This window comes from Nyctereutes procyonoides, unplaced genomic scaffold (assembly GCF_905146905.1).
Source record: "Nyctereutes procyonoides isolate TBG_1078 unplaced genomic scaffold, NYPRO_anot_genome, whole genome shotgun sequence".
Classification (NCBI taxonomy): Eukaryota; Metazoa; Chordata; class Mammalia; order Carnivora; family Canidae; genus Nyctereutes; species Nyctereutes procyonoides.
This window is the reverse complement of record NW_026575125.1, coordinates 25,883,683-26,027,861: the sequence shown is the minus strand read 5'-3', so window position 1 is coordinate 26,027,861 and position 144,179 is coordinate 25,883,683. Positions and strand designations below refer to the sequence as shown.

Genomic DNA, 144,179 nt, shown 5'->3' with positions numbered 1-144,179 from the left:
AAATTATAGCAATGACTTCTTGGCATACTGAAATTTAAATCGTTTAAAGAAAAAAACACCTTTAGGGGGCACCCAGCTAGCTCATTCAATACAGCAGGTAACTCTTGATCTCAGGGTTATGAGTTCAAGCCCCACACTGGGCATGGAGCCTAGTTAGAAAAAATAAAAGTATATCTTTGGAAAGGCTTTTTTTTTTTTTGCATTGTATTCTGTTCTGTGTGGTTAGCTTTCTTGGCTCACAACTAGACCACAGATAAATAAATGCTCTCCAGATCAAATCTATATTGTTAGAACAAAGATCCTTTTCAGGAGCTACTCCTCCCTCAGTAAATCCAAGAGTTTCTAAATCAGCCAACTATAGTCTCTCTTCCTTCCCTTTGTCTACACTGAGGAGTCTGAGGGATATGCAAATGGCCCCAGCTGGGGTAAAGTTCCTCCTCATACTTTTCTGGACGTCCACTGAAGAGGAAGTTTCCTTCTCTGCTGTACAGATGGGTGGCCAGGGCTTCTACATCAGGTAGTTCCTTCTGTGGAGAATTCATTCTTGTGGCAGAGAAGGAGACAAGCAGGCAAAAAGCAGCATGATAATGGTGTGCATGTGTCCATGGGTGAGTGGGGGTGGGAAGGCCAATCTCATTCAAGTCTACATACTGGTGAATCTAGTTCCACTGTTGGTTACAGGAGATAAATTTCTGCCCCACCTCTCACCCCACCCCACCCACACAGTAAGGTAGTTTGATCTGTCAGCTGTTTTTTTTTTTTACCCCCCCACATTGATTGATTCATTCATTCATGAGGAAGAGAGCCCTTGCCCATGAATTGGGAGAGGGAGAGCAGAGGTCTCTGTGCTGAGCATGGAAGCCCAATGCAGGGCTAGGCCTCGCAGGCCTGAGATCATGACCTGAGCCAAAACCAAGAGTCAAATGCTTAACCGACTGAGTCAACCAGGTGCCCATCTGTCTGCTGAAATTGAGAATATTGGGATCCCTGGGTGGCGCAGCGGTTTAGCGCCTGCCTTTGGCCCAGGGCGCGATCCTGGAGACCCGGGATCGAGTCCCACGTCGGGCTCCCGGTGCATGGAGCCTGCTTCTCCCTCTGCCTGTGTCTGCTTCTCCCTCTGCCTGTGTCTCTGCCTCTCTCTCTCTCTCTCTCTCTCTGTGACTATCATAAGTTAAAATAAAAAAAAAAATGAAATTGAGAATATTCATTGCATTCATGAAATACTCTAAATGGTACTCAGAATTCTTGCCCACAAGCAGGTAATACATGAACCAGTAACTGTCCTCATGATATTCATTTTTCTAGAATGTTATTTGGCAAGAATGGAGTGCTTTTCTGTTTAACAACAAAAAGTATTCATGCTTCTAAGGATGTAGTGTTAAAAAAAATCTTTAAAATATTCAATATACCTGAATGTGAATCCAGATAATTTGTACTTTTGTTTTTTGTTTTTTTTAATTCGTACTTTTGAAATAGACTGGGCAAGGACTTGAAAAAATAGACCTATCCAAAAAGACCATTATAAGCTAATTTAAAAAACACACATTTATTTTACTTTATAAATGACATTACTGCTTTATCACCCACATAAAAGCCACGCCAAAAAAACCCACACTCTGGAAACAAAACTACTTAGATGATGTGACACAAGTTTCTTTCTTTTTTTTTTTTTTTGTGACACAAGTTTCTAAGTAAAGTCTTATCAACATATCCAATAGGCCAAAGTTTAAATTACTAGTGCCATAACACAGGTCAACAATCATGAAATGTCCTATGAAGCCAGACTGCCTATTTCAAAAAGGACACATCTATTGAGTGAATTCACAGTCAATAAATTCAAATTCTACTCCTTAGAGGATACAGAGAAATATTTTCCACATAAATATTAAAAGTCATCAAATACTTTATGTAAAACACCTATTCAGTGCATTAATTCCTAGTATGTTATACTTTTTAAGAGATTTCTCTTTGGGGAACTGGCTGGCTCAGTGGGTGAACATGCAACTCTTGATTTCAGGGTTGTATGTTCAAGCTCCATGTAAAGTGCAGACACGTTTTAGAAAAAAGATTTCTCTTGGAGCACCTGAGTGGGTGGCTCAGTCGGTTAAGCACCCAACTTGTGATTTCAGCTCAGGTCATGATCTCGGGGTCCTGTGATTGAGCCCCATGTCAGGTTCCACACTCAGTACAGTCTGCTTGGGATTCTCACTCTCCCTCTAGCCCTCCCCTCCACTCAAACACACTCTGTATCAATAAATAAAACCTTTAGGAATGCCTGGGTGGCTCAGGGGTTGAACATCTGCCTTTGGCTCAGGGCGTGATCCCGGGATCCAGGATCGAGTCCCACATCAGGCTCCTTACACGGAGCCTGCTTCTCCCTCTGCCTGGGTCTTTGCCCACCCCACCCCCACCTCTCTCTCTCTCTCTCTCTCTCATTCTGTGTCTCATGAATAAATAAAATCTTTAAAATATAAATAAAATATTTTAAAAAGACTTCTCTTTTTAATACAAGCAAAATCAAGAATAATTTTCTAAAAGGAAGTAAAGAAGAATCCTTGGTAAATGTGTAGTAAAAAGACCTTTTCTTGTTCTTATCTATGGTCACGGTACATGACCACAGACTTAGGAGGCTGGTTTTAATATTCTAATGATTCTTGCTTATAATCACATTCTCCCGACCCTTTTCTGGGGAGGCTTATTTTATCTCAATATAAGAGAAAGGGGATGAAAAGAAGCAAGTTGCCAGACTAGAGCTATAGCAGCGTATTGCTTTCAACTTAGTCAAATACATGACCTGGAAAGGCTTATAAATTTGGTCATTTTCATCCATTTAGTTTAGGCTATAGAGTCTTTTTAAGTAAACTAAAACCCCTGAAATACATGGAATTTGTTCTTTATAGTCCATTTAAAACAATACCTGCATTAAGTTATTTAAATCTTGAACATAGGGCAGCCCGGATGGCCCAGCGGTTTAGCGCCACCTTCAGCCCAGGGTGTGATCCTGGAGACCCGGGATCAAGTCCCACATCGGGCTTCCTGCATGGAGCCTGCTTCTCCCTCTGCCTGTGTCTCTGCCTGTGTCTCTGCCTGTGTCTCTGCCTGTGTCTCTGCCTGTCTCTCTGCCTGTCTCTCTGCCTGTCTCTCTCTCTCTCTCTCTCTCTCTCTCTCTGTCTCTCAGGAATAAATAAATAAAATCTTTAAGAAAAAAAAATCTTGAACATATGAAATCAAACCTCATTTTTTTCTTTTTGCATGAGCTTTCAAATACAGGCACACTTTTTTTTTTTTAAAGCAAGCTCTGTGCTCAGCATGGGGCTCGAACTCACAAACTCACAACCCTTAAAGAATCACATGCTCTACCAACTCAGTGAGTCAAGCACCTCAGTCACACCCTGTCTTATTGTGCTTTACTGGATTTCGTTTTGCAGAAGTTGTTTTTTTTTTATACGAACTCCAATTTCATGGCAACCCTACATCACTCAAGATTATCAGTGCAATTTTTCCAACAGCATTTTTCTCTTTGTGTCAGTTACATTTTGGTAATTGTACCAGTATTTTTAACGTCCATTATTACTTTTTTTTTGTTATGGTAGTCTATGTTGAGTGATTACAAAGCTCAGGTTATGTTCGGCATATTTTTTTTTTAGCAATAAACGTAGGTTTTTTTTTTTTTAATCTAATGCTCTTACACACTTAACAGATAACCATATAGTATAAATGTAACTTTCATATGCCCTGGGAAACCGAAATAAATTAAACTAGCTTTATTCGGGGATCCCTGGGTGGCGCAGCGGTTTAGCGCCTGCCTTTGGCCCAGGGTGCGATCCTGGAGACCCGGGATCGAGTCCCACATCGGGCTCCCGGTGCATGGAGCCTGCTTCTCCCTCTGCCTATGTCTCTGCCTCTCTCTCTCCATCATAAATAAATAAAAAAATTAAAAAAAAAATAAACTAGCTTTATTCTAATAGTTGCTTTATTGCAGAGGTCTGGAAACAAATCCACAGTATCTGAAATGTGCCTATACTGTGTTTTTGGTTTTTTTTTTAAGATTTATATATTTATTCATGAGAGAGAGAGACAGAGCGGCAGAGACACAGACAGAGGGAGAAGCAGCCTGACGCGGGACTCGATCCTGGGACTCCAGGATCATGCCCTGGGCGGAGGGCAAGCGCTCAACTGCTGAGGCACCCAGGTGTCCCTGTACTGTGTTTTTTAATAGGCAAGCATATGCTCTAGAAATAATATACAAAGTGATTTTCTTGTCGGGTGTAGAATAAGACATCATTTTTCTTTTTAGCAGTTTTTAGCTAATTCTTCTTGTGGGTTTGCTACTCACAGCATTCACAGCATCGAGATCAGTAAGAAAGCAAGCTTTGATATAAAGGACATTAATTATTTTTTGGCATAAGTTCTCCTTTCCAAACTTGCTCATGTACTTCTATCATCAAAAGATAAGGAAAGTATCTACAAAGGCTGTGAGTCTCAAAGGTATTATTAGCTAGGATGACTTAGGTTATGATGTGGTGACAACCTCTAAATCATAGTGGCAAAACACAACCCAGGTTTATTTCTGGCCTCTCTTCCCAGCGGCCACCTCGGGCCTGAGGCTGAGGAATGCTCCATCAAGACAGCTGGTTCTACAATCACTACAGCTGGGGCACGAGAGTGATGTGTTCTGTGGCTGGTGGTAGCCACCGTAACATAAAACCTGGGGAGTTAATTTATACCCCATGAATTAGAAGCAGTGATACAAAATGTTCTTCGATTACAAAAATATAGAAAGTGACCAACAGCTGATGGTGATCCAGTCTGGGCTAGGAGATAACCCTAAAACTGAAATACCTTCCTGTCCTTGGGATCCAAGATAGAACTTAAGGCTCCCTCAATAAATACATTCCCCCCCCCCCTTTGGCTACAGCCTGTTTCTGTTGCTTACAACCAAAAGCTTTCGTACCAGATCCGAGTGTTTCCTTACCAAATATAGTGGGCTGCTACCACAGGTTCAGGCACGTCTGTTACTGAGGTATATGTGGTCATTTCACTACACAGGAAATAAAACAGAAATGCAGCTACCTTTTTCTCTGAAATACTTTAATATATATACTTATCGACTATGAGGTTTTTTGTCACCTTATTTCAAAGACCAAACTTCCTTTATAATGCCCTAATTAGAACAGTAGCTCAATGTACTGAGTATATACTGTTTCAGGCCTTCTGCTAAGTACCTTACAGTAGACTATAGCTACTTAAATACAAGGCCCAGTGTCACAGAATCTGATAGTGGGATAGGTCATCTAAAGTCTTACCAGGGATGCCTGAGTGGCTCAGCAGTTAAGCATCTGCCTTCAGCCCAGGACATGATCCTGGAGTCCCGGGATGGAGTCCCATGTCAGGCTCCCTGCATGGAGCCTGCTTCTCCCTCTGCCTGTGTCTCTGCCTCTCTCTGTGTTTCTTATGAATAAACAAAACCTTTAAAAAAATTTAAAAAATAAAAAAAAAAAATTTTAAAAATAAAGCCTTATCAGACTTTAGAGCCTATACTTGAATTATGGTCTTCTAAAGCTCAACCTAACCTAGACATGTCTATCTCAAAACTAGAGACAAATGTATCTTTTTTTTTTTAAGACTATTTTTAAGTAATCTCTATACCCAATGTGGAGCTTGAACTCACAACCCCCAGATCAAGAGTCGCATGTTCTACTTACTGAGCCAGTCAGGTGTCTGACAAATGCGATTCTATTTTCTCCCCAGACTAATTTTTATTAAGAGATTTCCAAGCATTACGACTACCCAAGATATTCCTCCTTACCGTTCCCCTTTTCAAAGAAGTAGATGTGTATCCACGCACGCAAGTGCCATTGTGCGAGTTATGTGATCCAACACCACACCAGGGGGCTTAGGAAAAGTCTCCCCCACCTGAACATACAGTGATAGGAAGACACACCTCAGTACTGGCTGTACAACAAGGGGAGCAGCCAAGTTGCCACAACTCCTCTCATTGCAGTTCAGGAAAAAAAACGCAGAGAATGCTGACCTAGGCAAATTCCTACAGACAAGAGAGAACTTGTCTTCCCAAAGGGAGATTCCAGCATGCCGATGGTGGTAGTGGGGGGGGGGGGGACACACGACCCAAACAAACAATACCATTTTGGACGCAGGGGAAACAGTAAGAGCTCTAGCAGAGCTAGCCCTCCCCCCAGCCCACCCACCACTCCAGGGCAACATGCCAGAGGCCTGAGCTATCAGGCAAAGCCTTCCTCTCCCAACCTCTCTCTTGGTGGAGGGAGTGACCAAGTGGCCGCCTATTCCAGTGCTGTGGGATGCAGGTGGAGAAATCCGTTGCTCTCCAGCAGTACTGAAGGTACACAAGTGGAATCTCTGTGATGGAGAGGAAGGTAAGGTATGGCAAAGAAGCAGGTAAGAATATCCAAAAGCATGAAAGAGACACTGTTTCAGCAGACTGCATTCACCAGAAGTCCAGCTGAGCCTCTGGGATTATCACATTTGGGGGTCTCCCTACCAGGTCAGGATATCCCCAATGTCCTGAGAGCCAAACACACACCTTCCCCCCACTCTAGAGTCCTGAGGGCGGTAGTGCAAGTGACCTGTGGTAGATAGGGAGTGTGCTCAAAAACAGGTCCAAGTCAATGTGTAAGGCAGAAACCACAAACTTGAACTATAGTGCCACCTTCTGGTAAACAAAATTACCAAGAGCCAGCCTAATGGCGTTCTAAGAACCAAAGACTGAAAAACAAAATTCTGCTGGAGGAAGGAACAAGAATAGATCAGGTATATTCACACAAAAGCAGAGAAAATGCCAAGTAACAGTATCAGCTAAAAGAATAACCTATTCAAAGGCAACTGGCAAGGATTTAAGGTATCTGCTACTTCAAAATGTGAAAGCAGTGATACAAAACTACAAGGGGGAAAAAAATACAAGGAGCATGAAGAAACTAAGGGAATAGGTCATCACCGCAAGGTAATTCTTCAGCAGCCAAACTTTAAGGCAAGGGATTTTGTGATCTGGATCAAGAACAGACAATAGCCGTTTTTGAAGAAACTCCTGCTGTAAGAAAAAACTCAGACAATGAAATCACAAAAACAAACATGTCCAAAATGAAGAATTTACCAGACAGAAATCATAAGGAAAAGCCAATCAAAAATTTTGGAGCTGAAAAACTCAATGAATTAAGTGAAAGATACAACATAAAGCATCTGCAGTAGAGTAGAGCAAATGCAAGACACAATAATTGAGAAAATAGTAATTTTAAAGTACCACAGAGAAGAAAACAATTTTTAAGATTTTATTTATTTATTCATGAGACACAGAGAGAGAGAGAGAGAGAGAGAGAGAGAGAGAGACACAGGTAGAGGGAGAAGCAGGCTCCGTGCAGGGAACCCGATGTGAGATTCAATCCCGGGACTCCAGGATCACACCCTGGGCTGAAGCGGGTGCTAAACCACTGAGCCACCCAGGGATCCCCAAGAAAACAATCTTAAAAAGAAAAAAAGCCTATGTAATCTGTGGGATTCCATCAAAAGAACATGTGACACATATCAGAGTTCTAGGAGTAGAAGGAGGAATGGGGGCAGAAAGCTTAAAGAAATAATAACAGGGATCCCTGGGTGGCGCATCGGTTTGGGCCTGCCTTTGGCCCAGGGCGCGATCCTGGAGACCCGGGATCGAATTCCACATCGGGCTCCCGGTGCATGGAGCCTGCTTCTCCCTCTGCCTGTGTCTCTGCCTCTATCATAAATAAAAATAAAAAAAAAAAAAAGAAAGAAAATAACTGAGAACTTTCCAAACCTAGGGTGAGAACTGGACATCCAGGTTTATGAGGCTAATCCATTACCCTATTATCTCAATGCAAAAGACCTCTCTCAGTATATTGTAATGCAACTGTTAAAAATAAAAAATAGGGAATCCTAAAAGCAGCCAGGGAAAAGCAGATTGTCATCTCCAGAGGAACTCCCATTAGGCTATCAGTGGATTACTCTGCAGAAACCCTCCAGACCAGAAGATAGAGGAATGGGGACACCTGGATGGCTCAATTGGTTGGGCATCTGCATCCTGGTGTCCTAGGATCAAATCCATGTTGGGCTCTCAATCAGCAGAGAGTCTGCTTCTCCTTCTGCCCCTCCCCTGCTCCTTTTCTCTCTCACTCACTCTCAAATAAAGTCTTTAAAAAAAAAAAAAAAATTAGATAGTGGGGGATCCCTGGGTGGCTCGGTGGTTTGGTGCCTGCCTTTGGCCCAGGGTGTGATCCTGGAGTCCCGGGATCGAGTCCCACGTCAGGCTCCCTGTGTGGAGCCTGCTTCTCCCTCTCCCTCTGTCTCTCTCTCTCTCTGTCATGAATAAATAAACAAAATCTTAATAAATATAAATAAATAAATAAATAAATAAATAAGATAGTGGGATGATATATTAAAATGTTGAAAGATGGGCACCTGGGTGGCTCAGTGGTTGAGCATCTGCTTTCAGCTCAGGTCGTGATCCTGGGGTCCTGGGATTGAGTCATGCATTGGGCTCCCCACAGGGAGGCTGCTCCCCCCCCCCAGCCTGTGTCTCTACCTCTCTGTGTCTCTCATGAATAAATACAATCTTTAAAAAAAATCAAAACAAAATGTTGAAAGAAAAAAATAGCCAAGAATACTCAACCCTGCAAAATTATTCTTTAGGTATGAAAGAGAAATAAGTAGTTTCTTAGACAAACAAAAGCTGAGGGAGTTCATTACAACTCACCATGCCTCGCAAGAAATACTAAAAGGAGTTCTTCAAGCTGAAGCAAAGATACTCCTCAGTGACATTAGAACATATGAAAGTAAAAAAAAAAAAAAAGAACATATGAAAGTAACACACTGGTAAAGATAAATGTACCATGAGACTCAAAACTATGTAAGAAAGGTGGTGAACTTAACCACTTAACGGTACTAAAAAGGTCAAAGTATTAAAATTTATAGGTATTGAAATTTGTTAATGAATAAAGAAGAGGTAAATAAGGACATCAAGAATAGAAAGAGAGGGAGTGCAAGAGTGAAGCTTTTGTAGATTAAGTTGCTGTCAGCTTAAGATGAACTGTTTTATTTACGCGTTCTGTAAGCCTCAGGTAACCACAAAGCAAGACTTAGAGTAGATGCATACAAAGATAAAGGGCAAACAGACCTTACCACCAAGGGGGGGGGAATATCACTCCCCCCCCCCCCAGAAACGAACAGAAAAAAACAAAACAAATGGAAATACAAAACCATCAGAAAACATTGAGAGCATTATTAAAGTTTTACAGATCACTAATGATGGAATTTACCAATCAAAAGGCAGAGTGGGGGGTGGCCCAGGTGGCTCAGGGGTTTAGCGCCACCTTCAGCCCAGGGTGTGATCCTGGAGCCCCGGGATCGAGCTCCGTGTGTGGAGCCTGCTTCTCCCTGTGCCTGTGTCTGTCTCTGTCTCTCTCTCCTCTCTCTCTCTAAAAAAAAAAAAAAAAAAAAAAAAAAAAAAAAAAAAGGCAGAGTGGGGGTGCCTGGGTGGCTCAGTTGGTTGGGTGTCTGTCTTCAGCTCAGATCATGGTCCTGGAGTACCAGTATAGAGTTCTGTATGGGGCTCCCTGGTCAGCAGGGAGCCTGCTTCTCCCTGTGTCTCTGTGTTTCTCATGAATAAATTTAAAAAATTTTAAATAAGGGATCTCTGGGTGGCGCAGCGGTTTGGCGCCTGCCTTTGGCCCAGGGCGTGATCCTGGAGACCCGGGATCGAATCCCACGTCGGGCTCCCGGTGCATGGAGCCTGCTTCTCCCTCTGCCTGCGTCTCTGCCTCTCTCTCTCTCTCTCTCTCTGTATGACTATCATAAATAAATTAAAAAAAATTTTTTTAAATAAAAACAAAAATGAGAGCATAAATGACTATACTTTTATCAGCCAAAAATGCTAATGAGACAAAGGGTCAATCATTAAAAAAAAATAGATCATAAATAGACATCCAACATCATACCACACAAATTATACAAATACTACCAGATCTGAAGGGAGAAATAAATGCACAGTAATATCAGGAGACTTCAATAGCCTATTTTCAGCAATGGACAGAACATCTAGACAGAAAACAAAGTAAATATTGGACCTGAATGATTCCTGAAACCAAGGTGGTGTGACATTTATTGAACATTACACCCAACAGCAGAATACATTCTTCTCAAGTATATACTAAACTTTCTCCATGATAAACCATAGGATGACAAAAACAAGTGTATTAAATTTTAGTAGAGTGAAGTCATGCAGACTATCTTTTCCAACCACAATGATATGAAACTAGAAATCACGAAAGGAAAGCTAGAAAAAAAAAAAAAAATCTACCAGTATGTGCAAGTTAACCACACTCCACAAGCTGTAGGTCAAAAAAAAAATGCTTTTATAAACATTTTATACATTTAAACCAAACAAATCTGAACAGAAACAAAACATACCAAAACTTATGGGATACTGCAAAAACAGTTTTCAGAGAAGTTTATAGTGCTAAATGCCTATCTTAAGAAAATAGGAAGATCTTGAACAACCTAACTTTATACTTCAAAGAACTAGATAAAGAACAAAGGCCAAAGTTAGCAAAAGGAAGGAAATAACAAAGATCTGAGTGGAAATGGAAGAGATTAAAAGAAGAGAGAGATCAGAAAAATAGAAAAAAATGAAACCAGTTTTTCAAAAAGCCAACTGACAAACCTTTAGACTAAAAAAAAAAATTTTTTTTCAAATAAAATTACAAGTAAAAGAAGAGACATTACAACTGATACCACAGAAGTATAAAGGATCATAATATTAGGAACAATTATCTGCCTACAAATAGGACAAACTAAAAGAAATGGGTAAATTCATAGTTTATATACTATCTACAAAGACTATATCAGCAAGAAACAAAGTCTGACCAGACTAATTACTAGTAAGGAGGTTGAATCAATAGTCCGAGATCTCCTAGCACAGAAAACTCAGGACCAGATGGCTTCACTGGCAAATACTACCCAACATTTAAAGAAGTCCTACTAGGGACGCCTGGGTGGTTCAGCGGTTGAACCTTTGGCCTAGGGCATAATCCTGGAGTCCAGGAATCGAGTCCCACATCGGGCTCCCTGCATTAAGCCTGCTTCATTCTCTGCCTGTGTCTCTGCTTCTCTTTTGGTGTCTCTCATGAATAAATAAAAATCTTTAAAAAAATAAAAATAAAGAATTCATACTAAACCTCAAACTCTACCAAAAAACTCAAGAGGGAAAACTTCCTCATTTTGCCAGGCCAGCATTACTCTGCAATCAAAGCCAGGTAAGGATGCTACAAATATAGACCAACGTCCCAGACCAACACAGATGCAAAAATTCTCAACCAGTTATCAACATGCACACAAAAAGGACCTCATGGGATGCCTGGGTGGCTCAGCGGTTGAACACCTGCCTTCGGCTCAGGTTGTGACCCCGGGATCTGGGATGGAGTCTCACATCAGGCTCCCTGCGAGGAGGCTGCTTCTCCCTCTGCCTGTGTCTCTGCCTCTCTCTCAGTCTGTGTCTCCCATGAATAAATAAATCTTTTTTTTTTTTTTAAAAAAAAGGACTTCATGCTGTGACCAAGTGGGGTTTATCGCTGGGATGCAAGGCTAGTTCAACATACACAAATCAACAAATGTGATAGAGCATGATAGAATGAAAGGTACAAACTCCATTTTAATAGAAACATAAAAGCCATTTCACAAAATAAACTGTCCTTTCAGGATAAAACCCCTCAGCAGCTTGATTATAGAAGGAACATCAAGAACATTGAAGACAAAACTCACAGTTCCTATTATACCGCAAGGGTAAGGAGCTAAAACCCTTTCTTCAAAAATCAGCAACACGACAGGGATGCCCCCTCTCACCAGTCTTAAGCACACAATACTGCAAGTTTTAGCTTGAGTTAACTAGTCAAGACAGTGAAGCAAAGGCAGGGGAGCAGCCTGCAGAGAGGATCCTGAGCTCACCTCCTCCTGCAGAGGCAACCCCTCCCTGAAATTCCACTCACTCTGCAAATGACCCAAAGACTGCCAGAACAGCTCTCGATACAAAGAGAAGGCCACAATGGTAAGGGCAGAAGGGGCAGAGATGCAGTGGGGAAATAAAACCCTTGGCACAGCAGAGGGGAGGCGGGGGACATCCCGAATGCAGAGGAGCACGGGCATCAGGCCTGCACACCAGGCACCCTTGGCCCTGGGGATCTTATACCAAGAAGATGTGCCCCTGCAATGTGTGGCTTTGACCATCAGTAGGGCTTGCCTCTGGGAGAGCTGCAGAGCCGCAGAAATCACACGTGCACACTTAAGAACCAGTACCCTCACTGTAGGACTTGGTCCAAGACCCAGCACAGAAGGAGCAATCTGAGAACACCTAGGTTATATGTGAAGGAGGCTTAGGGACTAGTTTGGGGATGTTTGCTGGACAAACAGGGGGCGTGCAGGAGCTTGATCTAGGAATGGAAGCGCTCACGGATGGCATTTTCTTGCCCTACTTCAGCCTAGCTGGGCAGACCCAAGAACAAGCTGACACCTATCCATCTTGCTAAGTCTGCTTGCCACACCCCAGCACTCTCCGGGCCCCACTCCATCCACCCACTCTCTAAAGTAGCTTCTGCACCACCACACCCAGCCTGTCGTGACCCAGGTCTCCTCCTAGTCCCCCCCAGTGACTACTGCCCCACCACGCCCAGCAGGGGTTGCCTTATTAGGTTGCACCCAATATTAATGGAACACTATATGTTAAATTTTTTTTTTAAGATTTTATTTATTTATTCATGAGAGACAGAGAGAGAGAGGCAGAGACACAGGCAGAGGGAGAAGCAGGCTCCGTGCAGGGAGCCTGACGCGGGACTCGATCCCGTGTCCCCAGGATCACGCCCTGGACTGAAGGCAGCTCTAAATCGCTGAGCCACCCGGGCTGCCCTGTTAATTATATTTCACTAAGGAAAAAATATATTAATGGGCCAAGGAACTGAATAGTCTCCACCCCCCCCGCCCCAAAGAACACATACCTTTGGCCAGAATAGGCACATGAAAAAAACACTCAATACTACTTATCAAAAAAAATGTAAACCAAAAATTACCACGGGGCACCTGGGTGGCTTAGTCGGTTGAGTGGCTCTCAATTTCAGCCCAGGTCATGATCTCACGGTTATGAGCTCAAGCTCCACACTGGGCTCCACGCTCAGTAACAGGGGCTCTGCTTGGGATTCTCCCTCTCCCTCTACCCCTGACCCACTCACACGTGTTCACACATGCTCTCTCTCAAATAAATCTTTAAAAAAAATCATGATGAGCTATCACCATACACCCAGAAATAGCAACAGCTAGTGAGGATGGGGAGAAAAGAGCGCTCATGAACTGTTGGTGGGAATGTAGACTGGTACAGCCACTATGAAAGACAGTATGGAGGTTCCCAAAGTTAAAAATAGAACTGCCATAGGACCCAGTAATTTCACTTCTGGGTATTTACCTAAAATGAACTGAACAATTTGAAAGATTTAGGTACCCCTATGTGAACTGCAACATTATTTACAATAGCCAAAATATGAAGTCAACCCAAGTGTTTATCAATAGATGAATACATAAGATGTAGTATATATACAGAATACAGGATCACTCATCCATAAAAAAGAACGAATTCTTGTCATTTGCAACAACATACGTGGACCTACAGAGTATAATGCTAAATGAATTAAGTCAGATAAAGACAAATACTATATATATGGGGGCACCTGGGTGGCTCAGTAGTTGAGCATCTGCCTTTGGCCCAGGTTGTGATCCCAGGGTCCCGGGATGGAGTCCTGCATCACACTCCTTGCAGGGAGCCTGCTTCTCCCTCTGCCTGTGTCCCTGCCTCTCTGTCTCTCATGAATAAACAAATAAAATCTTTAAAAAAAGAAAAAAAAGTAACACAAGATTCAGCAATGCCACTCATGGGTAAAAATCCAAGGAAAATGAAAACATCTTACTAAGAGACTAGAGCTTAACTGTTCTCACACTAAAATGAGTAAGTATGTAATGTGACAGAGGTGTTAATTAGTGCTACAATTAGAGTCCTATTACAATATATAAATGTATCAAATTAACATGTTATACACCTTAAGTTTACACATTGTTGTAGGTCAAATATATTCAGTAGGAATGAAGAGCATTGGAGGGATGCCCAGCTGGCTTGGTCAGTCAGCATAGAACTCTTGATCTCAGGGTCAAGAATTGAAGCCCCATGTTGGGCATAGAGCTTACAAAATAGAAAGAAAGGGAGAAAGGGAGAAAGAGAAGAAAAGGGAGGAGAAAAGGGAGGAGAGAAGGGAGGAGAAAAGGGAGGAGAAAAGGGAGGAGAGAAGGGAGGAGAAAAGGGAGGAGAAAAGGGAGGAGAAAAGGGAGGAGAGAAGGGAGGAGAGAAGGGAGGAGAGAAGGGAGGAGAAAAGGGAGGAGAAAAGGGAGAAGAAAAGGGAGGAGAGAAGGGAGAAGAAAAGGGAGAAGAAAAGGGAGAAGAAAGGAGAAGAAAGGGAGAAAGGAAGAAAGGGAGAAGAAAAGGGAGAAGAAAAGGGAGAAGAAAAGGGAGAAGAAAAGGGAGAAGAAAAGGGAGAAGAAAAGGGAGAAGAAAAGGGAGAAAGAAAAAAAGAAAACATTCGAAATGAAAGCAACTTTTTTTTTTTTTTAAATTTTATTTATTTATGATAGTCACACACACACAGAGAGAGAGAGGCAGAGACACAGGGAGAGGGAGAAGCAGGCTCCATGCACCGGGAGCCCGACGTGGGACTCGATCCCGGGTTTCCAGGATCGCACCCTGGGCCAAAGGCAGGCGCCAAACCGCTGCGCCACCCAGGGATCCCCGAAAGCAACTTTTTTTTTTAAAGAATTTTATTTATTCATGAGAGTCAGAGACAGAGACACAGGCAGAGGGAGAAGCAGGTTCCTCACAGGGATCCCAATGTGGGACTCCATCCCAAACTCAGGATAAGGCCCTGGGTGGAAGGCGGCACTAAACCGCTGAACCATCCGGGCTGCCCATACACTTTTTCCTAAAACCATCATGAAAACAATATCTGAAAGTTATCTGCAGGGCCATGTTCATTGCAGCACTATTCAAGATAACCAAAATTTGACAACCTCTTACCCTTCTAGAATGAGATAAGTGCATAAAGATGATGTGATGTGTATATATATACACACACAGATTATTCAGCCGTGGCAAATAAATCCTAGCACTCAGCACGGACAGACTGTGAGGACATTATATGGAGGTAAGTCAGATAAAGACAAAGATGTATGGGATCACTTGTAAAGAAATCTAAAAAAGCCTACCTTGTAAAATCAGCGTAGAATGGTGTTTACCAGGGATGGGGGTGTATGAGGGGAATTGGGGGGGCGGGGCGGGGAGATTGTGTTTAAAGGTACAAATGCGACTGGTAGAGATCTCTATCACCCACATCATGTTATAGACCTCTAAATTGCTAGACTAGCTCTTCACTCTTCCCACCACCAAAGAGAGTTATGTGACATGATCAAGATGTTAGCTGATACTATGGTGTTATTCATATTGCAATATATAAATGTATGAAATCAGTAGGTGTATTTTTTTTTTTTTTAAGATTTTATCCATTCATTCATGAGAGACACAGAGAGAGGGAGGGAGGAAGGCAGAGACACAGGCAGAGGGAGAAGCAGGCTCCCGGGTCTCCAGGATCAGGCCCTGGGCTGAAGGCGGCGCTAAACCGCTGAGGCACCGGGACTGCCCTCATTATGTGTACCTTAAAAACATGCAGTTATGTCAATTACATCTCCGTAAAAATACATTTAAAAAATACAGAAGCCCACACCCTTCAAAACCTTCATATTTATTCATTATTAACCTGTTTTATTTTTCCATTCTGAGGCAGTGCCTGAAAGCATATTGTTTGAAGCCTACGTGGCACACGTAGTGACTGATATTGGCCAATGAAGATCGGGAGGAAACCCGATGGGCCCACACTTCTCCAACTACTATGTATTTGCCTTTGATGAAAACCAAGACCATCATCAGGACCCTAGAATGGTAAAAGCTGCAAATGTTTGCTTGGTATTCTCAGGCAGTTGCTGTTTATTTTGCTGTGGTCAGGCAGGGAATTTTTTTTTTTTAAGGTTTTATTTATTTATTCATGAGAGACACAGAAAGAGAGGCAGAGATCTAGACAGAGGGAGAAGGAGGCTCCCTGCAGGGAGCCCCATGGGGCACTGGATCCCAGGACCCCAGGATCAGGCCCTGAGCCGAAGGCAGATAGATGCTCAATCACTGAGCCACCAGGCGACCTGGAAATTTTTTTTAAAAACAATTTTATGGGATCCCTGGGTGGCGCAGCGGTTTGGCGCCTGCCTTTGGCCCAGGGCGCGATCCTGGAGACCCGGGATTGAGTCCCACATCGGGCTCCCAGTGCATGGAGCCTGCTTCTCCCTCTGCCTGTGTCTCTACCTCTCTCTCTCTCTCCCTGTGTGTGACTATCATAAATAAATAAAAATTTAAAAAAATAAAATAAAATAAATAAATAAATAAAAAATAAAAACAATTTTATTTGAAAGAAAGTAGGAGTAAGGAGGGGAAGGGCTGAAGGAGAAGTAGACTCCTGACGACATGGGGCTGGATCCGGCGACCCTGAGGTCTTGACCTCAGTCAAAGGCAGATGCTTGGGGATCCCTGGGTGGCTCAATGGTTTAGCGCCTGCCTTTGGCCCAGGGCATGATCCTGGAGTCCAGGGATCGAGTCCCACATCGGGCTCCCTGCATGGAGCCTGCTTCTCTCTCTGCCTGTGTCTCTGCCTCTCTCTCTCTCGCTCTCTCTCGCTCTCTCTCGCTCTCTCTCGCTCTCTCTCGCTCTCTCTCGCTCTCTCTCGCTCTCTCTCGCTCTCTCGCTCTCTCTCACACACACACACACACACACACGAATAAATAAATAAAATCTTTAAAAAAAAAAAAGAAAAAAGGCAGACGCTTAACCAACTGAGCCACTGGGCATCCAGCTTTTTTTAATTAATATTTCTTACCAGCTATATGTACCTTTAAAAGTTATTTTCAGGGACACCACGGTGGCTCAGCGGTTGAGCGTCTGCCTTTGGCTCAGGGTGTGATCCTGGGGTCCTGGGATGGAGTCCCGCTTCGGGCTCCCTGCATGGAGCCTGCTTCTCCCTCTGTCTCTCTCTCTCTCTCTCTCTCTCTCTCATGAATAAATAAATAAAATCTTTAAAAAAAGTTATCTTTATCCCAGATGGCAGTCGGTTTGATTTTGTGCTGGTATAAAAGTCCTTAAAAAAAAAAAAAAAAGGGATCCCTGGGTGGTGCAGCGGTTTGGCGCCTGCCTTTGGCCCGGGGCGTGATCCTGGAGACCTGGGATCGAATCCCACGTCGGGCTCCCTGCATGGAGCCTGCTTCTCCCTCTGCCTGTGTCTCTGCCTCTCTGCCTCTCTCTGTGTGACTATCATGAATAAATAAATAAAATCTTTAAAAAAAAAAAAAAAAGTCCTTGGTATGGTTGTTCCTGAGGCCCAAGTTTATCTTGTCCTTTCCTCCTCTTTCTTCAGCCTCAAAACACACAAGGGTCTTCCAATGGATCTTCTTTTTTGGCTGAAGCTATGTAGCAGTTAACTTTTACTGCTTAACCGCTGCAAAAGTGAGTGGCTCAAAGCCAGCATTGATTTAGCTCATGGGGCTGTGGGTCAGCTGGAAGATTCTGGGTGAGGCTACTTGTGCTGATCTCTCTTGCTTTCATTCATGGACCACTCAAGCGGTCAGCTGGATGATGCAGAAGAGGAACCCCCTTGGGAGGCCTGGGTGGCTCAGCGGTTGAGCGTCTGCCTTCAGCTCAGGGCGTGATCCCGGGGTCCCTAGATGAGTCCCCACATTGGGCTCCCCACATGGAGCTTGCTTCTCCCTCTGCCTGTGCCTCTCATGAATAAAATCTTAAAAAAAAAAAAGAAAAAAAAAAGAAATAGCCCTTTTAAAAAAAAAAAAAAGAGGAGGAGGACCCCTCACATCTGGCAGTTTTGTGGCTGTTGGCTGGGGTGCTGTGTTAGTGACCAGGCCACGTGGTTCCTTGTCCCCAGCAGGACAGCCCGTGCTTCTTTGTGTGGCATTCACTGATGAGGTGCAACAGAAGGCAAACCCTAACTGTACAAACACCTCTCAAACCTGTGGGTGCCTCACATTTTTAATGTCCCACACATTCAAGGGGCAGATAAATAAACTACATGCTGGGAAGGAAGGAAATGATTTTGGGCACATTTGCCATCTCCCACAGCTCCTTCAGGTTGTTTTTCCAGCATCCACATTGGGTTCCTACCCATCACTTGTGATCAAGTGCTGTTAGAAGCTAAATTTTACTAAGTGTTAATGTGGACTAATGCTTACAATCTTAGCTCACGGACACAACCATCACATAACTAATCTGACAAACTTTGCAAGAGGCATTATTTCAAATTGAAAAACCAACAGTGACTTCCAAGCAATTCCCTCCTGGCATTTTGTCAGGGTAATTCCGCTTTCAAGATCTTTAGTTAAGATATTTAATCATCCTGGAGACCTAGAGATACGAGTCCTAAAACTCTTTCTTTTGTAAATTTAGTCAATAATACTCCCAAGTGCTTTTCAGCTAGGAGGCCAGGAGGGACAGTTCTATAAATCGTTGTTTGTGGAACAGACACTCACAGCTCACTCATCCCGTTGTAAAAGAGCAGTTTTGATTACTTGGTTACACTTGGTGTGCATTTCACCAGAAATGCCTGCGGCTTCCATTTAAAACCCTTCCCAAAGTGATAGAAGTGGCTCAGGCCCATATTATTTAATCTTCCAGCTCAATAAAACATTCCTATTTCCTCAAGCACTGCTGAGGCCATCTGGAGTCCAGAATGACCAGACAAATGGCAACACTGGTTACTATTGCTTCTCCTCAAGGAACATTAGCTAAAATGCCCTTTCAAAGTAAAGCATCTGGACCGATTTATCAGTGTTTAACAATGTGAAGAGGGCTGCATCCTAGCCATAGTGCATTAAGACGCCGAGTATGCATTAGAAAGACACTCAGCAAGAAATGACTGCTGTCATCTCTCCTTCCCTAAGATTTAAAGCTCTCGGACCCCAATCCAGGACCCCCTAGAGTTTTTGAGATTTCCGAAGTGCTCCCAGATTAGACTCTACAGAAGCATATGTAGTTTCATGGACAATGGGCCTTTTTCTGACCCACTCAAAGACAAGGACAGTCAGACACATACACTCTTGAATCTTTAAGATTTTATCTATTTGAGAGAAATAGAGGGAGAACATGAGGGTCAGGGCAGGGAGGAAGCTGACTGGGGGGGGGGGGGGGGGGGACGTGTGAGAGGCTCCATCATCCCAGGACCTTGAGATCACAACCTGAGCCAAAAATCAGAGTCAGAAGCTTAACCACCTGAGCCACCCAGGTGCCCCTCCTCAATGAACCTTGACTTTTCTACTGTGAAGCCTCCTATCATCCAGCACCTGACTTTTCAGACTGGAGGGTTTGTTCCGCAAGGCCACTGCTGAATTTTTTTTTTTTAAATTAAGTAATCCCTTCACCCAACATGGGGCTCAAACTCATGACCCTGAGATCAAGAGCTGTGTGCTCTTCCAACAGAGCCAGCCTGGCACCAATGCTGAATCTTGAAGCCCTATAAATAGCGGACAGGTCAGGTTCCTGTTTAGGAAACTGTTAAGAGTACCAAGATTGAGCCCACTAGCTTTTTGCTGTGTAAAAATATAACCCCCTAACACAGGCTTCAGTAAGTAATCAGTTTATGCTCATGCATCCCTCTATCTTGTGTTTTGATTCCTACTTATGTTTAAGAAAAGTTGGCTTGGCATGCCCGGGTGGCTCAGTGGTTAAGCGTCTGCCTTTGACTCAGGGCCTGATCCTGGGGTCCTGCATCGGGCTTCCTGCAAGGAGCCTGCTTCTCCCTCTGCCTGGGTCTCTGCCTGTCTCTCATGAATGAATAAATAAAATCTTAAAAAAAAAAAAAAAAAAAAGAAAGAAAAAAAATGGACTTGAATTTATTCTCAGTTTTCTGCTGGCAAGAGATTACTGTAATACAAACCCAAAGCAATCTTTTTGCAGACTGTAGAGATGCTCAGTAATGATGATCACAAGGTATCATCTCACAGAAGTTCACTACTGTTTATAGATCTACATCCACACAAGTGCTCATTTACATTTTTCTGTTTACAAATTCGTTCCATGGCTACACAAAGGAAACCACATAATTGATTATGACAAGTATAACGGAAACGTTCTTGGGTTTTTTTCTTCTTGTCCATATTCTTATTTATCCTTTCAAAATTTTCTAATTAGATGACTCATTCATTCCAAAAATACTTAGCCTATGACGTGCAAAAAAAAACGCAATGCAGGTCACATAGGACTTTCCCACTTGCTATGCCCTTGGGGGCCCAGGCTTACTCGGTCAGCAGTTCCTCACTCAGGAGGGGGGTGTTGAATAGATTTCACACGCCAAATGCAATCATAATTCTGCCTATCAATCCCACCTGATCAACAAATAGATTCTGGGGGTCAGTTGTGTCCGGCACTATGCTTGCTAAGACGTGAGGGTGACAAGGGTGAGCAAAGCTCAGCATTCCTTACTTTCTGGAGTTTACCATGTAGCGGGGAAGATACAGACAGTAAAGACAGCTCGCGAACCTGAGCACCCTCAGAAGCCAGGAGAGGGGAGGTCAGTACAATCGAGGAGGAGGGTAGAACCTGCCCCGGGACACCTGGGCAGGCTTCCCTAAGCGAGGCCGGGGGGAGGGAAGGTGAAGAAAAGCCAGGGAAGGCAAAAAAAGCAAAATGTGTGGGGCAAAAGCCACAGCGTACTACGGAAGGCTTTGAGCACTGCCCCCGAGCCAGACGGAAGGAAGAGCTAGGGCAGGGGCGGCTGGGGGGGGGGGGGGGGGAGGGCGGGGGGCAGAAGAGGGGGATGCGGCGGCTCAGGCAGGAACCCAAGATCCAGGGGCGCCTGCGGGGCTCAGCGGATTAGCGCCGCCTTCGGCCCAGGGCATGATCCTGGGGTTCCAGGGTGGAGTCCCGCGTCGGGCTCCCTGCGTGGAGCCTGCTTCTCCCTCTGCCTGTGTCTCTGCCTCTCTCTCTCTCTCTTTCATAAATAAAATCTTAAAAAAAAAAAAAAAAAAAAAAAGGAAAGGAAAATCCATGGGCTTTTCCATTAAGGTAAATGAGAGCGACGGAAGGAGTTGAAGTAGAAGGGGTGGGGCATGCATTGTCCCAGTTACTTGAAAATGACCGTTCCGTGACACTGGACAGCAGATCTGACGAGGCCGGGGTGGTGCAGGAGAGGAGGGGGAGGGATCCCCGCCTACTCTCAGGGTGGGCCTGGACTAGGGTGCTGCCTCTGTAAATACAGAACAGGGGATGGATAACAAGAGGCTCTGGTGATGGATAGAAGCAGGCTGGCGGAGAGGAAGGCATCAAAGCTGACGCATAGCTCCCCATATGATTAAATGATACCTTTAATAAAGATCTTTTTAAAGATTTTATTTATTTATTCATGAGAGACCCAGAGAGAGAGGCAGAGACACAGGCAGAGGGAGAAGCAGGACCCATGCAGCGAGCCCGACGTGGGACTCAATCTCTGGACCCTGGGATCACGCCCTGAGCCGAAGGCAGGCGCTCAACTGCTGAGCCACCCAGGCGTCCCACCTGTAATAAAGATTCTACCTATGATACTGCACCCAATTCCCATGTGTGGGTCCCCCACCACCACCAACACATCACCAAACAGTTCTTCGACAGCAGCTGGGCATCCTACAATTCAACTCAATTCCAACACCATCTACCTGCAGATAGCATGACATCCCCCAGGTTAAGGGTCCAATCCCACAAGACTGCCACCACCCCCTTACCGCCCCCCCCCACTTTCAGATGCCAATCACAAATCCAAGTTGTCACCAAACTTCTCCCTGACCAGCTATAGGTCAGAAGTTTCTAAGAATCCCCTCCTCAGGGTCAGTTTGCTAGAGCGGCTCACAAAACACCCAGAAATAATTTACTTACCAGGTCACTGGTGAATTAGAAGGGGATGTAACTCAGGAACAGCCACGTGGAAGACATACGCAGGACAAGCTATGTGGGAAGGGGCACTAGGCCACCAGGCTCTCGGAGAGCACCTCCCTTCCCGCACCCCCAGGAGTTCCCTTCCTCAGAAGGCTCTCCAACGGCCTCATGCTGGGCTTTTCAGGAGGCTTAAGGAACCCAGGTGTGATTGATTAAATCATTGGCCATTGGTGATTGAGCTCTGGGGGTGGGGCTGGAAAGTCCAACCCTCGAAGCACAGGATTGGTTCCATTGGCAACCCCATCTTCAAGTGTTTTCCACAAAATTACCTCGTTAACATAACAAAAGACACCTTCCCGCCACTCTCCACACAGGAAATTCCAAGGGTTTTAGGAGCTCTGTGCCGGGAACCAAATATATTTGTCTTAATATAAATCACAATACCACACCACTGGCTCGTTTGAGGTGGAAACGAGACACACTTTCTTTTGGATAAGACTTGCAGAGGCAATCCGGGAGGCTGTGGACTTGGCGGGTCAGTTAGCTTTTACTGTGTCATAAACCATCCTCCTCCAAACATAATGGCTTAAAACAACACGCATTTATGGACTCACGATCCTGAAGTTTGGCAGTCTGGGCTACGCTCAAGCGAGCGACTCCTCCACTGCTGGCCTCTGGGCCATCACTCGCTGGTCGGCTAAGAGCCCTCAGCTGAGGTGAGTTACCATCGGTTCCACGTGATCTCTTCTGTGGGCGAGCCTGGCTTGTGGACATGGTAGTCTCAGGGATCCAAGCAAAAACAAGAGAAGGTACCCCCTTCAAAAGTGAAGCTTTGGCTTGCACCCCATTTTTACTGCTGCCTCACGGGTAAAAGAAGTCACAGAAACGGAGACGCCTGGGTGGCTCAGCGGTTGAGCATCTGCCTTTGGCCCAGGGCATGATCCTGGAGTCCCAGGGTCGAGTCCCACGTCGGGCTCCCTGCATGGAGCCTGCTTCTCCCTCTGCCTGCCTCTCTATCTCTCATGAATAAGTAAATAAAATCTTTAAAAAAAAAAAAAAAAAAAAAAGAAGTCACAGAATCAAGCCCAGAGTCATTGTCCAAAAGGATCACTCAGGGGCATGGGTATAGGGAGCTGGAACCAAGCTGGCAACAATTACTGAAACAGCCAGCCGCGAATGGCTTCCAAGGGAATGAGAAATTCTTTCCGTACCCTCGAGGTCTTCCAGCTGCACTAAGAATTAAATTTACATGACACACATTAACAGGGGGGAAAAAATCAAAGTTCTATTATGTGTGCATGGAGGCCCAGGACTGAAATGGAGACCTAAATAAATGACCAAGGCAGGTGGTTTTTAGGCTTTTTAGAGGACACAATAATCTGTGAGAAATTGACAGAACAAAGAAAACTTAACTTTGAGAGTATCAACTAGCCAGGAATTCGAGACAGAATTCGGACTGCAGTAGTAATTAGTAAAAAGTAGCCAGGGTTGTTTATATAGCCTCTGGACTCTAACTTCCCCTTGCCAGGCGATGAGGATGTCTCTCTACCTCCTGGCACAGGGGTGGCACCTTTCACGTGGGAGATTTATTTCCTGCTTTCAGGGAGACAGAGGAGGGTCTGAGGGCCCTTCTTGCATAGGCTGTCTCTTCAGTAACTTTTATTTAAATTAATGAAGGGGTGCCTGGGTGGCTCAGTTAAGTGCCTGCCTCTGGCTTAAGTCATGATCTGGGGGTCTTGAGCTCGAGCGCCCCACCTGGGCTCCCTGCTCAGGGGGGAGTCTGTCCCTCTGACTCTGACCCTCCCTCTTCATGCTCCTGTGAGGGCTCTCTAATAAATAAATAAAAATCTTTTTTTTAAAGATTTTATTTATTTATTCATGAGAGATACACACAGAGAGAGAGAGAGAGAGAGAGAGAGAGGCAGGGACACAAGGCAGAGGGAGAAGCAGGCTCCCTGCAGGGAGCCCGATATGGGACTGGATCCTGGAACTTGATCTCCTGGGACTCCATCCTGGGACTCTAGGATCACGCCCTGGGCCTAAGGAAGACACTTAACCACTGAGCCACCCAGGGATCCCAATAAATAAAAATTTTAAGGGCACCCCAGGTGGCTCTGCAGGTTAGAGCCACCTAAGGCCCAGGGCATGGTCCTGGAGACCTGGGATCGAATCCCACATGGGGCTTCCTGCGTGGAGCCTGCTTCTCCCTCTGCCTGTGTCTCTGCCTCTCTGTGTCTTTCATGAATTTAAAAAAAAAAAGAACTTTAAAAAAATAATAAAAATCTTAAAAAAAAAAAAAAAAACAGCTAATCAGGGCACCTGGGTGGCTCAGTGGTTGAGCATCTGCTTTTGACTCAGGTCGTGATCTCGGGGTCCTGGGATCAAGTCCCACGTCAGGCTCCCTGCAGGGAGCCTGCTTCTCCCTCTGCCTATGTCTCTGCCTCTCTCTGAATCTCTCATGAATAAATAAATAAATATATATAAAATAAACAAATAAACTAATCAATATGCCAAAGTGAATCATCTTGGGATGGCATGCCCTTGGTCTCTACAGTTTTATTGTTTCTTTTTTTTTTTTAGGATTTTATTTATTTATTCACCAGAGACACACAGAGAGAGAGGCAGAGACACAGGTAGAGGGAGAAGCAGGCTCCCCTGCAGGGAGCCCAATGTGGGACTCGATCCTAGGACCCGGGATCACACCCTGAGCTGAAGGCAGACAGAAGCTCAACCACTGAGCCACCCAGGCGTCCCAGTTTCATTGTTTCAACTATGAATAACTTCGAACTTATGGGAGGATTTCCTATGATCTCAGGAACTTACACACATTTATGTAGAATCAACATGTTATTATCTAGCACAACCATTGTTTGACTTGGTGTTCTTTTTTTTTTTAATTTTTATTTATTTATGATAGTCACAGAGAGAGAAAGAGAGAGAGGCAGAGGCAGAAGCAGGCTCCATGCACCGGGAGCGCGATGTGGGATTCGATCCCGGGTCTCCAGGATCGCGCCCTGGGCCAAAGGCAGACGCCAAACCGCTGCACCACCCAGGGATCCCTGACTTGGTGTTCTTGAGCTACTGCCTAGCTGTGGTGGCCTGTCCTCAGTAGCTAAGAACAGAGCATAGTTAGTTGAGACTATGCCATGTCGTAGCCCTCCTCCTGGATCACCTTGGCTGTGATGCCTTGATTCCTTAGCAGGCTCTCCAGCCTCTGCACTATCATTTCTTGTAGGTTTTGTGCTTCTAATGAGGATACTTGGAATTATTTTTTTGGTCTTCATTATCATGTATTTAACTCAAGCTGTTTCATGGATCACTATATATTTTCTTATGTAAGCTTTCCATTTAAAAATGTCCTTTCTTGGGGCACAGGGTGAAAAAAATAAAAATATACTTTCTTACGAGCAAAAGGACCTGATGCTTCCAATTTACTTCCAAATGGTTCAGAAAACAAATATATTTTTTTAAGATTTTAGTTATTTGAGAGAGCAAGGATGAAAATGAGCAGGGGGTGGGGCAAGGGGAACATGAGCTGGAGGAGGGGGAGGCGTACAGGGAGAGGGACAAGCAGACTCCTTGCTAAGAGCAGGTGCTTGATCCCAGGACCCTGAGATTTTGACCTGAGCTGAAGTCAGACACTTAACCCACTGAGCCACCCAGACACCCCCAGAAAACAGATATTTTATATCTATACTGTATTTGGAGAGAAATGATAAAGCAAATGGGGCAAATATGAACAATTAATGGACTTTTCAGAAGGTTTGAAATTATATAAAAGTTAAAAGTGCTAGAAACAAAAAAATATAAATATCTTTTCTTTCCAACAGACACAATAATTGCATCAGTCAGCTATTGGTATGTAATAACTAAACCCACAATTTCTATTGCATACAACAATATACATTGATTGTGCTCACACAGCTGTGCATATGCTGGGAAGTCTGCTGATCTAAGCTAGATCTGGGTCACCTCCATGTGTCTCTCATCGTCCCTGATCCACAGGGACAGCTAATAAGGGATTTTTAATAATAACTTATGTCCTAATCCTTTCTGGGTTGATTTGCTCGTTTGTTTTTAAGTAGGCTCTATGCCCAGCCTGGAGCCCAATGCAGGGCTCGAACTCATGATTCTGAGACCCTGAGATCAAGACCTTAGCCAAGATCAAGAGTAGGATGCTCATCTAACTGAGCTATCCAGCGCCTACTTGTTTGTTCATTGGCTTCTCCATCTCCTACTTTCTTTCTTTCTTTCTTTCTTTCTTTCTTTCTTTCTTTCTTTCTTTCTTTTTTTTTAAGATTTTATTTATTTATTCATAAAAGACACACACAGAGAGAAAGGCAGAGACACAGGCAGAGGGAGAAGCAGGTTCCATGCAGGGAGCCCCACGTGGGACTTGATCCCGGGTCTCCAGGATCTGAAGGCAGCGCTAAACCGCTGAGTCACCCAGGCTGCCCTCCCACTTACTTTCTTTTCTTTTTTTTTTTTTTTAATTTTTTAAATTTATTTATGATAGAGAGAGAGAGAGAGAGAGAGAGAGAGAGAGAGGCAGAGACATAGGCAGAGGGAGAAGCAGGCTCCATGCACCGGGAGCCCGACGTGGGATTAGATTCTGGGTCTCCAGGATCACGCCCTGGGCCAAAGGCAGGCGCTAAACCGCTGCGCCACCCAGGGGTCCCTCCCAATTACTTTCTTTCTCAATTTCTGTCTCTCCTTCTCCTGCCTTCCCCTTCTACCCTTCTGTCTTTAAATTGTGGCTTTTAGGGGATCCCTGGGTGGCTCAGTGGTTTAGCACCTGCCTTCGGCTCAGGGCGTGACCCCTGAGTCCCGGGATCAAGTCCTGCATTGGGCTCCCTGCATGAAGCCTGCTTCTCCCTCTGCCTGTGTCTCTGCCTCTCTCTGTATGTCTCTCGTTAATAAATAAAATCTTTAAGAATAATAAATAAATAAAATGTGGCTTTTAAAGTTTTAAGACACAGTATATTATTTCTTTGGCTTTTTATTTTCAATTTTTTTCCCTAAATGATTGTTGTTTATCTGAGATGCCTTTTTTAAAAAAAGACTTTATTTATTTGACAGAGAGAGAGAGAGGACAAGCAAGGGGAGTAGCAGAGGGAGAGGGAGAAGCAGGCTCCCCACTGAGCAAGGAATCCAGTGCAGGGCTGGATCCTGGAACTTTGGGATCATGACCTGAGCCGAAGGCAGATGCTTAACCAACTGAGCCACCCAGGCACCCCATGAGATGCCTTTTCTTTGATTCATTCTTTTATTTATAATATTCATACAGATATTTTTTCATACAGATATTTTAGCTTGTTTATTATTCCTGCACTTGTCACTTGCCAGAACAGGTGGGTAAGAAATTTATTCGCCAAATTAAGTTACCAAGTATATCACTCACTGTGCCCTTCTTACCCTAATATATCAAGACGTGGAATCCCTGGGTGGCGCAGCGGTTTGGCGCCTGCCTTTGGCCCAGGGCGCGATCCTGGAGACCCGGGATCGAATCCCACATCGGGTTCCCGGTGCATGGAGCCTGCTTCTCCCTCTGCCTGTGTCTCTGCCTCTCTCTGTGTATGTGACTATCATAAATAAATAAAAATTAAAAAATATATATATATCAAGACGTTCTTTCCTTTTCTGGTATTATTATTCACAGAGAAATTATCACCTTCTGTTCTTAATTTTAAGTGAAAGTTCTAAACACTTATCAAATATCCAGCACTTTCAAAGGCTACTCAGGCTATTTTGCCAGTTATCTGCAAAGCCATGGCCATGAAACAAAGCTCTGAAATCCCCCCCAGAGAATCAGTGATGAAAAAAATGAATTACTACTGGAACCAATACATCTTCTGCAGTTGATTGGCTAGGAATTGGCTAATTTAGGGTCACCTACTTAGGTCTAATTATATATGCTTTATGGATTAATAATATTAATGGCAGAGGTTACTGAAGTAGAAAATAAAGGCTTGCAAGTAAATATACTTACAAATAGTCATCATGACAATTTCAGAGAGTTCAAGTAGAAGCAAGCCATAGACTGAAATGTGGGATCAAAACTGACCTAGTAAAAAAAAAAAAAAAAAAAAAAAAAACTGACCTAGTAGGGTTTTGGGGCAGACAGTTGAATTGCTGTGTCTTGTATTACTACCATTTCTTGGTACCTTTTTAAAAAAAAAAAATTATTTATTTATTTATTTATTCATGAGAGACACACAGAGAGAGGCAGAGACATGAGCAGAGAGAGAAGCAGGCTCCATGCAGGGAGCCCGATGTGGGACTCGATCCTGGAGCATGCCCTGGGCCAAAGGCATGCACTCAGCCGCTGAGCCACCCAGGCATCCTTTGGTACCATTTCTGAATGTATACATTAACCAGTTTTGGGGGCCAGAAATGTGTATAACGGGATAACAGTTAATCATGACCAGAAGAGAGTCAATGATACTAAGAAGTTGGTAGAATGGTGAAGAGCTTTGGCTTTGCTGTCTGACACACTTGGGCTTGAATCTCAGTTCTTTTACACACTTCTTCTTGGACCTTGGGCAAAGCATTCCTTCACATCTCTAGCTATCTCTAGGGATTCCAGATGCTTGTCTCTTCCTGAGGAAGATTCTAGTCTTAGGATCAGCCTCCCTGAACACCACCTCACTACCTGCTCCTTGCCACAACTGCCCACCTACAAGGCCTCTGAAGTTTTCTCCTCAAGTCTTGGGAGGAAGAAGAACCTGAGTATCCCCTCTTGTGGAAACTTGGGGCTCGGCCCCCTTTGTTTCCTTTCTTTCCTCACTGGCCTGAGAAGCACTTAGATTTTTTCTCTTCCTCCCAAGCACAAAGCCCTCCAATCATTAAAAGAAAAAAAACAGGGGATCCCTGGGTGGCTCAGTGGTTTAGAGCCTGTCTTCAGCCCAGAGCATGATTCTGGAGTCCCGGGATCGAGTCCCGCATCAGGCTCCTTGTATGGAGCCTGCTTCTCCCTCTGCCTGTGTCTCTGCCTTTCACTCTCTCTGTGTCTCAAATAAATAAATAAATAAATAAAATCTTAAAAAAAGAAAAAAAAAACATACAGCAGGAAGCAAATGCGCTCTAATAGCTCAATAAATTATCTGGTAGAATGGAAGTAATATTAACTAACTTAAAGGGTATTTCTGAGACTTAAATGTGATAATGTATGATAAAATATGTAAAACACTTAAGCTGGAAATCTAGCAACAACTCAATCATTGTCATCATCATCTTTTTTTTAATTTTTTTTATTTATTTTTATGATAGTCACACAAAGAGAGAGAAAGGCGGAGACATAGGCAGAGGGAGAAACAGGCTCCATGCACCGGGAGCCCGACGTGGGATTCGATCCGGGGTCTCCAGAATCGCGCCCTGGGCCAAAGGCAGGCGCCAAACCGCTGCGCCACCCAGGGATCCCTGTCATCATCATCTTAATGATTGTTGTCTACCTGTCATTATCATCTGTGAGCAACGTTTTAAAATCCAAAAAATCAATACTTTATATTCAATGTCTTAAGCATTTTGCCAAGGGGAAAGACAGATCTAGATTCAAATTCTGCCTCTTGGGCAGCCCAGGTGGCCCAGAGGTTTAGCTTCAGCCTAGGATGTGATCCTGGAGACCCCGGATCAAGTCCCACATTGGGCTCCCTGCATGGAGCCTGCTTCTCCCTCTGCCTGTGTCTCTACCTCTCTCTCTCTGTGTCTCTCATGAATAAATAAATAATAAAATATTTTTTTAAAAATTCTGGCTCTTCTTTTTTTAAGGATGTGCAATATTTTTCAGGCTTTGGTAACCCATCTCCCAAGAGCTTTTGAATTTAACGTAGTCTATTCCTATGTCCCCAGTGTCTACTTTATATGAGTAGGATTCTGCTGATTAGGATATTGCAAGAGGAGCCAACAACTCCCCCATGGCAACAATTCCCATTCACGCAGCGGACGTAGTCTCTGTTTCTACAGAGCTCTGTTTCTCCTGCTTGCTTTCCTTCTTCCCTTTTTACTGTTCCTTCCTGGACTCTGTGGACATTTGACATTTTGAGATGGGCATAGGGCACGGAGGGACCCTCTTCCTCAGTAGACCCTCCTCCTTCTGTGATACCTTCTCATGACTATTTTCCCTCCTGATTAAATGATCATACTGGTTAACAGTTATGGAGCAGTTATTCTGTGACACCCTTGTTCTAACAAATGTGTATGTATTATTTAGTAGAATCCTCATAACTCTAAGAAGTGGGGATTGTTATCTTCATTGTCTGGATGAGGGAATGATGCAAACAAGTTAAAGGAGTAGATGAAGACTCATTCCTGCAGGTCAGACTCAGGCAGAGGTCTGAAGGCCTTAGCCACTGTGTTCTTTTTTTTTTTTTTAAAGATTTATTTATTTATTTATTTATTTATTTATTTATTTATTTATTCATGAGAAACAGAGAGAGAGAGAGAGAGGCAGAGACACAGGCAGAGGGAGAAGCAGCCTCCATGCAAGGATCCCGATGTGGGACTCGACCCCGAGTCTCCAGGATCACACCCTGGGCTGCAGGTGGTGCTAAACCACTGCGCCACCGGGGCTGCCCGCCACTGTGTTCTTGTCTGCATAGCTTTCCTCTGATGTTTTCAGATGGTATTTTCTTTTTCTTCAAGGCTCCTACAAGTTTTGATTTGCTTTCAATTTGTTCTCTGCAGTTGTGATTCTTTACAAGACCTTTTTTTTTTTAAAAGATTTTATTTACTTATTAATGAGACACAGAGAGAGAGAGAGAGAGAGAGAGAGAGAGAGAGAGAGAGAGACAGGCAGAGGGAGAAGCAGGATCCCCGCTGAGCAGGGAGACTGATGCAGGGCTCCATCCCAGAAACCCAGGATCATGATTTTTTTTTTAAGATTTTATTTATTTATTTATTTATTTATTTATTTATTTATTTATTTATTTTTTATTTTATTTTTTTATGAGAGACACACAGAGAGAGAAAGAGGCAGAGACACAGGCAGAGGGAGAAGCAGGCTCCATGTAGGGAGCCCGATGTGGGACTCGATCCCAGGTCTCCAGGATCACACCCCGGGCTGAAGGCAGCGCCAAACACTGAACCACCCGGGCTGCCCTTTACCAGACCTTTTTAAAAAGTCGAACAATACATGTGTATATACAATAGAAATGAAGAGTCCCTTTCCCCATAGTCCAGGAAGAAAGCACTGTTAATCATGCGGTTTTAGACCTCTTTTAGGAACCTCAATAGTATTCTCTGACATCACGTGGTCAGAGCAGGAAAAAATCAGTATCACAGAGTTTATAATAGGATGACTGTAATATGCAGGAGCTATGTCCAGAATTGCTCTGAGTTCTGGTAATTTCTTTCTTTTTTTTTTTTTTTTTTGAGTTCTGGTAATTTCTGATAACCTTTCTCACTTTGCCTCAACCTTTAAGGAAAATGCATAAGCAGAAGAGTGACAGCAGAGACAACTCCTAGGAGATGAAATGGCCCATGGGCCTTCTTTCACATCAAACTCCATGGGAAACTCAACACTCCCGTGACTGATCACCAGATAGAGGAGGAAAAATCATTATCGAAGCCACCAGGAAGTTTATTATTCATAAAGTGGCATTCTAAAATGGCCATTCTCAAACCACCAGAACAGTCTCTCTTGTAGCAAAAGGTTAATTCTTAGAATGCTACTCATTCATTCATTGATTCAATACATATATATTCAGCACCTACCGTGTGCTACACACTCCTAGATATTGAGGATTAAAAAATAAATTAAAAAGAAAGAGCCCTGTATTCATGAAAAATACATTCTGGGTGGATGTAACTGGATGACAAAGTCATTTCATAAAATACACAATGTGTCAGATGGTGATAAGTGTTATGGGTGAAAAATTGCAGGAAAGAGAGTAAAAAGTGTTGGATAGGCTTATGATGGTGCTCTTGTGCTTTTTCTCTTATTTAAGGTATTTTCACGGTGCCTGGGTGGCTCAGTCCTTTAAGTGTCTGCCTTTGGCTCAGGTCATGATCCCAGGGTCCCAGAATGGAGTCCCACATTGGACTCCCTGCTCATCGGGGAGCCTGCCTCTCCCTCTGCCTGCTGCTCCTCCTTCTTGTGCTCTCTCTCTGACAAATGAATCTTTAAAAAAAGATATTCTCATCCATAGTCTCTGTTTATATTTTTAGCCTTTTTTATTGTGAGATATGACTTATAGACAGAAAAGCATATAAAACGTAACTTGTGGGCAGCCCCGGTGGCCCAGCGGTTTAGCGCCGCCTGCAGCCCAGGGTGTGATCCTGGAGACCCTGGATCGAGTACCACATCAGGCTCCTTGCATGGAGGCTGCTTCTCCCTCTGCCTGTGTCTCTGCCTCTCTCTCTCTGTGTGTCTCTAATGAATAAATAAATAAAATCTTTAAAAAAAATAAAACATAACTTGTAGTTGAACTAGCTACATATTATTATAAAGTGAACACCCACCTACCCATCATGAGCTAGAAGGGCCACCATCCTATAAGCTTCCCATATCATACTGTCTGCTATACACTGAATGTTTCTGCCCTGCCAAATTTATGTGTTGAAGCCTAATCCCTAATGTGATGATGTTTGGACAAGAGGCCTTTGGGAAGTGATTAAGTCGTGAAGGTGGAGCCCTCACAAATGCCATTTGTGACCTCATAAAAGAGATCTGGGCGCTTCCTCCACCCTCTGCCTTGTGAAGACAGTGAGAAGTGTCGACGAAGCAGGAAACACGTCCACTGCAGACACCGATTCTGCCGCTGGGTACCTCCAGAACTGTGTGAAATAGATGTTGGTTGTTGAAGTCACCAGTCAATGGTATTTTTGTTATGACAGCCCAAATGAACTGAGACATTAGCCAACCAGACTCCCTCCACGTGCTCCCAGAAGTAACAACTATTCTGACTTCTATGTTAATCACTCCCTTACATTTATTATTATTATTATTTTTAAGATTTTATTTATTTATTCATGAGAGACAGAGAGAGGCAGAGACACAGGCAGAGGGAGATGCAGGCCCCTTGCAGGGAGCACGAGGTAGGATTTGATCCCGGGACCCCAGGATCATGCCCTGGGCCAAAGGCAGGCGGTAAACCACTAAGCCACCCAGGGATCCCCCACTCCCTTACATTTTTAATAGTTTTACTACACATATATGCTTCCCTGAAAAACAGTATGGCTCTTTGGATTTCCTCTTGGTAGGCTCCCATGCAGCAATAATATCAAAAACTGGAAGTACCCTAACTGGAATGTTCACATGGGAAACATCACTAATTGAATTTTGTCATTCGTGATTGTGAGAAGATAGTCATATACACTTTGGTAATAATCTAAGTATATTTTACTTTTTTTAAAAAAAAGATTTTATTTATTTATTCATGAGAGAAACAGAGAGAGAGAGAGAGAGGCAGAGACACAGTCAGGGGGAGAAACAGACTCTATGCAGGGAGCCCGATGTGGACTCGATCCCGGGTCTTCAGGGTCACAACCTGGGCTGAAGGCAACGCCAAACCACTGAGCTACCTGGGCTGCCCTATATTTTACTTTAGTAATCAAATATTTCATGGCAGAATTGGATTTGAATTCTTTTTTCCCTTTGATTTCAGAAACATATTTAAGCATACATGGTTAGAATGGCCAAGTTCATCTGCATCTTCTAAAATCAATAGATCACTAAAGCATGGTAGGAAAAATCATACCTGCCTTTCTCCACACCTTCCCCCAAGGGGACTAAAGTGAGCTCTGCTAAAAACAATTTTATTATTTATTTTTAAGTATTTCATTTATTTATTCATGAGAGATACAGAGAGAGAGAGGGGTAGAGACACAGAGGGAGAAGCAGACTCCCTGGAGGGAGCCTGATGTGGGACTTGATCCCAGGATCCTGGGATCACGACCTGAGCCAAAGGCAGATGCTCAACCACTGAGCCACCCAGGTGCCCCTAAAATCAATTTTAGAAACAAAACTCAGGGCAGCCCAGGTGGCTCAGTGGTTTAGCGCCACCTTCAGCCCAGTTTGTGATCCTGAAGACCTGGGATTGAGTCCCGCATGGGGCTTTCTGCATGGAGCCTGCTTCTCCCTCTGCCTGTGTCTCTGCCTCTCTTTCTCTGTGTCTCTCATGAATAAATAAATAAAATCTTTAAAATAAGAAACAAAACTCATTATTCCTTCACCTAGAAATCTGAGTGCAGAGATAGGAATAATACAGCTCTAAGGTCATTCATTTTATTTCAAGTTAAATTTCTACTCATCTGGTTTCGATTAAATCCTTTTTATTTTTTTTATTTTTTATTTTTTATATATATATTTTTTAATTTTTATTTATTTATGATAGTCATCACACAGAGAGAGAGAGAGAGACAGAGACAGAGACATAGGCAGAGGGAGAAGCAGGCTCCATGCACCGGGAGCCCGACATGGGATTCGATCCCGGGTCTCCAGGATCGCGCCCTGGGCCAAAGGCAAGCGCCAAACCGCTGCGCCACCCAGGGATCCCGATTAAATCCTTTTTAATGTCTTTCTACAGTAGAGCTCCAAAAAAGAGTACTAAAGTAAGACAGTCTTTCACTATGTTTTTCAGCTTATGCATTTTTGGGCATCTATACACCTCCAACTAAGTTTCTTTCTTCTTTTTTTAAAAGATTTTATTTATTCATGAGAGACACACAGAGAGTGGCAGAGACATAGGCAGAGGGAGCAGCAGGCTCCATGCAGGGAGCCCAATGTGGGACTGGATCCTGGGACTCCGAGATCACACCCTGGGCAGAAGACAGGTGCTGAGCCACCCAGGTGTCCCAAATACATGGATTCTTTACGTGCCTAGGGGCAGGAAATTGTTCTCACATCCTCATATGGTTTTTAGAGTTAAATGCATATGGCTTAAACTCTAGGTTCTCTTCCTTTGAGGTAGAGTTTACTGGAAGGTAGGTTTTTACAACTTCTGTTTCTAGGAGTTTAAAAAACCTCCTCAGGAATTCATTTGATTAAAAAAAATGAATTCATTTGATTTATCTATAATCAGTTGAGCTAGCCCTCCCCTGACTCAAGGAATACCACTAACCCAATGGATGGAGTGCCCAAGATCATCAAAAATAATGGAAGAAAGAAAAACCTTGGTTATTAAAGTATTGCTTCCTGCCATACTTGTAACAAGGACTTGTGGCTAATTGGATGACTGGGCGTGGGATAACATTTTATCAGGTTATCTGTATTAGTTGATCCCCTCTTCTTTTTTTAAAAAATATTTTATTTATTCATGAGAGACAGAGAGAGAGAGAGAGAGAGAGAGAGAGAGAGAGAGAGAGGCAGAGACACAGGCAGAGGGGAGAAGCAGGCTCCATGCAGGGAGCCTGAGGTGGGACTGGATCCCGGACTCCAGGATCACGCCCTGAGGCAAAGGCAGACGCTCAACTGCTGAGCCACCCAGGCGTCACCCCAATTAAGTTTCTAATAGGACAAGGCAAATCAAAATACCATTACTTCTTGAAGCTAAAAATTAATTTCAGGAATCCCTGGGTGGCTCAGTGGTTTGGTGCCTGCCTTCGGCCCAGAGCGTGATCCTGGAGTCCTGGAATCCAGTCCCACATCTGGCTCCCGGTGTGGAGCCTGCTTCTCCCTCTGCCTCTGTCTCTGTCTCTCTCTCTGTGTCTCTCATGAATAAATAAATAAAATCTTAAAAAAAATTAATTCTAATTACACTATTCCAAAGTTGTTCATAATTCTTCTTAGAGAGGTATATTCACAGAAATTTCTTTTAAAAATGTTTTTTCTTAGGGGCACCTGGCTGGCTCAGTCAGTAAAACATGCAACTGGTTTATTTTTTGTTTGTTTGTTTGTTTTGAACATTAGACTTAATATCAGGGTTGTGAGTTCAAGTTCAACACTGGGTGTGGAGCCTACTAAAAATTAAATTCCGTATTTTATATAAAAAGAATTGAATTTATTTTTTTAAAGAATTTTATTTATTTATTCATGAGAGACAGAGAGAGAGAGGCAGAGACATAGGCAGAGGGAGAAGCAGGCTCCATGTGGGGAGCCCAATGTGGGACTCGATCCTGGATCCTGGGATCACATCCTTAGTGAAGGCAGACACTCAACCGCTAAGCCACCCAGGTGTCCCAAAAAGAATTCAATTTAAAATGTATTTTATTTGGGGTACCTGGCTGGCTCAGTCCGTGGAACATGCAACTCTTGATCTCGGGGTTGTGAGTTTGAGCCCCACACTGAGTACAGAGATTACTTAAATACATAGATAAAATTTTAAATAAAAACAAGGGGGGGGGATCCCTGGGTGGCGCAGCGGTTTGGCGCCTGCCTTTGGCCCAGGGCGCGATCCTGGAGCCCCGGGATCGAGTCCCACGTCAGGCTCCCTGCATGGAGCCTGCTTCTCCCTCTGCCTGTGTCTCTGCCTCTCTCTCTCTCTATGTCTATCACAAATAAATAAATAAATAAATCTTAAAAACAAAACAAAACAAACAAAAAAAAAAAAAACAAGGGACGCCTGGGTAGCTCAGCAGTTGAGCGTCTGCCTTCAGCTCAGGGCGTGATCCCAGTCTGGGGATTGAGTCCCGGATCAGGCTCCCTGCATGGAGCCTGCTTCTCTCTCTGCCCATGTCTTTGTCTCTCTTTGTGTCTCTCATGAATGAATAAACAAACAAATATATAAATAAAATCTTGAAACAAAAAAAAAAAAACACAAAAAAATAAAATACACTGTATTCAAAAGATGCCAAGGAATTAAGTTGTTAAAATTGTTGGCTCAAGGGGATCCCCGGGTGGCCCTTAGCGCCTGCCTTTGGCCCAGGGTGTGATCCTGGAGTCCCAGGATCGAGTTCCACATCGGGCTTCCTGCATGGAGCCTGCTTCTCTCTCTGCCCCTCTCTCTGTCTCTCTCATGAATAAATAAATAAAATCTTTAAAAAAATTGTTGGCTTAATAACTGTTTTGCAATTAAAGGAATTTAATCCTATTTGTAGCTGATTAACATTGATATGAATCTATTGTGATTGTTTTCTTCAAAGTAAACCCTCTGTCTCATACAACTAGGGAAGTTTTTTTTGCTACAAAATATTCTATAAATTAGATTTTTCATCATTTTCTAAGTTTTATTTTATTTGGATGCTAAAGTGCTTATGGTGCTTAGAACATATAATCTAAATGCTGATGGATTGTAATAATAAAGAATATTATTTTCATAACTGTGTAAAGCTCAATATGTTAAAAGCTAATGACGACTGTAAGAGTCAAAAAAGATTTGTTTAGAGCAGCCCCTGTGGCCCAGGGGTTTAGCGTTGCCTTTAGCCCAGGGTGTGATCCTGGGGACCCGGGATTGAGTCCCACATCTCCCTCTGCCTGCGCCTCTGCCTCTCTCTCTCTGTCTCTTATGAATAAATAAATAAAATCTTTTAAAAAACAAAATAAAAAATAAAAAAGATTTGTTTGGTATTGAGACAATAATCATATCAACATATGGCACAATTGACAAAATTTTGTCTTGATTTGATCATGTTTGTGGATTGTTATGAGATTATTTCCTTGTAATTTTCTAGAGCCAAATAGGTGTAAAACAAAAACAATAGGAAAAAAAAAGTAATTTGGTTGTTATTAGAAAAAGGGGGCACAATTTTGCCTTGGCATTGGTTGATTCTACTATGTCATCCAAAAGTCCATTGTGAATTGATGTGGTTATTGAAATTCTTTTTTAAAAAAAATACTTTATTTATTTATTTGAGAGAGAGAGGAGACAGAGAAAGACGGCAGGAATGGGATGAGGGGCGGAGGGAGAAGCTGACTCCCCAGTGAGAGAGAGCCTGATGCAGGGCTTCATCCTGGGACTTTGGGATCAGGACCTAAGCCAAAGGCAGCCGCTTTACTGACTGAGCCACTTAGGTACTCCTGAACTGATGTGCTTAAAAATAGCTTTCAGGGACACCTGGGTGGCTCAGTCCATTAGGTGACTGTTGACTTCAGCTCAAGTCATGATCTTTGGTTCCTGAGATGGAGCCCTGCGTTTGTTCTGTGCTCAATGGGGAGTCTGCTTGAGACTCTCTCTCCCTCCCCCCTCCCTCTGCCCTCCCTCTCCCCTGGAGCTTGGGCTCTCTCTAAAATAAATGAGTAAATCTTTTTGTTTTATTTTATTTATTTATTCGTGAGAGACAAACAGAGAGAGGCAGAGAAAGAAGCAGGCTCTCCACAGGGAGCCCGAAGTGGGACTGGATCCCGAAACCAGTATCACAACCCTGAGCCAAAGGCACATGCTCAACTGCTGAGCCACCCAGGAGTCCCAATGAATAAATCTTTTTTTTTCCCCCAATGAATAAATCTTAAAAAAAAAAAAACTTTTAAAAAACAGGATGTAACTAAGAAATTTTGAATAAATCTAGGAAAGCATAAAATGTGTAATTACCAGAGATATTACAGTTTTTTTTAAAGATTTTATTTATTTATTCATGAGAGACACAGAGAGAGAGAGAGAGAAGCAGAGACTCAGGGAGAGGAAGAAACACAGGGAGAGGGAGACAGGCTCCATACAGGGAGCCTGACTTGGGACTCGATCCCGGGTTTCCAGGATCACAGCCTGGGCCGAAGGCAGGTGCCAAACCGCTGAGCCACCCGGGCTGCCCAATGTTACAGTTTTTAAATAATTGATAAATGTTAAATTATAGATTGTGAAGGGAATTATAAATCTATGTTTATGGTTACCTGAAAAAACTAAGAAAAATCAAAGCTGCAAACAAGTGTAAATGGATTTATAGTTTTGCTTAAGCCTTTGGTATTTATGATCCCCGCATGAAGGCATCGTGGACATCTCCCATGGTCACCACAGTGCTTTGATTTAACTAGGATTCCGAACAGGGGACCCCAGCAACTTGTGCGCTGCGTAACAGCTGATAGAAAGATGCCAGAGAGGACAGAAAAGCCTGAGTGTGGAGAGCAGCGCCACCTGGGGGTTACATTTGTTTTTAACCAGAAACCAGCTTTTCAAGGGATAGCCAGGTCACTGGATCCTGTCCTATATGGCTTTCAGCAACCTGCTAAAAGATTTGACTACAAGTGGTGGACTTGGAGAAGATAAAGGAATCTTGTACTCATGACTTAGTAAATTGTGATTGGACGTTTAAACATTTCAGTAGAAATGGGTCAGCCTCGGGATCCCTGGGTGGCGCAGCGGTTTGGCGCCTGCCTTTGGCCCAGGGCACGATCCTGGAGACCCGGAATCGAATCCCACGTCGGGCTCCCGGTGCATGGAGCCTGCTTCTCCCTCTGCCTGTGTCTCTGCCTCTCTCTCTCTCACTGTGTGCCTATCATAAATTAAAAAAAAAATTATAAAAAAAAAAAGAAATGGGTCAGCCTCTGTCCGTGTTATAATCGGTTAATGTTGGCATTATGGTGTCTAAAATATAACTCAATAGGGCAGCCCCGGTGGCTCAGCAGTTTAGCGCCGCCTTCAACCTGGGGTGTGATCCTGGAGACCCGGGATCGAGTCCCACGTCGGGTTCCCTGCATGGAGCCTGCTTCTCCCTCTGTCTGTGTCTCTGCCTCTGTCTCTCTCTGTGTGTCTCTCACGAATAAATAAATAAAATATTTAAAAATTATATATATAACTCAATAAAAACTCATACTACTTGATATCCTGTCTACTATGATCAGGTGAAAGAAGTCTACATTAACACTTGTAGCTTTACCAGTTCTTTTTCCAGTTGGTGGAAACAAATCTTTGGCTTGAACTGAACAGTTGGTTGGCTCAACCAAAGAACCTGGGGATGCCTATGAAGACAGGATTTTCTTTCTTTGGTTTTGAAAGGCAGCCTTCTTTCTGAGATGTCCGTGCTGTTACCAGGGAGGGCAATTCAGTTAGCCAGAGTCACTGAAGTAAATTAGGAAGCAGTAATAAGCAGCAACAGGCTTCAGAGCATACAAAGCCTGTGTACTAAACCCATGGCCCTGTCCAGGCCTGGCATATATATATTTGTGCCTCTCTCTGAGGGAAGAAAAAGACTTGAAATAATTGTGTGGGAAGATCAGTAAGACTTCAACCCTTTTAGTTGGGAAAGCTTTCAGGATAAACAAAATTGCAGTAATGGACGGTGAAGGGATGGGGTTAAGCATGTACAATTAGGAGAGCAATATGTCTTACCTTTCTATTACAAACTATTTCAAACATACAGAGAAGTAGAGAAGATAGTAAATACATATGTACTCACCACTCAGAAGTGTCAGATCTTACGATTTTGCTATATTAGCTCTACCTCTTTTAGTTTATGAAACACAACGTTTCAGGTTCTGATTCCAACATCTCCCCTCTAGAGGTAACCACCATCCTAAACTTGGTATCATCCCTATGCAAGCTTTTTTTTAAAAAAAATTATTTATTTATTCATGAGAGACACACACAGAGAGAGAGGCAGAGACACAGGAGGAGGGAGAAGCAGGTTCCATGCAGGGAGCCCGACGTGGGACTCAATGCTGGGACTCCAGGATCACACCCTGGGCTGAAGGCGGCGCTAAACCACTAAGCCACTCCGGCTGCCCCCATGCAAGCTTTATACCTCTAGTTCACCTGTATGTGTCCATACAAGTGACCCTTTGTGTTTTTTGTGTTAACATTTTTACATAAACCTTATGAACATTCAAGATCTTTGAAAACACTCAAAGTTTTGGGGGAAAAATTACCACAGGCATCATTTTAGGATTATGGATTATTTTCTACTCCTCCAGCCTATTTTCCAATTTTTCTAAAAGCAGTATTCTTACCTATTTCCAAAACAGCTATTTGATCCAAAAAAAAAAAAAAAAGCACAGGAATGTTCCAGGTTTTGTTTTTTTATTTTATTATTTTTAAAATATTTTATTTATTTATTCATGAAAGACAGAAAGAGAGAGAGGCAGAGACGCAGGCAGAGGGAGAAGCAGGCTCCAGGCAGAGAGCCCGACATGGGACTCGATCCTGGGTCTCCAGGATCACATCCTGGGCCAAAGGCGGCGCTAAACCACTGAGCCATCTGGGCTGCCTCTTTTGTTTTGTTTTAAAAGATTTTATTTGGGGATGCCTGGGTGGTTCAGCGGTTGGGCCTCTGCCTTGGGCCCAGGGCGTGATCCTGGAGTCTGGGGATCAAGTCCCACATCAGGCTCCCTGCATGGAGCCTGCTTTTCCCTCTGCCTTATCTCTCTGCATTTCTCTCTGTGTCTCTCATGAATAAATAAATAAAACCTTTAAAAATAATAAAAGATTTTATTTATTTGAGAGAGAATGAGAGAGCAGCAGTGAGAGGAAGAGGGAGAAGCCGACTCTCTGATGAGCAGGGATGCCTGTACAGGGCTCGATCCCAGGACCTCAGGATCAAGACCTGAGCTGAAGGCAGTGGCCTAACCAACTGAACCACCCAGGAACCCCTGTTTTCTTTTCTTTTTTTTTTTAAAGCAAGTATTAGGCTCAATTTGGGACCTTGAGATCAAGAGCCGCATGCTCTACCAACTGAGTCAGCCAAGTTGCCCTAAGGGATCCTCATTTTTTAAAAAAGATTTTATTTATTTATTCATGAGACACACAGGATAGGCAGAGACATAGGCAGAGGGAGAAGCAGGCTCCCCACAGGGAGCCCGATGTGGGACTTGATCCTGGATCCTGGGATCACAACCTGAACCAAAGGCAGATGTTCAACCACTAAGCCACCCTGGTGACCCAGGAATGTTCATTTTATTTTTTAAAATTTTTATTTGTTTTTACTGAAGTTCGATTTCTCAGTGTATAACACCCAGTGGTCATCACATCAAGTGCCCTCCTCAGTGTCCATCACCCAGTTGCTCATTTTATTTTATTTATTTATTTAAAAAATTTTTTTTCCAGTTGCTCATTTTAAAGAGCTCCCTGGGAGGTACTGGCTGGGTTAGTCAGTAGAGCATGTGACTCCATCTCAAGGGTCATGAGTTCGAGCCCCTCATTGGGTGTAAAGTCAAAAAAAAAAAAAAAAAAAGAGTTTCCTGAGCTGAGAAACCAATGATGTAGACTGTGAACTGGCAAATATTCACTGTCTTTTGTTTTGTTTTGTTTTTAAAGATTTTATTTATTTTTTCATGGGAGATGGAGAGAGAGAGGCAGAGGCAGGCAGAGAGAGAAGCAGGCTCCCTGTGGGGAGCCTGATATGGGACTCAATTCCAGGACAGCGAGATCATGCCCAGAGCCAAAGGCAGGTGCTCAACCACTGAGCTACCCAGGCGTCCCTCACTGTCCTTTGGATTAGATTTACAGTTAATTGAAGAGGTAGATTACAAACATACCAATTTGTTTACAAACATACCTTTAACTTTTGTAGTAAAGAAAAATGTGGTGTTAAGTTAGCAAAGGGCTGACAGTTTAAACAGTTTGGGGAGAAAGGATAATGAACATATGAAACTGAACTGTTGAGAACCTGGAGCACATGGATGGTGTAATCTTGAGTGTCCAAGTGTCCAACTCTTGGTTTTGGCTCAGGTCATGACCTCAGGCTCTGAGCTCAATGTGGAGTATGCTTAAGACTCTCTCTCCCTCTCCTCTGCCACTCCCCTCCACACTCTTCCTCTCTTTCAAATAAATCTTAAAAAAAGAACTGTTTAGATCCTTAAGAAATGACAGAGGGTTCTGCTTAGAGAAAAATTTACTGGTAATTTTGGTAATATATTTTGGTTAACACTTTCAGAAGACTGGCTCTTTATCAAGGCTTTGGGGGAAACAGGTCAGATGCATCCTTTAATATTAGTATAGAGTATATGCTATTGGAGAGACCACGGAAATCTCCAGGAAGGTGAATAGAAGGCCAGATCTTTCGTTTTATCATAATCTTTTCTGTATTAGTGTCTAAGGCATTTTCCTTTCTTCCAATATTAGATGCTTTAAAAAGTTAATAAAAGTGGAATAAAAAGGAGTTAAATTTATTAACCTCCATTTTCTCAAGGAGCCTTCCTTCCAAGGGCTCATTTCAGAGATTACAAACTTAAATGCCATTAGGGACTGGTCATAGGCTGACTTTACATAAGTGTGAATTAAAAATAATTTTGATATTTTAAACAAGCCTGTGGGCTGAATTTGGCCTGTGGGTAACTAACTTGTAATATCTGAACTCTTACAGATTTTATTGATATATATACATATGCCATAAATGCTCCTTTAAAGTATATCATTCAGGGCAGCCCGGGTGGCTCAGCGGTTTAGCGCCTCCTTCAGCCCAGGGCCTGATCCTGGAGACCCAGGATCGAGTCCCCCGTCGGGCTCCCTGCATGGAGCCTGCTTCTCCCTATGCCTGTGTCTCTGCCTCTCTCTCGCTCTGTGTCTTTCATGAATAATTAAAATCTTAAAAAAAAAAGAATATAAATGCAAACTCTAACTCCATACCATTTTTAGTTGCATAGAAGATAGAACAGAAACCTAGAGTTAAATTGGGGGAATATTATTTTTATATTGTAATCTATAAGGGCACCTGGGTGGCTCAGTGGTTGAGTGTCTGCCTTTGGCTCAGGTCATGATCCTGGGGTCCTGGGATTGAATCTGGCATCAGGCTCCCTGTGGAAAGCCTGCTTCTCTCTCTGCCTATGTCTCTGTCTCTCTCTGTATCTTTCAGGAATAAATAAAATCTTTAAAAATAAATAAAATAGGGCAGCCCGGGGATCCCTGGGTGGTGCAGCGGTTTGGCGCCTGCCTTTGGCCCAGGGCACGATCCTGGAGACCCAGGATTGAATCCCACGTCGGGCTCCCGGTGCATGGAGCCTGCTTCTCCCTCTGCCTGTGTCTCTGCCTCTCTCTCTCATTCTGTGTGACTATCATAAATAAATAAAAATTAAAAAAAAAATAGGGCAGCCCTGGTGGCTCAGCGGGTTGGCGCCTGCCTTCAGCCTGGGGTGTGATCCTGGAGACCCCGGATCGAGTCCACGTCGGGCTCCCTGCATGGAGCCTGCTTCTCCCTCTGCCTGTGTCTCTGCCTCTCTCTGTTTCTCATGAATAAATAAATGTTTAAAAAAAATAAAAATAAAAATAAATAAAATATAATCTATATTATTAATACTTCAGTAACAAGTAAGGAAATGTATAAATGAGAGAAACCTTCATTTAAAATTTATTTCTTGGGCAGTCCTGGTGGCTCAGCGGTTTAGTACAGACTAGGGTGTGATCCTGGAGACCCAGGATCCAGTCCCACGTCGGGCTCCCTGCATGGAGCCTGCTCTCCCTCTGCCTGTGTCTCTGCCTCTCTCTCTGTGTTTCTCATGAATAAATAAATAACATATTTTTTAAAAATCTTAAAAAAAATAAAGTATATCATTCAGGGCAGCCAGGGTGGCTCAGCAGTTTAGCACTGCCTTCAGCCCAGGGCGTGATCCTGGGGACCCGGGATTGAGTCTCTTGTTGGGCTCCCTGCATGGAGCCTGCCTCTCTCTCTGTGTCTCTCACGAATGAATAAATAAAATCTTTTTTTAAAAAATAAAGTGTATCATTCAGTGGTTTTTAGTATATTCACCAAGTTGTACAACCATCACCACTAATTCCAGAACATTTTCATCTCACCCCCCAAACCCTGTACCCATTGGCAGTTACTTCTTTCCCCTCCCTCCTCAGATGCTGGTGACTACTAATCATCTTTCCCTCTGTGGATTTTTCTATTCTGGACATTTCCTACAAATGGAATCATACAGTATGTTGCTTGTGTCTTATTTTTTTCACTTTGTAGTTTTCAAGGTTCATTCATGTTCCAACATGAATATATTAGTGCTTTATTCATTTTTATACCTGAATAATATTCCACTGTATGATATAACACCTTTTGTTTGTCCAGTCAACATTTGAATTGTTTCCTGTTTTTTGACTATTATGAATAATGCTGCCGTGAACATTCATGTAAAATGACCTCTGAATTTTTTATTTTTTAAATTTTTATTTATTTATGATAGTCACAGAGAGAGAGAGAGAGAGAGAGAGAGAGAGAGAGAGAAAGAGAGGCAGAGACACAGGCAGAGGGAGAAGCAGGCTCCATGCACCGGGAGCCCGACGTGGGATTCGATCCCGGGTCTCCAGGATCGTGCCCTGGGCCAAAGGCAGGCGCTAAACCGCTGCGCCACCCAGGGATCCCCCTGAATTTATTTAAAGATTTTATTTGAGAGTGTGAGAGAGAGAGAGAGCATGAGCAGGGGGTAGGAGTAGAGAGAGAAGGAGAAACAGACTCCTTGCTGAGCAGGGAGCCTGATGCAGGACTCGATCCTAGGACCGTGGGATCATGACCCGGACCAAAGGCAGATGCTCAACCAAGTCACCCGTGTGCCCTGAACTCTGAATTTAAAATTTTTAAATTATATTTTATTAAAGTAAGTTCCGTGCCCAGTGTGAAGTCCAACATGGGGCTTAAACTCACCAGATCATGCACCCTTTAAATTAGATTTATACACAGCTAATACATTAACATGGTTCAAGATCACAACACAATTAACATAGTTCAAATATATATAAACAGTGAAACGTTTTTTTTCTCACCCTTGTCTCCCACATGCCCAATTATCACTGTTTTCTGTCCCACTAAGTAAACACTATTAACAGTTCCTTAGGTATCCTCACAGCATAAGCAAACATCCTAGTTTTCTCTCTCTTTTTTAAATAGAATGAGAGAACACTTAGGCACTCCCCTGCACTTTACTTTTTCAATTTTCCTGGATAGGCTTTCATGTTACTACAGTATCATTCTTTTCTAAAGCTACACGTTCTGTTGTGTGGTTGTACCAGTTTATTTATTTTTAAAGATTCTATTCTTAAGCAATGTCTATACCCAGTGTGGGGCTTGAACTCACAACCCCAACATTGAGTTGCATACTCCACTAACTGAGCCAGCCAGGCACCCCTTGAGCAACTTGTCTTGAGCCTACCTTCTGCTTATCAGAATATTTACCTTTATATCTATATCCCCACATGTAATTCAATGGGTCTTTTTCACTAAATGTGATGAAAGGAAAATCTCAGGAAATACTTTTTAGTTTTTTCTCTATGGTGTTTAGCACATTTAATGTATTTTTTTAAATTTTTATTTATTTATGATAGTCACACAGAGAGAGAGAGAGAGGCAGAGACATAGGCAGAGGGAAAAGCAGGCTCCATGCACCAGGAGCCCGACGTGGGATTCGATCCCAGGTCTCCAAGATCGCGCCCTGGGCCAAAGGCAGGTGCTAAACCGCTGCGCCACCCAGGGATCCCACACATTTAATATTTTATCATAGGGCAGCCCTGGTGGCGCAGCGGTTTAGTATAGTCTGCAGCCTGGGGTGTGATCCTGGAGACCCGAGATCGAGTCCCATGTCAGGCTCCCTGCATGGAGCCTGCTTCTCCCTCTGCCTGTGTCTCTGCCCCTCTCTCTCTGTCTCTATGAATGGATAAAAAAAATCTTTTTTAAAAAATATTTTATCATAAAACCACAATTAAGATACATTCCTATAAAGTACAAGTAGCAATCAAGTTGATTTAAAAGTCAGTTTTCAAGGCACCTGGGTGGCTCAGTTGGTTAAGCATCTGCCTTTGGCTCAGTCATGATCTCAGGGTCCTGGGATTGAACCGTGCATCAGGATCCTTGCTCAGCGGGGAGCCTGCTTCTCCCTCTCCCTCGCCTGCCACTCCCCCTGCTTGTGCTGTCAAATAAATAACCTTTAAAAAAATAAAATAAGCTATTAAAAGTTTAGTCAAGGAAGCCTGGGTAGCTCAGCAGTTGAGCATCTGCTTTTGACCTCAGGGCGTGATCCCAGAGTCCTGGGATTGAGTCCTGCATTGGGCTCCCTGCAGAGAGCCTGCTTCTCCCTCTGCTTGTGTCTCTCATGAATAAATATATTTTAAAATAAATTTAGTCAAAAAATAATTTTTGGAACCCCTGTACACTGTTGATAGGAATGTAAAATGGTGCAGTCCCTATAGAAAACAGTATGGAGATCCCTTAAAAAATTAAAAATAGAATTACCATAAGATTCAACAATCTCACTTCTGGGTATTTATACACAAAAATGGAAATCAGGATCTCAAGGAATTATCTACAGTCTCAAGTTCACTGCAGCAGTATTCACAACATCCAAGTTATGGAAACAAGCCAAAAGTCCATTTACAGATGAGTGGATAAAAAATGTGGTACATACATACAATGAAATATTATTTAGCCTCAAAAGAAGGAAATCTGGGGCACCTGGGTGGTTCAATCAGTGAAGTGTCTGCCTTCAGCTTAGGTTGTGATCTCAGGGTCCTAGGATGGAGGCCCACATCTGGCTCCCTGCTCAACAGGGAGCCTGCTCCTCCTCCCTCTGCCGTTCCCCCTGCTCCTGCTTTTTCTCTCAGATGAATAAAATCTTTAAAAAGGGAGGAAATGGGATCCCTGGGTGGCGCAGCGGTTTGGCGCCTGCCTTTGGCCCAGGGCGCGATCCTGGAGACCCGGGATCGAATCCCACGTCAGGCTCCCAGTGCATGGAGCCTGCTTCTCCCTCTGCCTGTGTCTCTGCCTCTCTCTCTCTCTCTCTGTATGACTATTGCAAATAAATAAATAAAAATTAAAAAAAAAATAAAAAGGGAGGAAATCCTACCATTTGCAACATCACTGGACCTAGATGACATCATGCTAAGTGAAATAAGGCACACAAGGAAAGTCAAATACTGCACGATCTCACTTATATGTGGAATCTAAAGAGGAAACAGAAATGTCAAACTTATAGCAACAGAGAGTAAATTAGTGCTTACCAGGGGTTGGGGAAATGGGGAGTTGCTGTTCAATGGGTTCAGTTAGTTATATGAGAAGAGTAAGTTCAAGAGAGTGGCTGTCTAATGTGCGGTCTATGGTTAACAACAGGGTACTGTGCACTTAAGCATTTGTTAAGAGGGTAGATCCCATGGTAAGCATTCTTTTTTTTTTTTTAAGATTTATTTATTCATGAGAGACACACAGAGAGAGAGAGAGAGAGAGAGAGAGAGAGGCAGAGGCACAGGCAGAGGGAGAAGCAGGCTCCATGCCAGGAGCCTGATGTGGGACTCAATCCCGGGTCTCCAGGATCAGGCCCCAGGCTGAAGGCTGCGCTAAACCGCTGAGCCACCCGGGGTTGCCCTCAGGGTAAGCATTCTTACCACACCCACACCCAAAGCACAGGGACACAAGGAAGTTTGTGAGGGGGGATGGGTATGTTTATTACCACGACTGTGGTGATGGTATAATGGGTGTTTGCAGATGTCCAAACTCCAAATTGTATACATTAAATTTGTGCAGTTTTCTGTGTATCAATTTTATACCTCATTAAAGGTGTAAAAAATAACTTCTGTACTTCTATTTACTATTAGGCAGACACCAGGAATTAAACACTACCCACTCTACCATCAACACTGTTAGTTTCTGCGCTGGAACATCTTGTTTGCTGGTTTCCCATAAATAGCTATCATTCTTCATTCCCACATGATGCAAAACATTCAGAAATCAAAGAATTGAATTCCGGTGCTTCAAAAGAAACACTGAAAATTCTAAGATATCTAAGAATAGTTAGAGAAGCAAAGATGCATTTACTTCTTTTACTGATTAACTAAAAAACAAAGGACTGAGGTATGGGCTATCAAGTTGAGAGAACAATAGCACACTTGACTCCACCAGCTCAGACCCAGATAGAACAGAAAGAAACCAGTAGAAAGGCATGGCTAGCCATGAGAGGCCCTAATTGATAAGGACTTCTGACATCAGCAAGTATTTTCTGGATGCTGAGATAGAACAGTGCAGTCTTTTCCAATAGAATGATTAAGGTACTCATCATTCCAGAAACAACTACTTAGGCTTTTGGTTAATTCTTCAGAGTATGCCTGATTGAGTACTAACAGTTGAGTTTTGGGTTTCCTGAAACATCCTTCTGGATTTAACTTTGATCTAAGTCTATAAATGAGAAATGCAAGTAAGAATGAGGGGTCAATTTATTTTAAGTCAACTTATCATTAAATACCAATGTGCACAGTTTCAAACATTTATAAATATTGCCGTTTATAGAAAATTAATGTAATCTTAAAATTACCTGAACATTTAACATTTACAATTAACCTAGTTTTGTAGAAACAATTATGTTTAAAAGTACCCTCATCACAAAGTAATAATTTCACAATACCTTTCTATAATATTTTTGTCACTCAAATGGCAGCTGCATCAATAAAACCCAAGTAGATTCAATAATTTAGAAACAGTACAATCAGAACTGCAAATGCAAGCTACCATTAATTCCAAACAAAACAAAATCTTTTATACTAATATATAAATATTTTCCCATTTTTTTCAGCACAGGTTGAAGAAAATATTAGAAGGCAGTATTTTATTTGTAGTAAACAGAAATTAATCTGACGGTTTTAAAAAACTGACATTAAGATGCTAGATTAGGTAGGTTTTTATAACATGTAATACTAAATATTTTGAGAAATTCTTGGTTTCACTGGAAGCCATTTCTAACTGCAAACCTTTCTTCAGTTGTACTATTGACAGTAAGTGGAGATAATTCTCTGTGATCCCAAACAGAACTAATAACATATTTGGATAAAAAAAGATTCTTGGCTTTATTCCTAAGGTTTTCTTCTACTTAAGTGTTTAACCTTTTTTTTGATATCCCCTCAAAAGAATCCCAAATATGTCTAAAGTTATGTCAAAGGAAGATAACTTTATATGGACTAGTGCTTGTTTGAAAACAGTATTTACCATAGGATTCCACAGCTTTTTTGGTCTTTTTTTTTTTTTTTTAACATATATCCAGCTAAAACAATTAAATAAAAAGGTAAGATATAAGAAATATAGTTGAAGTCACAAAAAGTACATTTTCTTTTATTGACATAGAACATAAACTTTAAATGCTGGCTCTTTAAGAAAAAGTTTCTCCTTGTAAATATGCATAACTGTTGCCCAAAAATGGTATAACAGTGTTTTCCCCGAAATATTTATACACATAGTGGTCCACTTAAGGCCAGCCCCATTATATCCTACTGAATACAATGTGCTCTGAATTTATAAATGGGCTACCCTCTGTATATAAAATATATAGGCATGTATGTTATACATACAAAGTAAGAAATATAAAAAGGAGAGATGAAAAGAAAAAAAAGTGTTCTTCCCTGTAAGATCCAGACAGAAATTTAGTGTAATTAGTGAGATCATGTAAAACATACTCTTATTTTATAAATGGGCTGCCCTCAGTATATAAAATATATAGGCATGTATGTTACATATACAAAGTGAAAAATATAAAAAGAGATGAAAAAAGAAAGGAAAAAGTGTCTTTCCCTAGAAGACCCAGATGGCAATTCAATGAATTAGTGAGACCGTGTAAAATGTCTGAAGAAATTCAGTTTTGGCAAATACCTTTCTGAAAAATATCTAAGCTCTGAGAGAGTACTAAATTTCCATTTTAAGAATTTAGTAGAGGTTTCCACTTAAACATCCAGGGAAGATGTTGTGGTCTCCTTAATATGCAGAAAAGGGGACTTTTAAAAGGGTCTGTTAACAACAAAACAAAACAAAACAAAGCAAAACAAAACAAAACGCCACTCATTTTTAGCTCGTTAGTAATCACCCCTTAGTCAAGTGTGTGTAGTGTAGAGAATCAAATCCTAGACCATCAGCATTTGAGTGTGTTTGATGAAAGATTCCAGTGATGGACCCGAATTCTTCCTAGATCTCAGAGGGAATGGGGCAGGACGCGAAGGTAAAGGAGGGGTCAGCCCCCAAGGTGGCTGGTCCAATCTTAACTCTTGATGTTAAAAAACACACCAAATGTTTCTATAGCATTCTTTCTGCTGCATTTTCTTTATTTCAAGCCACAGGTCTACTTGGAGGGTCATGCAGCAAGTGGCTTATAAATAAAATCGGAGTCTATGAATAGTGTCATCACATTAAAAGACAATCGTTGGATTTTCCCATTAGGCAAAGAGCTCGCATCTTTGGAATCCATGAGTTGGTATCATTTATGGGATACCTAAAATGGGGAACAAAAATCATATATGTCAATAACAACATAAACACAGTTTAGGAGTTAAGGCAATGAAGACTATTCAATCATTTATTGAGCTACAAATTCCACATGATTTCTAAATACTGCTTCACAGTTAAAATGCAGCAAATATAACTAGGCTGATTCCAAAATTAGCAAATATTAACACTACTGCTAACTGTTTACCAAGGCAAGCAATTCCCACTGTTATCCAATCTCAGCATATGTTACCAAGAGAGAGAACCTAAAGATGATAACCACATCCATTTGGAAGCCTAGGAATTTAGACAGGCAATGTATTCCCTAGCTTAGAGAGATAAGCTCTATGTCTCAGTTTCCTGAGAATAGGCCTTTTTATCCCTCATGGTAACAAGGGGGAAACAGGAGGAAAAAAAAAATCAGTGAAAACATTCAGTTGCAATATTCTTTCCCCTTTTCCAAACCATCATTATGCAGCCAGAAAAACTCAAGATAATGAAAAAAAAAATATATAGAACTTTTCCTAAAATGGCACATAAGTTCCTTTATAAATTTAAATTACTTATTTTTGGATTATCACTGTATTTGGAAAATAGTTTGGATATTCATTTTGGAAAAATCACAGCATTTGGGCTTTTCTACCAAACATTCCCTAGAAGCAGAAAGAAAACAGCCATCTAATAAACATCTGCAAGTTCTGCATAGACTTATGTATACAGAAGCCTTTCCTGAGGTGGAAAGCACTAATACCAATATAAAGTATTTTTTTTATGAAAGCGGATTTGAACAAACTTATCCCAAATATGAAGGATACAGAAAATGGTAGTAACTCCCTATTTATATGTAGCTCCAAACCAACGATGTCAAGCTAAGTTAAGGCTCATCAGATTTCTACAATCCCTCTGCATCAATAAAGTTCACATTTTACATGGTAAACCCAGGTCATCAACTAATTAATTAAGAGAAGTAATTTAACTCTTTCCTTAATCATGAAGATTAAAAAAACATTTCACTTTCTTGGTAACATATGGGACAGGTCATTGCCACAGAAGCTCTTAAGCTTCAGTATGAAGACACGTGGAGCTCTCATTAGGAAGAGCTCCCCAAAGTGATTGTCACATTTATATTAACACAGGTTGTCAAAGTATTTCATAACACATTGAGCAATTTTACTTTTCTAAGAATATTCAGCAGTTAATGTGCAAAAAATAATTTGGTTTATTCTAAGAACATTCAGCAGTTAATGTGCAAAAAATAATTTGGTTTTAACTTCGACTCCAATTATTTTAGCAGTAATTTAAAAGACTTCATTTCACAAAATATATTCTTTTAACTAAAATAAAGGCAACTATACATATTTCCCAATTGTAGGGTTTTCCAGAGACTCTGCTAAACATACTCTGGTAGAAATTCTTACCAGAACTGAAATATTGAGTCGCATAGCAACTTTTCTTAAGTATGAAGAATTTATGTACATTTGAAAGCCAATTTAATGAATGTCAAAAATTGTAATTTAACGTTCATCTGTCACTCTGAAAGCCCTTTCATGGAAGCTTTCACAGCAGTACTTTCACTTTTGCTTCCTGCTGCAGCTCACAGCTGAATGTAATCCCTCAAAGAAATTGTCATCTACTAATAATAAAAGAATTAAGCATAGCCACAGTCCTCAATTCTGACTGCCCCGAAAGATTAAACAGTCTAACAAATTAGACCTTTCAGGGATCTTCCGGGTTCCTAAGCATAGGAAGAATGAGAAACAATGAACATTTTCTGTCAAGTTATACACAAATACATTAGTGCTAACTAATAAAATTGTCTAATTTAAAGAGTAACTGACCTGAGATGTACCTTGCTCCGATTAACATTACCATGCTACTCACTATAAAAAAGCCCAAGGGTAGACTACAGAAGATACTAGGGTCACCTGTGGTCATCCAAGTAGAAGGGAATTCCAGTCAAGCAAATCAAAAGAGAGACACATAATTACAATATTTGTGTTAAGAATCACATGACAGCAAAACATAATAAGTTATAAAAATAGTATATTCATCAAAGCTAGCAGAGTTATTACTTCAAATCAAAAATATAATCAATATTGAAGGCTTATGACAGTTAACAAACAATACGGATAGCATGCCACAAGTAGCCAAGAACATAATACATATAAACCCACATAAGCCTTCCATTGGCAAAGCCGAAGAGAGCTGATGGAGAACTTTTTGGGAGGCTGTTGATTTTAGCTCTTTTGATTCTTACCCCCAAAGATACTAAATGAGCTATCCAATTCCCCCAAGATTCAAATTAGAGATCCTTTAGCTATCGGAGAAGAGTAATATTGTTCTACTGAAAATGAACTTCAAGCCCTATTTTTGCTAAGATAGTGGTTTTGTTTTCTCTTTTAAATAGAATTGCAAAAAAAGGGATCCCTGGGTGGCGCAGCGGTTTGGCGCCTGCCTTTGGCCCAGGGCGCGATCCTGGAGACCCGGGATCGAATCCCACATCGGGCTCCCGGTGCATGGAGCCCGCTTCTACCTCTGCCTGTGTCTCTGCCCCTCTCTCTCTCTGTGACTATTATAAAAAAATAAATAAATAAAATAAATAGAATTGCAAAAAAAAAAAAAAAAGAATTTGCTATGTAAGGAAATGTGCCTCATAATTAATATTACTGTTATTTATTTATTTGTTGTTAAATATTTTATTTGTTTATTCATCAGAGAGAGAGAGAGGGCGGGGGGGTGGGGGCAGAGACACAGGCAGAGGGAGAAGCAGGCTCTATGCAGTGAGCCCGATGTGGAACTCGATCCCAGTAATCCAGGATCATGCCCTAGGCCGAAGGCAGACGCTCAACTACTGAGCCACCCAGGCATCCCTGATAGCTGTGTATTTTTAAACCAATTTGACCTGTTTTCAAAATGTTATTTTGGTGTGTTTGGAGTACAAACCATCAACCCCCCCAATCACTTCTACAACATTTTAAACACATGTCAAAATGCAAATTAAAAATCATTTATAATATGTTCAAATATAGTTAGAAATAAGAAAATAAATATGACTGCTTCGAAAGTGCCAAACTGCTTTGGAAATTAAGCTAACATAAAATTTTCCTCATAAATTAAAGCAATTTAAAGAGCATAAAAGACCAGGTAGCGATTCTAGTATACTTTCAAGATTATTAAAATAGGATTCTATCTGTACTGCTACTATTATATAGCTTACTGATATACAATTTTATGGTTTATATTGCCTCAAGAAATACAATTAGGATGTCACTAATTGAATATTATTCTTAGAGTTTATTATATAGCTTAGAGACTCAATATTATAGAGTGTGTTTCATAAATCTACTAAAAAAAGTCTTCAAACTCTTAAATGTACTGCAAAGTGAAACAAAAACAAAATGTGAAAAATATAAAACTCTCAAAAACTCAAATTACTTTTATCATCAATGCTGATAGCAGAAACTTAAGACATCATGCAATTTCCTTTCATCAATTTTTTGTTTTAAACTCACTCTGACAGTAAGGTATGCAAACAAAGTGAAAATGATCCATTGGTTTTGTGGGGATTTTACAGTGAAAATTTTATCTTCAACTGCCTGTGAGATGTGTGTGTGTGCAGCACTGTGGTGTAGGGAGGGACAAAGGGACAACTGTGCCGTATAAAAAAATCCAACAAGAAATTATAGGACTCAACTTCTCATTAGCCATTGATTAAGGGTAGCTAGAAAATAAATCAGGGTCCATGTTGTTATATCTTGCACAGCAACTAGCTGTGCAAACACTTATGATGAAGTTTAATCATAAATGGTCTCAAAATTGCAAAAGGTCTTAGTAAGAAAAGCTTTGCCACTATCTTGGAAAGGAAACTGAGTCTCAGAACAAAATATTTATTTATTTATGTTTTTGGTTTTTTTAATTTTATTTTTTTAAAGATTTATTTATTTATTTATTTATTTATTCAGAGAGAGAGAGAGAGAGAGAGAGAGAGAGAGAGAGGCAGAGATACAGGCAGAGGGAGAAGCAGGCTCCATGCAGGGAGCCCGATGTGGGACTCGATCCTGCGTCTCTAGGATCACACCCTGGGCTGCAGGCGGCCCTAAACCGCTGCGCCACCGGGGCTGCCGAGAACAAAAGATTTAAAGAAAAAGGATATTAAGCTTATTTAGGAGAAAAAACCCTTCAGGTAGGAACATCCAGGACTGAAAATATAGATCAGTGATCTATAGTAATAGAGGGTTCCAGAAGTGTCTTCTAGAAGCCAGATATATTAAAAGTAATTTTATACTCAGTTTTGGGTTGGAAGGCAGGTAATATTTCATGTGTAAACTCTTCTCCATTAAAGTGTATGCTTCAGTAGATTATTGGACATTATTCTACTCATTATGTTCTAAATCTTCATTTAGCAAAGAATTAAAATATTATGGCATATTAAAGGCATGTTTAAGTCTGTTTAATTATCAAGTGCATAGTAAAGGCAGCTAGCTCAAGGCTGTCTATGACTCAATGGTTTATATAAGCCCAAAACCTTCATACTTAAGTGACTGAAAAAAAAAACAAGTCCTCTGTTTTCTGCCAAGAGCATTTCCCAATCTTGTAGGACACTTCTAATTTACTGTTTGGTACATTTCTTCCTCTCTGATTCCAATAGTTCTCATAATATACATCGCTAAGAACTTGGAATCAGCCTAGGAAGTAGTGAAATATATTCTGAAATTAACAGAAGTTTCAGTTGGTTCCATCCATAAAGACAGCCCCCCAAAAAGGGAAAAAAAAGACACTTAAGTGAAAAAATAAAGAAAAGGAAGACTCTGGTTGATTTTCTTTTTCATTGAGAAGAAAGAAAGAATTTTACTTTTAAAAAGCTCAGTTACCCACTGAAGCACCAGGAGTAAACTAATGAGGAAAAGAGAGGGCAGGATAGAATTAAGTACGTGTCTATCAACCTGATAATTTACATTGTAGATTTAGAACTTTAAAGTGTTTTCAAAACATCAGAAACTCTGGACATAAAATAATGCTTTCCTTCAGAGCAGCCTTGCTAAGTGTAAATGGTTAAATACTTAAATAAGTTCTTTAACATACTAAGGCAAAGCGGCAAGGATAATAAAAACATTTTTACCACTTTCTGAAGACTGAGTTGTAACCCAGCCCACTGACTTCATCACAGCCTTCTTCCATGTAGAGTAACGAATTTCACTTTCTAGAAATAGAAGGTAGGAAAAAGTAGTTTATGGAGATTGTCTAAGCACCATACTTAAGTTCACTCAGCATTTTCAACAAATGGTGATACATATTCAACTGGCATGGGGCTTTACCAGAACTTGGATTTGGGACACCACGGGGTCTAGCAACTGCCAGTAAATAAGAGAGACACCTGTTGGAAGGCAGAGGCGAAATTCAGCATGGTGTGCCAGGGTGAAGGGAGCCGGGAGCCGGGCTATAGGTGAAGACCAGGCCATTCGCAAACACGCGGTGATGAATTAGAAAGGGATTCCCATTTGATCTGTTCTCTCTTTTTGCGAGGAGAGGGGAGCTTGGGATACAGGGAAGGGTATACTACAATGTGGAAAGACTAGAAGGAGAATTATTAGTCGGTCTAGGCAAAGGATTTAACAACTATTGATTTCTCACAAGATTCAAATTGGATTCCGGTAAGACAGTACTTTTTTTTTTTTTTTTTTTACAATGGAAATCCAGTCAGAGTACTAAACAAAAATGGACACCACTGGTATGTCGCCCACATGTACTTCTAGTAACAGGGAACAGCACAGAGGAAGGTGTCCCTGTCAGGCCTCCAGGCCTTTCCGCGGCACCTGAAGCCTGCAATACCTGGGCGACACTGCTCCAGCATCGCTCACTTCAGAAAGCTTTCCAGGGCCCCACTTAGGCCCCTCCTCCATCTTCCCACAGTATCCCACACATAACTCAGGCTATCAGTCTCCACAGTGACCTGACATGGCTTTGTCTGCCTCTTCCAATGTACATAAGTCATTGGGAGGGCAAGGACTTGGTCTTATTCATCTCTATATCCCCACATCAGACTCAGCTCTAAAAAAAGTCTGCTGGAGAATGAATTATTTAGACCTACATGCCTGGCATGCACACACATGTACGTGTGTGTATGTGTGGAGAGGAGTGGGGCCGGTGAAGGGAAGGGCAGCTGACATCACTGACCAACTCTGGGCTAAGGCCTTAAAAACCGGCAAAGAAGGCTCTCAGAAAACAGGAAACCCTTTGCACAAAACTTCCTTAAGAGTGGGATTACCATCTCGAAAACATATGCTCACCCTGAACATTATTTATTAAAAAATTGATTTTTTTGAGAGGTGGAAAATTTATTGAGCTCCTCCCCATTTAATCCAATATAAGTTAAAAATTACTTACAGATAGAATATCAGATTTTTTTTTTAATTTATTTATGATAGTCACAGAGAGAGAGAGAGGCAGAGACACAGGCAGAGGGAGAAGCAGGCTCCATGCACCGGAAGCCCGATGTGGGATTCGATCCCGGGTCTCCAGGATCGCGCCCTGGGCCAAAGGCAGGCGCCAAACCACTGCGCCACCCAGGGATCCCCCGAATATCAGATTTTGAAACACATTTCTACATCAAGTTACATGGCATACTGTCTGACTATAAAATTACTAGTGTTACAATCCATTTTCTTGTATGTGGGAAGAAATAAAATTAGGAAGTGCTGGCTTAGTCTTCCAGAAAATTAAAGAGAAATGCATTTGAAAGCTTATTTCCCAGTAGTGCAAAACCTACTTTGATGCAATTTTATACATAGGTTTTAAAAAGTTATAGAACCAAATTCAATATATGTAAAACCTTATTTTTGTACTCACATTTCTTTCAATTTAAGAGATGTACCACTGTATTGTAACAAAGGTGTTGGTCAGAGCTTATGGCTTAGCTTAGCTGGTTAGGACAGTGGATCAGGTCTTTGAGGCTCATTTACTTACATTGTGGCTGCTTTTGTCAGGCCAGCTCTGCTCTGTGTAAAAGTTACCAAGATGTCCCTCAGCCCAGCTAATCATGTCCTAACAACTGGGCCACTGGCACCAATGATCAGCTCTGCAGCCCATCTATCTCCCTTCTCACTTTTAAAAAAGGCTAAGTTAGCAAACTAGAAGTAGTTAACACTTGCATGAAATGACTGTAAGCAGAAGTCAATGGCAAAAAAAGTGGTATAGGAAAGGTTTTTTTTTTTTTTAATATAAGGCACTTTTTCCTCTCCTTCATATTCAGTGTACTCCAATATGCTTAGTAGTTTGTTTAAAACCGTAGTATTTGCTATATTACTTAGTTTCTGAACTTACAAATAAACAGAAAGGAAAATGCCCTCTGAAATATCAGAAAGGGAGACAGAGCATAAAGACTCCTAACTCTGGGAAAAGAACTAGGGGTGGTGGAAGGGGAGGAGGGCGGGGGGTGGGGGTGAATGGGTGACGGGCACTGAGGGGGACACTTGACGGGATGAGCACTGGGTGTTATTCTGTATGTTGGTAAATTGAACACCAATAAAAATTAATTTATTTAAAATAAATAAATAAATAAAAAAAGGGAAAATGCCCTCTCCTTTCAACAGGGATACTATTAACTTTACATTTAAAAAACATCTCATTTTTAAGTAATCTCTACACCCAACATGGAACTTGAGCTGATGACCATGTCAGGAGTCCCATGTGTTCTACTGACTGATTTGTTGGAATTTGTTGGAAGTGTGAAAACTTCCAGTTCTTCCAATTACTAGATACATCAAGAAAAGGTCCTGAGTCTCTTCCCTCTTGTAGCAGGTCTTACCTAAGGTTGTGCAGCCCAATACAGTAAGCCTAGTCATATAGCTACTGAGCGCTTGAAATGTGGCTGTTGTGACTGAAGAACTGAATGTTGAGTTTAATTTAAAAACTAGCAGTGCAAAACATTTTCTTGTTATACACATTGCAGTTTTGAAGGGACAATTCACTTTAGAAAATTTAGTGTCTAAGTTGAGGTGAGCTATATGTGTAAAATACGTAGTACATTTCAAAGACTTGGAACAACAACAAAAAGCAAAATATCAGTGTTTTTTCATATGGATGACATGTTGAAATAAGGGTTCAGATGTGTTGGTTTAAATAAAATCTGGCATTAAAAATTTTTTTTTTGGCATTAAAATAAAAAAAAAAAAAAGGCCAGACGTCCCTAGATTTTCATTTTTTTAAACATACCCTCAGCATTGATCTGGGGTTCAAATCGCTCCATCGTGACTGCTGACAGATCCTCGGGTTCAAGACTCCAAACACCAACTCCCTCCGCAGCCCCGGCTGCCATGGCAGCTCCCAGGGCAGTTGTTTCTGGCATCGAGGGCTTCACTGAGGGAAGATGGCAACGTTAACATCTTTGCAGTTATGTATGCCTAAAATACCAGTTCTTCCAAAAGAGATAGTACTCTAGGAGTTTAAAGGCATGAAGGCTTACTGACCTACTGGGATATATAGAATGTCTGCTTGTAGTTGCATAAGAATTTTGTTGTTGGTCATTCCTCCATCTACCTGCAAATGACTGAGTGGAATTCCGCAGTCTCGGTTCATGGCATCCAAAATCTTAAATAAACGCAATGAACATAATTAAACTCCAACTTCAGAATGACATCTCTGACAATGGCCATCTTCTATTCAAAAGCCCTTAAGAGCTTCCCAAAGCCTACACAATGAAATTTAGATTTCTTATTCTGGTCTTCCAAGCTTTCTTTGATGTAGTCCCACGAACCTTTCTTTTTCACTATACCTCTGCCCTCCCTCGTAGAGCCTGTCACGCCAAAAACCTCAATTTTGCATCCTGGTTTCCTGCCTTGATGCTTATGTTTGTGCTATTTATTATTTCCTTTGCTGAACATGTACTACTCAACATCCTCCCAACTGTAAAACACGCAGTGCCTGGCAGGATGACAGGAACTCAAAGGTAATGACAGCTAGGAAAAAGAGGAGAAACTTATATTTATTAGAATAGAGCTGAGGAAGGCTTCACTTTTGATTAGGTATTTAATAATGAAGTATTTAGTAGATTTTCAGCATTAATACAGAATTTGTCTAAAAGTGATAAAAAAAAAGACAAAGTACAGGAAAAAAGCCCTTATTACCTCCCGGGTTTGGAAACAAACAGCTTCTAATGCAGCAAAAGCAATATGGCATTTATTGGTGAATTGAGTGAGCCCACAGATGATCCTAAAAACACACACAAAGATTGTGAAAATTAGAGCAGAGTACACGAGTCATCAGTCTGACATGTCCTGAATATGAAAGGGTTGACCTCAGTAGATAGAGAGGTTCAGGGAAAAAAATACACATAAAAGAAAGCAGACATCAACACTAAGCAGCTTAGAAAGTCCTTATGGTTCACAATCCCATATCCACATAGGAAAAAGCCTGGGATCCAAATGAATGGATAACAATAATGTGATACCATCAGAATTCATCTAAAGGATGCCCCTTCAGTACAGAATTTGCAGATGCCTTGAAGATAAAAGGTCATAACACTAACGTGGATGTGGCAGGGAAGCTTATTGCCAAATGATTTATAACTTCTTGCAATTTAAAGGTTCTGAAATTAATACTCTCCAAACAGAAAAGCTTTCCTTCACACTTTAAAATCATTTGAAAATAGATAGGAAAATAGTAACTAACAAGTTATTAGCCGATTTAGTAAATAAATCAAGGCCCTCAAAAGCATACCTCATACTAGATTCTTACCCTCTTGCACTGGGCTCCCAGTAAGGTGCATATAACCCGGAAAACGCGGGGACGAAATAGCAGCCATAGGATGTACCCACTTCTTTAGCAAGTTTTTCTAACATTAAAAAAAAAGAAAAACAAAAATCACTATAATATATTCTATTACTTTATTTTTTTAAATTTTTATTTATTTATGATAGTCACACACACACACACACACACACACGCAGAGAGAGAGAGAGAGAGAGAGAGAGAGGCAGAGACATAGGCAGAGGGAGAAGCAGGCTCCATGCACCGGGAGCCCGACGTGGGATTCGATCCCGGGTCTCCAGGATCGCGCCCTGGGCCAAAGGCAGGCGCTAAACCGCTGCGCCACCCAGGGATCCCTATTCTATTACTTTAGATAGTCAACACCTCTGTATCAAAATTTAGGACAGGGCTTTTGATTTCTTATTCCCTAGAGGAGCAAAATGTTCTGAATCAAAGCCATAAGCTGGGAGCAACAAAAACCAAATTCACCACGTTGAATATCTCCCACTACAATGTAACTCAGGCCAAGAAATAAAGGAATTAGATTAGTTTCATTGAAGTATTTTAACTCATTTCCACTATTTCTGAGGTTGTTGACTAGGAGACGAAAAAGTAGCCTCCAATGTGTCCCCCGTAAGAAATGCGTTTCTGATCATCTTACCTTCAGGCAGAAGTAAACAAGTAGATGAAAAGTCGGTAGATGAGTTAAAAAACAATTATCCATACAGAAAATAGCCACATTAATAGTTACATAATAGGTACTGGTGTTTTAATGCTCACTCTAATCTAAGAGTTAAAGCTCTTTCCCATCAGATAAATTTAACTGGACTACTTTACCTGCATATTCTGGTAATCTCTGGCGTTTGATTTTACACTTGGGTAATTTTTATGTCCTGCCTTACCAGTTTGTTAATAGCCACCACTAATTATGCCAATTTGTTGTTTTATCAATCTTCACAAGATAGTCTTTTCTATAAAAATCCAACTTGTAATAGGAATCTATATCATCTAATATCACATATGGCTCAAAGTACAAGTATTAACAGACTGCAAAGGTAAAATATTTAAAATTTTCATTATTTAGATGCCAATGCTTTGGTAGAACATACTCACCAATTTCCTCTGAGGTCTTTATAATTCCAAGATTGTCTCTTAGCCAGCGAATAACAGCACCAGCTATAGCTACAGAACCCTACAAAGGAGAAGGAATCCCGGAGAGAATATGTTATCACTATCAAAAGACTTTTTTGAGCATTTCTCTATGTTTGACACTAGAAGATGGATAAAATTTTTAAATTTCAAGTTTGAGACTTTTACAAGTACATTAGCTAGGTCTACTAATACAAATGTAGTTTTATCTAGGTCATTAGAAGTTTTTTCATGAGACGGACAAGAAGTGAGGCCTCCAGCACACCCTTGGACCTGTACAAGCTGTTGTTCTACGGACTGTTGTTAAACTATGAGGTAGATTATCATCCAGAAAACATTTCCACCTTATCCCCCGAGTTATCAGAAGAGGCCACATTAAAAGTTTTTTTTCCATTTCCTGTATCTAACAGTATATTAAATCAAGAAACAGCAACAAAAAGTTAGCAAAGAGGCTAACTACAAAGCCATTATTCAACGAAATCACCAGGGGATGGGGTGCGGGGGATGAGGCTATGGCAATAAGGAAGAAACACACAACTTGGAGTCAGATAAACAGGCTTTAAGTCCAAGTTCTAGTTCTTAACTGCTATGTGATCTTAGGCCAATTAGTTAGGCTTGGTGAGCCTCCATTCCATGACCTATAAAATGGTGCTTGACTATCACAACACCTACTTAAACTACTATGAGGCTCGATATGAGACTGGAGGGGAAGGTTATTACTGAATGTAAATATTAGCTTCATTAATTTTTTATGTGTTAAAAAAGCATAATCCAAATTCCACTGACTGATGAATGAACAAATAAATATAGTATACCCACACAATGGAATATTATTTGGTCACAAGAAGGAATGAAGTTCTGCTAAGATGTGAACTTTGAAAATATTATGCTAAGTGAAAGGAGCCGGTCACAGAAGACTCTAAAGTGCATGATTCTATTTATATTAAATGTCCACAATAAGCCTATCCATGGAGACAAAGAGTAGATTAGTGGTTGCTTAAGGTTGGGGTGGTGGGGTTATTTTTTCGGGGTGATGAAAATGTTCTAATATTTGGCTGCAATGATGGTTGCATGACTCTGTGAATATACTGAAAACCACTGAACTGTATACTTTAAAAGGATGAATCATATGATATGCAAATTATTTCTCAATAAGGCTATTATAAAAAGATCCTGAGGGGCAAAAGGAAAGAAAGTACCAACACAAACCATTAGGAATTGCAAAAAAGAAGTTTTGGGGGGGATCCCTGGGTGGCGCAGCGGTTTGGCGCCTGCCTTTGGCCCAGGGTGCGACCCTGGAGACCCAGGATCGAATCCCACATTGGGCTCCCGGTGCATGGAGCCTGCTTCTTCCTCTGCCTATGTCTCTGCGCCTCTCTCTCTCTCTCTCTCTCTCTCTCTCTCTGTGACTATTATAAATAAATAAAAATTAAAAAAAAAGTTTTGGGGGCCTGATGTTTCATTCATACAGATTATTTTTTTTTTAAAGATTTCATTTACTTAGTCACGATAGACATAGAGAGAGAGAGAGAGAGAGGCAGAGACACAGGCAGAAGGAGAAGCAGGCTCCATGCAGGGAGCCCGATGCGGGACTTGATCCCGGGACTTCAGGATCACGCCCTGAGCCAAAGGCAGGCGCTAAACCACTGAGCTACCCAGGGATTCCCCCCATACAGATTATTAATGCAAATTACTTTCACAGAGTCACCCTAAACCAAAACATCAGGTGATACTAAGTGTAGGCAACAGAATGTTTTTTCACTGTTGCCTACCATCCTGTCACCAACTCAATTAGCTGAATTATAAATGGTCACTCTCCTTGCTGTTAATTTCCAGGATATAAACAAACAAGACGTGGAATATGTTGATTCATTCTATCATTCATAGCTTCTATGAGGACAAGTCACTATATGTCACTGCAAAGTGCAGAATACTACAATTGTTCTCTTTATACAGCAGCTTTTTAGCTATAGAAAATTACTGAGGAAGAGATTTGACATCGCAGGGCAAATATAACCAAGCTTTAAAAATGGGGGAAAAAACCAATTCAACGAATACCTTGAAGGGACTCTAACCCACTGTCTCTTTCTCTGAAAAAAAATTTAATACACTTCCTAATTTTGATATATGTTTAGGTGCTTAGTGGAACCATCAAGGAAAACAAAATTTTGGGGTTAAAGAGATTTTAGAATTTCACTCTCAAATTTCCTTTGGAAGCAAACAATTCAGAGATGGTAGTTGTCAAAGACAAGTAAATGTCTAAGATATTCTAGACCAGCACTGTTCAGTAGAAATATAATGTCAGCCATATATGTAATTCAAACTTTGTAGTTACCATATTAGAAGAGTAAAATGAAACAGGTTAAATTAATTGTAATATATTGTGCTTAAACCAATGTATTAAAAGTATTATCACTGCAACATGCAATCAATATAAAAAAGTATTGAGGTATTTGATATTTTTTGTACTAAGTATTTGAAATCGGGTATATATTTTACACTTCTGCCACATCTTAATTTGGACTAGCCACATGTTCCTAGTAGCTACCATACAGGACAGCACGATTCTAGATCTAATTGAAAAAAAAAACAAGTGTCCCTTTCTCCCTATACTCTCAAAAAATACTGGCCCTAAATCACACCTAACCAAGAAATGCATAGATTTTCAATAGTTTTAGGTGAGTAAACTAATGAACTTCAAACAGCTACTGTGCAAGAAGTCTAGTGGAATGGTTTTGTGGTTATTAGCTAATGGAACTTTATACTTTGGGAAAGCGAACACTGATGAATCTCATTTCCATTGAAAAGGCAGTATGTAATGGGCTTAGATAATTTTTTGTGGGGGAGAGGAAGTAATATTGTTTTAGCAAAAGGAAGGTCAAGTTTTTTTTTTTAAGATTTTATTTATTTATTCATGAGAGAAACAGAGAGAGAGAGGCAGAGGGAGAAGCAGGCTCCAAGCAGGGAGCCTGACATGGGACTTGATCCCGATCCCGGGTCTCCAGGATCACACCCTGGGCCAAAGGTGGCACTAAACCGCTGAGCCACACAGGCTGCCCTCAAGGTTTTTTTTTTTTTTTTTTAATTTTTATTTATTTATGATAGTCACAGAGAGAGAGAGAGAGAGAGAGGCAGAGACACAGGCAGAGGGAGAAGCAGGCTCCATGCACCGGGAGCCTGACGTGGGATTCGATCCCGGGTCTCCAGGATCGCGCCCTGGGCCAAAGGCAGGCGCCAAACCGCTGCGCCACCCAGGGATCCCTGCCCTCAAGGTTTTAATGAAAAGTAACTGGTTGTGAGCTAGAGGTCATTACTTAGATTGAAACAAAAGAAAAAAAATACAAAGCCACTCTTAAAGCTCCAGAAGAAAATTATTTTAGTTTTTTTTTTTTTTAATTTAGGATAGTCACACACAGAGAGAGAGAGAGAGAGGCAGAGACACAGGCAGAGGGAGAAGCAGGCTCCATGCACCGGGAGCCCGACGTGGGATTCGATCCCGGGTCTCCAGGATCGTGCCCTGGGCCAAAGGCAGGCCCCAAACTGCTGCGCCACCCAGGGATCCCAAGAAAATTATTTTAAATTCCATCATCAGGAGTGTACAGGAGTGTTTGATTCAGGAATGACTGAAAAAATAAAATTCAGTATAAGAAAATAAAAGGCAGATTAAAACACTTATCTGAAATAAGAATATAATTTTGGTACCAGGATATAACACATGGTATTAGCTGGCCTTCTAAAAAATTAATAAAAATAAAAGAAACCGGGATTCCTGGGTGGCACAGCGGTTTGGCACCTGTCTTTGGCCCGGGGTGTGATCCTGGAGACCCAGGATCGAATCCCACGTCGGGCTCCCTGCATGGAGCCTGCTTCTCCCTCTGCCTGTGTCTCTGCCTCTCTGTCTCTCTCTGTGTGACTGTCATGAATAAATAAATAAAAACAAATCTAAAAAAAATGAAAGAAACCTTCAAATTCATAAAAGATGGGTCTTTTGAATTCAGAGGCAGAAGATAAAGTGGGAGATTGTATATTGCTTTCAAGATGGGTCAGAAAAAGAGTATAGGAACAGAAACCTAAAATGACAGAAGGTGGTGATCTACTTGCTATCAAATAAGTTATTGTCAATTATATCCTAACTATAAAGATCTAATACTTCAGTGCAACATCTACAAACATGAATGAACTCTCATTAGAAAACATGACCTATGGGAGAGGTGCATGTAAGCTGAGTAGTTGTACCCTGAGAAAGACAAAAAGAAAGAGAAGGTATAAAGAAAAATAAATGAAATGATGAACAGGATAAGAGGAATAAATCATTTAAAAATTAGATACATAGCCTGGAAAGTGGGAGGCTAAGAAACAGGCTATGGAAAGAGCAAATTATAAAAATAATGAAGTAGGGAGCACCTGGGTGGCTTAGTTGGTTAAGCAACCAACTCTTGATTTCAGCTCAGGTCATGATCTCAGAGTCATGAGATCTAGCCACACTTTGGGCTCTGCACTGGGCATGGAGTCTGCTTAAGATTCACTCTCCCTCTCCCTCTCCCCCCACCCCTGCTTGTGCATGCTCTGTCTCTAAAAAAAATAAATAATGAAGCAGAACTGATGTAACATCATAGCAGACAAATATACTTTTCCTCAAGAGCTCCTTGCCACGAATGCCATAGCCATGAACAGTATCTATTTTAAGGAGACATTTCTGGATGTGGGGTAGTTCTATCAACAAGGCAGTTGTGTTTAAAATCAGTGGGTATGGAGAAAAATTATGTAAAATTAAGATTATCTTTAAATTGCTTAAAATCCTTTAAAAAGGGGGGGGGGGCAGCCCTGGTGGCACAGCAGTTTAGCGCCACCTGCAGCCTGGGGTGTGATCCTGGAGACCCGGGATCAAGTCCCACATCAGGTTCCCTGCATGGAGCCTGCTTCTCCCTCTGCCTGTGTCTCTGTCTCTCTATGAATAAATAAATAAAATCTTTTAAAAAAATAAATTGCTTAAAATCATCCATTAGGTATAGAAAACATAGCTTTGTGTATGCTACAGTAATATGTTATCTCTATTTTTTAAAAAATATTTTATCTATTTATTCATGAGAGGCACCAGAGAGAGAGACAGACAGATGCAGAGACACAGGCAGAGGGAGAAGCAGGCTTCATGCAGGAAGCCTGACGTGGGACTCGATCTCAGGTCTCCAGGATCAGGCCCTGGGCTGAAGGCAGGCGCTAAACCGCTGAGCCACCCAGGGATCCCCTATGTTATCTCTATGTATATAATTTATACTGTACTTAATTTGTATAAGATTATAAATGCAAAATATAACTCCATACCATTTTTAGTTGCATAGAAGAGAGAACAGAAACCTAGAGTTAAATTGGGGGAATATTATTTTTAAATTGTAATCTATAGGGGCAATTGGGTGGCTCAGTGGTTGAGTGTCTGCCTTTGGCTCAGATCATGATCCTGGGGTCCTGGGATTGAATCTGGCATCAGGCTCCCTGTGGAAAGCCTGCTTCTCTCTCTGCCTATGTCTCTGCCTCTCTCTGTATCTTTCAGGAATAAATAAAATCTTTAAAAATAAATAAATAAGGGCAGCCCCAGTGGCACAGCTGTTTAGCGCCACCTGCAGCCCAGGGCGTGATCCTGGAGACCCGGGATAGAGTCCTGCATCGGGCTCTCTGCATGGAGCTTGCTTCTTCCTCTGCCTGTGTGTGTCTGCGCCTCTCTCTGTGTGTGTCTCTATGAATAAATAAATAAAAATCTTAAAATTTTTTTTTTAAAAAATAAATAAAATATAATATATATTATTAATACTTCAGTAACAAGTAAGGAAATTAAGATAAAAAGCATTTACCACTCAGAAAGTTTACTTTCCAAGAAAATACATTGTAGAAGTTCACAAACAACGTTTATAGACTGTGGCAGGCAGATTCTTAATGAAGGCAGCCTCCATGGTCCCCACCTCCTGGTGTTGATGCCCACATGGATCCTCTCTGAGCATGGTGGGACCTAGGACTTGCTTCCATGCAATAGCACATGTCAGAGGTGATGGGATGCATGTGATGGAGTATACGGGATTAAGCTACATAAGATTATCGTGGCTGTTGTCTGGATTTTCTCCCTTCCTTGCTGGCTTTGAGAAAGCAGTGGGGGTCCTCTGTTGGGGTCTTTCATATGAGAAGACAGTGCAGGTGGTCTCTAGGAGTTGAGGGCAGCCTTTGACTGACACCTACCAAGAAACTGACGCTGAATTTAGCCAATAATCTGAGTGAGTGGGCATGGAAGCAGATGGAGTTTTGGATGAGACCACACCCTCAAGCTAACACCTTTGACTTGTAAGACAAGTGGTTGTAAGCTACTTACATTTGTGGTAAAACTGTCATACAGCAATAGCTAACTAATACATAGGCTTCTACCAAAAATGGAATACCTGGCTTAAGAAGGATGAAAAATTCTAATAAGGAAAACTTGACACCATCATTATAAATCATACCAAAGAAGAGATGGGAGAAGGGACATTTATTATTTTTTTTTATTTTTTAAAGTTCTGAGACTTTTATTTTTTATTTTTTTTAAAGATTTATATTTATGATAGACATAGAGAGAGAGAGAGAGAGAGGCAGAGACACAGGAGGAGGGAGAAGCAGGCTCCATGCCGGGAGCCCGACATGGGACTTGATCCCGGGACTCCAGGACCGCTCCCTGGGCCAAAGGCAGGCGCTAAACCGCTGAGCCACCCAGGGATCCCCGAGAAGGGACATTTAAAGAAACCTAGGGGGCATAGAGGGAAATCCTCTTTGAAACTCATGTTTATTTATTTATTTAGATTTTATTTATTTGAGAGAGAGCATAGAGGGAGAGTGAGAGGAGAGGCAGACTCCCTGCTGAGCAGAGAGCCCAACACTGAGCTTGATCCCAAGACCAAGAGATCATGGCCTGAGCTGAAGGCAGATACCCAACTGACCAAGCCACCCAGGTGCCTCAGAAATTCATATTAAAATGGATAAAAATGGCATAAGATTTGGTATATAAACAGTATTTATTATCTACTACATGCCAACCTGCTCCCATGGAAAGGTGAAGCAGAGAGACAAGTACCATGGCCTCAGGGAACTTGCAGCTCGGTGACAATACAGAACACAGAAGTCTCCAATTCTAAGTAAGCTCAACTTCCTAAATATTAAATGCCCTCAAAGGATTTTTGTTTTGTGAAATGATATTTAGAAAAAGATAAACAATGGAAGGGAGAAGCACAGCTTAAGGAAGATGGTGTCTGATTAACGGCACAGAAAAGGCAGACCTACTCAACTGCTCTATTTTGCTTCAACCTCTCCTACCACTAAGAAAAATTTTCTAGTGGGGGGCACCTGGCTGGCTCAGTCATTGGAGTGTGTGACTCTTGATCTCAGGATTGTGAGTTCGAGCCCCACGTTGGGTAGAGAGACTACTTAAAAATAAAGAAATCTTTAAAGAAAAAAGGGAAAATTTCCCAGTGAAAGGGTAAGACAAATTGAAGCAGTTTAATATGAGTTTAAAGTCTTAAAACAACAACAAAAAATAAAGTCTTAGAACAATTCAAGGATCATGTGCCCCAATTCCTTTTTACTGATAATGAAAGTAAGAGCCTAGGGATGTTAACGTGTCAGGCCCAGATGAATCACATGCTAGGGAGGAGGGAGAAAAAAAAAGAATTCTCTTGATGTCCACATCAGAAATGGTGAGTTTGCGCTTTAAAAATCCCCTGTTCTAGAAACAGGATAACGGGGCAAAATGTAAAAAGGGAATACCCAAACAACACATGCTGACTCAAATGTGGAGCAGCGGTAGATGTGGACAGAAACAGAAACGCACAACTGAGCAGGGCTTGAGACCACAGGCATAGGAGGTTCTGCTTAGTTCTTCAGTAAATGTCAGGAAGTAGGAACATGGCCAGTAACTGGCTTCTCCTGAGCAAAGAGCTCCAGAGTGGTTTGCAAAAGAGAAGGAATGGAAATCAGCTTCAGGGCTTGAAGCCAGGGGCTAGGTGGCGCTCTCCTGCTTGCTTATGGATAACTATTTGCTGAAAAAGGCTTAATAGATGAGACCAGAAGTAAAAATTCCAAAACACATGAAGAAATCTATTACCAACAGTCAACAAAACTTAACAGCTGGAAGAGAACTCACTCCAATCTGACAAGGACTTTAAAATACATAAGTGTGAGAAGAATTCAAAGAAATAGATTCAGGGATGATTTCCATTTTTATTTTTTTTAATTTTTATTTATTTATGATAGTCACACACACACACAGAGAGAGAGAGAGGCAGAGACATAGGCAGAGGGAGAAGCAGGCTCCATGCACCAGGAGCCCGACGTGGGATTCGATCCCGGGTCTCCAGGATCGCGCCCTGGGCCAAAGGCAGGCGCTAAATCGCTGCGCCACCCAGGGATCCCATGATTTCCATTTTAAAAAACCAGCCAGGAAATTATGTATCAAAAGAAAGAGAAAAAGAGAAATAAAACAAGATCAGGTGGATATGAACAATTAACCAGTTAAAAATCATGGGAATGGAGTTATTGAGTGAAATTTAAGAGTGTAATATGTGAGATCCATTTGAGAAAAGACGAGATGATATTTCCATACACTGGAGGTGACAGTGTAATTTGCTGTCTTCACTGTGAAAAATGGTTTGCATCATCTACTCAAAGGGAAGATACACATAATCTACTGCCTACAAATTCTATTCCTATAGCAAGATGTATACAAAAATGTTCATAGTAGCATTTTTCATCAGAGATGAAAAGCAAAAACAACCAAAAGGTCATCAACAGATGGATAAATACTAATCTGTGATATTTTCATATGGTGATGAAAAGGAATGATGTCAAAGCTCTATCTAACACCATGGATGAACCTCACAAATGTCATGTTGAGTGAAAGAAGCCACATCAAAGAATACATACCATATGACTCAGTCTCTCTCACTTTCTCTTTTATATTTTTAATATACAAAGTATTGAAAAACTCAACTCTGGTGTTGAGGGTTGCACATATTTTAATATTTATTTAAGAGAGAGAGTACGCACAAGAGTGTGTGTGTGGAGGGGTTGGGGCAGAGGGAGTGGGAGAAGCAGACTCCCCGCTGAGCAGGGAGCCTGATGCAGGGCTAGATCCCATGACCCTGGGATCATGGCCTGAGCTGAAGGCAGATGTTTAACCTACTGAGCCACTCAGGTGCACAGAGGGTTGCACATATAAAGTTCTGGAACTATTAAAAAAAAGCAAGGTAGAGATTATAATAAAAGTCAGGGCACTGGTGACTTTAGGGGAGAGGGAAAGGCTGTGAGTGGGAGGAGCACACAGCTTCCTGGTTGCTGCCAGTTTTCTGCTTCCTGGGTAGAGGATACATGAATTTCTCTATATAATAATTTGTCAAGCTGTAAATTGATATTTTATGCATCTTTCTGTACATGTTTTCTGTTTCATAATAAAAAGATTTGTTTTTCTTTGTTTTATTTATTTATTTTAAAATATTTTATTTATTCATAAGAGACAGAGACAGAAGCAGGCTCCTCACAGGGAACCCGATGCGGGACTTGATCGTGGGACTCCAGGATCATGCCCTGGGCTGAAGGGAGGCACTCAACCACTGAGCCACCCAGGCATCCCAGCTTTGTTTTATATTTTTTATTTTTATTTTTATTTTTTTTAAAAAAGATTATTTACTTATTTATTCATAGAGACACAGAGAGAGAGAGAGAGAGAGGCAGAGACACAGGCAGAGGAAGAAGCAGGCTCCATGCAGAGAGCCTGACGTGGGACTCAATCCAGGGTCTCCAGGATCATGCCCTAGGCTGCAGGTGGCGCCAAACTGCTGCGCCACCGGGGCTGCCCTATTTTTTTTTTTTTTTAAATATTTTATTTATTTATTCATGACAGACACACACAGCGAGAGAGGCAGAGACACAAGCAGGCTCCATGCAGGGAACCTGATGTGGGACTCCATCCTGGGTCTCCAGGGTCACGCCCTGGGCTGAAGGCGGTGCTAAACCGCTGAGCCACCCGGGCTGCCCCCCAGCTTTGTTTTAAAGAGAATTTGGAAAGAAAGGTAGGTAGGTAGGAACTAGCCAGAGATGCAGCACAGAGAAGCAAAGGGATGAAAAATATATAAAAGAACAGTTCAGAGACAGGGAGGATGGGTAGAAAGGTTCCAATATCCATACAATAGCAACTGCAGAAGAGGCTGGAGGTAATGGTAGAGTAGCAATGCTTAAAGAGGTAACTGCTGAGGATTTTCTAGAATCAAAGGCACACTTGTATCCAATTTATCTAACAAGAGCAGTAAAATGAAATATAAACCCAATTGTCATTTGTGAGCGACACAGAGAGAGGCAGAGACACAGGCTGAGGGAGAAGCAGGCCCCTGCAAGGAGCCAGATGCGATACTCAATCCTGGGACTCTAGGATCACGCCCTGAGCTGAAGGCAGATGCTCAACCACTGAGCCACCCAGGGGTCCCTAAGATTCCATAACCACCCCAGAGAGAGGGTGAAATAAAGACAAACCTAAAAGGAATAGGCTTAAATACCCAAGGCTCTTAATAAGAGAACCACAAAAGAATGCCCCTCTGCAAGAAAAAAAAAATGGAGGTAGGGCCATAAAAGGTTTGACCCCAAAGAAATGACTCTGGCCACAAAAAATGATAAAATAAGCCATTAAATATGACTTATTATCTACTGATAAGAAAACAGAACTAACTGCTTGCTTAAGAAAAAGGGGAGGGGGTGCCTAGGGGGCTCAGTCAGTTAAGCTTCTGACTCTATCTCAGCTCAGGTCTTGACCTCAGGGTCGAGTTTGAGCCCTATGGGCTCTATGTTGGGCGAGGAGCCTACTTTAAAAAAAAAGGGGGGGGGATGAATACTTTAAACTCAATGACAGGATTGCTGGCAGAGGTAACAGAGGAAAAGCATTTGAGGTCATCATCATGGGTGGGACATTAAAATTACTAAACAACTATCAACACTGCTAGGAAAATATATAGCTAAATAATATATTTTTTTAAGTAGGCTCTACATCCAATGTGGGGCTTGAACTCATGACCCTGAGATCGAGTTGGAGGCTCTACCGACTGAGCCACCAAGTACCCTATAGTTAAATAATATTAAAAAAATTTTAAGGTGCCCACAAAAGAAAAGAAACCCAAAACAACAACAACAACAATAGGAAACACATGATGTTGCTTCCAAATCAGCACAGGGAGAATGCAAGATTAAGACCTAAGATGGGCAGTTATAATATTAGTTTTTAAAAAAGGGAGGGATCCCTGGGTGGCGCAGCGGTTTGGCGCCTGCCTTTGGCCCAGGGCGCGATCCTGGAGACCCAGGATCGAATCCCACATCGGGCTCCCTGCATGGAGCCTGCTTCTCCCTCTGCCTGTGTCTCTGCCTCTCTCTCTCTCTCTGTGACTATCATGAATAAATAAATAAATAATAAAATCTTTAAAAAAAATAAATAAATAAAAATAAAAAAGGGAAAGTAAATTTTTAATGCCTCAGATTGCCAAACCTAACAACCTAATTAAAAAATGATTATTAAATATACACTTTGTCAGTGTATATATAAATAAGTGTAAATATACACTTGGTCACACTACTTACAAAAAGTGGAAGTGGTGTGACCAAGTGGAATTAGCAGGAATTTACTGAGAAAAAGTTTTACCAATGTAGCTTTATGCTTTGCCCTCTTTTCTGGTTTGGTTCAATTTTTTTTTACATGTCTGTTAGTTGGAACAAAATGTTAGAAAATACAGGAAAAATCCTATCTACTACTGTAAGTGTCCATGTTCACCATCTGTTTAAGTGTATATGTTGTGGCTCAGGCAGGCTGCTAGGTGAGGAGACAAAGAAAGTGACATATCTGAGATGCAATAAAAAGAACAACTCGACTCGGGAGACTGGTGATGGCATAGTGCTGGCCAGGTGTCTAGATTTTGAGTCCAAAAGCCTGAATTTGCATCCTGGATCTGCTACTTACTAGCTATCAAAAGTTACCATAGCCAAGTAACTTTGATTTCACTTCCTACTCTCAAAGGCCTTATGAGAACATAACAAAGCTTGTTTGCCAGTCTAATCTACTGTTCCTCTCAGATTTAAAATTCTATTAATTTTTTAAAAAAGTTACATGAGGGCAGCCCCCGTGGCGCAGCAGTTTAGCGCTGACTGCAGCCCGGGGTGTGATCCTGGAGACCCGGGATCGAGTCCCACGTTGGGCTCCCTGCATGGAGCCTGCTTGTGTCTCTGAGTCTCTCTCTGTGTGTCTCTCATGAATAAATAAATAAAATCTTTTTAAAAAAGTTACATGAATCGAAACAAAATCATAAAGCATATGCTTGTTAAGTTTCTAGATGAGGCAAAATGGGAAAAGTAACAGAGCAAAGACTGAAAAAGAATCCAGAGTGTGTCAGTATAGGCTGAAATTACTATCATGAAATTTGACAGGAAGAAGCAAAGACGTGAATTTATTTTTTTAAAATTTTTAAAAAAAGATTTTTATTTATTCATGAGATACAGAGAGAGAGCGAGAGAGAGGCAGAGACACAGGCAGAGGGAGAAGCAGGCTCCATGCAGGGAGCCTGACGCAGGACTTGATCCTGGGACTCCAGGATCACACCCTGGGCCAAGGCAGGCACTAAACTGCTGAGCCACCCAGGGATCCCCCACAAAGACCTGCATTTATTTTTTTAATTTTTTTTAATAATAGATGTATTTTTTATTGGTGTTCAATTTGCCAACATACAGAATAACACCCAGTGCTCATCCCATCAAGTGCCCCCCTCAGTGCCCAAAGACCTGCATTTAGATTAACAAAAGATCTGCAGGGGTGCCTGGCTAGCTCAGTCTATAGAGCATTTGACTCTTAATCTCGGGGTCATGAGCTCAAGCCCCACATTGGGTGTAGAGATTACTTAAAAGGGGAAAAATAAAAAGATCTGTACAAATACAGAATGGAGAGGACTTGGCATGACAATGAATCATTTGAAAAAGAGCCAGATTTTTTTTTTTTTTTTGGTAAGAGATATTTTAACACATGCTCCTAGAGCCAATGATATGATGGGGTTATTAGACTAAGTTAATGAATTCTCAGGCTACAGTAGCTGAAGCAGTGTTTATGGTCAGAGAGGAATAAATCAGACTAGTCAGTACAGGTCAGATTACATTCTATTCCATTCTGGAAGAGTCTGACAGATTGGAATGCATCTAACGAAGGGAGTTCAGAACTGGAAAGCATCCAGAAACCATATGACATTAGGGCATGAGGAAATTCATCCTGGAGTAGAAAGACCCAGAAAAAGTGATAGCTGCCTGCTAGTATTTGAATGCTCTTGACAGCTAATCTAGGTCTAGTGGTTGAGGTATTAGTAAGAAGCAGTTTTTGGTGCTATCTTCAAACAGAAGTTGGAGGGCTATCGGTGAAGGAAAGAAGAGAAGGCTCTTCATGTTGGGAGGAAGTTAAGACCAGATATGCCATATCCCAGAGGCCTTTTCCAGGTCTAAAGCATCTCTAATTCTTTTTTTTAATTTAATTTATTTAATTTTATTTTTTTAAATATGGATTTTTTAAAATTTTTATTTATTTATGATAGTCACACAGAGAAAGAGAGAGAGGCAGAGACACAGGCAGAGGGAGAAGCAGGCTCCATGCACCGGGAGCCCGACGTGGGATTCGATCCCGGGTCTCCAGGATCGCGCCCTGGGCCAAAGGCAGGCGCCAAACCGCTGCGCCACCCAGGGATCCCCCTTTTTTTTAATTTTAATTTTAATTTTTTATTTTATGATAGTCACAGAGAGAGAGAGAGAGGCAGAGACATAGGCAGAGGGAGAAGCAGGCTCCATGCACCGGGAGCCCGATGTGGGATTCGATCCCGTGTCTCCAGGATCACGCCCTGGGCCAAAGGCAGGCGCCAAACTGCTGCGCCACCCAGGGATCCCAGCATCTCTAATTCTAAATGACTGTCTCCAGTATAAGGAAAAAAGAGAGCAGCATACTTAATTGCTATAGGTAACATTTATCAAATAGTACATATTCAATGTGTCCAGCTCTGTACTAAGTACTTTCCGCAGGTAGAAACAGAGCAGGACAGGGCTCATAGGAATTCTACTTTTGAGAAATGATATGATACCATTATTAGACAGAGCAAGTGTTTCCCAAAGCTTCTATTATCTACAGAGAAGGGGTTAGGGGAGAGAGTACAGTGCTTATGCCGGGAGGATGCAAGAAAAAATTGGAAATAAATTCTTTGTGCTCTAGGCATAGCAACTAATAAAATGTTTGAACTATAAACAGAAGTCTAACACTTGTGACCAAATTATTATTGGATACTTTAGGGAACAAGCCTCAGTTAGCCTTCAGATCAATTGTATATTTGTACATTACAAGGGAACCAATGAAAATGAATTGTAAAGAGATGCTTTTAAGAAAGATATCTAAGGGGAGGGGGTGGGGAATAGGTGAAATGGGTGAAGGAGAATGAGATACAGGCTTCCAGTTATGGAATCAATAAGTCACAGGAATAAGAGGCACAGTATAAGGAATACAGTTAATGAAATTTTTTTTTTTAAAATTTTTATTTGTTTATGATAGGCACACAGTGAGAGAGAGAGAGGCAGAGACACAGGCAGAGGGAGAAGCAGGCTCCATGCACCGGGAGCCCGACGTGGGATTTGATCCCGGGTCTCCAGGATCGCGCCCTGGGCCAAAGGCAGGCGCCAAACCGCTGCGCCACCCAGGGATCCCAGTTAATGAAATTTTTAACAGTGCTGTGTGGGACAGATGGGAGCTGCACTTGTGGTGAGCAGAGTATGTAAGCCTGTTAAGTCACTAAGCTGTACACCTGAATGTAATGTAACATTGTGAGTCAACTATACTCAAAAAAAAAAAAAAAAAAAAAAGGAAAAGAAAAAGAAAAAAGAAAAAAAGACTGGCGTACCTGGCTGGCTCAGTCAGTAAAACAGTAAAATATGTGACTTGGGATTGAGTTTGAGACCCACACTGAATGTAGACAGATTACTTAAAAATAAAATCTTAGAAAAAAAGACTATATCCGATTTGATAAAAAGAGTATTGCTTCTTTGACCTTACCAATAAAAATTACTAATGTTTCTAATATAAATTCACTGTGCCCTACAGACTTAGATTTGATATATTCCTACTAGAATTTATAAATGTGTTTGAAACAAATGCTTCCACTGAAATATGGCATAAATCTTCTCACTTTCTTTCCCATATCAAAATCGGATGCAAAATTTATTTTTATGGGGAGACCTGTGAATAGAGTTCCTCTGCTTTTGCCCCCAGTGGTTCTCTTTAGAACACTGGGGCATCATAGTTATTAAGACACAGAATTTTCCAGTTGACAGAAATACCTGGAGAGCAAGTCAACACCTTCGATAAACTTCAGACACAGAAAATCTTACACTGCCACATGGCTACAAGGGACTGGTCAAAGAACCAAGGAGCCGATATGCTCAAGATCTCCTGGGAGGGGCAGCCCCGGTGGCGCAGCGGTTTAGCGCCGCCTGCAGCCCAGGGCATGATCCTGGAGTCCCGGGATCGAGTCCCACGTCAGGCTCTCTGCATGGAGCCTGCTTCTCCCTCTGCCTGTGTCTCTGTCTCTCTCTCTCTCTGCATCTCTATGAATAAATAAATAAATAAAATCTTAAAAAAAAAAAAAAAAAGATCTCCTGGGAGTCCTGACCCCAGCTCAGTACTGGGTTCCTTCCACTCAACCAAATGCCAAGAAAAAAAATGGAGTTTTTTCAGCCCCATATATTAAGATTTACCAGAAAAGGTATCGGAGAGCACCATGATTTTCACTGGTTCTGTTTGCCATACTACTCATATTGATTGAAACGTACTTACCTCCAATGCATAATACACGGGTTTGTCTCTGCCGAGCTTGTAAGCCACGGTGGTTAGAAGACCATGCTCAGAAAATACACACTGTAGGAAAGAGAAAAATATTTCAGCAGCAAGGAATATAAAAAGCTAGCAGAAAAATATTTCTTAAGGTTAAGATGACCTTGGTACAAAATAATTCAACAAATATGTAACAATTAAAAAATAAATCTTTAAGAGTCCAATTTACCAGTAATAAGGACAATTCATGTCAATAGTACAAAATGGTTATCCCTTGTTCAAAATTAGATTTGCATTAAGAATTTGACACAGTCCTAGTATAGATATTCCACCAACAATCAAAAACACACATAAAAAATTCAAAGAACCTAAAATGGTTCTTATTAGTCATTTAAATTTAGTGATTTTCATCATTTTTACTGAGCTCTAAATTAAATCCTAATGAAAATCAAACTAAATCTGCAGAATCATAAGTAACAATAGCAAATTATGCTCAGGCATTAATATGAAGTTAAAGAAGACTGTCAATCTTTTAATTGGGAAAAACCAACCTTACGGCCTGTATTACATAGTAAGAAACAGCCTGTTCCATACCTATAGTTGGGGGAAGAATGAACAATATGACAATTTTATTAAAAATAAATCATGAATTGTCAATAATATAAATCATTTAGCCTGATGTACAATAAAAGTCATTATCTTAAACTTTTAGAAAAGTTCCAAAAGTTAACAAGCATCACATACTCCATTTGGAATACCGTTTTAAAGACTAAGCCTAAAAGAATATGTACTTAGTGCAATCCTAGTGGAAAAATATTTAGTGCCTAGTTGTAGCCCAGGACTTTGTGTTGATAAAATGTCACCAAAGTACAACAAATTCTGTGTCCAGTCACAGTTAAGCTGCTACTAACCCACGTGGAATGGAGTATCTCACCAATGGGGCTGGCTGCTTAGCTCTATCAATAGTACAGTCATGAGCTGAGAAACACGTTGTCTGCTGGCATGGAGGGGAGGTTAGGTCCAGAACGTGGGTAAGTAGAAATGGATCTTGGGGACAAGAGTGGCACAGAGGGGAAAACTACTGAAGGCCTAGCTTTCCCATTCTCTCTGCAGGCTAGGGCATTTTAACAGGTAGGACAGTCAGAGCAAGAATGGAACATGACTGCCATGGAAGAACTGAATTTATTTTATGGCTGCCTTATAAGTAGAAGCTTTGGACTCTGCAGCAAGTCTGGCATTTGGACATTAATGACTAGTTTTGACTTGTGCCAGGCAGAGAAGTAATCCAAAGTGATACAGGGAAGGGTCCCAGGGAAACAGTTTTCCACTGAGCTGGCTGCGACTGTTACGCTTGGCTCTCTACAACCATTCTGCCCAAGTTTGGGATTGCCCCCTCATGGGCCTTGCTACTCTGCTCTTTGACATTCCAGCAGGTAGGAGAGCGGGGAGCACTCAGTTCAGAGGCAGGCAGAGGGTTCCCAGCAGAAGCTACTACCAGTAAGCACTAGGTCAGCAGTCATGAGTGGTGTGGAGCAAAACAGAAACTGAGTGCAATTTTTTCCAGCACGCATTTTTAGGCACTGAGGTCATGAATAAGAATTCACACAAGACACCCTCTTTTCATGCAAATGTATTCTCTGCCTGTAGACAAACAGCCAACACATTCAGGGAGTACGTGATTAACAAGTACCTATGTTTTTAAAGACACCAGCCAACTAGCACTAGGTACAGGTAATAATACATTTACTAACTGCAAACACATAAATCACCATAGTCTTTTACTTCCACGATGCTGAAAAAGCTATATATTTTAAGTTAATCTCCTTTAATAAATATTCTTAAAAATGGAAATTACCTGTTGCACGCTTTTTAAAGGAGAAGTCTTTAAATCTAGTCCCCATATAAACAGCCTGCCTATCAAACAGTAGTGCACAAGTCTCAGAGTACCAATTTGATGCAGAGGCTCAAGGCATTTAATAAAAGTGAATTGTTATCTTAGTATACTTCATAAGTAATTAATGAACATTATCAATGTATGAGGAGACTCTAGATAGATACAGGCCACAGCTTTCAAAGCAGTACAGAGGCAATTATTTTCCTCTGAAATTGTATTACTTTTTCTTCCCAGTCATCAAACATATGGAGTTTTTAGCATTTATATGGTCCACCTATCCTTTCTCAAGATCGCACTGTGTTTGAATCCCAGAAAGATGTCTGACTTTTCTAACCTCTGTGAAGGTGATGGCTTCCCACTCTCCCTTGTGGAAGAGTGTGCCAAAGCTGGCACACAGGAGGAGGGTGAGTGGCTCCAGCCAAAGCCGTGAGGGAGGTCAAGGGCTCCTTTAGGATATTTAAGGCCTTTGGGGAGAGAGGGCACCTATCTTAGGTTCTTGTCCTTAAAAGCAAAATTAAATGTTCAAATAGGGCAGCCCGGGCAGCTCAGCGGTTTAGCGCCTGTCTTTGGCCCAAGGTGTGATCCTGGAGTCCAGGGATCGAGTCCCACATCAGGCTCCCTGCATAGAGCCTGCTTCTCCCTCTGCCTATGTCTCTGCCTCTCTCTGTGTCTCTCTCATGAATAAATAAATAAAATCTTAAAAAAAATAAAATAAATGTTCAAATAATCCATGTTCATGCAAGAAAAAAATAGAAAATATAGACAAGCCAAGAGAAAAATTAGAATAATCCACAATCTGTCCCTCCGCACCAACACAGAGATGTGCTTTCCACTCAATTCTGATTTGGCAGTCATTTGCTCCCTGCTGAGGTTGGAAGAGATTGACTCAATTCTCAATTTCATCCTCTCCAACCTCTTAGGACTGCTGCCCATTGCTTCTCTCTTATTCATTTTACAACTCCCATCTGTTCTCTACTTAGCCTGCAAAGAAACATTCTCTGGTCTTACTATAACTTAAAAGCACATACAAAATGCCCCATGCTTGGCATGATGCTGTTAACTTAAACCACCTACTTCGCTCACAGCTTCTGGATGGTCATTTTTGCAAACTACATTCTGTCTTGCTGTCTCTATTTTCTACCGGCCCACATCCCTTTTGGCTATTTGCCACCCGGCTTTCCTCTTGAGCATTCTACTAAAGCTTCATTCTTAGAAGTCACCACTGAAGACCTACTTTCTATGTACAATGGTCTCTTCGATTCTTAGCCTCCTGACCTTTATGTAGTATTTTGCACTGCTGACCAAGTTTCTCTCTTAAATATCTCTACCCTGGATTTCTAGATTTATGAATAATTTCATTCTGTTTTTATGAACTTCCCATCCCTGTGTCTTTTCTACCTGTATACTTTTTCTTGGTAATTGTGCCTAATCCTACTTCTTCAAAAATCATCTCTATATAAGGAAATTAAAAATCTCTACTTTTATACTGAACTCATTTCGTACTTACAAATGTGGACAATAAAAAATAAACAAAAAACAAATGTGGACAATATACAGCCTACCAGAGCCATAAACACATCCCAAATAGAAAGTACACCATTCAGAACTGTTCCTTATAGTAGGCTAAGCCTACCCACAGGGCCAAGGTGACTAGACCCCATAACTACTTCCTGTCTCTTGTCCCTGGACAGTGCCCTGGATACCCACCCACAGCCTCCCTCTCTGGCCTCATCCTAACTTTTAGTCCTTGTATTCGGAACCAGGATGCCCACATGGCCTCTTTGCCTCTAGTCTCTCTTCACTTTGGCCAAGAACTTCGATATTATTAATGAACAGTTCTAGCCACTCTGAACACCAGCTCATAAACATTCAGAAGTGTCCCACTGCCGAATCAAAAAAAACAACTCCTCAGTCTGGAATTTTGGGCTTCACAATATGACCCTAGCCTTATTTTCTATCATTGCCCTACCTGAATGTTCTCTACATTCTCTAAACAGAGTCTTCATTTACCTCTTTGCATATTTGTTCAGTGTTCTGTGCCCTCACTAGCATAGCTCCTTCTTCAAAACATCTCATTATTAATATAACCTTTTGTGATTTCTCTCCTCCTCCTCTGAAACCCAAGCAGTATTTCAATGTTTCCTATGGCATGTAAGTTCTGACTTCTCATATGATTAACTATGTATTTGTCTTGTCTCCTCTTGGGAAGTGAAATACAAGCCCAAAGATCTTACAGTTTGCTATTTCCCTCCTCCACGCTGCAGTGGCTGCAGAGGTATTCCATAAGCCCTGCCTCACTTAAATTCATCATTCCAGGACTTTGCTGATGATGCTTAAGTGGGAAGGGAGCAGAAAGAGGAGGAAAAGCCAGCAATTTTATTGGGTACCTCCCATGTGCTCTACACTGTGTTAGGTACTTGACAAATAGCACATCTGATTTACTAGCATTAATGTGTGTAGCAGAGGAGGAACAGTGTAGAGGAAATAGCCTAATTTCTTACACATTTCTCTTGACTCCTGGTATAGCTGCTTGGAAGCCAGAATTCAAAGAGTATGCTTCCATACCCATGCTCATTCAAGCTCTCTTGGTCATAACCTCAGAATACCATGACCTTTCGTATCTCTCCTCCCCCTCCAAAAATCTCTCACAAATGATGTCAAACTCTCACATGAGGACTGCTGACCGTGCTAGACCACAAGAACATTTCATTAAAAATGTCATATGTGGGCAGCCCAGGTGGCTCAGCGGTTTAGCGCCGCCTTCAACCCAGGGCGTGATCCTGGAGACCCAGGATCGAGTCCCATGTCAGGCTTCCTGCATGGAGACTGCTTTTCCTTCTGCTGTGTCTCTGCCTCTCTCCGTGTGTCTCTCATAAATAAATAAATAAAATCTTTAAAAAAAGGTCAGACATTCCAGGATGCCTGGGTGGCTCAGCAGCTAAGTGTCTGCCTTTGGCCCAAGGCGTGATCCTGGAGTCCCGGGATCGAGTCCCACATCAGGCTCCCTGCACGGAGCCTGCTTCTCTCTCTGCCTACATCTCTTCCTCTCTCTCTCTGTGTCTCTCATAAATAAATAAATAAATAAATAAATAAATAAATAAATAAATAAATAAAACAATGAACAATAATAAAAAATAAATATAATATATAAAATAAATATAATATATAAAAATAAATATAATAATAAAAATAATAAAATAATAAATAAATATTTAAAAAATGTTAGACATTCCATTATTTACAAAAGAAGAACTTCATCACTGAGGTTAACATTGATGAGAGGATTAGGAAATCCTCTAAAAAAGAATAAATGTAGATAGTTTCCTGCTGGGTCTATGGGAATCTTTTCTACACAGGGTACAGTAACATAGAATGGTTAAGAGCCCTGGCTAAGTCAAATCAGATGGATCCGGGAGCAAAGACTGCCCCTTCTTTCACTTACTAGCTTAACCACTCTAACCATCTGTTTTCAGAAACCTTAGGCTTAATCACTCTTAGGCTTATTATAGACTCCCCATGTATCAGTAGTAAGGAGATGAGATTAGGAAACAAATGCACCAAATCTCTACTTCCATCATTCCTTCTACTTCTTGTCAAAGGAGAAACTCTGGGTAATGGGGAGAAAGCACAATGCCAGCACTGAAAATCCCACAAAAATAGAATTTAATAGTTATAGTGAGAAAGTCTAAGCAGAAACAGTATGTTGAGAAATACAGTTCATTTTTATCTTTTTAAAATTGTTTGTAAAAAAAAATTAAAAAAAATAAAATTGTTTGTAAATTAAAAAAAATTTTTTAAAGATTTTATTTATTTAAGAGAGATAGCAAGTGAGAGACATCACAATCCTGCTTCTCCCTCTGCCTGTGTGGACTCTCATTTTTGTCAAATAAATAAATAAAATCTTTAAAAACAAAACAAAGCACCAAAATTTAGTTTCTGGATATAAAAAGTATTGAATCTTATAAATTAAGGCCTTTTTTATAAAGATTTTATTTATTTATTCATAGAGATGCAGAGAGAGATAGAGAGAGAGGCAGAGACACAGGCAGAGGGAGAAGCAGGCTCCATGCAGGAAGCCCGATGTGGGACTCGATCCTGGGACTCCAAGATCATGACCTGGGCTGAAGGCAGGCGCCCAACTGCTGAGCCATTCAGGGATCTCCAATTAAGGTCTTTATAAGCCTTAGCAGTGTGTTTATATACAGCATAATGTATTTTATTTGGAGAGAAAGAAAACTGAATGGCAAAAACTTATTGAACTCTTAAGCTATTGATTTTCAGCCTGGATGAACTTCAACATATTTTTCTCATTCAAAACATCAAAGGGAGAAACAGATAAACAAAACACCACAGGTTTTGGATCTGTTTCTCAAACTCACGTATTTTTGGCTTCTCCATCCTGGAAGCACATTTGTCCCACCAATGCAGCAGACTGGTCCCCCAAACACTGAAAGCATAAATGACAATAAAGAACACTAAGACAATATTATTAATTTCCCTTTTAGATCAGTCATAGGATTTATTTTTCCTTTTATATTTATCAAGGAGTGAACTGTTTTGATTTCTGCATTGCTTCCATTTGGCCATTCTCCCATTTCTTAATATGTCCTACAAGATAGTAGGTATGGAAAGGAAGAGTTAGAATTTAGTCAAAAGATTCTCAGTGGCCCATACTGTGTCACCTACTAACAAAAAATAGCCAATTTTGCTGCTTTTACCTTTTCCCCATTGTTTAGGAAGGTGCAGACTGATTAAGATGTAGGAAGAAGCCCATAACACGGAAGGGGATAGGGTCGAGGAGGTAGCAGGGAGATGGAACTTACCCCAGATATTGGCACACCTTCCAAGGCTCCAGCTTTCTAATAAAAATTTAAAAAAGTATTATGAGTAATCACAAACTGTTATCTCTACTAACACAACTGCAACAGGAATGAACATGAATAGCAACATGCCAGAGCATGTGGGCAGACAAGACAAAGCAAGTATTTCAACTACATATGTGGTTCAGAGACAGATACTAGACGTATTTCTAGAGTGACAAGAAGAGACATAGCATTGGAGGGAGAACGAACATCGAACACTGGACTGAGTCAGGAGACGAGGGGTCTACTCTTGGTTAGTTGGTGTTAAGCCACTGAGCAGGCTGCTGAAACTTCTCTATACCTCAATTTCTTGATGTATAAAATGGAGTCCAGGTAACATGAATGCCTAGGTCTGATAACTCTGTTATTGTTGCCATTAATAAGAAAACTAACACATCCTTTAAAACGAACATATGAGCAGCTATCAAACCAGCATGGAACAGCCTCACTTTGGAAGGCTGTGTTCTACCAATTAGCTTTCCTTACCCAAAACTGCTCTTAAGAGAAGCAAGGAACCCAAGAGCATTTGGTTCGCAGCTGACATTATTCTTTAAGTTTAGATAAGCAAGAGTTAATTTAGGTCATGAATAGTGGTTTTTATTTGGAAAGTATGGCTAGCATTCTAGGGAGGAAAATGAGAGTGGTTATGTATTTTACCAATCTTAATTTAAAAAACCTTTAATACAAAGCAATTTGTGCTGGTATTAAGGAATTAGGGGGAAGGAACATGACCCATGAAGTAGTGTGATGTATACTAGGAACAGCACCAAACAAAAGCTCTCCATTGACTGCCCCCCTTGGTCTGCCATTTGTGAGCCGGTCTCCCAGCCTCTGGGAGCTTCAGGTTCCCCATCTGGAAAAGTGAGGCTAAGAACAGAAGCCACCTCACATGGCTACGATGATAAGAAAGTAATAGCATACATGTGGAAACCCTGTACAAAACAGAAAACATCTTCTCGATGGTGGATATTATTTTATTTCTTTCATGCTTTCTGCTTAATTCAAGAGCTACCATTTTTATTGACTAAATATTCTTGGGAAACCTGAACCTGGGTAGTAAGTGACAGGTATCCTTTATAAGGAGCTGAAAGTGAATCCACAGAACTTGGGAGGCTGTATATCTTTATATACTTAAATATGAAAAGAAGTCTTTGCTGACACTGTCGAAGGTATTATCAAACTACCAGCAGGATCTACTAATGTGCATTCAGGCACATAAAGCGCTTTGCCTTCACAGGGAGGGGTTTCTGGAGGATTCCTGGGCACGTCCTCTGGTGAAGCATGCAGAAAAAGTGACAGTGCATTTCCAACTAACTAGTCTGAAAGGTTGGTCAAGTATCATTTAAGATAGATTTTAGAATGTTTAAAAACTACATCTAATTTCCCTGTTATGCTAAAGCCCAAAGCACATCACAGGTGTACTTTGTAATGGGAGACATCAGAATTTCTCAGTCCAGAAAACTAGCTTAGTCTTTTATTTTGAAACCCCACTTTCAGTCTTATGGGAAGCTTAAAAAGAGACATGACTGAGTTTAAAGAAAACCTAGAGCTTGTCTAGAGCTTATAGCAATTTGGTGGGTCATGGAGATTCTAGATCAATCTGCTTAGTAAATGGATTTATGCTTGTCTAAAACTAAATGGAAATGCACTGTATCTTTTCCAAATGAATGGGTAGCATAATTGGTGGGCAACCTACTCACCAGGCTATGAGAGATTTTCTATAGTCAGCAAGGGGGAAAAAGGAGGACAGAAGCATAATATTTTAAATGCAAGAAAAAAACTAGGCCAGTAAATGATATTTCAATCATTCTCTAAAACTATTTCTCAAAGATAGGTTTTTTTTCCCTGACCCAGGTCAGTCTGTAGACTATGAAGTCATCAAATTATTTTTATTGTAGATGAGCAGTGCTTCCCTTAAAAATTTCCATGATGCGTTAGAAGGCTTTATTATAAATGAAATATTTTAAGAACTCTGCTCAAACTTTATCCAGAGCACTTAGTATTCAACTCTATTATTGTTAACTCTATAAGTAGAGTTTCTAATACTTGCCATGAAATGTCTAAACAATATTTTTTTTTTTTTGCAATTGACCTTAGACGTATTTTTAAGTTTCACATAAATTCTAGATTTTTGTGCTCAAATACCAGTTCAAATCCTCCTGGAGGTTTTCATCCCTGATGTGTAATCAGAGATACTCAATGATGCTAAGCACACTTTTTGCTGAAAGTACTTTTTCTTTCGGTTTCAGTGAAAGCAACAGTAAAATGTCCATCACAGAAACCAGTTTAATTAGCAATCACAAATCAGAAACAGACTCTTTGTTTTTGGTTTCTTTGCTAAAGTTTTGCTCAAGTTGACCAAGAATTTAATATATAAAAAACATGGTTTGGCTATTAAAAGAGATTCAACAGGAAAAAGAACATGAAAATGTGAAGAGTCTTTCCTATAAATTATAAGCACACAACACCACAACTACTAGTTATTTCAATTAAAAGAATAAACAAGCTCAAACATTCCCATGCTACCCTCTGTAGTTAGATTTTTGCATTAATACTTTAGAATACTCAAAGAAAAGCCAATTAATGTTTATAAAATATAAAATCAACTGGTAAGAAGGATTCTAAAATTTTTAAGTTATCAAACTAGAAAACATAATACAACTTATCTTTGAATTCTGAATAGCAAAGCTTTTTTAAAAATGAAATTAATTTTTTTTTTTTTTTTTTTTTTTTTACCATTAGGCCATAGATCTCAGAAGAACTCCGGACATTTGGAAGAATTTTCATTGGAATTTCAAAAAATCTGGAAAACAGTAAGATAGGATTGGGTATATATCACTATTTTAAATAAATATCTAGAAACATTTATATGGATTTAAAGGCAAAAAATGTAAATAGCAATTAAAAAATGGATGTATTGGAGTGCAGAATTAAATAAGCCAGGACAGGGCAGCCCCGGTGGCGCAGCGGTTTAGCGCCGCCTGCAGCCCAGGGCGTGATCCTGGAGACTCTGGATCGAGTCCCACATCAGGCTCTCTGCATGGAGCCTGCTTCTCCCTCTGCCTATGTCTCTGCCTCTCTCTCTCTCTCTGCATCTATGAATAAATAAATAAAATCTTAAAAAAAAATAAGCCAGGACAACATAGTTGTATGTTTGGATATTTAACATTCTAACTTTATAGAAACCAATAAAAACTAAGAAGCACCCAGAAAACAAAGTACTTTTCTAAAGAAACTTAATCTTCCTAAACAAGACAATTAATTTTGCCTGTTTGCTATATATGCAACAATAGTCTCTTCTTTGAATACACAGTACAGACTTGCATACTATAGTTGAAATATCAACAATTAAAGTTTGGTGTTCTACCAACATCTGAAAATACTAAGACTTAGGTTATATATAGGTAATATATTGGGAAGTGCTTCTTAGGGCAAAACACAACTCACTCGCAGAGCTCTTTATCCCATTCCAGAGAATGAATGTTGAAAAGCATTGTCCTACTTGCATTTGTTACATCCGTACAATGGACGCCTCCATTGGCCCCTCCTGTCAAACTCTAGACAGAATAAAAGGACATGTTAGATTTGTACTTATTTGCTATTTACTTATTTTTATTTTTAAAAAGATTTATTTAGTTGAGAGAGAATATGTGAGCTGGGGGAGGGGCAGAAGGAGAGAGCAAGAGAGAATCCACAAGCAGACTCCTCACTGAGCACAGAGCCAGACACAGGGCTTGATTCCCAGACCCTGAGATCATGACTTGAGCCTGAGACGAAATCAAGAGTCAGATGCTCAAACTGACTGAGGCACTCCCTAATCTGCAATTTAATTTACATGTTGCCAAGGACCATAATAAGCAGCAGAGTGCATAAAGCAGGAGAATGGTACGTTTCAATTATTTAATTTTCTGGTTTCCAGTGGTGTCCAATAGAAATATAATGCTAGCTACCTATGTAATTTTAAATTTTCTAGTAGCTACATTTAAAAAGTATAAAGAAGCAGGTGAAATTAATTCTAATAACACTATATATTTTATTTAACCTGATATATCCCAAATATCCATTCATTTATTTAAGATTTATTATTATTATTATTATATTATTATTATTATTATTATTTAAGTAATCTCTACACCCAACATGGGGCTTGAACCTATAACCCTGAGATCAGTAGTCATATGATCCACTGGCTGAGCCAATCAGGCACCCCCCAAAATATCCTTTTAACATAAAAAATAATTACTGAGACATTTTACCTATGTATGTATGTATTATGTATTTATTTTTAAATATTTTTTTAAAAATTTTATTTATTTACTCATGAGAGACACAGAGAGATGTACAGAGAAAGGCAGAGACACAGGCAGAGGGAGAAGCAGGCTCCATGCAGGGAGCCCAATATGGGATCTCCAGGATCACGCTGAAGGTGGCGCTAAACTGCTGAGCCACCCAGGCTGCCATATTTATTTATTTTTAAGTAATATCTACACTGAGCACAGGGCTTGAACTCACAACCCCAGATCAAGAGTTGTGTGTTCTACTGATTGAGAGCCAGTCAGGCGCCCTAACATTTTACCTATTTAAGTCCAGTGTATATTTTATTTTACACTCATAGCACATCTTGATTCAGACTAGTTACATTTCAAGTGCTTGATAGCCACATGTGCTCAACCAGCAATGATATTAGACAGCAAGAGTTCTTTTTTTTTTTTTTAAAGATTTTATTTATTTATTCATGATAGTCACACAGAGAGAGACAGAGAGGCAGAGACACAGGCAGAGGGAGAAGCAGGCTCCATGCAAGGAGCCTGACGTGGGATTCGACCCCGGGTCTCCAGGATCGCGCCCCGGGCCAAAGGAAGGCGCCAAAGCGCTGCGCCACCCAGGGATCCCGACAGCAAGAGTTCTAGTAAACTGATGGTTAAACAAAAAAAATCTGTTTTATTTTTATCCATTATCTTTGGAAAATGCACTCTTACTAAATTTGGCAAAGTGAAATATATCAATATGCCTGCCTTTTCAGGATCTCACAGACCTCTGTGTTGCCATTTCTCTGTTTTTATTTTTTTTGGAATCATAATTGTCATTGGGTTGTGCCTACCCACGCATGTATCCTGAAAGCAGGGTTTTAAATTCTCTAGTGTTAATACCCTCGGGCCTGAGCTGAAAGCACTGCTGCTTTCTTTTGTGTGGGAGCAGTAAGTAAGAATGGAACAAAAGCGAGAAAAGACATCTGGGCATCCGAGGAATAGGTCCCTGCCCTGCACCCTATGAGCTCCCCCATCTCCTGCAGCTCACAGGTGCCACACCCTGACCTTACTCTGGTTTCAAGCAACTGATTGTCAGAACTGTTGTCTGGAACTATTTGAACTATTTCAACTGTGACAGGTATGGAAACTGCGGGCCAAGGGAGCACCAAGCCCAGGGAGGGGTGGAAAAAGTGCCACTTCCTGGTACTGGTTCTGGAAGATGTGCTCTGGGGATGTGGCAAGAGAGAATAGGGACAATATTCCCCTGAAGCTCTCTTGAATGTTGAAAAAGATAATCACATACTTACTGAAGTAATTACAAATGAAATTATATGTATGGGATTTACTTTACAATTATCTGTGGGGAGAAAGAAGATATGAATATAATTGAAACAAGACTGGCCATAGTTGATTGCTGTAGCTGGCCCACTGTTGCAGAAGTTCATTACACTGTCCCCTCTGCTTTTGGGTACATTTGGAAATGGCCATAATAAAAATAACAGAGAACAAAAGAGACAAAGTGAGAGAGAACATGCACTTTTAAGATAACTCTGGGAAACGTCTAAAATGTGAGTTTTTTACTCTTCTGTGTTCAGCTTAGGCAAAACGATTATACATCGAAATCCCACTATGATTTTTCGTATTATGGCTTAATTAGAGACAGCTGTGCAATGCTGAAAGCAAATGATAAAAGTCACATAGATGTTCTATTACGTTAAATTGTTACTTTTTTTAAGAAATGACCACTGGAAAAGAGCTTATGAAAGGCAAGAGAAAAAGACTACCTAAATTACTAATTACTTAAATTACTTATTCTAAAGATAATAGATATGAGATGTGGTTTTGGTAATCACCCTCCATTTTTATGAAAATAAAGCAAGAAAAATAAGGAGGAAGTAGGCAAAAATGTCTCTTAAATGGAGGCTGAAATGTTCTGCTGTCTCTTGAGTGACTTTTCTTAATAATTTTGCCAATGAAAAAGTCTGAATTCAGGGTGCCTGGGTGGCTCAGTTGGTTGAGTGTTTGACTCTTAATTTTGGCTCTGGTCATGATCTCAGGGTTGTGAGATCAAACTGGCATCAGTTCCATGCTGGGCATGGAGCCGGCTTAAGATTCTCTCCCTCCGTCCCTCCCCCAACCCCACTCACGCATGCACACAAGCCCCCCGCCGCCCCCCAGCCAACAAATAAATGAATAAACCTTAAAAAAAGCTTGAACTCTTAGTACAAAACAGAGAGTAGGCAAGCCAGTCTAAAAAATTTCTGAAAAACTTTCTCCATATATACATTCTATTTAAACGTACCCAAATAAGCCATGAATCAATGGTCCCAAAAAGAGCTCTATCTTCTTCAACAGCCTTTTGAACTTTTCTCACATTGTCAAGGAGCCAACGAAGTTTCACGGCACTGAAGTAAGTGCTAAGTGGAAGGCCTGTCTTGGACTAAAAACAGTTATGAAATTCAGCCAGCAAATTAAATTCCCAACAGTTTAAAAAATAAAACACCAAACCAACAAACTCCACAAATCACAAAATATTCAATGGCCCAAAAGTCAATCCCATGGTATTATGGATAAAAATTTTTTCCTATCTTGTGGCACAGGAAGGCATGTTCATGAACAAAGATCAACATGATATGTTTGCAGTTCAAAGAGCATCCACGTTGCAAGATAAAGAGAATTAAATGACACAACACCCTGTAATCTAGATAGTGAACACGTAGATGTTAGCTTTTGTGATGAGTATTACATGCAGAACCCAGTCTGAAACTCTGCTTTTTCATTTTCTAGTTCATGAAAGTGATATTTTAAACTATTAAAAATCAGAGAGCATATCGCATCATAAACTAATGACCATAACTAGAAAATTTGTTTTAATATAGAAGGCTTAACAATATACTTATATGTGTAAAAAATATATATTCTAAGTGATATATACATAAACACATACATATTCAAATAACATAAGTGAAGAATAAAGTAGAGCTCAAGGACATGCCAGATGAAAGCAATAGTGAGTCACTATCTATAAGAAAGTAGTTGCCTAAAAACTCAGCTAGTACATTAAATAAAGAGAGGATGTATTGAATAAAGGATAAATGGTAAATATAAGACACATATGGGCTTATCAATCTTCCTTGAGAATGGATCAGGTTCAACTATTATTTCTGTTAGTATATTAAACACCAAATATATTTACAAGGGCTGATGAAAGTGGCTAAGAAGATATATACACCAAAATAATGCAACTCTTTCTCCCCTCCCCTAATCCTTAGTCTCTTGATTTATTACCTAAGTACAGAAAGTGATACCTTTTTCCTTCTTATCTGCTATGGATATGTTTGGTAGAAAGATTCAAACCAAACCATTTAATAATTTAATGCACTCTTTAAGACTCTTTTAACTCATGGTTTTCTAGCTTTCCTAGAAAAAAAATAAGATCAATACTCAAAAATAATGAAAGGAAATAATGTATCGGATTATTCCTCTTTGATTTGAAGGACCAAGGGTCATCACACAAAGCCAACAGTGAGGTAGTTGATAATATCCCATTTGAATGATTTAGGTAGCAAGTGTAGAAGTTGACTAAAATGGCATTGAAGAGAAAAACATGTACCCCTTGAAGCAAGTGCAGCTGGAGGTGGGGGTGAGGGTTGGGCAGGGTGACAAGGAGGAACAGAATAGGAAATGGGTAAGGGTATATTCAGGACTAGCCTGAAGTTATTCCCAGGGCAAAGGCAGGGAATGGTTTGTTAAATTGCTACAATTAATGGGATTTGTTTCAGAACCAAGAACCACTGTCCTAAGAGTCCCACTGACAAATAAATATAAAGGGGATAAACCAAAAAAAGAGAACTTCCTTTGGATGTTAGAAGTGGGCCTTGACCTTCCTAAGAAAAATACCTTGCCTATTTCAAAAATTCTCTCCACTTAACTGAAGAGAGCTCTACATATAGATTGAAATACAGGCACTTTTTATCAGCCTTCTTCATAGGAAGAAAGTGGAAAAGGAGTTCAGTGAGGGGCTAGTGTCTTTTAACTTTTTCTCCCTGAATCCAGATGCCTAAAAAGTAAAAAGCATCCAGAACTTTCTTTGACAGATAGAAGAAAACATGAGGGAGTATGGTTTAAGCCACTAGGACACTATTTTATAATCCCCTCCAGCCTATCAACCGCAGAATATGAATGCTCTAATCCACCTTAAGGCATGAAGACAGGAAGGTAAATACTTGAGCTGTCCTCAATTGTCTGCAGAGAAATAGTCTGTAAAATGTATCAATTAACTATTATGCAAAAGGATGTAAGGCCCAAATAGTCTTTCAGTTGAAATCTCTAAACCCTTTTTTTAAACAAGCATTCTTATAGTATACTTTTAAAGAGATCTCTTACCTTGACAAAGTTATTATTTCCTGGAATTCTCTTACTAAGATTCTCAACGGTAGACTGGGTTCTTAGATCAAGCCACACTATAGACCAAAATATAATAACATATATGAAAAACTTCGTTTAAAAAAATCAGATCTTAATGAAATCATTGTCAAGGACAGGATACTGATTAGTTTCCATAAGCAATTAAAATGCTAGAGGTTTCAAAAGATAGAAATTAGAAAATTAGAAATGAATGGGTATATTGTTAGAAAAAAGAATAAATTTAAGAGGAAGAATTTAAAGCTTTTATGCCAAATTACAGACCAAGTTAGGAGAGTAATACAAACCTTAAGGTACTTATTTTGTATCCTTTTTATAGAAAAAAAAAAACAATGAAAAAATGTTTTGGATAAGAATTTTCTAAGAATACATGAGTAAAGACCAAGTCTAAATGCTCGGCAGGCTAGTCGCCGGGGCAGGATACATAGCTCAGGATCACCATACTGGGTATAAAGCAGGTATTTTAGAAAACTTGGGAGCAATTTGTGACAAAGCAGAGAACCTGGTACTATTTATTGAAGGAAAAAGTGAAGATTCAGTTTCTTATATATGAAATGCTTATGTACTTGTTAAACTCTTCCATTGCAAAAGTAGGCTAAAAGCCAGAATTGTTAAAAGAATTGTTTAAAGGTCAGCATTCTTGCTCCACACTAGATTGTAAAAAAATCTGTTTTAAGAGATCATTATTTATACTAAGTAACTATCGTCCACTTTCAGAACCTCTAGTAGAAAATATTTCTGTTCTGCTTCATGACAGCAGGCCTGAGAAAGAAAAGGTATCACATAAAGCAACTGTGAAAGGTAACCAATAGGTCAGCTGACTTTTCTTTGTCAGATTTAAGTTTTGTACTTAATTTCCATCACTTTTAATCTGTTAGTAGTCACTAACAGATTATTTTTGGCACGGACTGTGCTCAGATGCCTCCTGAAAAGCCTCAGGCCCATAGTTTATTTACAGGGCACCAGGGAAGATAAAACAGGCTTGCCCACTGCACACGTGAATGCTGGCCACTTAATTGCATAGTTTGGTTTACCCTTAACTAGACTATTCCTGTCTTTTCATTTAAAAACCAGTTCTTTTCTGTAGTGAGTTTTAATCAGTTCTTTCTAATTACCTCAACTGTCATTTCCCCCGAGGGCTGCCTGAGCTTGATTTTGACAGTGGCTACTTCAGGACAATAGACTGGTTTCCACAGGTGTGAAAAGCAGTGAGAAAAGGCTCCTCACAACTGAGGAAAGAGAAGACAGAGAGGAACACCAGGGGAATGCATGGCCTATACAGCACACCTGCATTTGCCGCCCACCACATATTCCTCTTGCTCCTGGGAAGTATCTCAAATTCTATTCAGGAAATTGTCTCTCCCTCATCCTCAGCCATGTGGTTTGCCGGAGATTTAACCCTACCCGTAGCTCCAGCATCATGTCCCGATCCCGGTGACTGATTCAGTAGAGAGTGGAGTCTAATCAGCCCAATGGAGGTTTGTGCTCAGTCTGACAGGGCCCCTCTCCTCAGCTCTACTAGGCAGTGTATGGCTGGGACTGCTGTCCCCATGAAGAGAGGAGCTGAACTGGCCACATCTGGAGCCATCCCAGAAAAAGATTTGTGGGGAATCCAGGTCATATTGTCTGAGTCTAGAATTAGCACCTGAACTAAGCTCCTGTTGCATTGCTGGTTCCAGGAACTAAAGAATTACTTTAAAAAATTGTTTTACTTTATTTAGTGAGGGTTGAGTTTTCTATTACTTGCATTGTGATTGATATAAGCTCATTAGCAGCAGCAGCAGCATGGAGTGGGCAAGCACCCCCATGCTCAGGGAACCGAGGCAGTCCACTTTGCACACAGGGGCGGGATTGCATGACTGTGGCAAAAGCAGACCTTCCTCATTAGGCAAGCAACCCCAGCAGGTACTAGCAGGACTAACTGGGAAAAGGAGAGGAATTCCAGAGAGAAGGTTTGAGTCCATGACAGGTAGAATCAACAAACACATCTCAATTCTCAGTGTTTAGAGCTACACCGGACTGGGGGGTTTAAAATCAATCAAGTGTGATTCAACTACTTACTTTTAAAAAAAAACAAAATAGGATGGATTAGAATAAGAGAGTTCACTGAACTCAGTAAGGCTAAGAATGGACTTGTGAAACTTTTTAGTTATGTGAGTTTGATGAATCATGATATAAAATAGCTTTCTTATTAAGAGACATGAACAAAGGACCTGAAAGTCATTGTTCTAGGCTGTTTAATGGCTCAAAGCCTCCTAGATCAGGGCTTTTCTGTATTTTAATGTAAAGAGTTACTAGGGAGCTTAAGGATGGACCCCATTCCCTGATATTCTAGAAAAGTAGGCCCAGGGAGGGAGCCCAGAAATATGTCTTTTAAATGTGCCAGCCAGAGGCACCTGGGTGGCTCAGTGGTTGAGCATCTGCCTTTGGCTCAGGTCATGATCCCTGGGTCCTGGAATCAAGTCCTGCATCGGGATCCCCACAGGAAGTCTGCTTGTCTCTCTGCCTCTCTCTGTGTCTCTCATGAATAAATAAATAAAATCTTAAAAAATTTTCTAGGGCATGATATTTAGGATATAGAATTTGTTCCAGTTATTTCTTTAAAAACAAAATGACAAACTGATGACCAGGTGGTTCCCTGGAGTTCCAGTGGCTCTGCGACTCTATTGCTCCTGGACAAGGACCACTTACATAACTGGACACTTTACTCTTCACTTGAGAGCTTGGAAGTCTCCACAGTGGAATCCACAGAATCAATCCCTCACCAAAAAGAGTCAAAACACTGGGCATGAAATCAGGAGACCAAAGTTCTAGGTCTTCAGATTTTGCCACCAGCAAGTTATGTGACTTAAGCAAGTTATTTCACCTCTCATGGCTTAGATTTCCTGAATATAAAATAAGGCAGTGAGACTAGATGGTGTCCGTAGTCCCTCTCCCACCAGTATTCCACCATCACAGAAGGCTGGCAGATTCACTTTGTTTTTATAGCCCCAGAGTTTAAGGCAATTAGAATAACATGGAATGAATTAGTACAACTGCCAAGGAGAAAAATGTCAGTGGTTGATACACTACCAAACAATTCACAAATGCTCAAAAATTAATTGAATTAAGAACAAAAAAAATTAGAAAACTCATTAAAGAAGCTAAGATGGCAGAATTAGATTTGCAGACGAAGAGACCAAAAGCCAAAGAGAAGACCCCAAGCTGGAGGACTGTGCCCCCGGTGGAGGTGATTTCTGAGAACAATCAAAAGAAGTGCCAGATCCAGATCCAGCAGCGGTGGTCAATTTCCCCCATCACGTGTCTGGGTCTGGGTCGGAAGGCCAGGAGTGAGCAGGGGCCGGAGCGCCAGATACCTGAGGAAGTGCCAGCAGCTGGAACTGCAGAGCCAGAGGGGACGGCGGCAACTGGATCTGAAGGACCAGGAGAAACTGGAGCAGCTGGAGCATTAGGAGAAATAATGGCAATTCATGCTAGAGGTGGCCAGATTCAAGGTCTGTGTTGTCTCGCTGACCACTTAGGAAATGGCAGATCACTTGGGCGAGTTAATCAGAACGAACATTTTCTATGCATTTGAGCATAGAAAAAGAAAGGAAGAGCCAAGGAGTAGAAAGGAAACGAAGGCAGTCGAAGGCAGTCGGGTCAGATTCTCCAGTTCGGGGGACTTCACCCATGAGGACAAAGACCAGGTAATATGTGCTTGTACTTTAGGATGAGTCTTCCCTACCTGGCAATGTATCTGTACCCTCCTTAGAAAAGTGGCTCCGCCGGTTACTGACTGCTCACCTGACCAGCGACCAGTGAATCTGAATCGAAAGGTCATGGACTGTTCCTTAGAAAGGAACGCTAAGGAGTGCGCCACAATCTCTGTTGGGGTGATTTATAGGGAGATGTGAAAAGGCTGCTTTGGGAAGGCAAGGCCCCAAGAAAGTACTTCCGTGGTAGGGTTAGCAGGAGGTGAAGCCCACCACCACAAACAGGAAAAACGTGGCTAGAGGGAACAGGAACTTCTAAGTTCTAAAGTAATTTGGAAAAAAAAAACAACAAAAAAAGAAGGAAAATAGATGCTAGGGAGTCCAGAACACCATACAGCCTGCTTTTTATAAGGCATGTCCCTTATTCAGACCCAGTAAATCTGATTTAAATGGTTCAAACCATGAAATGAGAAAGTTTTTTTTTTAAACCCAGTTGGATGACAAGATAAACTTTCATTTGTATTAAATAAAGTCGCAACCAAAATATAGCTCTGTTTAGATTTAGTCTGGTCTGAAAAACCAAAGTTTTAAGAGTGAAGAGATATGCAGTTACCTCAATGCCCACAGACCAGGGTCAGTTTGGAGATGCAGTGACAGTACAGAGGAAGAAATGACTTTCAGAATACTTAAATTTGCATCATTTTTGGTTAGTCGTAAAAATAGAAGGGAAAAGTACCTAAGAAAAAAATTGAAAATTAACTAGAAATCATCTGAGTTTTTCAATGGACTAGAAGCAAAGGCAAATAATACATCTCTGAGAGGGCTGACTGTGTGGAGCTACCAGTCACACAGGGAATGACCCGAAGGTGAGGCCCCAGGTTACAGAGCTCGCCCTAAGCAAGGACTGCTGACGGTTACACAAAGTACTATCAGCTTGCTTCCCCCACGAGAGAGGATAATAGTAAACCAGATTTAATTGCTATGTGTTATCACTTGCCAAAAGTTAAGCTATTAATTAAGCTGGGCAAGAGGTCACTTGCCAAGGAGAAGAGACTATAATCGATGACTGTCCCTCACCTGATGGCATTTTCAGAAATCACCTGGGGCCAAAAGAAAAATGGAGCATTAGGGAGGGGGGTGATTTAAACATATATGTGCCACACCTTGGGGCTGAAAAGTATTTCAGCTCTTGGGTGAATAAATGCTGGAATGCTGATGACTGACACAGGTGTCTGTGACCCAGGTAAGCTTTGCATTTCTCCGAAGAACACCTGTCATGTATAAATCAATCATTCCATCTGGCATTCCTGAATTTTAAAAAGACTATCAGCCAGTTCAGAACAGTGGCCATGGCTAACACTTACTGAAGCCTTCTAATTTGCTAGGAACTCTAAGTACTCTACACATATTAACTCACTTCTTTTTACCTCATGCCTAGGAGGTTCACACTTTCAATTTCTCCAATTTAACTGCACAGAATGGTAGTAAGTGGAAAAGCCAGGATTTAAACTCACAGTCTGAATCCAGCATGAAACCCCTACGACACAGATAAGCCAGAATGAATTCAAAGTCTTAAACAGAATATAAAGAAATATTAAAGATCAGAAACTTCAAAGTTGAAATCAGATTCAGTCAGTTTCTCTTTAAATTGGCCAGAGTTGAAGTATCAATTGCAAAATACACAGAAATTTTCTTTTATACCCTGGATTGAAGGAAATGTAAGGCATTCAAAGAATTTTGTAATAAAGGACTCGAAATAAGGAGAAATTAAGTATATCTTGATCAAGCTGAATATTCCAGATTTTTACAAAAGTAAAAAAAAATTTGCTCCCTTCCAAAGCACAGCAATAAAAACAAAACCACACTTTTGTTGTTTCAAGACAAGTGTGCTTCCAAATTTTAGGTAGCTTGCCATTTATGGTTTTTTTTCATGCTGATACTCTGAAACATAATCCAGTCCCAGAAAAGGTTAAAAAAAGTTGAGCTCAAGGTTCCTTCAGATCTTGACAGATGATTACACGGGTTTAATCATTGGCCCGGGGTTAACCAGTATGTAAAAACTAAAAAAGGCAAAAAGGATGATCAATGTCTACAACTGCAACACTGCATGAAGAGCTATATAGGAACTTTATTTTTTTTTAATATTTTATTTTTTTAATTTATTTGAGAGAGGGAGAGAGTGGGAGGAGGAGCAGAGAGGGATAAAGACAAGCAGACTCTGTATCAAGTGCAGAGCCAGCATGGGGCTTGATCTCATGACCTGAGCAGAAATCAAGTCAGACGCTCAATCAACTGAACCACTCAGGGGCCCCTATTTTTATTTTTTATTTTTGAAGATTTTATTTGAAGTAATCTCTACACCTAACATGAGGGTCGAATTTACAATCCCATGAACAAGAATCACGTGTTCCACTGACTGAGCCAGTCAGGAGCCCCACAGGATACTTTAAATCCAACATCTTAGAAATAAATGTTTGCAATACCATTTAAATAAAGAAAATTTGAGGACAAATTATTCTTGTTAGTGGTTTTCTTTCATATACTAAGGGTCTCAAATCAGTGACTCTTGCCTCTCTGGATATTAGTCTTTAATATGCATATTTTTATATTACATCATGAATTATGCTCTACAGAAAGCTACTGGAGCAAGGTCATATTGCACTTAGGCTTGCCATGCACACTCATCAAGTGTAAGTAACCGAGTGACAAAAACTGTCCAAGAAGGACAGAAAAACAGTTGGGCCATCCTCGTTAGGCCAGAATGTTTCACTGGCAGCATCAGTGAAATTGCACACGAAGATATTAAACATCACTGATCCAAGCCTTTTCCTACCACTTCAGTGGTTTTGGGCTTGGCTGTGCAGTTGTAGTTGTGTTCAGTTTCGTCTGTGGTGTATTTGTAAACCCCAACCTTTCTTTCACTAATTCTTAGGAGACTGCAAGGTCTCTAGACCACTAATAAGAACTGGTTTTGGGAGGAAAAGGCTTAGAAAAATAGTAGGGATTGGGGTGCAGGGAAGTCCTTGGAAAAGAATACTGATGAAGGGAATGCTAAGAGGGAGAGAAAAAAGCCTCGCAAGGATGAGTGAAGACAGCCAAAGGATCCAGGGCCACAAAGCTCCTGCAGTCCACCCGGGGCCATCAGAATCAACGGCTGCATCAGGGCACAGTGATCGCAGAGCAGTGATGCAAAGTGACACTGCTCTATTTTAGGTACCACACCAATGTTTACCTCGCCCACCACACAATTAGCACACAAATTCTAAAACTGTATGGAACTAGCCATCGGTGCCTCAATGGACAGATTTAAATGTTTTTTTTTTTCTGTGCTTATAACTGTTATAAAAGACGTCAGTAAACACACACACTTTTATTGGAAGCAAGAAAAAATAGGCTTTCTTAGTCTTTAACTTCTTCATCAAGTGTATTTCAGATCCACAAATAGGACCCTGAAGGCTTCCTACCTCTGTCCTGGTACTGGGGATGAGTGAGCTGATCGCTTATCACAGATGCCTTGGGCCATAAACAAGAAGACCACATAAAAAAAGCAATTTTTAAAAAGAGAAGTGTAGACTGCTTCTCTCATTGGCCTGTCTATAGCAAACACTGCTCATCAGTTACATAATTGAGTAAAGAGGGAGATGAAGAGGAGGACAGGACTAGAGTGACAGAGGGACAAAGAGAGAGGAGAGAGAATAAAACACAGACTGTGATATAAACAAAGACGAAGCTCAAAGACAAAGATATGTGAAAATCTGATTCTGTTTCCACCAACCCCACCTTGTGTTAAGAGAAAGCTGCCGAAGATTTAACACTATGTTGATGTTCTCAACTGAGACTTGCGTGGAGGTATGACACCTTAGCATTTTCTCGGGTGACATAAAATTGGAGGCGGAATCTATCCTTGGCATGACGGAGTGGCTTCCCTTCTCAGGCAATTACTCCTCCTCTCTCCTCCTTTTCTATCTGCCTTCCTCCTTTTTACTTCCAGATTCCCCTCCTTGGCCCTCTGAGTCACAAAGGCAAGCACGGGGCCTGCCTGGTTTGTCACTAGATGCCTAGGACTCATTACAGAACCTGTACCCAGAAGGGTTCTTTGACTCTTGTTGAATAATTTACATTCATTCCTATAGTGAAGTCATCTATAATAAACTGCGACTGTCCGGTGCCGACTTTAAGTCTCCATCTTACATTTGAACAATCTCTTTATAAAAGAGCCACAAACTTAATTGCCCATAAATGAGCTTTGATTACAAGTCCAATACTCACCTCGTTCAAAGAAGCAAGCCATTCTTCTCCCAGGCTGGCACTCCTTAAATATTTCCTTCTGTTCTCTCAGGCTAAAAATCTGCAGCTCTGTCTCCCCCCCACCCCGCCTTATCTTTATGCCCTATCTGATTTATAAACATACAGGTGATATCTTTCCTCTGAAAGGCCTCTCCAGCTTGCCTTCTCTCCAATGTCTTGGCACTAATCCCATCCACTGATTAGCAGTCTCAACCCCTTTGCCAGAATTTATGGTGGAGAAACAAATCTTGTCCTTTTTCATATACTTATTTACATATTTGGATTTAAATGCTTTCTATATGTCCTTCCTTCCTGTTTCACATTTCTTATTCTTTCCTTGCCTTTTTAAAAAAAATCATTCAGTATTTCCCCTTTATAAGCTTGTTAATTACACATTATTTTACTCTCATTGTTTCCCCGAAATTATTGCAACACGCATCCTTGATGATACAAGGACCAGAAAACAGTTTAGACTCGTCTGCCCCAAATTCCTTTCATGTACCACTGCTGCCGTGCATTTTAATACTTAATGTATTTTGATCATAAAATGTTATTGTTTCATGCCATCAAAATTCATTTAGACTGACCCTTTCTAGAGCTTTCCATTCCTTATAACATTGCCAGACTCCTGGGTGAGACCATTTCCCTTCTACATGAAAAAACAGTGCTTAGTTTTTCTTTCGGTGGGGGTTTGCTTGCAATGATTTTTATCTGTTTTTTTGTTTGTCTTTGCCTTTATATTTCACCTTAATTATGTAAGAATATTTTCACAGGTATAGAATCCTAGGTGGAAGTTATAGTCATAAAAGCATTTTAGAGATTTCATTCTATTGTATTCTGACTTACTTTGTTTCCATTGAGAAATCAATTGAAAGTCAGTGTGGCACTCCTGAAGGTCGTATCCTCTGGCTACATAAACATTTTTCTTTTTATCTTCAGGTCTCTAAGTATATTTATATATGGCTTTCTGTATTTATCTTGCCTGGGAATCACAGTGCTTCTTGAATCTGTGATAGCTTTCAACAGTTTTGAAAAACCTTATCATTTCTCTTTCCTCTTCTCCTGGGACTCCAGTGACAAATATATTAGACCTCCTCACCTTACTCCATCTTTCTCCTAGATTCCTCTCTGTTTTCTAAACCTTTATCTCTCTGTGCTCTAGTCTGGATATTTACTTCTGGTCTCTCTCCCAGTTTACTGATTCATCTCCAGCTGTGTCTAATCTTTTGCAAAACTCATCAACTGAGCTTTTAACACAGCTCCAGAATTTCTATTTTTAAATTCCCAACTCTTGGCTAAGGTGATTAATTTTGTCAAGCAATTCCTTGAACATTTATTACTTTAAAGACTGAGAACTCTAATATCGGGATTTCCTATGGGTTGGTTTTTAAGGTTATTTGTTTCTGTTGGTTTTTAGTCATGTTTTGTATGCTTGATTCTTTTTTTTAGTAGAAAACTAAAAATCATATATGAAAAACTCTAGAGATAATCTTCCTCCAAAAAGGGTTCATTTTTGTTTCTGAAAGGAAGTTAGGCTAAGAGCATTAGCAATCTTAGATCATCATAATCTGCTCAGTGCTTTAAATTACTTGAATCTGGGCTTTACTTCCTGTGACAGAGTATTTCCAGTTTACCTCACTTTTTGGGTTGGCCCATCACAATCACAATCAAAAGTCTAGGATTTTGCCCCTATTCATCTCTACCCATGGCAGCCTAACTGCCTTTTGCCTCCCTATTTCCATGAACCTATGAAAATGCTGCTTAGCCTCAGATACTCCTTTTAGAATCTAACAGTATTTCTATGGAATAAGCAGCACTGAATGCCAGGTTTATCTCTCTAGGCTTTCCTTCTCTCCTGGATCTTGGTCCTATAATTCCTCACTGCCTTGGTAGCCTTCAAGTCCCTCAGACAGAGTTTTCTTTTGTTTTGTCTAACTTCTTGAACTGTTCTCAGTCGAAAGGTACATTTGAACCAACCCATTCCTCCATAAGGGAAGGTGCATTCTCCTTTATTACTCATTTTGTCCCATGTTACCCAGCGCATGGCTTTCAGTGCCTTCTATATCCTCCCCAACCCCTTTTTATCCAAAATAGGCTTTGGGGTTAGAGGTTTATGTTCAAACTGTGGCTTTACCTCTATTTACAGCTATACGGCCTTGGACAAGGTATGTAGCTGCCCCCTCCATCCCCCCTAATTCGTTTGTAAGAAAAGGCAAGTAAAACCTGCTTCAGGGTCATTGAGATTAAATAATAGGGATGAAGTGTTTAGCAAAATCCTTAGTACACAGTAATGTTAGCACTTACTGAGCATTATTATCATTGCTAGTTTTATTAAAACTAATAAAGAAGCCATCCTACCCACGAATCTGATCAGTCTCTTCACTCTTTGGTGAAATATTGTATAGACATTTTCACCTTCATCGCTTGTTCACACTAGCCTTCAATATTCCCTTTTCCTAATATAATCCAACACATTCTACAAGCCCTAAAATGGAGTTCAAGCTCCTGCAGAAGTATGCCCAAAATTCAAAATCCATACTAACGTGTACTTCCTCTAATTCCTATTCATTTTTATCAGCATAGCTTATCAACTATTCCCTAATTTTGTATTAGCCTCTTATAAAACTGCCCAATAACTCATAATCTCTATAACACATGTAGTATAGCACCAAACATAAGAGGTTCTCAAGACATGTGCATGGTTCAGTATTGAAAAAAAATTCCTCAGGCAGCCCCGGTGGCGCAGCAGTTTAGCGCCGCCTGCAGCCCCGGGATGGAGTCCCACGTCGTCAGGCTCTCTGTATGGTGCCTGCTTCTCCCCCTGCCTATGTCTCTGCCCCTCTCTCTCTCTGAATAAATAAATAAAATCTTTTAAAAAAAAGAAAAAAAAGAAAAAAATTCCTCATATCCCATAGGTGCAGTAGAAATTAATACTGAAAAGCACATAGGATGGGGCACAGAGGGACAAAGGTAGAAGAAAAGGAAATGACTACATAAGCAAATCAGAAAACAAAGTTATTTCTGGTGAAATATTTACTTAAATCTTTTACTATAACTTCCACTAAGCTAGTTGCATTATTTTAAAATGACAAGTCAAAGTCCAAAGTTGCATTTTTACAACTCAAAGTTTAGAGTTTATTTATTTATTTTATTTTATTTTTTTTTTTTAAAGTTTAGAGTTTAACAGGAGCTTTCTGGTTCTTTTGAGAAGGTCCATCCTTTTCCCCCACGGAAAAAAAAAAGCAAAACCTAACTAGTTCAAGATGTTGGCTAATAGTGATCCATGAAAGAATACCCCCTAGGTATCAGTTATTAAAACTGTAATATCCTGCTTTGCTTATATTCAAAATGATTTGCTCATGAGAATGAGAACAAAATAAAGATTTAAAACGTGTACTTTTGTGTAACAGGACCTATAGTTACAATTGACATTTTCTGAGTCTTTAATTTTTTTAAACAAAGTACTGAAGATATACTAAATTGTCTCTAATAACACAATTACAGCAAATATCTAATTTTTTACAAAGATTATTTCCAAAGGTTTTATGCTACTCTTACCAGGCACCGTTTTAGTGTATTTTCCGCTCAAAGATCACTTTCTTCCAATCAATATTAAAGTAACTATAAAGTAAAAATAGCTCACTCTAAAAATCATACCATCTCTGACAATTTTTACCTCCATTCCACACCTCACAACCTGGTATTTTATTGACAAAAAATTGTGTTTTGTTATTTGTGAACAGAATGATGTGTTTTAGTGACTGTATATTTACAACAGAAGTTTCCTTTTAGCAAATGACAGTGTCATTTAGTACCTAATGTCATGTGCGAAGAGAATACTACAATATGCTCATGGTTATTTACATTTAAGTAAGATGTAATAGCTAATGTTGGTGTATTTGAGATTTTGAGTTTTGGAACCCCAGTTGAAATAGCCAAATGTGTAGCAGAAGGAGCTAAAATTTTGAGATTTTATTTTCAGAACCTCAGGTGAGTCCATTCAAATTACCAGATGGGAAAACAAGTACACAAGTACTTTATAGAGAGAGGTATGTGAACATGTGTAATTTCGATTTTTAAGGGGAGGAGGCGGGATCTCTTTTAGGTTTCATAAGCAACAGGGACCATGAAACAGTTCGGGCAACACTGAACCATTTGTATGATACAAATAATCAAGAAAAGGAGGAAACAAGGGGAAAAGTTAATTTAAGATGTGAATAAATACCAGAAGATGGTAAATACCTAAAAACTGATTTCTTAGAGGACTATACGTGCCCATCCCATCTGAGTCTAGGAAACATGACCACATGCTTTCTCAGCCAGACCTTTCAGGGTGACTGTGTCTGCAAGTGGAGAAAGGCCTCTCATTTGACATCCATGAATAACAGCTTACCCACAGCATTGTAGAGTGGCTCTCCAGTTAACTTGTCCCAGACTACAGTGGTTTCCCTCTGGTTACTGACACCAATAGCTTGAAAGAGAAAATTTAACAGAAGGGAGTACAAATTAAACAAGTAGAAAACTACTTCAGGAGAATAGTTCTCATGTTTTCTTTTTAATAGGCATAACTAAACATAACAGTTTGAAAAAACATTTGGCACTTTTGTCGTGGTACTGAATATACTGTCTGTGAGTGGCTCCAGGAAAAGTAAACACCCACTGTCAAGAGCTTCTTTTTATTTCTACAGACTGCTTCCTGCCTCACTACCAGCACAAAATGAACCCAGATCAATATCCAAATGAAAGGCTCCCAGGTTACCTTATAAAAAAGGGAATGCACTAAGTCCAAATTTACAGTGCCCAATTTATTATTCTAAGGAGACCAACAATCATCTCATCCATTTATTTACTAATTGCTATAAGCGATTTCTCTCTCTGTGCATGCATGCACCTGCATTTTAAGAAAACAGATAAAATCCTTCAGGCTGGGCAACCTCCTATGGTGGTTCTTTGGGAATTGTTTTGTTCTCATATTTGAATATGTTGTAAGACATATGAATTTGAATCAGGCATAAATACAACATGTGATGGCATTTACATTACACTGACCTTCATAGGACTCAAATGCCATAGTTACAGTTACTATAAGTAAAACACTAATCCATACCATTTTACTCAATTCAGCTTGATTCAGCTAACTCACAGGTTCTCAGACTTGGCTGTACATTAGAATCAACTGGAGAGCTTTAAAAAAAAACATCAATGCCCAGGCCATGACCCAAACATTCCAATTTAACAGACGGAGTAGGATCTGAGCATTACTATTTTTCCTTAAAGTTCCCCGAGTGATTCTACCGTGCAGCCTGGGTTGAACGCACTGGCCTGAAGGATTGAACTCTTTCAGAATGTAAGGTGAAGACCGACTTTAAAGGCTACATAATCAATAATAGACAGATCTTCCGGTTAAATTTCCCCCAAAACGACTCCTCATGTGACCATTCAGACAGCACTTCTAGTGACAAAATATTCAGTACCTCTCGAGGCAGACCAATCTTTATTCACAACTTTGTTTTTTAAAAAAAATCCTCTTCCTTGTAGCTTTCACCTACAGATCTTAGCTACAGTCTTTGGAGATACATGCAATAAGATTAATACTTTTATATGTGAGTTTTTCATAAACTTGAGGCAGTTGTATGGTCTCTCAGGTCTTCTTTTCCCCTATATAAGCTAAACAGTCCAATTTCCTTCTACTGCTCCCACCATATGGTATGGTTTATTTTTATTTTAAGTAATCCCTATGCCCGGCATGGGGCTCAAGCTCACAACCCTAAGATCAAGAGTCAGATGTTCTACTGACTGAGCCAGCCAGGCCCCCTTCCACGTGGTATGACTGAAAGTCCCTTGACCACCTCCCCTAGGAACACACAACTTTCTGTCCAGATTGTTCAAATTGTATACCTAGAATAAAACATAACTGGAATGTTCTGAATAGCACAGAGTTGACGGGGAACCAATAGTTCCCTTGTTCTAAATAATCTTTGTTTTAAAGCTCAAAACAACAGTTTATTTTTAAAACCATACACTAGAATCTAAACTAAAAAGTAATTACTTAGACTTTACTGTAAGGGGATTTTATATGTAATAGAGAGCAATGAAAACTGGCCTGTGGAAAATGAGCTACATAGTTTTTTATTAAGGTACATAGTTGACACAAAACATTAGTTTCAAGTATACAACATAATGACTGGATACACTGCAGAGATCACAGTAAATCTAGTATCCTCTTGTTACCATACAAAGTTACATAATATGCAATACAATATTGTTGACTATAGTCATCATGCTGCACCTCATATCCCCATGACTTATTTATTTTATGACTGAAGTTTGTACCTCAACTCCCTTCTCCCATTTTGGGCCCTCCCCCCAGCAACCACCAATCTGATTTCTGCACCTATGAGTTTTGTTTTGTTCATGTTGTTCTTAAAATTCCACATAAAAGTAAAGTCCTACAGCATTTGTCTTCCTGTCTGACTTATTTCACTTAGCATACCCTTAAGGTCCATACATGTTGTCACAAATGACAAGATTTCATTTTATGACTGAATAATATTCCATTGTATATTCATCCATCAAAGGACACTTTGGTTGTTTACATATCTTGGCTATTGTGAGTCACTGCAATGAACATAAGGGTGTATTTATCTTTTTGAATTAGTGTTTTCATTTTCTTTGGATAAATACCCAGAAGTAAAATTGCTGGATCATATGGTAGTTCTGTTTTTAGTTTTTGGAGAAACCTCCATACTGTTTTCCACAGTGGCTGCACCAGTTTGCATTCCCACTAACAGTGCACGAGGGTTCCCTTTCCTCCACAACCTCACCAACACACCAACAGTTGTCATGGTTTTGAGAATAGCTATTCTGATAGGTGTGGTGTGATTATTTCATTGGGATTTTGATTTGCATTTGCCTGAAAATGAGCGATGATGAGCATCTTTTCAGGTGCCTATTGGCCATGTGTATGACTTCTCTGGAAAAAAGACATTTGGGTCCTGTGATCATTTTTTAATCAGACTATCTGTTTGCTATTGAGTTGTATGGATTCTTTGTAGCTTTGGTATTAACCCCTTATCAGATAAATGATTTGCAAATATATTTTCCCATTTAGTAGGTTGCTTATTTTGTTGATGGTTTCCTTTGCTGTGCAGTAAGCTTTTTAGCTCAATTTAGTTTAGTTTTTGATTACTGATTCAAACTCCTTGCTAATGTTTGGCCTATTCTGATTTTCTATACCTTTGTAATTCAGTCTGGGAAGACTGTAGGTTTCCAGGAATGTATCAATTTCTTCTAGGTTGTCCAATTTATTTACCTAGAATTGTTCATAGCATTCCCTTATGATGCTTTGTATTTCTTTGGTATCAGTTGTAACTTCCTCCCTTTCATTTATTTATTTGAGCCCTTTCTTTTGTTTTTAGGGAGTCCGGCTAACAGTTCATCTAAATAACCTTTATCCAAGTATGGGGAAAGGAAATGAGGAATTAAGGCCCCAGAGCCTCAATGTTCTCTGTGAAGTAGCACACAAGGTTATCTGCTCAAATGGGGTCAAGCAAATTAGGATCATGAGTTTGGGGCATCATTCAAATAGAGCTCAGGTTCTGAAGCCAGACTGCTGGGGTTCAAATTCAAATTCCTGTTTCCTAGCAGCAGGACCCTGGATCTCAATCTGTTTTATCTTCTGTAAATTGGAGAATAGTTCCCACCTAACAGGGTTACAGTGAGTTACTATGTATTACAACAGTGCTTGGCACATAATAACTGCTCAATAAATGTTTCTTACTGCTTCTGTTCATTGTTAAAATATTATTTTTAATTAATTTATTTTAGAGTAAGAAAAAGCACGAGCGGGAGGGGCAGAAAGAGACTCAAGCAGATGCCACACTGAGCTCAGATCCGACACAGGGCTTGATCCCACAAATCATGAGATTACCACCTGAGCGGAAACCAGGAGTTGGTCACTTAACTGACTGAGCCACCAGGTACCCCTAATTCTCATCAATATTGCTGAGGAGAGAGTGAACTAATAGTTGCAGAGAATGGGACTGAGCTAAGCAGGACTCATAAAGGAATTTCCCGGCAGCACTGTGGACACAATACAGAGACCAGAGAACTCAGTTGGACCTCAGCAACAGACTGCTAAATTGGAATACTGTGAACATAATAGTTCTCTGACAACTTTACACTGTGAGATCACAATGAATTCATAGTCCAGTAAAATCTCCTATTTTTCCCTACTACATTAATTTTCCATAAATAGACTGGCTGCTCGCTTAGCCACAGTCTCTGAGTCACTATCCTACATCCTTTGGGCTACCTTTCTTTATTGCCTCATTCTAACTTACATTCAGAATGTAATTGAGAGCTATTTCTATCTGACTCATTGGTCACAGATTCCTCCCTGACCACTCTTTCTTTTCCTTCTATGTTAATTCGGTTCCTTTGTCCTAAGTAAAATTGCTTTTCTTGCAGACGATCAAAGTCCAGCGAAATAGCTTCTTAGGATTCTCCTGCTGCCATAAACACATCTCCATTACTGATTTCTCCCCAGCGCACGCAGGCTCTATGTAGTTCTTCTGAACTTTTTCAGTGTTCCAACATCTATTTTACCCTAAAATCCTCTGTATTTTTTTAAGGTTTGTTTTATGTGGGGCTTGAACTCATGGCCCTGAGATCAAGACTCACATGCTCTACCTACGGGGCCAGCCAGGCACCCTTTTTTTTTTTTTTTTTTTTTTTTAAGAAAACTTTTCTAGGGGCATCTTAGTGGCTCAGTGGTTGAGCGTCTGCCTTTGGTTCGTGATCCTGGGGTCCTGGGATCAAATTCTGCTTCAGGCTCCCCATTGGGAGCCTGCTTCTCCTATCTTTCATGAATAAATAAAAATCTTTAAAAAAAAGAAAAGATAACTTTTCTGGGGTACCTGGGTGGCTCAGTTTCTTGAGCAGCAGACTCTTGATTTCAGCTCAGGTCATGATCTCAGGTTGTGAGACTGAGCACCATGATGAGCTCTGTGCTCAGTGGGGAGTCAGCTTCTCTTTCTCCCTCTGCTCGCCCCCCCCCCACTCGTGTTTGTGTGTGCACATGCTCTCTCTCAAATACTTTTTTTAAAAAGATTTTATTATTTATTTATTTATTTGGAGGAGAGAGGGGTGGGGGGAGAGAACGAGTTGGGTGAGGAGCAGAGGGAGAAGCAAACTCCCTGCAGAGCAGGGAGCCCTATGTAGATCTTGATCCTGAGACTCCAGAATCATAACCTGAGCCAAAAAGGCAAACGCCTAGCTAACTGAGCCACCCAGGCACCCCCACTCAAATAATCTTTAAAAAACAACTCTACTACCTCTGAAACTAGTAATACAATATGTTAATTAAATTTAAATAAAAACAAAACTTTTTGCCAATCCCAGCACACATGCTTCTCTAAATAGTGCCTAATTTTTAATTCCTTCTTTCTCAGAATTACATATTCAGGTCCTGTAATTCTCTACCCTGGTTTATCTCCCACTTAGGAGCATATGAGAGTTACATGTCTCAAGTATGTATAATTTCCTGGTCCCATAGTCTTTTAGTTACAGATACTATCATCATTGGCATATATAAAACCCAATGCAGTACACTGTATCTAGGAAGTTCAAGCTTCACCTGCATGTTCTTTCTCAGGAGGTATTTTTCTGGACAGTGAGTGCTGCGAGTAAAATTAGCTAGTCAAATGCTAACTTCAAAATCTCTGGTTCAATTTTGCTTAATATTGCCTGTGAAAAGCTATGATCATAGTTAAGAAAATATACTTAGAAAAAGACTTTGAAAATACTGTAGGGTGTTATAATAGTTGGTAGAATTATGGATGGTATGCATCCTTATTTAAAAATAAAATCAGGGCACCTGGCTGGCTCAGTCAGTAGAGCATGCAACTCTGATCTTAGGGTACTGAGTTCAAGCCCCATGTTGGGCCTAGAACCCACTTTAAAAATCAATAAATAAAATCTTTAAAAAAATAAATAAAAAAAATTAAGTCATAATTTATAATTGGAACAAGTTTTTAGGGCGAAAAAAACCCAAAACTCTAAAACCACCCAAAATGAAATAAGAACCCTGGAGGAAGGCTCTGGGGCTACTAAAAGTGCCATATGGGAAGAGGTGTAAAGCTCTAAGAAAAACAGTCTCTGGAAGATGTGTGCTTGAGGCACGTTATAACAATTGGAAATGAGATCCAGCCACAGCTGGGAAGCTATTTTGGAGAATAAGGTACCTTTCTGAGACCCCCTGAGAGTAGATAGAAGGCAGAAATGTGTGTGGATGTTTGGCAGGGCAAGGCAGTGGGTGGGGGGTGGTTTCCCTTTTCTCCAATAGTGTGGTAACTACTTAACTACTTTGGATACAAGGGAATTTAACAGCTGAAAATTTTATGCTCCTGAGTTTTTAAAATTTATTTTTAAAGTAATCTTCATAACTCAACCTGAGGTTTAAATTCATGACCCCAAGCTCAAGAGTTGCATGCTCTACTGATTAAGCCAGCCAGGGGCCCCTATAGTCTCAGTGTTAAAGCAGTGTATGTTATATTTTGCTTCTACCACATGAGGATGAACTTTATAGCACCTTCAGTTCAATGACAGGCTTAAACAGAGCTGCCCACTCTAAGAAGAAAAGCAGCCCCCTATTTACTTGTCTTGGACTCCTATGTGCTGTTGCACTGAGTGAACTTTGATTTTGGAGACATTGCTCATCCATACCGAAATCTATAAAGTTTCTGGTGGAGGACAACTAACACCAAACTAGGTTCTGCAAAAGAAAACAACCAGCGATTGGCACCTGGCTGGCTCAATCAGGGGAGCATCTGACTCTTGATCTCAGGGTTTTGAGTCAGAGCCCCATGCTGGGTGCAGAGGGCGTAGGTGTTGTTTAAAAATAAAATCTTTAAAAAAATAAGCAAAATATTTTTTTGAAAGAAACACAACCAGCTATGATAAATTCTTAATGATTAATAGGTAAGACTACAAATAAATCACTTTTTAGCTAGAGTTATTTGCTACACTAGAGCTAAAAAGTGAAGTGGTTTGAAAAAAAAAGTGAAGTGGTTTGTGAAGTTATCTTTGGTAATAAGATATTTTGACAATGGAGTGTACTACTGAATGCCTCCTATATGTTTAGGTCATTGAGGCTGGAAAACCTGGGAGAACAATTCAAGGACACAACCAACCATCACTTTGATTTGCACAACTCATCTAGAACTTGGTGAGTGATACTCTAAAAGAAGTTTGAAACACTTCCACATTGATATAGGGGCAAACGGGGTAGGATATTCCATTAATTTGTGATAGCATTAACATGTGCTTCCCTCACTTGGCTGTTGGTGGCACAACCCTATTGTGCTCCACTGTTTCCCTAGCATACCCAGCATGTGAGTCTGCTGAACAAGTGATTTTGATAACATTCAGTCTTTTTTTAAAGATGAATCCATTTGAGACAGAGAGAGAGAGAGAGAGAACAGAGCAGGAGAGGCAGAGAGAATTCGAAGCAGACTACCTGCTGAGCACAGAGCCCGGCATGAGGCTCAAGTCCACAAGCCCAGTGGAAACCAAGAGTCAGATGCTTAACCAAGTGTGCCATCTAGATGCTCCATTCAGTCTTTTTAAAGTAAGTTTTATTTATACAAATAGAGCAAAGTCTGAAAAAAAATTCAAAGTTTCTCCTCAGCATCTCCACCAAAATGAACAATCAAAGTTTCAATTCAGGAGTGCTGGTAAATCTCATAGCCAAGATGATGTGAATCAAGGTACCACTACCACCAATTGATGGTTGCCCTTACTTGGGGTCAAACTACCTACAAGGGCGCCTGGGTGGCTCAGTTGGTTAAGCCACTGACTGGATTTTGGCTCCGGGCATGATTTCAGGGTTGTAGGATTGTTCCCTGCATCAGGCTTGCTGCTCAGCTCCAAGTTTGCTTGAGAATGCTCCCTGTCCCTCTGCCACCCTCCCCGCTCATGCTCTTGCACTCTCTTTCACCTCTCAAATAAATAAATCTTCAAAAACAATAAACTACTTGGAATTAATACAGATCCTGTAATAATCTAACACTTCCAGTTATTTCAAGGAGATGCTCTAAGTGAAATGCTTTCATTTCAACCCCCCCCCCCACTGCCCATGTTCCCCAATCTATCTAGGGACTCCAGCAAAAACCCAAGCATCATCTTTGACCAATCACGTCCCCTGACAATACTTCTCTCTCTACTACCCTGAATTCCAATGTATCATCCAGTTCTGCCCCTTCAAATCACCTCCCCTGCTACCACTGCCAGTCAGGTCCCCATCCTCTTTCTCAGGACTTCCACAGCAGCCACTCAGACCTTTACTGTCCGCTCCCACATGGCTCCACAGTGCAGTGAGGAAGTTGTCTTTAAACTGCAAGTCAGATTGTGTCATCCCATCACCTTGCTTAAAACCTTCTCACTGCCGGCTTCCCGTGATACTAAGAATAGCACCCAAACTCCTAACTGTGGCTGACAAGGCCCTATTGGCTTCCCTGATTACTGCTCCTACTGAAACCTCTGATCCACCCCCACCCTCACCCTTTTCTCCACTTTTCACACACTGGTCTTTTTCCAACCAAGAAATAGGCCAAGCGTATTCCCACCTCAGGACCTTTGCACATGCTGCTTCCTTTTCCTTACACATTCTTCTCCCAGCCATCTGCATGGTGGGCCCCTTTCGGCTTTTGAGACCTTGGCAACAGTGTCAACTTCTTAGAGAAGCCTTCTCTAGCTGTTCAATCTAAAGTAAGCCTCTCTGGGACCACCCTACAATATCAACTCAGTTTTAGCCCCTGCACAGGGCTTCCCAGGACCTGAGATCAGCTCGCATTTGCCTGCTCTTACACCCACTGGAATGAAAGCTTCATGAGAACAGGGATTTCATCTACCCATTTATTGTCACTCCCTCAGTTGGCACAGAAATGCTTGCCATTGCACAGGTGTTTGGCTATGTGCTGAATGAATGAATGATTGAATTCAATTGAGATAATCATACATGGAGAAAAATATTCTATTAAAAATACCTTTTATGTTGGAAATATCAATATTGAGCTGTCCAAGTTTCTCACACGTTTTCTCTATACACTCATAGACAGACTGCAGAATTTCCTTAGGGTCTTGTTCCACCCATCTTTGAACAAAAGAATGTATTTGGTTAGTCCACAAGGAAGCAATATAAACATAGCTTATTCCTCTAGATATGTATGCTTATGAAGGTGTGGCAGGTGCACAAATCAAAGAAAATTACATTAGCAAAGGAAAGTATCACCAGTATTCCAAAGAAATGATTTAAACAAAAGCCCATTTCCCTTACATTTTTGTCATTCTTCACATAGTAATTACTCATTTGAAAGAAGGCAAGCAATGGCAGACCATAAATAGCAGATACTCTACCTACTTTTAAATAATTATTTTCGAATCTAATAAAAAATTAGCTCCCCAATTCTTTAGATCCTGTGACTTTTGATGAATTTTGATAAGCCAACTGCATGTTTTCACTAGTCACTAGCTATTTCTAAGTAGATTGAGATACATATATCACTCTTGGGATGGGGGCAGTGACTGATCTACTTATTTACTTACTTGTTTGTGTATGTACTTATTTATTTGTGAAGCAAAAGGAATTCTGAAAAGAAGTATACTAATCTCTTTTGCCATTTTTCTCCCAAAATATTTTGTGAGAATTTAGGGAAAAAATTTAAATTACATCCAGTAATTATTTCATGTCGACAAGGCATTGCTTCCAGTTTTCAGACCCAATCCTGGCGCCATTTTGGTAAGGTACAAGGACCTCAGAAAGATGAAAGGCTCATCATAAATCACAAGGAAAAGAAGTGTGGAAAAAACCAAAATGGCAATTGAGGAAAACCACAAGTAGAAAGGACCCAAATTTAAAAAATCCTACCCTACAATCTAGAAGTCCAAGGGAATTCCAAATGCCTTTTTTCTTGGCCTTCCTTGAGCCTGCCTGGCTCTCCTGAGCTTTGAGTAGTCTCTAAATTCTTTTTCTAAAAACTTAAGCTCCTTCCACATATTTCTAACTTTTGTCCATTCAAGACCTAGGTGCTCTCTCCAAATTGCACTGGGATTAGGCCTGTGGACAGTCATTCTAAGGCTAGTATGGTATCAATAGCTTTCATTATTAAAATAACTCTAGAGAGAGGGGCACCTGGGTGGCTCAGGGGTTGAGCATCTGCCTTTGGCTCAGGTCATGATCCTGGGATCCTGGGATTGAGTCCCGAATCGGGATCCTTGCAGGGAGCCTGCTTCTCCCTCTGCCTATGTCTCTGCCTCTCTCTCTCTGTGTGTCTCTCATGAATGAAAAAAAAAAACAAAACCTTTTAAAAAATAAAAAAATAAATAAAATAAAATAATTCTCTAAAATGCAGGAGAACATTTTTCATGAAAAGGAAATACTAAAATTTGGTAGGGCATCAAGTTTTTTTTCTCTTTCTTAAATTGCATTTAGTTGTTAAGTAAAATAAATAGATCAAAAGTGCATAATCTGTTGAGTTTTAACAAATGTATGTCCCCATCTAACCACCATCCCAATCAAGATACAGAATTATTTCTGTTGCTCCTGAAAGTTCTTTCATGCCTCTTTCAAGTCAATCACATAGTCCACAGGCAATCAATTTTTGGATTTCTATTATCTTAGATTACCTTAGTCTCTTCTTATATCTCAGATACAGCCATGCAGTGTGTACTCCTTTGTGTTCAGCTTTGTTCATGTTTCATGATATTAATACAAATCAACCATGTTGTGGCATGCATCAGTTCACTTTTTAAAAATTGCCTCATGGTATTTCACTGTTATCCATTCTATAGATGACAGACATTTGGGTTGTTTCCAGTTTGGGCTATTATGAACAAAGCTGCTATAAACATTCATGTATATCTTTCTATAGCCATATGCTTTCCGCTTTCATTTCTCTTGGATAAATTCCTAAGAGCAGAATCTGCAGATATATGGCTGATTTCATAAGAAACTGCCGCCGTTTTTCAAAGTAGTTGTATCATAAACATCATTAACTTTTAAATAATATACTTAGAATTCTATTTAATCACAACTACTACATATGCACATTATTCCAAGAAGGGTGATTTTAGCATTAGATGATAAGATATGTGAATGTTTACACTCCAATCAGCAAAGCAGTGTTTGCCAAGGATGGACATAGAACTAAATGCCTTCGAGGTCAATGTGGAATTTCTGTTATTTAATGCTCCTCTGCCTTGCTACTTTATTATCGCTTCCTTTCCTGTCACTGAATTCCCAAGCCGTCAATCACCCATATGTTTTTGCTGAGCCACTGAGGTACTGCTTCTTTCCTTGACTAAAACCTATCTCTCAAGCCTTCTCAGGAGGGGTTCGGTCAAGTTTACCTTACAAGGCCACTGGGCAGGTAAGGTGAGATGGATTAATAAATACAAGGTAGCTTTACATAGTAAATCAGGGAACGTACCCTTCTCTTGGAAACTCTTGTTTTATTTCCACTTGGTGATGACTAAGTAGTTCGGCTGTTCTTGAATTGAAAACCTGAAAAACATATTGCAATGTTAGGGTGAAAATGCAGGTAGAGAGGAAAGGTGTTCAAAGCTATTCAGCAACTGAAGTCATCAGTCACCAACAGAAAAAAAAAGTCCGATCAGTGAAATGCCACACAGGATGTTCTACGTTCTTTCAGACAGAATCATGATAAAGAGAAATCTATTGAACATGAAGCTAAGGGGCAATTTCTTAATCTTAAAAAAAGCACAACTGGCTCCAAGCTATAGGAAATTTAATACATCAACCAATTAATAGCATGGATCTCAAGAGAGAATAGGAAAACCAGGAATAAGAGAAAGGAGGTAGAATGCCGATGGGGACGCTGGAAGGTTCCATTCTGCTTCCATCTTGGATGAGGAGACACACTAAGAGTCATAGGTGCAGGCAGCCCGGGTGGCTCAGAGGTTTAGCGCCGCCTTCAGTCCAGGGCATGATCCTGAAGACCCGGGATTGAGTCCCACGTCGGGCTCCCAGCATGGAGCCTGCTTCTCCCTCTGCCTGTGTCTCGGCCTCTCTCTCTCTTTCTCTCTCTCTCTGTCTCCATGAATAAACAAATAAATAAATCTTAAAATAAATAAAAAGTCATAGGTGCCCAGGCAGAGAAGGGCACTGTGGAAATCACTTTGAAGGGAAGCACAGCAATGCATCTAGCTCTTATAAAGGTAAATGGGGTCCTATCCACAGGGGGAGAAGTGTATCCTGGCATCCATCTGGCTGAGTGCTTCCCTGTCACACAATTATTATGAATTGTTGACCTTTGGTATAAAACATTAAAACATAAAGCTCCCAAAGAGGTGCTGTACAATCCTCCACCATTTTACTACTACTAAAACAATGCGTTAAAAGAAAAACCCTTAGACATCTTTCCTCATGTACATTCTTTTCGACCTGCGTGTACCTATACTTGAGTGGCAAAGTACTTAGTCTTTCAGAGTCTGGATTCGTATTTTAATTAAACCCAGCTTCCGAAATCACTGTAATTACAGCAGTAAAGTTACATCCAATTAGGTAAGAAAGTGTTTCCATGCCTAGCTTTCCTGTGGGAGAAAATTACCTGCTCATTGCAGGCTATGAAAGGGAAAGTAAAAAGAGAAAACACACCATGAGTGGCTGCTGCCCTCCCTCCCCAGGACACTATCTCCCTTTTCGGAGGAAGTGATGAATCTAATGAAAGCTAAGAAGGTAAATTCTCAAGTCCTTTGCGGAGATAAAATATCTTACAAGCCAAAGGTTAACTTGACATGTCATAAATAAAAGGCACTTGACAGAACCCCAAATAATATCCCCCCCTAATTTACAACTTAGCCGTAGAGTGTATTTCTAGGATGTTCACTCCATTTGTCCTGTTTTATCTGGATTATCTCTAAGGCCTAGAATAGTACCTGGCATAGGACTGACAATAAATATTTGTTGAATGTCTGAAAAAAATATGGCCTACCAGGTACTTATTGGGAGAAAAACTATCAAATCAAACGAGAAATGGTTATGTGGCAGAAAAACTCTTAAGAGGAAACCATAGTTGTATAATTTTTATTCATACTAGTACTGCTCCCAGGGTCTTCTCGCAAATCCCCAAAGGGCGTTGGGTTAGGAGAAAAGTGTCCCTTTTGGTTGGCTGGATTCATAAAGACCTCTATAGCAGATCTATGAGGCTCTGAATGGAGTAGGATCCCTGTTCCATCACCTACTAGTTTTAAGGAGGCTAACTTCAGGAGTCTACACTAGCAATCGATTTGTGGGCCTTTGAAACAGGCACAGTAAAGGGAAGAATTTTGGTAAATTCCATTTGGCTTATTAGACCATGATGCTGGTAATCACACAGCATTTGGATATAAAAGGATGGAACCTGGACTTCCTTACTTCTTCAGAGCTCTGAAACTGTAGCATATAGACACTACCTTTAGATGTTTAGGATTTGACCCTGTGCAACACTTCCAAGTTTGTGGGACACTTTCTAGGTTTAATATTTTTTGGAATCATTAACTTTCTGCAGCACTGTCCAACAGAAATATAAAGCAAACCACTTATGTAATTTTAAGTATTTTCATAAAAAACAGTAAAAAGAGGAAGGTAAAGTTAATTTTAGTAACATTTTATTTAAGCCAATGTATCTAAAATAATTATCACTCTGACATGTGATCAATAGCAAAACCTATTAATGAGATCTGTTACTTGTTTTAGAAGTAACTCTTTGAAATTTGGTATATGTTTTGCTTATGGTCCACCACAATTTGGACTAAGCACATTGAAAGTGGTCCATAGCCACATGTTGCTAGTTAGTGGCTATTGTACAAGACAGTGAAGTTCTGCAGTACTATTTTTCCTCATACATCTAGGTTCATGTGAAGAGTTTTAATGGCTGCCCATTTGCCTGCAGATGGACAAATGTACAAAGAAGGCTAATGATGCTTCCAGAATCCTTTCTGCCTGGAAGGTTACATATTTTATATGAGAACACAATGCCCAATAGCAACAGTGCTAATCTGATGTTTTCCAGTAGATTGTAAAAGCCACTGCCAACTAAAGATGGCAGTAGCTATCTAGTTTGTCTTATAAAAGTTCTAGCATGGTCATTGTTTAAAACTCATTAGGTGGCAAAGGAGAAAGACTTCGGAATTACAGATGGCCCGCCCTCACCTTTTTCTCCCTTTCCAGATTTGCAATTCACCAAATTTTAAGTCAGTTAAGACTTCAGATGTATAACAGCACAGAACCGAAGGGTCTCTTTAAGAAAATTAATTAAAAGGAGTATTTGAAGGCACAAGGGGTCTATGCTTCCTGGAAGACATCCTTGAGATCCTGTAGGGCCAGCATTTTCAAAATGTACTCCTTGCATCTCCAGGACCCTTCAGAAGCTGGGAAGGAGGACAGGGAGCTCCAGCTGAGCCTCTGGGCTATGCCATACCCTGGATTTCACATTTTTATCAATTTTAGCTTCGAGATTTAGGTCCTTCCAGAGAAAAGCCTAACAATGGAGTTCTAAAACAAAAAAACAAATGATGACACTAACTGAAACCCATGGCCCTAATGTCATGCTACTGTGCTTACAAAGTGAGCTCCAGAAGATTGGCTAATACAGAGCTAACCTGAGTTTCCTAAATGCCAATTCAGTGCTTTTCCAGTACAAAATCATGTTAATATAAATTATGTCTTTTCATCCTCCATTACATGGCAACATATATGGGAGTTTTAGGACATCAAAAGAGAAAAGACACCTCATTCAGACTTCTGGGGGTCGGAGAGGGGCTATCATATCAGAATAGGTAACTTCTAGACTAAGATTGAAGGTGGACTCGAAGGGAGTGCCTGTGGGCCTGGGAAGGGATGGGAGGTTAGGATGAAGGGGGGAGAGCAGCTGCCATGTGTCTGTGGGGATCCAGGTGAGATAGCTGAGGGCTCCTGTCAGACTGGGAGCAGCATGGGGATTGAAAGAAAGGAAGTACATTGCTGAGAGACTTAACAGGATGTAAGCAATTAGCTGCATCAAGGGCTTGGAGGGGGAGGAGTCAAGGAAAATGAGGGACACCCATGCAGTACAGGGGAGGACAGGTTAGCAGGAGGCAGTGTTTACACAATACAGGATACAGTAGAAACAGTGGTTGTGGCACACAGAGGGGTTAAGGAGATTTCAAAGTTCATTGTAGATAATGTGTTATTTGGGGTGTCATTCAGGCATAGATGTTGAGATGCCCAGTGGGAAGTTGCTTATATTTTAGGTCATAAGCCTCAAGAATGAGATTTGTTCAGGTTACAAACCTGGAACTAGTAAGATGGGTTAGGTCCTGGAGATCTAACACAGAGCACAGTGAGTACAGCCCATAATATTGTATTATAAACTTCAAAGTTGCCAAGAGACTAGATCTTAATTGTTCCTACCACAAAAAAGAAAGGATAATTATGTGACATGATTGAAGTATTAATGCTACCATGGTAACCATATTACAATACACAAGTGGATCAAACAACACTCTGTACACCTTACACTTATACTGTTACCTGTTGATTATATTTTAATTTAAAAAAAAAGAGAGAGGAAGAGATCTGTTTTCAGAATTTTGTGTTGGCCAGAGAGGCAGAAAAGATCTTCATGGTTGGTGTAACACGGAGGCAAAGAGCACAGGCCCGGGAAGCACACAGAGCTGAGGGTGCGGGTCAAGCTCCGGTCCTGCCCATGTCAGTGGTGTGATTTTAACTTTCCTGAACCTCGACTTTTCCATCTGTCAAAGGATTAAATGGAAGAATATATGGAAAGTGTTTCACACAGGGCAAGTACATAGTATGTTATCCAAATGACAGGATAAGCACCAGTGCTACCGCGACTGCTATTTTCATTACTGTTACTGCTGTTACTACTACCACCAGCCAGCAGCACGACCCACCAGTGGGAGTTAGGATTCAAAGCCACCTGTGCTATGTTCATCTCTAAGCACAAATCACTTTGCAGTTCTAGATTCTGTTTTATGGGGAGGACAGCTACAAACTTGAGAGGTTTGTTGTTGTTTCCAAAAAAGGAATACTGAACATCTGAGTCCTGAATGATACCAAAGGGGCACCTGAGTAGCTCAGTCGGTTAAGCTTTGGATTCTTATTTCAGCTCAGGTCATGCTCTCAGGGTCCTGGGACAGAGCCCAATGAAATGGCCTCCCTGCTGGCTGGGGAATCTGCTTGAGATTCTTTGTCACTCCCTCTCTGCTCCTCTCCCTCCTTTTGCGTGCAAGTGTGCTCCCTCTCTATCTCTCATTAAATAAATCTTTTTTTCAATAAATAAATCTTAAAAGTAAAAATAAACTGAAGAAAGAAGTGAATGTAGGAGAGGAATTTGGCAGTGCAGGCACATAGCATACATCCTAAAAATGTCATCATTACTGCTGCTGCCACCACTACTAATGCTTATTCCTATTGTTAGGGCTACTACTACAACTACCATTCCCCTCAAGTGATAGAATTAGAAATCACCAGCTCTATAGTCATCTTTAAGCCTAATTCATGACTCAATTCCAGCTTTGCCAGACAGGGATGGTTTAAAAAATGAAGAAACAAGGAAAATTAATTTTACAAAAAAACTATTTAAGGAGTTTCTGAAACAAAGCAAGCCTTCCTTGTCTTAGAAGGAGAGCAGTAGGAAGAACGGCATGCTGTCCTTACTAAGAAACTGTCCCTTGGGGTCCCAAGATGAATTCACTTATCCTTGCTCACTCATCCTATGACTAATTCAGCCAGCCCATCATAAACATGCACATTCATTTCCCTCCCCACGTGATTTCCCCACTAGCCTACGCTTTTACACCACACTCAGCTTTACTATGTGATAAAACATTTTTTTAGGAATGTAAACTCCCTCTCTAGAACTCTATGATACTATATAAATTTGAATGACCTAAAATAAAAATACTAGCTACAGGGGCTCCTGGTTGGCTCAGTCGGTAAAAGGATCTGCCTTCAGCTCAGGTCATGATCCCAGGGGCCTGGGATGTAGCCCCACATCAGGTTCGCTGCTCAGCGGGAGGTCTGCTTCTCCCTCTCCCTCTCCCTCTGCCTGCTGCTCCCCCTGCTCATAATCTCTCTCTCTCAAATAAATAAAATCTTTAAAAAATACTAGCTACAAATATATTACATTGTAAACTTGAGACCACAAATGGTATACTGGCATCTTCCAACAAGCCACAGAGGTAAGGAAAACATGAATGACATTATATTTTTCTTAAAAACGAAACCATATTAAATAGCATATAATCTCTAATACAGCTATAGTTGCCAAATTAGACTTTTTCCAAGACTCCACAAATTTTACCCTTCCTAGTCTTCCAACCCTAGAGTTCTAGTCAACACATCTGAAGGGCTCAGATGTCCAGTCATGTAATGAGCACCCACCACATGTGAGATGCTGTGTTAGGCCTTGGGGAGGAAAAAAACTACACTATCCTGCCCTTTAGGGAACTCAAAATTAAAAGTTCTTAACATGCAATGTTTACGGGAGACAAGAGGATGAGAGGGTGACAGCTCTACGAGACTGTGTTCTTGCCATTTGTGTAAGGTGATGGGCAAGAAAATAAGCCAACCTAGTGGAAAAAAGAAAACACAAAAGAAGCGCAACTGTAGTTATCACAACAGTGGCCTCAATCTACCGATGAGCCAGAATAGTTTAACCAAATTTACTGTTCATTAGTGGCTGTCCCTTCATGGGTGCTTAATAAATATGTGTCAAATAAATACATGAAAGAAAGTGGAAATCTGTCCCTAAGCCTTATGAGATCTGGAAGCATGATGGAACAACTGGGGCCAAGGCAATGCTTCCTGCCAAAGCAAGCACGAAACTACAGTTCTAACCATGCTTTGGAGACTATTGGAACAAAATGGTTGCGTAACCTTATCCACGGTGACTACACCTGAGCCCTGCCCAGGACCTGCTGAATCTGAGTCACAAGATGATCAAAACCGGCAAGACTTATTCAAAGGCAACGTTTTTTACATATTGCGAAACCAATAGTATGTATGTTTTTCTTGGTGAAGATTTATCCGTGATTATAATCAGAACAGACATCTGAAAGATAGGTAAGTGGCCTTCCCCAGTCTCTCATTTTCCTGTCACATCACTCCAAGCAGCCGGGGAGCCTAGGGCAGGGCATTAAGAGGACAGGCTTCTGAGTGCGACAGACCTGGCCTTGAATCCTAGTTCCACCAGTTACTCTGTGATCTTGGGCACAGTGTTCAGCACAGTCCAGTCACCTGTGGAAAGGAACTTAATAATAATACTACCTACATCATGGTTGTCAGGAGGATTAAATGAGATAATGATGGAAAAATCCTCAAATGTAGCATCCAGCACATTTCAAGTCATACCACATTCCAAGCCTTTGCTTTTTGTAACATTCAACTCAATGGGAGAAAAACAAAGTTACCAAATTAAAGAAGGAAGTTTACTATTTCAGCTGAAACTTTGGTCTTCTAAAGAAATGGCCCCTCCTTAAAACCTGTTACACTCATTCTCTTTCCAAGAAGTTCCTATTCTGTAATCTGAGTAATCACGTGCCAACCCCGGTTCACTGTCCTATCAGACAAGTATGAAATTTTTCCTTTAGTACAAAGCCTATCCAGAGGATCCCAGGGTGGACTTTTTTGGCAACTAGAAGTGAGCATGTTCTAAAATGTCAGGTATACTACTAAAATAGAAGAAATTGAGTAATCAAGCATACCCAAGTCAGGAAGTTTTAAGATTTTTTGGCTCCGAATTACAGAAGGTATATAATTATAATACAAAGCAGATAAGAGCTTTGAATAGAGGTGTAAGAAAAGTAGTATAGGGAGGGATAGGGGATCCCTGGGTGGCTCAGCCGTTTAGCACCTGCCTTTGGCCCAGGGCGTGATCCTGGAGTCCTGGGATCGAGTCCCATATCAGGCTCCCTGCATGAAGCCTGCTTCTCCCTCTGCCCTCTGTCCCTCTGTCTCTCTCTTTCTCTCTCTGTGTCTCTCATGAATAAATAAAATCTTAAAAAAAGGAAGGGATAGAAAATTCCAAGAGTTTGAGGAAGACTTGCTAGGAGATGGCATTTGAGACACTATTTGGAGGCAGATTCAAATTTCACACAGCAGATCTGGGAAATAAGGGAGGAGGCAATTCGCACAGATGAAGAGCACGAATAAAGAAATCTTGTGTCCATCATGGAAGAAAAGCGAACATTGCTAGTATAGGAAAAGGAAGAAGAAAGTTTGCAGAGGTTATTGGTCTTATAAAAGTCAAATGATATGTAAATCTAATGAATAATGGTCAGGAAATTATTCAAACACCTTTAACTTTATAAGGTTCCTTATGACAGTTCTTATCCACTGTATTCTTCCTGGAGAAGGTAAGCAATGAGTTTTGAATCATAATTACAACATGGAACAAAACTACTGGAACAACTCCTGGGAATCACCTTGGGATTGAAGCACTTATTCAGCAAATCCATTATCTGTATTTTGCAGGGAGTGGTTTAGCAACCACTTTCCTTATAACCAAAGAAGAAAACACCTCGCTAAACCATTCCTAAGTTCTGTTCGACTTCACAGATGATCTCTAAGTCTTTTATCTACCTGTGAGGCATGCTTTCACAGTTGTTTCTCAAGAGGCAGAAAACTTAACTAACTTTTTCACATCATTCCATAAGTAGGATGGGAATCTTATGAATTTGCACCTTAGCTTACTCAATGAGACCATGCCACACAGAGCCCAGCAAACAGAACTCAACTTCTGGGGGCTTGTGTTGTTCATGTCACACTGAACAGATAGATGATCGTGAGAATACGAACCTGATGAATTCTTTCCCCACCAAGGCAGAAAGATGCCTCTTGGGTAACAGAATCTTTAGAACAAGCTGCAGTAGGACAGCAACAGTGAAGAGTCACGTACAGGCTGGCGCCTAAAAGGGAAGCCTACAAAGTTATGAAATACTTTACCTGTATTCATAGAGGGCAAAAGCTGCAAAAACTTGCAAACAATCACCATGTTTAGTTTGACCCTCTCCTAGTGCTTTATGAACTAGTTGCCAACATTTAAGAATTGAAAGATTTCACTGAAAACTTTAGACTATCAGCTTTTCTTAAAGAATTTGAAGATCTGGCAACCACTGGGCTGATGTTCCTGCTTGGCAGCTGTAGGCTGTCCCCTTGGCCTGAGTCTGCTCTCCACCTTCTACCTGGCTGGCCCCTGCAGGCATTTGTGTGGGCAATTCTTGAGTGTGATTTCAAAAATTAACCCACAGTTAGCACACGTCTTAATGGTCTTTCTTAATCTGGGGAGATGGTAATGATGATTGTGTATTTTATGTATTAATCAAATCCAGTTAGACAGACTATCTTACTTATGATTCAGGATTACTTTACAAACATTTATATGAAAATCAGACAAAGTGAAACCTGCCCTGGGTGATTAAAAGATAAGCAATGTAAGAGACAGTAGAACTACGTCTTGGCAGCTCAAACCAGGGTAAGTCATTAAGGAAGATGCAAACTTAAACTGGACTGAAAGCTTTTTGCTGGAGATGAGAGGCTAGTATCAATATGAAGGCACAAATGCAGGTTTTTAGTCAAGTGGTCAGCTAAACAGAACTTGGAAAAAACGAATACACTTTACATATAATGTATACATATAGGTACACCAAAATAATGCACGAAAAAATGATTCGAAGAAGTGAAGACAGTGTTAAATAATCATTCAGTATTTACACCAACCTGTCAAATTACTCAAATATCCACTGAAAGCTTGAGTTCTTAACAATCATTTATTTAAAAAACTTTTAAATTCTTTTACTAAACTGATGCTGGATCACTTTAAGAGCAAGTTTCCTAATTGCAAAAACATATTAATAAGCAGAGTCCCTTAAATAGCACTCCGTTGTGATAAAACTGCTGTCATACATGGTAAATAAAAAGAGAAACAGAATTTTCCTGTCACTTTATGCTGTGAAGCACGGAGAAAACCATCTGTTTGTAACCGGCAAAGTATCAGAACTGAAATTTGTGAGTCTCCGAAATTAAATAAAGATGCTGGTAAAAGCAGTGTAGTGTGACTTTCCTAATGTGTTCAGCAGCCCCCTCCACCACGCCGGCATTCCACCTTCTGCAGTTTCTGTGGGAGAGGATGACAACGCACCATCACACTAATACTATATTCGTTCCGCTGCTCCACAGGACGCTATGTTAGGCTACCAGAGCCGTGACACAGCTTTCGCCCCATCCAAGGACGTCCTGCGCCCCGCAGGCCAAATGCTCCTGGGGAAGCCCGCAGTAGCGGTCAGTGTGGCCACCTGTCCCTGGCTGCGAGCGGGCCGCTCAGGACGGATGCTCGGTAGCCCTAGTTCCCTTTGGGGGTGGAGTCCTACTATTAGTAGGTGACCCGGCTCCACCACCAAGGCCGGGGCTGCTCAGCTCGGCCGCGGGGGTCGCGAGAGGCCGAGGTCCCCCAGGCCCACGCAGGGCAGCTCCAGCGTGGCAGGTCCCGCTTTGGGGGCCTTGGCCTCCACCCTTTGCCTAGCCACCGGGGCCCGGGGTCGGGGAAGGCTCGGGTTGGGGACGCGACAGCCAGCCCCGAGGTCCCTGGGCTCCCGCCTCGGCTCGGCGCCTCCTCAAATGTCACCCTGGGCTCACCAAAAAGCGCGTTGAGCTGGTGCCCTGGTCCACTGCCCCCACCAACGGCCCCAAAACTGCTTTCTTCGCGGCTGCCATGAAACCAGCTTCGGGTCAGCGGGCTATCGCGGCCCGTTTCCCCGGTGACGGCGGCGGGCGGGGGAGGGGCGGGCGGCGAGCCGGGTAGACGAAGCGGCGCGCGACGCCAGAACGCTCGGACCGCGCTCCAGGCAGCCCCTTTACCCGCGCGGAACCTCCTCACCCCGCCCCTCCGGCCCAGACCCCGCCCCTAAACGCGTTCCCAACGACTTAGGGGCGTGGCGCGGGGGGGGGCGCTGCCCGCCGGGCCAGCCAATTAGCGAGCGCAGAAAGAGGCGGACCGCTCCGACAATCAGAGGGCGGTGAGACGTCACGGGGGCGGGGCCTGGGCGCGGCGGAGGCGGTGGCCCGCGCAGCAGATCACGTGGGCTCCCGCGACCCGGCGGCGGAGCCGTCCTGCCGCAGGGCCCGGGCAGGGCCGGGGCCGGGGCCGGGGGGCGGGCGCTGCTCTTTGGCGGGGAGGGTCGCTGGGCCGTGGAAAGGCTGCAGCTCCCAACCCTGGCCCCGGAGCTTCCTCCCGCGAATGGGCCCCAGAGTGCAGAACTGCCGGTTCCTCTGGGGAGCGGCGCACAGCGCGGCGTGACTCGCTCGGTAGACTGACCTGGTCAGGCCTTCCCGCGCTTCCCACGCCCCGCCCACTCGCGTATCCTTGCCCTGGATAAGAATTCCCTGTGCAGGAACCGGCCCCGTGTAGTGTGACCCCCGGGAGCGCGGCGGGAGCGCGGCGAATCCCTCATCTGTGTACGCTTCAGGGACGAGGAACGCGGAAGTTCTTTCGGTTTAGCATTTAAGGGAAGATGGCAAGATCAACCTTCCCGGGTCCCTTAGTTGACAATTGAGCATCCGGCACCTCCCTGTCCTGATGCGCCCTTGCTCCTCGCTTGACCTCACTCCAGTGTCCCCACCCTCCCACGCCATTTCCTCTCCCTCCATTAACTGCTCTACTTTGCAAAGGGAGAGGAAAGGGTCTCTTCTCATTTGACCTTGAATTTACCTTGCCAGGATCCTTTTTGACTCCTAGGTTTCAGGGGCTTTTCAAACTTTGAATCAAGACCCACTGTGAGAAATAGGTGACAACTCCAGGTGTGTGTGTGTGTGAGAGAGAGAGGGTGCGTGCATGCCCATGATTTATATATGATACCTATATTTATACATAAATATATCATGTATATTTACATTAGTGGAAAATGTTTCCAAAACAATTTATCCCTCCATGCTATGAGTTCTGCATTGTCTTCCTCTACTGAATATCGTTTTAGCAACTGAGTAAAGGAGGCAAAACTGAAAAAACAAAGGCCTTTATTTGGGGTCTTAGAATTGTAATTCAGGTGTACAGATTCTGAAGACATCAGGAAAGGGTCTTGCTCATGTGGGGAAAACAAGGGGTTTTTATCAGTAAGAAGGAAGGGGTGATTAATTACATGATTTAAAGAAGTGAAAAAACTGCTACTTTGGTACTGACCCATGGAGCCACTTCTGATTACTTTTTAAATATTTTATTGGTGCTGTGAAACCAACCTGTCTCTGGTATGTATTAATCCACTTTACTGGCCTCATATGATGTGAATGCCAGTTGCTCTGTTTATATGATCAACTGTTTGTAAAACAATTGCTGCTCCTGGCCTCCTTGTTCAAGAGTTCATGAGTTGGAAAGAAAAAAATGGAGCTTCAAAATGGAGAATCTTATGTCCAGAAATATTTGTTTTTAACAAAAATATCAGAGGGACGCCTCGGTGACTCAGTGGTTAAGCATTTGACTTCAGCGCAGGGCATGATTCTGGGGTCCTGGGATCGAGTCCCACATCAGGCTCCCTGCATGGAGCCTGCCTCTCCCTCTGCCTATGTCTCTGCCTCTCTCTGTCTCTCATGAATAAATAAATAAAATCTTAAAAAAAAAATCAGAGATCAATATTATTTTCTGGTAGCTGGAGTTTAAATGTTCTGTTCTGGACCTTGAGCAAGAGATCTGCTCCATATCTCAGGAACAAGTCCTACTTTTGAAAGTAGGTCAGTTTAGTCAAAGAGTTGTGTCTCATTTCAGAAGGTGGTCTTACAAAAGGGGTTCCCTACCCTCCTGCGCTGTTGGTGGGAATGTGAACTGGTACAGCCACTCTGGAAAACTGTGTGGAGGTTCCTCAGAGTTAAAAATAGACCTGCCCTACAACCCGACCCAGGAATTGCACTGCTGGGGATTTACCCCAAAGATACAGATGCAGTGAAACGCCCGGACACCTGCACCCCGATGTTTCATAGCAGCAATGTCCACAATAGCCAAACTGGAAGGAGCCTCGGTGCCCATGGACAGATGAATGGATAAAGAAACTGTGGTCTATGTATACAATGGAATATTACTCAGCCATTAGAAATGACAAATACCCACCATTTGCTTCGACGTGGATGGAACTGGCGGGTATTATGCTGAGTGAAGTAAGTCAGTCGGAGAAGGACAAACATTATATGGTCTCATTCATTTGGGGAATATAAAAAATAGTGAAAGGGAATAAAGGGGAAAGGAGAGAAACTGAGTGGGAAATATCAGTGAGGATGATAGGACATGAGAGACTCCTAACTCTGGGAAGCGAACAAGGGGTAGTGGAAGGGGAGGTGGGTGGGGGGTTGGGGTGACTGGGTGACGGGCACTGAGGGGATGAGCACTGGGTGATATGCTATATGTTGGCAAATTGAACTCCACTAAAAAAATAATTAAAAAACAAAAAACAAAAGGGGTTCCCAAAATTAGGCCTATCTGCTGCAAGCAATCAGGTGATTAAAAAGAGGCATCTCTATGGAAACAAAAGAAAAACAAAGGAAACAAAGGTCATTGGCTAGAGCAAATTATAAACCCAATGTGTGAGTCCTGAGTGCTTCTGCTGAGATTTCCAGATGTCAGGCTCATAGCGTCTTCACCGGGAGTGAGAGCGGGCAGTGGCAATCTGGTAGGTTTCCCTGGTTTGCGTTCTGAATACCTCTGGTGATCTTTCTGAGTGGCCCATATAGCAACAGGCACGAAGACTGTGGGCTGTTGTGGCAATGTCCCTGAAGTTTATCTCAAGTTGTCTACTTCAGTTTGCAGGGCTCTAGGAAAAAACGGCAATGTTTGGAAAAGATTTTATTTATTAGAGAGCACATACGGGGAGGGAGGAGCAGCGGGGGATGCAAACTCCCAGCTTAGCAGGGAGCCCAACACTGGCCGGATCTCAATCTTCCTCCCCCTCCCCCACCTCCCTGGAGATCACCACCTGAGCAGCGGAAGGCAGTCAATTCCCCTGCTGAGCCACTCGGGCATCCACAAAGTGGCAATTTTAGTTCTCAGTGATTCCAAGTTAAAAGAAGGAAAGAAAATTAGAAACCTTAGCTGGAGAATCACAGCCAGATAGCTGAGGAAACCAGAATTCAGGATCCAGCCCAGTTTTATACGGAAACCACAAACCCTCAATCAGAACTAGAATCTAACATGCGCACACGTGTGTTACTGAAATAGAATTTTTTTTCTCTTTCTAAAAAGAAAACCACAGGCCCAAAATGGTGTTCCTTAGGCCGAGTTTCCAAACTGGTACTTAATACCTAATTTGATTGCAGTTTCAATCTCCCCCAGAAATACAATCTTTTTAAAAAATTTAAACTCAATTAGTTAACATGTATCACTAGTTTCAGAGGTATGGGTCACTGATTTATCAGTCTTCTATAGCACCCATGTTCATTACATCAGGTGCCCATCACCCAGTTACCCCCTCCCTCCCTACCTTCCCTTCCAGCGACCCTCAATGTGTTTCCTATGATTAGGAATCTCTTATGGTTTGTCTCCCTCTCTGATTTCATATTTTCCCCTCCCTTCCCCTATGATCCTCTGTTTTGTTTCTTAAATTCCACATATGAGTGAGATCATATCATTGTCTTTCTCTGACTGACTTATTTCGCTTAGAATAGTACCCTCTAGTTCCATCCACGTTGTTGCAAACCCAGAAATGTAATTTGAACTGGTCAGTCAGGAATCTTCCTCATCAGCACCAAAGAGTCTGTCACTTGGGTCCTCTCCATCCCTCAAAGGAGGATGGGGTTACCTGCATGATAAGACCCCCTGCTGCTTCCCCCAAGGGAAAGTGACCTTGCCTGGAACAATCCTTTTCTTTTACTAATAACTTTCCAGCACCACCCTCCTTCCTATAAACACCTTCCGTTTTGTACTATTTCTCAAACTGCCCTCAATTTGCTGGATGGGATGCTGCTTGATTCACGAATCTTTTAATAAAACCCATTAGATCCTTAGGTTCATTCAGTTTGGGTTTTCTTTTTTAGCATTCTCTAAAATCACCCTCACATCCACTAAAGATAGCCAAATGAATACTAATTTGTTTGTAAATAAGTCTAATTTTAACACCTTGGCCTGATCTTTTTTTTAAATTTTTTAATTAATTAATTAATTAATTAATTATTTATTTTTTTTAAAATTTTTATTTATTTATGATAGTCACACACACACACACACACACACACACAGAGAGAGAGGCAGAGACACAGGCAGAGGGAGAAGCAGGCTCCATGCACCGGGAGCCAGATGTGGGATTCGATCCTGGGTCTCCAGGATCGCGCCCTGGGCCAAAGGCAGGCGCCAAACCGCTGCGCCACCCAGGGATCCCCCCTCTTTTTTTTTTTAAGATTTTATTTTTAAGCAATCTCTACACCCAATGTGAGGCTTGAACTCACAACCCGAGATCAAGAGTTGCACGCTCCACTGACTGAGCCAGCTAGGTACTGCTATACCAGCATTCTTTAGACTGGCAAATTTATTAATACATTTCATAATTTTTAGAAACATAGACCTTCTTGTAGTAAATTTCTCAGTATTGCACAAAACATTTACCAACAGACCTAAATTTCTTTAGTTTCTCTGTAATAGGAAGTCAAAAGTAAATAAGCATATGTTTTAGTAATTAATGTTTCAGTAGTCCATATAGCTTTTCACTTAGAAAAATCATCAAAAGGCCTTGTCCAGCCTGCTTTTTCCATTCATCGCCTTGCTTATAGTCCCCTCACAAGCATATGTATAAGTTGATGAAGGTCAGAATTACCAGGTTTATAGGTCAGAATAACTAAAATGAATTCCTTAGCAAATCCTGGAGGGTTCTTCAAGGGCATTGGGAAAGTCCTTGGTAGTGGCTCACAAGCCTGCCTTGGTCCAAGGAGTATAAATGACTGATGAAGTCTTAGACCCTCCATTAGTTATAAATTTAGAAGGAGTTTGGATGACTGAAGGGTCTAGAGGAAACTCCAGTTTGAAATTATAGAATGGAAGTTCTGTAAAACTAGGATATACAGGACAGCCTGGTTATTTAACTGTCTGATTCTTCGATTTGGCTCAGGTTGTGATTTCAGGGTAGTGATATGGACTCACACATGGAGCCCTGTGTTGGGCTCTGCGCTCAGCAGGGAGTCTGCTTGAGATCTTTTCTCTCTGCCTCTACCGCTCATGCTCTCTCTCTCTCTTTCAAAATGAATAAATAAATCTTTAAAAAATATCCTAGGATATACAGGTAGAGAGCAGGAGGGAGAATGTAGAGAAAGAGCAACAGAGAAGTATCAGTTTCTCATAAACTTTTTTGGAACAGATCATCTCTGAGGGAGGTCAGAGTTGGCTTTAGAAAGTTTAGTTATTTTTGTGTAAGGAAGCAAGTTTAGAATCATTTAATTTTTCAGAGGCCTCCAAATACCAAGTGAATTATGCTTCCTACTCAAGCTGCTTGGTTCTCTTTTCTTTTTCCAATTGTGCATGCAAATAAACTAATTTTGGAATCTCAAAAGATCTCCGGAGTGGCCACTGTAATGACAAATAAGATTGATCCACAAGACAGAAATTTAGAAGAAATGGACCCATAACATACACCTAGCTGGGGTGCCAGGAGGGTTGCTGTCCAGCAGCAATTTTCCAAATCAAAGACCCCACTTAGTATTTACCAGACAAAAGAGAGTAACTCTGTAGTTCAGACAGACAGACAAAAGCCCACATGGGACATGGGAAAGACACCCCAAACCTGGACCTGAGCCTCAACCAAAAAGAGGAAGGTTGGGGCGAGGATGGTGTTCCTGGCTGGCTTAATGCGTAGAGCATGTGACTCCTGATCTTGAGGTTGTGAGTTCCAGCCCACATTGGGCATACAGCCTACTTTAAGAAATTATGGAAACAGAGAGGTTCAGAACTAAGAGAACTCACCAAAAGAACTCTGAGCTGCTTGCTCAGGCAGGTACCATGTTTGAATTCAACGGCAGTCCTAGAATCAGAGTTGTGCATCGCTTTGGATTCCATGATGTTCTGATGCCGTTTCTGTCAACTGAGAAAAGGAGGCAAAACTGAAAAAGAAGACAGACTTTTATTTGTGATCTCACAATTGCAGTTCAGGTGCACAGATTTCAGAGGAGTGGGAAAAATGTCTGCTCGTGTGGGGAAACCAGGGGGGTTTTATGGGAAAGAAGCAAGCCATAATTACATGATTTAAACAAAGAAAAAAACCCACTATTTTGGTACTGACTGGTGGAGCTGCTTCTGATTACTATTGTATTTATTATTTTATCGGTGCTGTCAAACACAACTGTTCCTTGTATGTATTAATTCACTTCACTGTCCTCATATAATCTGAATGCCATTTGTTCTGTTGAAATTTTATGAGCAATTGCTTGTAAAAGAATTGCCACCTCTGGTCCAGTACAACAGTTCCTCAGTTGGAAGAAAAATGAAGCTTCGAACTGAAGTCTCTTGTGTCCCAAAATTTTATACAATTCCCTAATTTTTAAAAGATGCTGATTGAAAGTCACTAAATCAATTATGTAAACCACCATGCTGTCAATTTCAAAAGCACTCTAATATTGTCCCTCTCTCATTTCTTTCCTTTTTTAAAAAATTTCATTTTATTGGAGTTTAATTTGCCAACATATAGCATAACACCCAGTGCTCATCCCATCAAGTGCCCCCCTCAGTGCCTGTCATCCAGTCACCCCCACCCCCTGCCCACCTCCTTTTCCACCACCCCTTGTTCATTTCCCAGAGTTAGGAGTCTCTCATGTTCTGTCTCCCTCTCTGATATTTCCCACTCATTTTCTCTCCTTTCCCCTTTATTCCCTTTCACTATTTTTATATTCCCCAAATGAATGACACCATATAATGTTTGTCCTCCGATTGACTTATTTCACTCAGCATAATACCCTCCAGTTCCATCCACGTCGAAGCAAATGGTGGGTATTTGTCGTTTCTAATGGCCCTCTTTCATTTCTTTCCATCCTTTCCCCTAATCTCTTAGTGTTCTGGAACATCATTTCTATTTTTTTCCACTCTAGCCCTTACTCTGCATCACACTCTCCTGTCTATCCCTGTGTTTATAGTCTAACCACACTTGCTCTGGAAGGAAATTTTCCAAACTCTGTGTAGATGTCACGCTCTGGTATTCCGCATGAGGCCTGCTTATACAAACGTTGGACTTCATAACTACTGATAAGCTGGCCTCCTTAGGAGAAGAGGGCAGTTGAATCAGTATTTCTGAATTTCCTGGAAGAGACAGACAGGCATTCAGGCAAATGTAAAGGAAGTAGGCTAACTTGCCTCTAAACACCATGAAAGAAAAAAAAATTAAAAAAAAAAACACCATGAAAGGCATTAATTAAATGATATAGATAAGGATTTCCTTGATTCTAAGAGGCAGTAAAAAGCCACCAAACCTACCCCATCGATCCAATAAAAAAAAAAGTGGCTGATCATGTTCCAACTTTCACACACTTTTGACTCTCAGTTTCTAAGAGGACAGCAAATTATTTACCAATAAGATGGGATCAGAATTCAAACATTTCAGAATAAGTGGGGCTAGATGTACATGAGAGATTCTTAAATATATTGATCCTGTGGTTCCCATAGCAGTCTGAATTTCACATCCTGATTCCTTTCACCAAAACAAAACTGAGAGGCCAAAATATTTCAGCTTTCAGGAATCACAGGCATCTAAGCTCCCTCTTGGCGATCAGGGAAGGTCAAAGGCAAGGGTCTTAAATAGAAGAATCTAGCTCTCCTTATCTAATCTCCACATTTTAAATATTTACTCTGAGTCTCCTAGTCCTATTTCCTCTTACCCAGATGGAATGACTCCCATTTGCCTGCTCTTTCTCAACTGTTCAAACCCTAGCTGCACCCTGAAAACTCAAATTTACATGAATATAAAAATCAGCAATAGATACTTTTTAAAAAAATTATTTATTTACTCATGAGAAACACACACACACAGAGGCAGAGACACAGGCAGAGGGAGAAGCAGGCTCCATGCAGGGAGCCTGACACGGGACTCAATCCCGGGACTCCAGGATCACGCCCTGAGCAAAGGCAGGCACTAAACCGCTGAGCCACCCAAGGACCCCCACCAATAGATGGTCTGATTTCATTTTTCATACTGTTACTGAGGAAGAGTTGGAAGTAACAATGGACACGTGAGCCCAGAGAGCCTAAGTGACTTGTCTGAGGCCAGCCAGCCTTCTGTGACAGAAGCAGGACTAGAATTTCAGTCTCCTGACTGACATCAGGCCTGTTGCCCTTTTATAGCAGTCTGAGGGAAGGGAAGCCAGGAAAAGAAGGAAAAATAAACACAAAAGGAAGAAGGCAGGATGCTGCTCCACCTTGCTTGCCCTGCCACCCAGTTCAGGTCTGAATGTAAAGCAGTGGAGGAAACTGGATTGGGAAAGCTAAGGATCTTGGTCTGATCTTGGCCCTGCCATTCAATACTTGATCTTCCTGACCTTGAGTAACTAATTTTCTTCCCTGGCTTCCTTTTGCTAGTTTGTCAAATAGGGCAAATGTTATTGACGTGGATGGGAGGAAGTGTGAACACACTCTACAAGTAGCATGGTTAATCATGATAGGCAAGATGCATTTTCATTGGCAATCTGTTTCCACCAGAGAAACCAGAGGTGAACACCAAGGCACTTTAGGCAAACAATTTAAGTAGCTTGAGTTATCTAGAGTTGGTTTTGATGATTTCTGACCGGTAGAGCAAAAACTCAAAGTCAACTTCCACTGGAGAGTCTCTAGGTGTTTCAATTTTTCCTCCTCTGGTGTTTCTTTGTTGTTAATTAATAGAAGCAGAAAGACTACATTTCCATTGAGAATCTTTTTTTTGGCAGGTGGCAGGGTGGCAGGGGAGGTTCCAGTAATGCTTCTTGGTCTTCCCATATTTGCCCTATTTTTTCTAGTCTATTTGGAAAGCTAGCCTTTCCTTAATCTCTTCTTGCTATACTAAGAACAATTACTTGGATAGGGATTGACATGGGTAATGGAAAGCATAAGAGAGAAAGCTAGTGATGGAAAGGATTATAATAAATAGCTCAGGCACTCCTTTATTTTATGGGACTGGGACGATTTAGGCAGATATAAGAAGTGATTTGCCCAAGATAGTAGAGGGAGTTAAAGACAGATTAAGAATTTAAATATACTTTATTAAAAAAGCCAAATTAGGAGCCTCCCCCCACCCCCATGCAAACTGGAAAACCCACTCACAATTTTAGGTAGTGTAGCTACCTAAAATTATGTATTATTCTATGCAATGTTGCAACTGTAAAAGAATTAGGATATGGCAATGATTCGCAAACTCTACCCATTATCAGAACCACCTATAGGACTTGTTAAAACCCAGGTTGCTGGACTCCAACCCCAGAATTTCTGGCATAGTATGCAAGGTCTGATAATTTGCAATTCTTGTTTTAATTTTTTTTTAAAGATTTTACTTATTTGACAGAGAGAGAACACAAGCAGGAGGAACAGCAGAGGGAGAGGAAGAAGCAGGCTCTTTGCTGAGCAGGGAGCCCTTCACAGGTCTCAGTCCCAGGACCCTGAGATCATGATCCAAGCCGAAATCAAGAGTCAGATGCTTAACTGACTGAGCCACCCAAGCACCGCTTGCTGATTCTTTTTTAAAAAGTACGCTTTGAAAAGAAAAGGTAACTACAGTTTGCTTGTTTAGGCTCCATATTTAAACATGATTAGGAAAAATTTTGGAAGAAATTGTATCATTTATCATTTAGGAATGGCACATGAGGAAAGAGCACAGACAATCCTCATTTAAGTACATTCATTGCCTTTTTATTTTTTTATTTTTAAAGATTTTATTTATTTATTCATGAGAGACACAGAGAAAGAGAGAGAGGCAGAGACACAGGCAGAGGGAGAAGCAGGCTCCATGCAGGGAGCCCGCCCTGGGACTCAATACCAGGTTTTCAGGATCAGGCCCTGGGCTGAAGGCGGCGCTAAACTGCTGAGTCACCTGGGCTGCCCATTCATTGCCTTTTTAATGGGAAACTCTCCCGACTTTGGAAACATCCATTGAAATCACGGATCTTTGGGGGCACTTCTTATTTGTAAAGAAACATACAGGTGTAATTTTTTTTTTACAGGTGTAATCTCTTAAAATTAAAGGACTGGGAAGAACTTTTCAAATTGTCTAGCTCGACTCCATTTATTACAGCTGAAGAAAATAAAGGCAAGGATCTGGGTCACTTGTCCAAGGTCACTTAAATGTATGAAATTGGTCACCAAGTGGTGAGGTGCACATGTTTATCTTATGAATTGATGAAAAAAAAGAGAAATCAGAGTATAAGTCAACCTACAATGAGTCAATAGTGCTCTTTTCCCAAAGATACTGTAAACATATAAATATTATATAATATATAATTATAATTATAAAAATATATTATATTATATATATAAATAATTAGTCCATCACTGGAAAAAAAAAGCTGTGGTATTTTTAATTTTATTTTTTAAAGTAAGGTCTGCACCCAACATGGGGCTTGAACTCATGACCCTGAAATCAAGAGTTTCTGCTCTACCAACTGAGCCGGCCAGGTGCCCCTGTGGTCTTTTTTCATAGTTTTCTACTATACATTTTATACTCCATTCTCCAAAATCCCCGTTCCTCACCACAGTGCGTGAAACCTGGGTCTTTATCACCATTCTCTCTGTGTTAGAGAATGAAGAATTAAAAACTATAGAGAAACACTAAACGCTGGCAAGGGTGTAGAGCAACAGGGACTCTTATTCATTGCTGGTGGGAATGCAAAATGGTGCAGCCACCTTGGAAGACAGTTTGGTAGTTTCTTTTTTTTTTTTTTTTAAGATTTTATTTACTTATTCATGAAAGACACAGATAGAGAGAGAGGCAGAGACACAGGCAGAGGGAGAAGCAGGCTCCATGCAGGGAACCCGATGGGGGACTCGATCCTGGGACTCCAGGATCAGGCCTTGGGCTGAAGGCAGGTGCCAAACCGCTGAGCCACCCAGGGATCCCCAGTTTGGTAGTTTCTTACAAAACTAAACATACTCTTACCACATGATCCAGTAATCGTGCTGCTTAGTATTCACCCAAAGGAGTTGAACACTTATGTCCACATAAAACCTGCACCAGATGCTTATAGCAGCTTTATTCATAATTGCCAAACTTAGAAGCAAGCAAGATGTCTTTCAGTAGGTGAATGGATTAATTGTAGTCCGTTCAGACAATGGACTATTATTCAGGGCCAAAAGGAAATGAGCTATCAAGCCATGAAAAGACATGGAGGAAACTTAAATGTGTGCTACTAAGTGAAAGAAACCAAACTGAAAAGGCTGCTTACAGTAGGATTCTACCTAAATGACAATTTGGCAAAGGGAGAACCACGGAGAGAGCCAGATCAGTGCTTGCCAGGGGGTTGTTTGGGGGGTGTGTGTGGGAGCCTGAGCGATGAATAGGTGAAGTACACAGGATTTTTAGTGCAATGAAACAACTCTGTATGATGCTATAATGGTGGATACATGTCATTATACATTTGTCTAAACCCAGAGAATACAAACACTGTGAGTGAACCCTAATGTAAACTATGGACTCTGGGTGATATGTCAACGTAGGTTCATCAGTTGTAATGAAAGGACTCCTCTGGTGGAGGATATGGATGATGGAGGAGGCTGTGGCTCTGGGGGCAGAGGGTATTTATGATTACAGCTGAAGAAAATGAAGAAAATTCTGCTCATATTTCCTGTGAAACTAAAACTGCTCTAAAAAATAAAGTCGATTTTAGGGCGGCTGGGTGGCACAGTCGTTAGCTATCAACTCTTGGTTTTGGCTCAGATCATGATCTCAGGGTTGTGAGATGGAGCCCTGTGTCGGGGTCTGCACTCAGCACAAAGTCTGCTGGTCTCTCTCTTTTCCCACTCGTGCTCTTTCTCTTTCAAAGAAATAAATCTTTAAAAAATAAAGTCTATTTTTAAAAACTGTAGAGATAGTTTCAACATATGTGAATGGTTCTGTCCTCTACTTGTCTCCCTTGGCTGACTGCATTACTGGGCATTCATTTCCTGAGTTGAGAAATCTCCTGTTTCCCTCCCATTGGCATTTTGATTCTCTGATCTTGACCTTCTTTATTTTTGACCACATGGCTTGTGTTGGCCTATTTCCTCACTAATGATAAAATAAATTTTATTAGAATCCATTTGGTTGTATTTAAATAAGCTTACACATTTAATTTTTTTAAAGGTTATTTTAAAATCTTGTAAAATATTGGCACACGTGAAATCACAACTTATGGGGAACAGAGGTGTTTTTCTCCTTTTAAAAACAGTTGGTGGGGCACCTAGGTGGCTCAGTGGTTGAACATATGCTTCAGCTCATGTCATGATCCTGAGGTCCTGGGATTGAGTCCCTCTTCCAGCTCCCCGCGGAGAGCCTGCTTCTCCCTCTGCCTATGTCTCTGCCTCTCTCTGTGTGTCTCATGAATAAATAAATAACATCTTTAAAAATAAAAACAGTTGGACGCTTTGGACGTTGGCTGGCGCAGTCGGTGGACCATGTGACTCTTGATCTCAGGGTTCTAAGTTTGAGCCCTACGGTTTATTACTCAAAAATAAAATCTTTTAACAAAATAGAATAAAACCAGTTGGTCTGCCAATCCCTGCTCTTCAGAAAACTTTCACATACACTTTGAACTTCTATTTTCAAATGCTGTATACCTTAGCTTTTCCACTCCCCTGCATGTCCTTTTCCCTGGTTGTTGGTGAATGATACTGCAGTCTATGAATGGAAATTTTCTCTGCCTGGAAGTGATGGTGATGTCACAATTGGTGGTTTGTAGTTAGGCAACATAGCAAGAGGAACATGGTTAAAGGAGAAATAACTTGTTTGTCAATTAGCATTTGTACAATGAGGAAAACATAAATTTGCATGGTTCTCCTTTCATGGCTTCTTCTTCTTCTGTATGGGGTGACATGACATCTCTGCCTAGCTAAGAGAACTTGCTGTGATCTAGTGCCTATGTTTAGACTCTTTGGGATGCCTGCATATGACACAGGTGACAGAGTCCCTACTGCTATGACCTTTGGAGGTTTCCAGTCGGCCAACCTCTTAGATATGGATGCCCAGACTTGCATACATGTTCAGGAATAAGGAACAGAGTGATCACTTTTAATTTATGATACACAGCTATATGGTTATGATACATAAAGGGACAAGCCCCACTTCAAGTAAGGGTTTGGTGCCTCAGGTGGTACCTCCCCATCCTGTGAAGTGTTTGCAACAGAATAGCACCCCCCCCATAATTATGTTTATTATTTGGGAGCCTTCTCTGCTATCAAGTGTAAGAACTTATTACATCAATTGTATTCAGGAAACACTTTATTTTCAATCTTTTGATATTTTCCCCCTGTTTAATTCGACTGAAATGCTTCTTTTCTAAAGGAAGAAAGGGAGGTTAGGCATCCCAGCGAGGGTGAAATACTACAGATGCTTAGGGTGTATTTTATAACTATTTATTTATTTATTTATTTATTTATTTATTTATTTATTTTTAAAAAATTTATTTACTTATTTATTTATGATAGACACAGAGAGAGGGAGAGAGAGAGAGGCAGAGACACAGGAGGAGGGAGAAGCAGGCTCCATGCCAGGAGCCTGACGTGGGACTCGATCCCGGGACTCCAGGATCGCGCCCTGGGCCAAAGGCAGGCGCTAAACCGCTGAGCCACCCAGGGATCCCCTATTTATTTATTTTTAAAGATGTTATTTATTTATTTGAAAGAGAGAGGGAAAGAGCGGCAAGAAGGGGCAGAGGGAGAGGGAGAGAGAAACAGACTCCCCACTGAGCAGAGAACCCAATGTGGGACTCCATCCCAGGACCCCGAGATCATGGCCTGAGCTGAAGGCAGACACTTAACCTTCTGAGCCACCCAGGCGCCCCTGTTTTATAACTATTTAGATCAATGTTTCCATGAATGTAGAGTGATAAGTCCCTGAATTAAAGTTTTGTACTCTTCCAGAGGTATACAGATCAAGTTACAGCAAACCAGAGGCTTTCTTAGATTCATTCCCTTAAAAATACCACTCCTCTGGCTTTTGGGCCTTGCACACAGGCCCTTCTTGGCAGTACTCCTTTCTTCCTCCCTCTCTACTATAGTTTTGCTGTGTTGTTGCAATAAGAGCTTCCAAAGTGTTCACTCCACCCTGTATGTAACCCCTTGCTTTGTTTCCATCGCCCTGGGTGTATACTCCAAGTGATTTGTTCTGGCTAAGGGGCACTAGTAACTATGACATGAGCAGAGACTTAAACTTCCTCATTTGGGCTACTGCTCTTTTGCTTCTTCTTTGGTCATCTTCAAACCATCGTATAGGGCAGCCTAGACTAGCTTATTGGAGGATGAGAGACCCCCACAGAGGAGAGACAAATTGTTGCCACTAAGGCCCTACTAGAAAAACAGCTTAACAATCAGTAGACATGTGAGGCCATCCTAGAACATCCCATGTCAGCCCAGCCAGACAAGACCAGAAGAGCCATCACAAATGTCCCAAGTATCCCAGTCATTACAATCCACAAAATTGTGAGCAAAATATTTTTGTTCAACACCCTTAAACTTCAAGATGGTTCCTTATGCAGCAAAAGGTACAGGATACATGGTCCCACCTGTAGTCAGGGTGGTTTTCTATCATGTGAGGGAATGCGACCACACAATTGGTTGCTTTTCTTTCCCCTTCTTCCACTATGGAAAATATCTTAGTCCAGTTCTTTTTTTTTTCAAGATTTTATTTATTTATTCATGAGAGACACAGAGGGAGAGATATAGGCAGAGGGAGAAGCAGGTTCTGTGCAGGGAGCCTGATGTGGGACTTGATCCTGGGACCCCGGGTTCACAACCTGAGTCAAAGGCAGATTTTCAACCACTGAGCCACCCAGGTGCCCCCTTAGTCCATTTATTTAGTTACAAGGAACAAAATCCATTTAAGCTAGCTAAAAACTCTTTGTGTGCTTTTGTGTGTGTGCATGTGCACATGCTGAGTGGGAGATGAGAAATGGTTGTGATGACACAATTGACAACTTCTTAGACATGAGACCTGCAGCTTAACCTGGCTTTGTGTCTGTTGGTGCTGGAGGCATCTGGGAACTGAGTATACTCTAACCATCTTTTTGTTTTGGTCTTTCAGGGACTCTTCTCTGAAACTCTGAACGTGTGCCATTTTCTTACTTCACTCTCAAGACTGCCTTTCTCTGTTTATTTATCAAGTTGCCCAGGGCTCTAAATGACACCTCACACTCCGAGTTTACCTGACTCTGTTCCCTTACTGATTACAATTTGTTTCCATATACAAACCCTCAAAAAGATGCTTTGGTTGGCTTGTCTCATTTACCTTTTGCTTCCCTTTTATCAAGTGGTCACCCTGGTCTGGTCAGCAGTGGTGACACAGGACATTTAGGGTAGGCAGGAAGTCTTTGTGCATCTGCTGTTTGGCTGAAGTTCTATTGATCAAGGCCCGGCTCAGGCTGGATGTCAATGCTTCAGGATGTGGCAGCTAGGGTGTCCCTGTATCCCACCATGCATTGTGTATTAGATAGGGTGGTTCTGCTCCATGTGTGTTCTTTGTTTTTCTTGGTGAAGATGGCTTGTTCTTAGGTATGTTCATCTAATGGTGATATTATAAGTGCAAGAGAACAAATGGAAATGCGCAAGGCCCATTAAGGCCTAGGCTCGAAACTGTCAGTGGCACTTCCTTCCAGACATCATTCACCAAAGCAAGTTACATGGCTGAGCTCAAAGTCGAGTTGCAGGAAAATTCACTCCATCCGGGATGAGACTATGGCAAGTGTCTGCCTGCTGGTTAGGGGTGAAAAATTGGGGCCAACCAGGCAACCTAGTACACTTTTCCCTTTTTCATGTCTTTGATACACTCATCTTTGGCTCAACAAAGATGGTAGTGGTGATGAATGGTGAAAAGCTGGAAGAGAAGACTCTAAGGACTAGAGTAACTAATTTACTATAGGAATGGCTTCTCAGGTTGTCAATAATCAGAATGGCTGTTTAAAGAGAGATGGTGGAGGGATCCCTGGGTGGCTTAGTGGTAAAGAGAGATGGTGGATAGTGGCTTGCTCTGGATCAAAACTATTCTTCCAGAAGATCCAATATGGTGCTACAGCTGCAATCTTGATGCCATGTAATGGTCCTACAGTGGAGAGGCTGAACCTTCCCAGGTTGTTCAGGGAAGAGTTGTACTCCCCGAAATGAGCAAATTGCTGTGCACATTGAGAAAGCAACACAAATATACAGTCATACATCTGGCCAACATTGAAGAGGTCAGAGGCAAGATGTTAGGATAATAGGTAAGCACTGGCCCAAGACTGACAGGGTAAGACTACTTCAGGCCCCAGAAGGTCTGCTTTGGTCAGACTTGGCTAGGGTCAGAGATGCAGGGTTATTGAAGGTCCTTAGGGCATGGCAAGAAAAAAAGAAACCCATGGAATGATCCTGCTAGCTCATGCTGCTTTTTTGTCTTGTAAGCCCACTGCTTCCTGCACCCAACCCCCCATACCACTGGTCCAAGTGACTCAACTGGTGATTTGTTGCGTTTTACCTTATCTGTTTGTCATGTATGGGTCATGTCAAAATCATGTAACCATTAAAAAAAATCAGAGCAGTCTGATGTTCATAGATTCTGATTTTTTTATTTTATTTTATTTTATTTTTTTGATTCTGATTATTTCAATCAGGGTGACAAAGTTGGAAGACTCAGCAAGTAAGGATGACGACAGAGGTTTTTGGATGCCAAACTGATGGTAGGAGGAAAAGGCAATGAAAGTATATCACTAGCAGAGTTTACTCTGATTGTCCCAGAAGAGGCTCCTGATGTAAGCTAGTTTCTAAGAGTAGCAAGGA

The 144,179-nt window shown here is 41.1% G+C and overlaps 1 protein-coding gene across 5 annotated transcripts; it reads right to left on the bottom strand.

Annotated features, from left to right (window-relative positions):
* Positions 1-49,853: 49,853 nt before the first annotated feature.
* GK (glycerol kinase) lies at positions 49,854-127,079 on the bottom strand. 5 transcript variants are annotated; one of them, XM_055338198.1, is made up of 22 exons: positions 126,914-127,079; positions 116,706-116,779; positions 114,264-114,370; positions 105,611-105,688; positions 96,592-96,675; positions 93,197-93,273; positions 91,113-91,250; positions 88,008-88,117; positions 87,297-87,363; positions 86,261-86,278; positions 84,522-84,557; positions 84,078-84,145; positions 78,356-78,398; positions 77,808-77,888; positions 61,883-61,961; positions 60,758-60,854; positions 60,148-60,232; positions 59,491-59,611; positions 59,237-59,380; positions 56,145-56,225; positions 52,864-52,950; positions 49,854-51,032 (listed from the first exon to the last, which is right to left on the bottom strand). In XM_055338198.1, the coding sequence occupies exons 1-22, from the start codon at positions 126,989-126,991 to the stop codon at positions 51,022-51,024; spliced, it is 1,764 nt and encodes a 587-aa protein (XP_055194173.1). In that variant the 5' UTR covers positions 126,992-127,079; the 3' UTR covers positions 49,854-51,021. The 5 variants fall into 5 exon arrangements, with proteins under 5 accessions (XP_055194173.1, XP_055194176.1, XP_055194174.1 ...); XM_055338201.1 differs by lacking the exon at positions 52,864-52,950 and having other exon boundaries at positions 126,914-127,078; XM_055338199.1 differs by lacking the exon at positions 86,261-86,278 and having other exon boundaries at positions 126,914-127,078.
* Positions 127,080-144,179: the final 17,100 nt, after the last annotated feature.

What these genes read in the sequence shown, in the direction of transcription:
- GK (XM_055338198.1), bottom strand. Translation starts at nt 126,991, where the DNA reads ATGGCAGCCGCGAAGAAAGCAGTTTTGGGGCCGTTGGTGGGGGCAGTG. An exon ending in AGCTGCTGGCACTTCCTCAG is followed by an intron (nt 93,274 to 96,591) that starts GTATCTGGCGCT and finishes TTTGGTCTATAG; the next exon opens with TGTGGCTTGATCTAAGAACC. An exon ending in TGGGAGCCCAGTGCAAGAGG is followed by an intron (nt 60,233 to 60,757) that starts GTAAGAATCTAG and finishes GTGTGTTTTTAG; the next exon opens with GATCATCTGTGGGCTCACTC.